General features: G+C 35.0%; 2 pseudogenes; one reads left to right on the forward strand and one right to left on the reverse strand.

The window, feature by feature from the left end:
* Positions 1–8,984: 8,984 nt before the first annotated feature.
* On the reverse strand, positions 8,985–111,423 carry LOC149580213 (NAC domain-containing protein 53 pseudogene; annotated as a pseudogene).
* A 2,785-nt stretch (positions 111,424–114,208) lies between these two features.
* On the forward strand, positions 114,209–117,583 carry LOC149580214 (BTB/POZ domain-containing protein SETH6-like; annotated as a pseudogene).
* The last annotated feature ends 26,596 nt before the right edge of the window (positions 117,584–144,179 follow it).

A 144,179-nucleotide genomic window follows, 5' to 3' on the forward strand; every position in this document is an offset into this window, starting at 1 on the left:
GTCTATACCAAATGGCACCTTGTGGTTGGTCCAAAACTCCACGTCATCATCACATCATGGTCGCTACTCCACATACTACCACTTATCAATTTTTAGTTCGTTGAATACATCAAAGAAGGACCCATATCTTACCTCATCAGATTTCAAAGTCTTATGGCAGGTTGTTATGCCACTACTAGAAAACCTTGCCATTTTCTGAAGGTGACATAGTGTCTTGCAAGATTTTCAAGTTTTTCGATCACTCACTAATGTCATCTCTGTCATGTTTGTGCATTCAAAATTTACTTCTTTTTGGCTGACCACAGGCCCTACCTACACATACCACAACTTCCTTGGCTTGTAAAATCTAATGTCTTTAAGACATCTTATGAAGTGTGTTGATTAGTATTTAAAGAATTCAAAATATCTTCTCCCTATGAATGTGGGATAAAGGCTTCCATTGTATTTTTTTAATTGCTCCACTCTCTTCATTTGGTCTTTCTTGCCTACTTGTGGTACCTTGTTTGCTTCATATTCCCTTTTTCTTGCATGGCAAAGTGCCTCCAAATGGCTTCTTTTAGATTTGTTGCTGCCATTGATTATGGATGTCCCCTATTACTATTTTAAGATTGTCTAACAAATGAAGTGAGATCTTCTCCTTCTAGGAAAATCACTCCATCATTAGCATCATCATTAGTATCATCCCACTCTTCCTCTCTAAATGGAGCCCCATATTGATCCCCATTCAATGGACCTAGTCTACAATTCAAGAATTTGAAGAAATTGTACAATCTTTCCTAGTTGCCTTCCAGTAACCTTTTATAGTTTCTTGATTTGTCTACCAACAATTAGGATATTTTCTATCTTTAGGGCCAAAAAAGTACCATTCCAAGTCTCTACTCCACAAATGAGGTTTACCAGGAAAATCCTAGGGCTCACACATGTATATGCCAATTTTTGCAATCACATCAAAATTAAGTGGATGGCTACAAATTCTTCTCTTTAGATAATAGACAACAAGCTCCTCTGTGGTGGGATGAAAATGGAATCTAGGTAATAAAGAAACTCACCCCATTTGATTGATGGTCAAAAATGATAGAGAGTTAATATATGCACTTCCCTACAAAAATCTTCACAATATTTTGTACAAAATAATGAATGTAATATGCACTCTCCTACACACAATCTCAACCCTAGGACTCTACCAGAAAATTCTAATTTGTCTACAATAAATTGATCACCAAAATAATCGTCCAACATAATTCACAAAGCAATTTTGTTGATAAGATATTATGCATGTTGACAATATCTAAAGCGAAATCCAGGTAATAAAGAAACTCACCCCATTTGATTGATGGTCAAAAATGATAGAGAGTTAATATATGCACTTTCCTACAAAGATCTTCACAATATGTTGTACAAAATAATGAATGTAATATGCATTCTCCTACACACAATCTCAAACCTAGAACTCTACCAGATAATTCTGATTTGTCTACAATAAATTGATCACCAAAATAATCATCCAACATAATTCACAAAGCAATTTTGTTGATAAGATATTATGAATGTTGACAATATCTAAAACTCTGCGACTTTGAGAAATTGTTGAATGATTTATCCATATGTGAAAAATTCAAGCCCCACAAATTTCACTAACTAAGCTCAACAAAACCTTGAGAAAAAATATTTTAGGCCAAATATTCAGCAAAACAAATTAATTCTTCATAATAAGAGAGGGATCTAGTGAAATTTGAAGGTAAAACATCTCCTCAGGTCATATCCTTTATCATACACCAAAGCAAAAATATTGTACACATAGAAACTTGCCATGTACATGTAAGGAGTTTTAACTTTGTCTTTACTTATTGATCATTTCAAACCCCATAGCATCTTATCGATATGATCGAGATAGCCAAGCCTCAAAGTAGGTCTAACTAAAAAAATTTAGTTTCCAAATAACTGAACTGCAAAAATGATCCATTAACCATCTCATACTAATTAGAAACAATTTCATTCACTGAACCATCAATTAAAGATCATTTTACTATTAATCAATAACTTGTTGACTTTGTGCCAAGAGGTCCTTTGACTGGCCTTAAAAACTAACCAGAACACCTAATCAGGCTCTGAAAATTGGCATATTGATTCTTTGTTCTACATACTTACAACCTGTCGAATATTGTCTCACAAAAAAAAGGGTTCAAAAGATATTGACTATCAAAGTTGCCCTTTTGAAACTGCCTGAAGAAAACTTGTTAGAAAACAATAAATCACATTCGGATTTCGCTTTGAAAATTGGGTAGACGAACACCTAGGAGGATGAAAATTGGGGAGTTGGTTCATTGTCATGACAAGAGTATAAATTTTGGATTTCGAGTCATGAAAAATAACTAGGCATAAATGGAGTGTAGTCAAAGTGGGCTACTCAAATTTGCAGACTAGAAATAATGGCAAAAAAACATTTTTTGCAAATGGAATTGACTTGGGAAGTTGTGCAAACAAATTCATCAAAACTTACAAACTGGCACACTCAAAGTATTTTTAGAGCACAACATAGTATTAAAATCCATTCAATTGTACCTATTATGGATTTTAAGTTATGACATCATGAACAGGGGTTTTGACAAATCTGCATTTCTTGACACCAGTAAAAAGTTACAAGTTGCATTTGGAATCATGTTTGAAAACTGATCAAATGGATTCGTCATAAACTCAAACTTGAAACATAACAAGTCTCTGACCCCTAAAATATGATGCAATAGGTATTTTATCATTTTGATCAACTAGGACAAAATTATAGCAATTCAAATAGGGCTTCCTAGAATTCAAAACTAATTGCATCAGCATGACATTGATAAATGACCAACTTTGAAGGATTCAAAACCTAGTCAAATGGATTCAAAATGAATCAAAAGCTAGACCATAAGCTCTTTGGTATAGAAACTAAACACTCCCAAAGTAGTAAGTCATGAAACATTACTAGGTGCAACATATTCAATTACAAACATAGGCTCATATTGCTATTTGACACTTTGTTGAAAATGCATAATTGACAATTGCTCAAAATGGGACTTAAGCAAATGACTCAAAATGGAAATTTAACTTAATGAAACACATAGACACATTGAATGCAAGGTGTTAGAAACATTAAACACCTTTTAGGGCTCTCAAGTACAGCTAGGTACATATGCATTAAAGGGTGCTCATAGGGCTTAATTTTCTCAATTGTACTCAAAATTAGAGCTTCCATTTTGAGTCCCAACAGTGGCTTTGTCTACAGGTCCCTTGTGAGCATGGCAAGAATTTAGATCTCTAGGAGAAGTAGACCACACACCCAAAATAGGAAAAACTTCTCTCGAACAGCTTTATTGAAAGCAAGAAACAACTACCTACTTTATGTACACACGATGACCCCATGCCACCGAACTTCAACAAAAACCTTAACCTCTGCCATAAATATAATTTTCATCTAAATGTGCATGAGGTAAACTGAAAATATTTCTTCTATCAATTTCACCAATCATCTCAACATTCTAAATCAACTCACTTGCCACAATTGAATCTACAACTACACTTTCATAATGCATATAACAACTAGCTTAATTTTCCTCAACTTGCTCATTATGAAAGTTCTAATTAGCATGCTCAAACATATCACACTAAAACTGAAACTCTTCTTTATTAAATGAATCATGCATCCTATCAGTCTCAAATATGAAGGCATCATATTCAACATGGGAAAAAGGATCACTCATACCTTGAAATTGTGTATCCTTATGCATAATCGAAGAGTATTCATATGAGCAATCAGACTTGTACTCACACATGTCATCAATGTCAGAATCTACAACTAATATAGGATCCTCAAATGGTCCTTTGAAATCAGAAAATGCATTAGTCACCATGTTAGAGTATTCGTCATAAAGCTTGCTACAAGGTGCATGCTTATTTTCAACAACAACTTCAGCAAACACCTTATTATCAATCTCACAAGATGCAACATCATAATCATTTTCACTGTCATACTTCAAAGAAGAACAATCTAACCTCTAAAAGTAGCAAGACAAGGTATCATCATTAAACTCATCCTCAACTAAATCTAAAACTTCCATGTGCTCTTCAAAAAATGGGTTGATAGCTCCATGTAGTAATCCTCTTTGAATGTTTTGACAAAAGATGGGATGATAATCATTAGAATTTTCATCATATAAAGCATTATCATACACTTTAAGCTCATTACCCATTTCATTTTCATGAAGAATTTCAGCATGTGAAGAGAAATCAAAACCATATGAAGACTCAACATCCACTCCATCAACAAAGCATGTAGAAATTAGATCCATGTTTTTCTCATTGTCTTCATCAAGGTGATTCAAATGTCTTGCAAACCAATCATCATTAAGTACTGATGCATTAACCTTAGAATCATTTGCATATTGTTGGCTACTACTACATACCTCCTCAAGACATTCACCTACACAATTAGGTAATCCGTTCTTATAGATAATCCCTTTTTCTTTATATTGTGTAAACAAGTTTTCTTCACAACTTTCAACCTCAAACTAATTTGCACAATTTTGAAATGGAACTTCACTTTCAGATTTAGAAAAAGAACTTATACCTTTACTTTTGTAAGAGTACTTACTTTTGTCATTGCTTTCTTCTTACCAATTTGCATTTGATTCACATGAAGATGAACAAGCAACAACTCTCACCATTTTCTTCACATGATGCTTCTTCACAATATGTTGGATCCACAAATTCACCTTCATCACTTGATGCATAACTTTCAACTTCTTTGTCCTTGTACTGAGATGAATAACTTTCCTCTTCATAGTTTACAACATTCTCAGAAAATACATATTATCATTAGGAGATGAAACAATTGAATTTATTTCTTTCCTATTTAACTAATCCAGTGAAGTAACTTTATCATCTACTGTGGTGATATTATAAAAATGTGCATTTAATTCAGCAAGAAGGGAATCATTTCTCCTCTGCAACAAAGAGAATTTATCTTTACATGTTTGTAATTCTAAAATTTCAGCAAGATTTTTTACAATAGCAGGGGTACACCTTCTTATAACTCCATATTTTAGATTGCATTCAACATCCATTGCAATTTCAAAAGCCTAATATAGACTTCATGGTTGTTTATCCCTCAGTAAGAAACCCAACTTCTGGCCCAATGTGCCCAAATAAATAACTAAACAAATTTGATCATGGGGTCTACAATTTTTAGGGATATCCATTAATGTTTTAGAAAATCTGTTATTAAATCTTGGGATCAATTCATCTTGTTCAATATGAATTTCCATCAATCTATCCAACATTAATTTTACATCTACCCACCCATCAAATTGTTCAATGAAGGATGAACTTAACTTATCCCATGTAGAAATTGAAGCTGTAGACAAGCATGAGAACCAATCTCTTTCATCTCCTTTCAGAGTCTACACAAACAACCTCATCCATAAATCTTCATTGCACACAAAGTCATACATCAAGTCAGAAAAATCTTGGACATGCTTCTTTGCTGATTGGGATTGATTCCTATCACACTTTGGCAAGTACCCTTTGATTCCATTACGTATCTTATTTCGGAAACTAGGTATGCCATCATAACAAAATGACACATATCCTTTGATATTTAGAGATCTATAATTCTCACTAACTGGTTACATACTTGATGAAGGGAAATTTGACATTCTTCAAACTTAAAACTCATTCACCATTAGTACTTAGATTCACAACTTGCGGCAGATCTAAAAATACCTTCTACCAATTTCAGCTTCAAACATACTTCAAAATATAAAAACACTTTTATTGAATCTACCTCTCACAAAGTATGTTGGAATGTACCAAACCAATCTCCTATTTAGTGCTAGAAAATCCACTTGATGGAGAAACTTTGTAAAGCTTACTTTCATGGAAATAAAATCATATGAAACTGTAAATACCTTTCAATACTGATGCCTACAACTACTTCAATGCTGGAAATAATAGCCAATTCAGATCTTATTTGGATTTAGTAACACTTGCACTACATCTCACCTAATTCTTTCACCCATTGTCAAGAACTTGAGATGAATTTTTCAAATCTACTTTTCGACTATTTTTTCCATCAAAATACCTTCAAAAGCACTAGTGTAGAGATATGACTTTGAGTCACCACTCACTTAGTGAGAAAAGATTTACCAAACTTGCAAAATATAACAAGCTGGTCATAATTTACAATTGTATTTGAAACTATATACAACACTTCAAAATTTCACACTCTTGACAGCATGAAATAACTTTTACATTGATTCTAAATTAGGACAACAATTTATCAAAATGCCAAATGACTTTGATACTATAATTTATTTAATTCAGTCAAACTTCTCCTATCAATGAATAAGAACACTGGGTAACATGAAACTTCAACAAGGAAATAAGAAACACCTATTGCTATATATTTTCCATATCCGATCTATGTCATACCAAAGATTTTGGTTCTTTCTATATTCAACTCCCCAACAAAGTCACCATTTTTTCGGTGTTTTAAAACATTATAGGTTTTAAATTATCCCGATGAGAATATAGTACATCTAGGGGTAGCTAACTCCCATCTTCAACATACTATTTCAAACATTGGGCCAACTATAAGGCTAGACTCTTCTTATACTTTAGGCTCTACAAAACCTAGGTAGGTGAACCTCAGATCCAATTAATATGGTACTAGTGCAAAACATATTCTTGAATCTAAAAAAGCATATAACAACCCTTATATCTCCTAATAACTCATGCAATGACATAGATCTACAGTAGCTAAATGCAATTCTATAAAATTCACAAGCTGAGTGAGAGGTTACAATTTTCAGTTCTTCAACATGAAAAGGGAAAAAATTTGATTAATGATGTTGAATTCAACAAAACCCCTAATATGCAGTAGCATGAACAAGTGATCTTGTAACTTATCAATGCCTTATCTATTGGGAAATTCCATGAATCAAATACATACATATGGATATCTAATACTTGTTCATATAATCAAATATCTGATCTATCCATTCACCTTGTAAATAGACATTTGTGTTCAATCTAAATCTCATTCTTACTTGATATTCTCATCAATAAACTTGCAGCCTTGTTGATTTCCTTGAAGTATTTACATAACCCCTTGAGTTATTAGCAACAATGAAACAACATATAACCTTAAGGGACTACAACTACGACCTAGGCTCTTTGTTCAAAGATCATAAAACATTGAAGATTACTGAAAAAGGAGACAAGATTTAAGATGAAACTCAATACTTTCTATTCCTTGTATTGATTTACTTGAAATAATACATTCATATGCCTAAAATTAAAACATAGAAAAAACCTAATAAATCTAAACTATATGTATTATCTTCCATATTGTTGTTCATACAAGAGAAATTGTTGAAGAATGTGGTGTCACAATATTGGAAATACATCAAAACTAGAACAAAAAATGCTATCCTAACATTGAGTAGGCTTTTCTCCAAAAAATTGGAACCAATGGAATGAGAAAGAAAGAGAAAGATATAGTAGGAAGTGAATTCTCGGATCTGTTGTAAAGACCACATGTGTCCACTCAAAACTCCTTCCTAGGAAACTGAAAAATCTCTCTCTACTCTCTCTCTATAATTGCATATCAAATCCCCATCAATTGGCCTCAAAAAGCAAGAAATATTTGAGATATTTGGTTGAAAAGATAACTAATTTTGATGCCCAATTTGAAACTAAAAGCCAAAGTAAAAATTAGTTAAATGACCTCAAAAGGAATAATAAACTTTTCAAAATCATTTTTCTCCATTGCGAGGATTCAACAAGCGCTCAAACCTACCCTCTAACCAATTCTAATGCTCAATGGTGAAAATTGACCATTCTACTAAGAAGGCCCTGGAATTTACAAATTCTCTTATAACTCAAACCAATGAGTATGTGTGCAAAAACTGACCTCATACTCAAAAAATTCAGATAATTCTAGTTCCAACGGTATATTGTAGTACCTATTTTGAGGAAAAATTACCCCTGTTATGCCCATTTGAAATTCAAGTTCCTAGCCATGGCTTTTCATGACATTTTACAAAATTTTAACCCTTTGAAAGGTTTGAACTATACAAAATTTTTAGACTTTATTTTAAAATTTGATGGCTGCACATTTAGGGAAAAACATTAATAATAAACCTTTTTTCTTTTGAAAACTCCCTTTACTTTTCATCTAGGTCAAACCTAGTTTGACCAACCTTGACACATGGCGAGTTTTGATTGGTTCCATTTTTGCATAGTCATCCAACTCCTCCATCTAGGCACCATATGGCATCACTTGATTCATTCTTCTCATCACCACCTCATCATGCCACATCATGGTTACTATGTCGTTATGATAACTAGTGTGCAACTTTGTGGAAGTGACATAGCAATAGCTGTTGGATTTGCTACATGTCACCATCCTATTCATCATTCCAACCTGATTGCCATGTCATAACCTACCTTGAAGTCCATATAACATGACACCTTGTGGTTGTTCTAAAACTCTACATCATTGCCACATCATGGTCACTACTCCACATACTACCACTTGTCAACTTTTAGTTAGCTGACTACATCTAGGTAGGACCCACATCTTACTCCACCAAATTTCTAGGTTTTTCGACAGGTTGCTATGTCACTACTGGAAAGCCTTGCCATTTTCTGGTGGTGACATAGCACCTTGTCAAATTTTCAAGATTTTTGGTCGCTCATTGACATCATCTCTATCTTGTTTGGGCATTCAAAATTTACTTCTTTTTGGCTAACCACAAGCCCCACCTGTGCAGGCCACAACTTGCTTGGCTTGTAAAAGCCAATGTCTTTAAGACATCTTATGAAGTGTGTTGATTAGTATTTAAAGACTTTAAAATATCTTCTCCCTATGAATGTGGGATAAAGGCTTCCATTGTATTTTTTTAATAACTCCAATTTCTTTGTCTAGTCTTTCTTGCCTACTCATATTACCTTGTTTGCTTCATATTCAATTTTTCTTGCATGGTGAAGTGCCTCCAAATGACTTCTTTAAGATTTGTTGCTTCCATTGATTGTGGACTTCCCCTATTACTATTTGAAGATTGTCTGATAGCTGAAGTGGGATATTCTCCTTCTAGGAAAATCACTCCATCATTACCATCATCATTAGTATCATCCTACTCTTCCTCTCTAAATGGAGCCCCATATTGCTCCCCATTCTTTGGACCTGGTCCACTCTTCTAGAATACTTGATAGAGAGAAAAAGAATCTTGAATTACATTTGAATATTTTATATCCTTATCTTCAAGCCTATACTCATGCATCACCTAGTTTGTCCTTTCTCTTTATGGAGCACATCTTGTGTAAAATACTAAAGTTTTTTTCACGCCCACTATTTGAGAATTTGAAGAAATTGTATGATCTTTCCTAGTGGCCTTCTAGTAACCTTTTATCATCACTCAATTTTGCCACAAACCATTAGGATATTTTCTATCTTTAGGGCTGAAAAAGTACCATTCCAAGTCTCTACCCCGCAGATGAGATTTACTAGGAAAATCCCAGTGCTCGCAATTGTATATGTCAACTTCTGCAATTACATCAAGGTTAGGTGAACAAATACAAATTCTTCTCTTTAGATAATAGACAAAAATCTACTCCTCAGTGGGGTGAAAATGGAATCTAGGTAATCAACAAACTTGCCCCATTTGATTAATGGTCAAAAATGACAGAGAGTTATTATATGCACTTTCCTGCAAAGATCTTCACAATATACTATACAAAATAATGAATGTAATATGCACTCTCCTGCCCCATTTGATTAATGGTCAAAAATGACAGAGAGTTATTATATGCACTTTCTTGCAAAGATCTTCACAATATACTATACAAAATAATGAATGTAATATGCACTCTCCTACACACAATCTCAAACCCAAAACTCTACCAAAAAATTCTAATTTGTCTAAAATAAATTGGTCACCAAAATAACAATCCAAAATAATTCACAAAGCAATTTTGTTGATAAGATATTATGGCCGTTGACAATATCTAAAACTCTGCCACTCTAAGAAACAGCTGAATGATTTATCTATATGTGAAAAATTCAAGCCCCTCAAAATTCACTGGGTAAGCTTAGTAAAACCTTAAGCAAAAATATTCTAGGCCAAATATTTGGCAAAATAAATCAATTCTTCAGAATATGAGAGGGATATAGTGAAATTTCAAGGCAAAACTTCTCCTCGCGTCATATCCTTTTCATTAACCAAAGCAACAATATTGTACATATAGAAACTTTCCATTTACATGTAAGGAGTTTTAACTTTGTCTTATTAATTATTTCAAACCCCATAGCATCTTATCAATATGATGGAGATAGTCAGGCCTCAAAGTAGGTCTGACTAAAAAAAAAATCATTTTTAAACAACTAAACTACAAAACTGATCCATTAACCATCTCATACTGATTAGAAACAAGTTTGATCATTGAACCATCAATTAAAGATCATTTTACTATTAATCAGCAACTTGTCAACTGTGTGCCTCGAGGTCCTTTGACTGGCCTTAAAAATTCACGAGAACACCTGATCAAGCTCTAAAAAATAGCATATTGATTCTTTGTTGTACATACTTGCACCCTTTTGAATCTCATCTCATGAAAAATTTGGGGTCAAAAGATATTGACCGTTAAAGTTTCCCTTTTAGGACTGCCTACAAGTAAACATGTTAGAAAATAATAAATCGCGTTCGGATTTGACTTTGAAAACTAGGTAGTTAGACACTTGGGAGGATGAAAATTTGGGCGTTGGTTCATTGTCATGAGAAGAGTATAAATCTAGGATTTGGACTCATGACAAATAGTTGGGCATAAATGGCGAGCGGTCAAAGTGGGCTACTCAAATTTGGAGACTGGAAATAATGGTAGAAAAACATTTTTTGCAAATGGAATGTACATGGAAAGTGTGCAAACGGATTCATCAAAACTTACAAACTAGCACACTCAAAGTATTTTTAGAGTATAACTCAGTGGTAAAATCCATTCAATCTTACCTATCATGGATTTTAAGTTATAACATCATGAACAGGGGTTTTGACAAATCTGCATTTCTTGACACCAGTAAAAAGTTACAAGTTGCATTTGGAATTGCATTTGAAAATTGATCAAACGGATTCGTCATAAGCTCAAACTTGAAACATAACAAGTCTCTAACCCCTAAAATATGATGAAAAAGGATTTTTAGCATTTTGGTCAACTTGGTCCATATTATAGCAAGTCAAATAGGGCTTCCCAGAATTCAAAACTAATTGCATCAGCATGACATTGATAAATGATTAACTTTGAGAGATTCAAAACGTAGGCAAACGGATTCAAAATGACTCAAAATCTGAAACATAGGTTCTTTTGTATGGACACTAAACACTCAAAAAGTGGTAAGTCATGAAATTTTACTTGGTATGAGATATTCAATTGCAAACATAGGCTCCTATTGTTGTTTGACACTTTGGTGAAAATGCAGAATCAACAATTGCTCAAAATGGGACTTCACCGAATGACTCAGAATGGAAATTTAACTTCATGAAACACATAGATGCACTAAATATATGGTGTTAGAAATATTAAACACCTTTTAGGCCTCTCAAGTAGAGCCAGGTACATATGCATTAAAGAGCGCTCATTGGGCTTAATATTCTCAATGGTACTCAAAATTAGAGCTTCAATTTTGAGTCCCAACATGATGGATGGTCTCCACGGCTAGAAAAATCATGTCAATAGGGTTCACCTACCCATATAGAGATAATAGCATTGCCAATTAAATGCCAAGATCAGTGGTTTCAGAGTTACATTATGGTGCACCTATGAACTGAGGCACACTGTGAGTTTTGGAATCAAGCAAGATCACTCTATCGAGTCCAAATGAAATGTGATCTCTTGAAAGTGAGATAGGTTATTTTAAGGGTCAAAATTACCATCTTTTAGCATTTTAAATTTCATCAATATCCCTCACACACTTTGAGTTACGACCCTTAGAAGATCGACCTCGAAATGCACTTAAAGAACCTTGGAGACTCCTCGGTACAAGGTGGTCGCGGATGATGGAGGGTCTCCATGGCTAGAACAAGGGTGTCACATGGGTTCACCCACCTATCTATAGCTAATGGAATGAATGATTTGATTCCAAGATCAGTGGTTTCAAAGTTACACTGTGGTGCACCTATGAACTGAGGCACACTGCGAGTTTTGGCATTGAGCGAGATCATTGTGCCAAATCCAAACGAAATGTGATCTTTCAAAAATGAGATAGGTTATTTTAGGCCTTAGAATCACCATCTTGTAACATTTGATGTTTCATCGATAGCCCTCACGAGCTTCAAGTTACGACCCTCGAAATATCAACCTTGAAACACACTTAGAGCACCTTGGAGACTCCTTGATACAAGGTGGCTACAGATGATAGATGGTCTCTGTAGCCAAAACAAGGGTGTCACTAGGGTTCACCTGCCCATCTGAAGCTAATGGCTCTGATGATTTGATGCCAAGATTAGTGGTTTCAAAGTTACACTATGGTGCACCTATGAATTGAGGTACACTGCGAGTTTTGACATCGAGTGAGATTGTTGTGCTGAATCTAAATGGAATGTGATCTTTTGAAAATGAGATGGATTATTTTAGGCCTCTGTGCAACCATCCTATATAATTCAACATTTCATCAATAGCCCTCACGAGCTCCAAGTTACGACCATCAGAAGGTCGATCTCATAATGCACTTAGAGCACCTTGAAGACTCCTTGATATGAGGTGGTTGTAGATGAAGGAGGGTCTCTGTAGCTAGAATAAGGGTGTCACTAGGGTTAGTATTAAAAGAAAAAACATTATTTTTTACCTCTCTCAAGTTTTTGACATTTGGCACAATGCAAGTTTCGTGTTAATATGTATTAAAATCATAATTTTTATTGTCCCACCACATAAATTGCATTAAGTAAAATCATCTTTGTTTCTTACATTAAATAAACAAGTTTACATTTACAATATATCAAGTGTTTCATCATTATTACATCAATACACAACTACTAGAAATTGTTCTATCAAAAATAGTAGTGTCAAAAATTGTAGTATCAATAAATGTATTGTCAAAAATAGAATAGATTTTTCTTCATTCTACTCCTTATTTAGCTTTTCATCTTCATGCATGGCTAATCTTCATGATGAACCTACATTCCAATATCATAAAAAATATTAGTAACTTATTGTATTAAACAAGATAATCATTAGTTCACTGAATCATTATGAAGAAAATAACATAAGAAGTAAATATACCTAGCCGAGTGTTGTAGTAGGGTCCTCTCTCTATTTTAGGGACTCCAACAGGGCTTCATGATCAGCATTAGTAATAGTAAACATTTATTTAACTTTTTTTGTTCCTTGATGCTTCAACAACTTTACATTTGTTGCTATAATAAGACATAAATATATGAGAACTATTTTGTGCTTCTGATAGTCTTCGAATGCAGGAATTATATTCCTTCTAAGCATGTATGTCCGCAGCCATGTTCTAGTGACAACCACTAAACTAGTAGGATATCTAAATCCATCATCATCTGTGATTGGTTGTGCAAGATTTTTTTTGCCTTGTACACAACATACTAACCAATAATTAAATTTCTCATCATTCCCCTATGGTGTAACCAATGCAAAGACATGTCTTGGCTGAAGAAAATCTAATAGATGGTTATGCTCAAGTGAACTTTCCATGTCATCATTTCTAATAAAGGGTATGATAGACAATGGAGTAAGATAATGTTCATTCCATGTGTTCACCAACTCACTTAACTCACAGTGATCCCAATCACACTAAAAACAACTAGCACAAAAGAAAGCTAGCTATCATGTCCAAATGGTCCATGTGCTAGAATCAGAGCTCTGGAATGAATGCATTTTTTTATGAGTCTCTCACTATAGCACAATTTGATCTATCACCTATGGACCCTTCCTCAACCAACCAAAAGAACTTACATACCACTAAATCAAGAGTCCCCCCTCTGATAATGCTAAACTACACCAATCAATAATACTATGAGCATCAAGAAGCTCTGCTCTTGAAATGTTCAATTGCTCCTTAACTAGAGCTCTCTTCACACATGCCCCTACTCCATCATGTTCCCCTTTCCAATGGCTAGACTCAAAAAAACTCCAATTATGAGGTAGGCTCCTCTCTACGTACATCCTACACAACCAATAAAACATGTGAGTATTCTTGAATTAACCTATACAATTATCTTACCAAATGATATGTCTATCCATAGCAATTGCATGCTCCTGTAAGAAGTCAAAATAATTCTCAAAACAATGTTGTACAAACTTGTGAGAGTGAGATCTATCATCACTCATATAAAAATGATACTCTCTAATAATCTTTCAACTATCTTCTGCACTATCAGGGGCATGTCTATATATTATGTAGACAAAAATAGCAATTTGAATGGAGTTGTAATAGTGAGGTTGTGTCTCATTTTGAGGTAGCAATTTGTAGTTCTCAGCAAAGTCAACAACTAATATAATAGCTCCAATCGGAAAAGTCTCCTTACACATTCTAAATTGTTGATCCAACCACTTCAAGGCTTGTGACTATGTCTTGCATACTTGTAGAAAATATTTAGCTTGAAATTTGAAATAAAACTAGCCACACTGATTTCTTTTGCAACCAATTCACATCTAGAGCCCTCACCCCCACTCTTCAATGTGTATTTCACCATTTCATATACCTTTGAATTTACTATTGTCTTTCCAAGATCTTTTTTAAACCCCTTATCGAAACATGTGTCAAACTTGGATAAGCCACCACATTCTAAACACTTCTCATTTAAGCAAGCATTTCTATAAAAGAAACAACCATCAACTCTACGACATAAAAATTGTTGTAGCAAGTCTCTTGATGATTTTGGAAGCCCTCTATTACAATAATTCTCCAACATTTCTTTACTATGTAAATTATAAAAAATGGAGCATTATAGTTCATGGTGGATAGAAAACTTGACATGATATTTGCAGCAACATGTATTTCAAATTTTAAGTGGCACACAATAAAATGGCTTCAAAGATTCAAAATCCCTTCGTGATATATGAAGACTTGGATGACTCTCTCTAAATTATTAGAACAACATAGTTTGACTTACCTCCAAATAATGTTTAGGATGTGGTGTGCGGTCTCTGATGTCAATTCTTAACATTAACACGTCTTTAGCATTGGGTGATACTCTTGAGCTAGAGTGCCAAAATTGTGTAATTTCTTCCTTCACATCATCGAATAGCTTCTTATAAAAATGTGGAAGTCTCCCACCAAAAGCCCATGTTTCATTTTGAAGAGGATCATCAATTCTCTCTCGTCTACTAAATACTCTTCTCAGAGAAGTATGATTTAAGTTCAATTCAATACAAGTTTGTCTCATATATCTACCCTTTCTCAAATGATGACTTACCAAAGAGGTTTTAATAACCCTTTGAGCAGCTCTCGAATCCTTCTCCCTACTATTTTTCCTAATGCTATTAAGAGCACTAAAAAGATTCTTCACAATAATGGCATTTCTTTCCAATATTTTATTGACACAAATATTCAATTTGGAAAGCATAGGTCTCATATTTTGCATCTTTAATAAGTGCATAAAAAGCTGACATTGCCTCAGCACTATCTTGTTGCCAAAAAACATCTTATATAGTCTTGAAGCCCATAATTGAATTGTTCTTTCTAATTTTTTACCTTCCAAATTGGTAATAATCATTTCATGAATTTAAAAAATCCATTTTGGTGTTCTAGAACCTTCATGTCGATTATAATTAGGAGATATGTAAGGTTTTTGTGTATTGTCATGTTTGGCATGGTCAATCATGCAATTTACATTATGACCTAGTAGCATTTCATCCTCCAATTTTTCATTCTCTAAATTTTCAATCCTGGCATTATCATTATCAATTGGTACATTTTAATTCCCCAAATGTACATATTCATTATCTAACTATATGATTTCACCTTCGACCAATTCATCATCAACTTGACTCACATTTAACATACCTTATTTTTTCCTTCAGTGATTTACCTTGTCCCTTTCCCTATATGCCACAATGTCTTCATTGGATACCTTCCTTTTGCATTTAGCCTTACAACGACTACTACTCCCCATTCAGATGACAATATCAAACACCTAATGATATATTATCAAACCTTTTTCAATCGTTTGGGCCCCAAAACGTGAGTTTTCTGAAAACCCATGAAAATGGCCCACAAAAAGTGATATTGTCGAGTCTGCAATGACAGGGAATATTTTGTGAAAATCATGCCAGTTCAATCAGGTATCTGATCTAAGATCTGATACCCCATAATAAATCAAATATCCCATTTTAGATTGGATATCCAATATTGATGCCAAAATTTTGGAGGGAATTAAGGGGAATGTATGACGAGTAATATTATTTAGGTTTATTGTTATGCATTATATATTATTGTGACCTATTACTATTATGAGTATATGTGATTATTATATTATATTATTATTAAATATAATAACTTAATATATTATATATGTTAATACTATATATTATTATTATTATTAAATATAACAACATATGTTAATATTGTTATTATTATTATCATTACGACCTATGATCCATTTGGTTGGTTCTAAAATGAGTCAAGAGGGACCTATGACCCCTCTAGATGCATTTCATGATAAGGTATGTCCCTAGGGAGCCTAGGACCCCTAGAGATGCATGTAGTTGGTTCTAATGCATCGAGAGGGGTCATAGGTTAACCTATGACCCCTCTCAACAAATTTCATGACAACGTATGTCCCTAGGGCCCTAAGACCCCTAGAGATGCATTTGGTTGGTTCCAATGCATCAAGAGTGGTTATAGATTAACCTATGACCCCTCTCGATGCATTTCATGACAACTTATGTCCCTAGGGGCCCTAGGACCCCTAGGGATGCATGTGGTTGGTTCTAATGTGTCGGGAGGGGTCATAGGTTAACCTATGACATATCTTGATGCATTTCACAATAATGTATGTCCCTAGAGGCCCTAAGATCCCTAGGGATGCATGTGATTGGTTCTAATGCATCAAGAGGGGTCATAGGTCAACCTATGATGTCTCTTGATGCATTTCACTACAATGTATGTACATAGGGGCCATAGGTCCCCTAGGGATGCATTTGGTTGATTCCAATGCATCTAGAGGGGTCATAGATTAAGCTATTACCCCTCTCGATTTGTAGAGAGGGGTCATACGTTAACCTATGACACCTCTCAATGCATTTCATAACAACCTATGTCCCTAGGGGCCCTAGGGCCCCTAGGGATGCATTTTGTTGGTTCCAATGCCTTGAGAGGGAAAAAAGGTTAACCTATGACCCCTCTCGACACATTTCATGACAAAATACATCTCTAGCAGCCATATGACCCCCTAGGAATGCATTTGGTTGGTTCTAATGTGTCGAGTGGGTTTATAGGTTAACCTATGATCCCTCTTGATGAATTTAATGAAAACATATGTCCCTAGGGGCCCTAGTACCCCTAGAGACACATTTGGTTGGTTCTAATGTGTTGAGAGGGGTCATAGGTTAACCTATGACCCCTCTCAACACATTTCATGACAACGTATGCCCCTAGTGGCTTTAGGGCCCCTAGGGATGCATGTGGTTGGTTTCAATGCATCGAGAGGGGTCATAGGTTAACCTCTAACCCCTCTTGAAATATTTCATGACAAAGTATGTCCTTAGGGGCCCTAGGACCCCTTGGGATGCATTTGGTTGGTTCCAATGCATCAAGGTGGGTCATAGGTTAACCTATGACCCCTCTCGATGCATTTCATGACAACATATGTCCCTAGGGGCACTAGGACCCCTAGAGATGCATGTGGTTGGTTCCAATACATTGAGAGGGGTCATAGGTTCAAATATTACCCCTCTCCATGCATTTTATGACAACCTATGTCCCTAGGGACCATAGTGTTGCCAGGGACATATTTTTTGGGTCATAGGTTAACCTATGACCCCTCTCGACACATTTGATGACAACCTATGTCCCTAGGAGCCCTAGGACCCATAAGTACACATTTGGTTGGTTCCAATGTGTTGAGAGGGGTCATAAGCTAGGGGTTATAGGGCCCCTAGTGACATACATTTTTGTGAAATGCTTCGAGAGGGGTCATAGGTTAACCTATGACCCCTCTAGATGCATTTTAGGACAACGTATGTTTATAACCAACTACATGCATCTCTAGGGGTCCTAGGGACACAAGTTGTCATGAAATTTATCTAGAGGGGTCATAGGTTAACCTATGACCCTTATCAATGCATTTTAGAACTAACCAAATAACCTATGATCCTTAGGGATTCATTTGATTGGTTTCAGTGCATTGAGAGGGGTCATAGGATAGCCTATGACCCTTCTTAATGCATTTCATGACAACTTATGTCCCTAGGGACCCTAGGGCCCATAGGGATGCATTCGATTGGTTGTAACATGTCAAGAGAGGTCATAGGTTAAGCTATGACCTCTCTCAATGCATTTCATGACAATGTATGTCCCTAGGGGCGCTAAGACCCCTAGGGATGCATTTGGTTGGTTCCAATTCATCGAGAGGGGTCGTAGGTTAACCCATGACCCCTCTCAACACATTTCATTACAATGTATGTCCCTAGGGGACCTATGGACCCTAGGGATGCATGTGGTTGGTTGTAAATCATGGAGATGTGTCATAGGTTGACCTATAACCCCCGTTGATGTATTTTCATGACAATGTTTGTCCCTAGGGGCCCTTGGACTACCAGGGTTGCATTTGGTTTGTTCCAATGCATTAAGAGGGTTCATAAGTTAACCTATGACCCCTCTCGATGCATTTCATGACAAGCTATGTCCCTAGGGATCTTAGGGCTGCTAGGGACACATTTGGTTGGTTCAAATTCATTGAGAGGTTTCATAGGTTAACCTATGACCCCTCTCGATGCATTTCATGATAATATATATCCCTAAGCACCTTAGGACCCCTAGCAATGCATTTGTTTGGTTCTAATGTGCCCTCTTGATGCATTTCAGGACAACATATGTCCCTAGGAGCACTAGGACCCCTAGCAATGCATGTGGTTGGTCCTAATGTGTCAAGAGGGGTCATAGGTTAATCTATGACCCCTCTTGATGCATTTCATGAAAATGTATGTCCCTACGGGCCTTAGGACTCCTAGGGACACATTTGGTTAGTTCTAATGCATCGAGAAGGGTTATTTGTTTTCTCTCAAATGTCCCTTCCTCCAAAATTGCAATTAGAAAATCAATCCTCTCAAATTTCCCTCCAAAATTACAATTGGAAAAATTATAGTGATCGGATACCCGATTTCATATCGGGTATCCGATCTATTCGATTACAAATCAGATACCCAATTTTATTTTAGGTATCTGATTAGACTTGATATTTACCAAGTCTATCTGGTCAACCCAAAAAATGTGTTTGAGAAGGGTTTCACTAACACTCAGACTTTGGGTAGCCCTCTGACAATGTTATTTTCATCAAAATTGAATGAAACAAAATACATTTTTTTATAACACTCTCGAGATTCCATCGATATAATTGCTGTCAAATTTTGAGTTTGATAAGTATTTATTAGTTAATTTTAAATGAAGATGATTGTAAAGTGCTAATTGAAATACTAATTGAAAAATAGCTATAACTTTCAAATGGTATAACATTTCTTAAATCCAAAAGTTGCATCACATTCTATACTTTGCCTAGTATAAGGAAAAAATGAAAATTGGTAAAGTTCTCAATTAGTTAAGGTGGTTAGACATGGGAGTTTTTTTCCAACAAAGTTTTAGTAGAAAATTCATATTTAATTATTTATTCAGAATAAAAATACCCAAAAATATGTGTCACATCTAGGCATGAGTCTACTTTCTATATCTATAATTATATTTAAAAATATTATCATTTGATTTTGATTAAGGTGGTCAGACATAAACCTACTTTTTATTTTCACCTTAAAAATTTTGAGTACTACATTAAAATCCAAACTTTTGACATTTTCTCTAAATAAGGGCTAGTAGTTTAGAAACTACATTCAATTTCTTCTAGATTATTTTCTTACAACTTTTTGATATAAAGTCCAGAGCCACTTTAAAATTGTGTGTCAGTTGACATAATCTTGATTTGCTAGTTTTTCACTAACACTAAAGGCCATAGCTTGGTTTACCATGATCCTACACATACCCTCATCCCAAGAAGATTGGTATACATAACCACTAGCCATCAGGTCTAATACTTCTAGATAATAGTCATTTACCTCTCTCAGGAAGACTAGTTTCTATGAATCCTTCGCCAATATATGTTAGGGTTCTTCTACTTTGTGTAAAAAAAAAGTGAAACATAGTCTTCCAATGTTTCATCCTCCTTTTGTGATATTCTAAAAATTTCATCTCCTCTTGGATCACCCCCCTTGCAGTAATCTTTGTATTTTTCTAGAAATAGAGTTTATATTTCATCTCAAGTACCTACTACATTGGCTCATAAATTGATGACCATCATAAGGTTGATTCTTTTAATGTTTTTAGAAACAACTAGATCTTGTGGCTGGCATCGGTGTTATAGTCAAAGGTACAACAAAGTACATCTAACTCAAACAAAAAAGTATCAGGATCCTTAGTTACAAGGCCATAAAACATTAATAGTGTAGTTGTGGGTATTTTTTGAGATTAGCATTAGTTATGAGGCTTAGGAGAGGAAATGGATAAGTAAGGTGTGCCATTACTAGAGGTATTTGATTTTTGGGTTGCTGCTCAAAAGGCACATTGCCTACAAGATTGTAAAAATAGGTGGATTTGGACCAGAACTATCAAGAAAGCTAGCCAAGATTTCAGCAAAAGGTTGAATATCGCTTATATCCAAAGGTTTTTCTCTAGAGGAAGATCCTGTAGGAAAGTTAGGGCTTGCATCCTCAAAATGCAACTCAACTTCTTCTTCATTTTTTTGTTCACATTAACAGACTCTCATAGAATAAATCTGCCATATTCATTTTATTGTCTTTCTCTTCAATGCATGCAATTGAATTCTTCAAGCTTATGAAACAACTTTTAGAACTGCAAATTTCTAAAAAAAACACTAGCTAAAATAACTATGACCCAAAAATATGTTCCTAGATTGACACCATTCCCAGCAATGGCACCAAAAATGGTTCATCTCATAATAGGTATATGATAATCATGCCCAAGGCCTTACTTAGGAATAGTTTATTCAATGTAAGGGTTTCTACTCCCACCATGAGGTGCATTTAATTTGTCAACCCAGGGATGTATACTTGAAATGGTCAGCACAGTATGTGCACTAGGTTTCTTAAGGAGTCATTACGCTTATGCTATAGGAAAGTAAAACACTTTACTCTTTACTAAAATGTATACTAGAAATACAACTATATGCTAACTTATATTTCAACTTAGACCACCCACTATAACCACTCTTGTAGATGTAGCAAGAACATTCACAAAGTATGATGCTATAGGAAGAAGCTTATAACTTCTACTTGAAATGTTGGAAGTAAATCTACACTACTCTAATTTAATCAACCTCCCAAGTGGGCCCCCTTCGTTGGCTTCTACTAATCTACTAACACAAAATGTAAACCAAGAATTACTTCATTATATTTCAAAACTCCTTACATAACAACAATACATAAAACTGTAAAATAACTCACAACAAGAGTCAACGATATATTTCCATAAACTTTTCTCTAACACCAAAACCATCGATCCAATCACAAGAAAGAAAATGAGCTGACTACAAATCTACCAAAGGAGAAGAAGGAAATATAATAGCTCATTGTACAATCAATAAAGTTTGGATAACCACTTTAGTACAATAGTAAATGTAGAGGAAATATAGCAACACTTCATCCCTACATTCCTAGAATAATAGTTCCTCCTTTGTAGCAACCATGTCTCTTAGTACCATTATGATTCTTCCGCCGTGGCTAGGCCTTAACACTCCTCCTTGAATACTGTCAACCATCCTCTTGCTTCTTCCTTAACAAGTTAGTTATGATGTAGAAATATTTTCAAATAAGCATAATCAAATTAAATCCAAATATAGAACACACATTTTGATGGTTATATGCAATACTGCATTATATATAATGTTCAAAAATTATGACATCACTATCTACCCATGGGTTAACAGTTCTATCTGGACTTTATCATAAGTTCAACTAAGAATAAGTTCACAAATGCCTTAGTAGTATTAAAAAAAAGTATTAAAATTAACATAAAATAGAGGCAATAATTGGCCTCATCACTGATCGTGCTCATGCTGATTTCATGTTTGTAGTTTAAATTTCTTGATGTCGCTTTCAAATCACATTATCTTCCCTACGAAGCATTGATTAGATAGTTGGATGATGCAAACATGGCACATATAGATGCCCTTAGCTTATCATATATGTTTTAAATTCTTTCCTTATTGATGAATCATGGTTTACTGAGAACACTAGTTGATCATTTCCATTCAAAGACAAACTCCTTTCACTTGCCCCAGGAAGAGATGACCATCACTCTAGAGGAAATCTATAGGATTCTTCACATATCATTCCATGGGCCACAAGTAGTGTATGACATAGTTCCATAGATAGGTATTGTAGCATGAGGGCCATTTTTTAGGAGGACCTCATCATGGGAAAAGTCATCACATGGGATGAGCTAGTGCATACTTATGGTCCCACCCATAGCTTGCTAGTGGTGCTTTGTATATTTATCAGTTTCTTTTTTATGCCTAATAGAGGTCAACATGGTTTAGAGTGTGGATGGGGATAGATGTTACAATAGAAGCTAGATGTTCTCGAGTGATAAAAATGGGGTAAGTGCATGTTGGCACATATGTCTTATGATTTGCATAAGGTCATCTATCATGAGGGGAAGAGCATGGCCATAGGGGTCTATGTTCTTCAAGTGTGGGCATGAGAGAAGTTTCCTATCACAAGGCCCATCTTTGCTAATGAGAGACATGATCTTGAGCCTTACATGTGTAGGTATCATGGATAATTGATCCAAATAGCTCTAGGTAAGACTAAGTAGTGGAGAGATTGATTAGATGACCTAGTAGCAGTTGTGTGGATACCATGGAGAGAGAATAATGCATGGGATGATTTACAAGTAGAGCTAGGGTATATGTTTTCTTTCTAAGAACTGATTGGTCACTCAATCCAGGTGATTGAGATATTCTCACTGACTTGCATGTGGTGGTAGTATGGTTGACCACAAGATATTGCACAAGAGTATTGCTTATATGCATGTTTTTCCATAGACTTGGATGATGGGTTGTCTATCAGATTGGACTAGGGTAGGTCAATGATCAATGTACATTCCCTTGTTGCAATACAGTGGGACTATATGGTAGGATTAGTAGATGGGGGGATGACTCTAGCTTACCATGCATATTTTGTGAGACATTCTTTCTCTTAGTTTAGAGACCTAGTAGGGATGGCCATACTTATACAGCTAGTGTGGGAATCACAACCATTGCAAAAATAGACACCATAGAAGACACAATAGGAGAGACCTAGAGAGAGGACATGACAGGTGCATATTCCTCTCCATTAGATGGGAGATGATGCAAATGTTGACTAGATTTGGGCAGGATAGATATGTCCTCATAGTGATATGGACACCCTGGGAGTTATTAAAGGAACTACACAAAGGCCTTGTGCAGAGGAGCACCAAGTTCAACAAGTAGAGCATCATATGGGTGATGAGGAGATGTAAGGTCATCCTACTCCTGAGCCACAAGGTGGAGATATCTTGTCACAGACCTAGGAGGACCTAAGGAGATCTTAAGATCGACTGAGTGTTGCATAGTGGTAGCTGGGAGAGTTGCAAATATAGTTCATTGTTAAACATACTCAAATATCTGAGCGAGATCATGAGATCCACAAGTTGTGAGAGGAGGTTGTGTGAGAGACTCGCACATCACAAGAATAGCTAGAGTAAGAGACTCTCAGATCGTGAGAGCAGTAAGAGGTATAATAGGATAAGATTCCACTCTAGTTGGTGAGAGAAACATATTATTATGTCGTATATGTAGTAGTAGTTCCATATGAGGCATACCAAGTGCAAAAATTCTCATAGTATCCTAGAGAGTTGGGAGGTGCATGGCCTCCAACTAGACCAAAGATGCCTTCTCCTCCTCCACCTAGATGTGAGGGAGAGGGATAGAGTTAGCCCATTTTTCTTCCAATTTTTCTCTAGCTATGTATCAATTGGTGTGCCAGCATCATTTTGAACCATTTTAAGATTGATAAGCCTGAGTAGCATTTAGTTTTGTATCGATGTACACTTGACTCCATATATATATATATATATATATATATATATATATATATATATATATATATATATATATGAGATTTTGAGTCAAGTATCTTTGCTTGTGTCATTTTTTCTATTTCATAGTTTGTTGCACATGAGATGTTTGATGATATGATTATGAATTCAAATTTGATATGATGTATGAATGTAGTGTAGATGAGATGAATCATGAAATTATGTGTATGAAATGAAAAATGTGAATGAACTAACGTCTCATGCAGGTTTCAATTTGTTGATAGTGATAGTTATCCTGTAAAGATCAAGAGTACGAACCAAGGAGTTGAATACTTGTGCAATCATGAAGAAACATGATACATTGAAGAAACTAATAACCTCTCATCATGAAGGATGCAAGTAAAGTAGTGATCGAACCAAGTGCTTATGCAAGAAAAGTATGAAATGCAACCCTCTACTAGATGCAACCCTAGGTCTTGTTACTGAACTCATAAAATTATCATCATTGAGTGTTTAGCTAAATCCATAAATTTCATACAATCCCTACTAATATTGAAATCATGAAAATATGAATATGACACATATTCTATTATTTTTAAGAAAGGAGCCATAATGACCATAACATTTGTCCCTTTTGGTATAGCAAGTGAATATAAGCATCAAAGCATAAATGCTAGGATGATAATAATGTTTCTTGCATGTAGACACACCAAGAACATAAGAGATCCTTTTTATGCTCCATAATTAGTAAGTATTCTATCCGCAATGATCCTTGTGTTCATAACTTGAGATAAAAGTGTGCTAAGTGTACTCATAGTGACTCATATATTCACTTAGCAAGATGAGTATCAATATTTACTGCAGCATAGAGAATTCACTCAAACAAGCAAGAAAAAGAACCAAACTCACTGAGTTATCCATATAAAGGAGTCAAGGTACACACGGCCATCCAATACAAGATAGAGGGTCTTATAGTGGACACCCCTTTTATATGGATGTTGTAGGTCATTGGAACTAAACCTTCCAATAGAAAGAAAAGAAAAGATCATGCTCCCAGTCCTCGCTTCTCTACTCAAAAGAGACATCATCAAGTCACTCAAAAGAACATGGTAAAATGAAAGAAAAACAAAGAAAGAAAAGCTCAGCATATTTCAAACTAGTATGAGTGTCATCATTTTAGTGTTTTTGTTATAAGATTGATGTTAAGTGTTAATGTTTAGAACATATAGGCAAGAAATCTCTTTAGTAGGATGATGACAATAGACAGACTCTGTTAGGACAACAGGTGATTGACATCAAAGAGGAATATTTATTAAGAAGAGCCTTCTATGGATGTGAATGACAATAGGTAGACATAATTAGAACAATTGGTGGTTGATGTGAAAGAGATCTTCCATGAGAGGAATCTCAATAGCGACATGAGCAACAGAAAGTAGACATAATTAGAACAATTGGTGACTGATGCAAAAGAGATGTCCCATGAGAGGAATCTCAATAGTGACACAAGCAATAATAGGTAGATGTAGTTAGAAAAATTGGCGACTAACACAAAAGAGATCTCCAAGAGGGGAATCTTTGTAGTGACAAGTGACATTAGGCAGATGCAGTTAGAACAATTGGTGACTAAGGAAAAAGAGATCTTCAAGAGAGGATTATTTGTAGTGACACAAGTGATAGTAGGCAGATGTAGTTAGAAAAACTAGTGACTAACACAAAAAAGGTCTTCAAGAGAGGAATCTTTGTAGTGACATGGGCAAGAGCAGGAAGACACAATTAGGATAGCTAGTGACTAACACAAAAGAGATCTTTTGTGAGAGGAATCTCAATAGTGACACAAGTGACAATAGGTAGATGTAGTTAGAAAAACTTGTGACTAATGAAAAAGAGATTCCTATGACACTATAAGGTGTTTCCCCGAAGTTATGACAAGATTCAATCCATGGATACATGAGCGAAAGCAACAAACTAAAGTAGAAAAACAACTATACAAGAAGCTAGAAGATGCGCTACGAGATGTAGCATTCAAAAGAAGAGACACTTGTTTACCAAGTTTTTACCTTCTTGGCATAGATTCTTTGTTTTGCTACCATGATGCCCATTTTCTAGGTTTTCATCAATGGCACTTTTTCCTATTTTTCAATTTTTTTTGTACTTTTGAAAAAAATTCAATTTTTCTTTTTGGATTTTTCACTCTTTTTTTTGTTATTACCAAGGAACCTATTGCTAGGTTTTCACCAAGATAATGATTTTCTTTTTAGGACTTTTAAGTATGTATAAAGAGATTTTGAAATCATGTCAGCTATAGAACCACTTTAGATGGAGAGTGTTGATGGCTTCTTGAGCACTTCTCCGTCAGTTGTAGAAAGTTGGTAAGCACTAGATCCAACAACTACAGTAACTATGTATGGACCAAGCCAATTGGGTTCAAACCTCCCCTTTTGTTCCCATTGTTGTTAAGTTTTAGGATTTTCTCTTAGAATGAGATCAACTAGTTGGAAGTCACATGGCTTAACTTTCTTGTTGTAGCTTCTAGACATAAGCAACTGATAAGCTCAAAGATGATCGTACACCAATTGTCAACACTCATCTAACAATTTTAGCTCTTGAAGCTGAGGTATTCTCTAGTCATCATCAGTAATGAGGCCCTTCATAGAGATTCTCAAAGTAGGGACCTCAACCTCAATTGGAAGCATAACATCCACTCCATATACCAAAGAAAAGGGTGTTGTACCCGTTGGAGTTATGATACTTGTTCTATAAGCCAATAAAGCAGGATTAATCTAAAGGTGCCACTCCCTTCTAGATTTTTTGGATGTGTGATGTAACATCTTAAGGATCACCTTGTTCGATGCTTCTACTTGACCATTACCCTAGGAGTAATAAATTGAAGACCAATGTTGTATGATTCTAAACTTTTTACACAACTCTTTAAGATTCTTGTTTTTAAATTGCCGTCCATTGTTAGTAATGATGGAGGAAGGTACACTATACCTACATATGATGTAATTCATAATTAACAGAGCTACAATTTTTCCATATACTATAGATAGAGGGACTGCCTCTATCCATTTAGTAAAGTAGTCTATAGCCATAATAATGAACTTGTATCCATTCAAAGAAGATGGATGAATCTAACCCACAAGAGCAAAGGCTCATTTTTGGAATGGCCATAGCATGATAGATGGAATTAGCTCCCTAGCTGGAGTGTGAATTAGATTCCCATGGAGCTAACATTGTTTGCAAGACTTGGCAATTTTTATTACCTCTTGCTCCATATTAGGTCAATAGTAAGGAGCTCTAATAAGTTTACCAGCTAGTATCAAGTTGTTAGAGTGAGATCTATAAATGCCTTCATGTACATCGATTAATGTGCATTTGGACTCATCAAGTTCTAGACACCTAAGTAGTGTTCTATCGAGACCTCTCTAAAACAAATCATCAACAATAATGACATACTATGAAGCACTGTAGATAAGGTGACATTTTTCATTCTGGGTTAGGTTGTCTAGAATAGTTTGGTCATGTAGGGAAGAGTATATATGATGGTAGTGGGATGAGTTGTGTGCTACAATAGAATAGATCATCTCAGATTCAGGAGAATTATAGGTAGAGTAGAGTAACGTCTCCACTAGGAACTTGTGTCAAAAACCATTCTCTGGCATCTGTAACATGGAAGCAAGAGTAGCCATGAAACCTACTGCTTTTTTGTCTACTTGAGGCATTTTTTGAAATGTGAAATGAGAAAATTATTTATTTAGATCATCAACCATGCATTTATAAGGTATCAATGTTTCATCCTTGGTCTGATTCACATCATTGAGCTAGTTAATTACAAGCTAGGAATCACCAAACATATTCAATTCATTAACTCTCCACTCAACTGCAATCTTCATGTCATTAATTAGGGCTTCATATTCTATAATGTTGTTTCTACAAGGAAATAGAATCTTGTATACCTTAGGTAATGAATACTTCTATGGTGTTATGAATAAGAGCATAGCACTAGATCTGTATTGTGTGAAAGAGTCGTCAAATAATATCATCCAATTTTGGTGTGTTAGCATCAGAACTGATTCATTAGGAAAGTTAATATGTAATAGGAGAAGACTCTGCATTGGTGCTTTTGCTAATTGATTAATAATTTCTTTTCCTTTAATATCTTTTCTCTCAACATTTTGAATTTCAAACTCATTTAGTATCATGACCCACTTAGATAACCTTCCTATTAGAGCTACCTTGTTGAGTAAGTATTTCAATGGATCAATTTTAGCAACCAGTCATGTACTATGAGTGAGCATGTAGTGTCACAACTTTTGAGAAGAAAAGATGACTACCAAGAAAGCTTTCTCAATTACACTATAATTCATTTCCTAAGAAACCAACATGCAACTCAAATAGTAGATAGCTCTATCCTTGTTATCATTGTCCTCCTGGGCAAGTAAGATACCAAGAGATGACTATGTTGCTGAGATGTACAAAAATGAGAGACTTTCCATCGATAGGAGACATCAAAATTGGTGGATTAGCAAGGTTTTTTTTTATTTTTGTTAGACTTTGATCACAGTCTTTGTTTTAGTCCTATTTCACACCTTTATGTCAAAGACAAAACTAGTTCTATGTGATATTCACCCATCCTAGTTTATTTCAACTTGAGGGACTTCTTGATTTGTTTGAGCTTATCATCATGATGGTTTGTAGATTCCCTACTAGTAGGTGCAAAGCTTTCAAAAAAAATTAGCATGTTACAAGTGTAACTAGTATTTGTGGGTATGGTGACTTCAGAGCCATGAAATAAAAACTTGACGCATTGATGGTAAGTTGAGTGTACAACTTGTATTTTATTTATCCATGGTATCTATAGTAGGATATTGTATATTAATGGGATGTTAATGACTTGAAAAGTAACATCCCTTTCTATAGGACCAACTTGTAAAGGCAATACAACAAGACTTAAGGATTTATGTTCAACTTCATCATATGCCTTGATGGTTATCCTACAACGAGGATCAATGGACTCTTCAAAATAGCCCAATTGTCTGAGTAAAGTAGTAGAGCAGATGTTTAAACCAGCTCCATTGTCAATGGGTATGCGATGAACACACTTCGAGTGTATCATGACTTCAATGTGCAACAATTGATTATGTAGATAACTGAGTGAATTGTCATCCTCCTCAAAGAAGGATAGATAGTGAGATGAGGTTAGATGACCTAGCATAGATTAGAACCTATCAAGATCAAGATCTTGAGGTGCATTTTCCTTGGTGATGTCTTTTTTGAGAATCTACCTATGAGTAGGTGAGATTTTGAGCAATTCAAAGATCATGATTTGAGCACTTGTTTGTTAAAATTGGTCAACGATACTATAGCTAGTAGCTGTAGAAGTTGTTGCAAGTTTCATATGTTTTCTGGATGGTCCAACAAGGGGTCTATATTTGTGTTCTTCTAAATTAGGAGTAGAATGTTAAGGGCCTTTAAGTACTATCTTGGCATGAGAACATGTTATATCATTGGCATAAGATTGTGATGGTTCTTTGTCAAATGTAGTAGATGTGGAACCCTTCAAAACAAACAGTGTCTTAGGTTTTGTGTTGTCTTGTTTTCCCTTGATCATGATGACATCATAGTATTCAAAGTCCATAGGTTCAACCAAGTTAATCACATCATCATCATTAGTGTATGTATAGTTGACCTTGATATGGGCTTTCTATTTAGATTTTTCACCCTTCTCATAATGTTGGAATGGCTCTTTAAAAGCCTTATGGTCTAAATTCTTATTATGCCCATCTACAATGATCTCACCATTGTTGATTAAGTCTTGGAATTTATGACATAATTTGGTTTAATTGTTGGTTTTGTGACCTTTGTTCTAATGGAATTTGAAAAATACATTCTTGTTCCGCCATGGAGGTCATGGTTTTGGATCATAAGGATGAGAGTTTTTGATTAGACAAACAAGTTTTATAGGGAACTTGAAACCCAATAGCTAAAACAAAAGAAGGTTGATAATAAGTGTGAAGGCCCAGCCAAAAAAATTTAAGTTCATAGGTTGATAATAAGCATTAAGCGTAGCCAAAGGAAAGAGTTCTAAGAAAAGATCAGGAAAAAAATAAGCAATGCCATGGCCTAAAGCTAGAACAAAAAGCCAAAAGACAATGATAAACAAAAGAACAGGCAAGAGTTATTCCTCATTCTTTCACTCTAGATCATGCATAACCTAAGTAGCCTCAAAGGCCAATTGATTCTCCTTCATTTCAATCTGTTGTGCCCTTTGATTCCCCTGGTCCTGATCAAGAATGGAGTTGTCCTTTGCAGAGTCATCCTTCATTTTGGCCTCATCCCTTTCTTTTCCATCCTCATCTTCGTGCATTTCTCTATCTTTGATCCAGCCCATGAGAGAGATGATGTTGTTGTTAATGGAGCTTAACAAGGAGAACATCTAATTCATAAGGTTTTGATTGTAGTTTTCCAGGTTGTGTATCCTTTTTCTGCCAAACTGATCCTGTTAGCCAAATTTTTCCTCTTGTTGACATCCATCCCTTTCCTTGTTGCATCAATATGTCTCACTTGATCTTTAACCTCCTTAAGCTCATGGAAAAGCCATTTGATTGATCTAAAATTATCAATCATGTTATTGTGAGCATTATTTAAGAGGTTCATCCCTATCTTGCTGGCTCTATCCAGAATAGATATAATCACCAGATCAATTAGTTCTTCTAGTCATTGATCTTCTTAATTATCCACGAGGATTTGGGGATTCATGGCCTCCCTGAAGATGCTCATCTCAGAAGTCTTGAGATTGAAGTTGATCCACACTTTCCTCCTGTCATTGGTTTGCACTTCCCTTTCCGCATACCCAGATTTCTCCTCTTTCTACTCCTCAGGATGGAGATGGAAAGGAGAAAGGGGCAGCATAGATGCCTCCTCAAATTAAGAGTGCACTTCCTCCAAACTCTTTGTCTTGCATTTCTTCCTTCCACTTTCCTTCTTAATTTCCTCTTGCATCTCCTTAACCACCTCCTCAAACTCTGGTTCCTCCTCATCATTGCTATCTCCCTCCTCAGCCTTCTCAACAGGCTTCTGCTCGAGATCCCTAGGGCTTTTTCTACTTGGGGTTATGGGGGGAGGGATTTTTTAGCATGGTAAGTCACTACTTTCCTCGAAGAAGAGATCCCACCTTTCTCAGAGCTAAGGCTGTAAATTTCATCTGAGTCAAAGGAGTAGCTAGAACTTCAAGACTCTACATTCTCTATCTAAGGGGGGGTGATGCTTATGTGTTGGCATTATGATACATTTTTGTCATTAGTTACAACACTTATTGGATTCTGAATGCTTACCGAGCTCTCACTGGAAGCCAAGCTTTACCTAGTTCTCAGTGTTTACCGAGTAATCAAGGTGAACAAAGAAGTCAGTGTTTACTGAGTAATCAAGGTGAACAAAGTAGTTAGTGTTTACCGAGTGATCAAGGCGAACAAAGAAGTCAGTGTTTATCGAGTGATCAAGGTGAACAAAGCAGCCAGTGTTTATCGAGTGTTCGAGGTAAAGAAAAGAATCAGTTTTGACCGAGTGAAGATGTACTAAGATGTAATCGAGAACTTTGTGATAACCGAGCTCCTAAGGTTATCAAGGAAATTAATTTTTACCAATCTTAGATGGATATCAAGGAAACTAACTATCACCGAGTCACAAGGTTCCATCGAGTGTTTCCTTTGATCACCGAGCTACAGTTCAGATAGAAGTATTCACCGAGTGACATCTCTTCTACCAAGTCTCCAGTGGTTACCGAGTTCAGAACTACTTGAAGTGTTTAGTATGAACAATGCCTTCACTTCTACTGAGTGCATGATGATGCCGAGTAACGCAGTGGATGCCGAGTATCAGAAGGACACCGAGTCAATTCAGTGAACTCGAGTTTTTATCTTGGGCCGACTTTGTATAGAGATTTGCACTTGTTGTTTTGGCTGACCTTGCATGTATTGTTTATTTGGATGGTATATATATGTAATGTATTGTATCATTCAGATGTAAAAAAAAAAAAAGTAAGAAATGAGATGAAAAGCAATTGCAATGGCAATAGAAATTGTAATTAATGAAACTCTGAAAGTGTGAAAGAAATATATGTGTGTGAAAGTATGTGTGCTGAGTTGTGAAGGTATTCAGCAAGGTCAAATTTTGGAGCAGAAAAGTTTTATCTATCACATTAAGGTGAATCAGAGCATAGCGGATCTTATTAGCAATCAATTGTAATCAGATCCACTGTTTCATTCTAACCGGTGAATCAGTTTTTGTAAATCCTTTAACAAGGTAGACTTAACAGTCTTTTGTAAATCTCCTAACAGAGTGCATACTTTATTGTATTTTTGGAAATCCTCTAACAAGGTGGATCTAGCAATCCTTTGTGGTCCTAACAAGGCAGATCACCAGAAGTGGTCATTGTAAGCCTTAACCGGCCAACTTCATACTGCAGTAACGAAGCTTGTGGGTTTCATCCCCACCCCAGTAACGAAGGTTTCTGGGTCACCAAATCTGTGTGTTCAAGTGTTCCAAATGATTTTGTTTCATGCTTATAGTAGGTTACTTGGATGAATGATGAATATATCAGTATGCAGTTTTATTGTTGAAATTTTAGAAGTTACTGATTCACCCCTCCCCTCTCAGTAACTTGTCATATCTTGAATATTTCCAACAATTGGTATCAGAGATATAAGTTTCTCAAGAAAAAAGTTTCACAGCTTGAGCAAAGATCAAGGACAATGGAGATATTCAGACTTGACAAAACTATTGAGAATGAAAAGCTAGATCTAAAAATGGCCATGGCTCAACTCAATGAAGCAAAAGAGCATCTTTCACAATCCTTGAAAAGAAGAAAAGAACTTGCAAAGCAAATGAATGACCATCAGTATGTTGAAGAAAAGATTGAAGATCTCTCACCATCAAGTAGTTCAGATGAAGCTGACAAAGCAATCAAAGAACTTTTAGAAAAGAATGGATCTCTGCAGGAAGAAGTAAGAAAGCTCAAAAGGGAACAAGGAATCCAGTCCATCAGGCTATGCGAAATATTGGAGCAAAGAAACAAGGTAGCTGAAGACTTAGAGGTAAGGAATAATCAATCCTCTCAGCTTGAAAATCTTGTAACTCAATTATCTAATGCAAATGAAGAAATTATGAATCTGAGATCTGAGAATGAGAATTTGAGAAATGACTTAATTACTGAAAGTCAAATCAATGCAAGCTTACAAAGTGATCTAATCTCTAAAAAACAAGTCAATGAGAGAATGGTAAAATCTCAAAAGGACATGGATCAATTGAATCTGCAAAATGAAGAAAACTTTCATAAACAAAATGGTAAAGCAGGCCTTGGATACAAGGAAGAAGGTGAATCCTCCAAACAGGGTACTCAAAAGAATCAAAAACCTACTTGCAGCCACTATGGTAAGTTAGGTCATACATCTAACAGATGTTGGAGCAATGGAAAAGGCAAATTTAATGGAAAGTGCTACAATTGCAATCAGTATGGACACAAAGCCAATGAATGCAAAAAGAAACTAAAATTTGAAGGTAAATGTCACAAATGCCAAAAGCAAGCTCATAAGGCATCACAATGCAAATCCAAATCATTTAATCCAGCTGAACAACTTGTCAAAGCAATATTTGGTTGGGACTACAACACCTAGTGCAGATGTCATTATTGTGGAGAATATGGTCATACTGGCATAAACTGTGCAAGGCATCACCTAAGAAAAAGGGATACCACTATAAGATGTTATACATGTACAGAACTTGGTCATATATCTAAAAACTGCATGAACATAAAGAAAGTCGAGGATGAGAAGAAAATCAAAGTAGACAATATTGGAAAGCAAATGAAGCAGCAATGGATTCCAAAGTCTACCGAGCCAGATAATTCAAGTAATGGAATGGTCACTCAAGAAGTGAGTGACTCTCCCATTTCCAATTAAGACTCATCAAGATAAGACCAGGACTGTATCTACAAAGCAATATCCTAAGCAGTCCTAGAATGAAAATATGATCAAATCAGTATTTCAAATACATCATGATCATGGTCAGTACATGACCTTACCGAGCTCAGTCGGGTGCAATAAGGCCTCTTTCACCAAGTTGCACTTACCGAGCAGGGTTGGTTCTTCTCTTACCGAGTTAAGGGCAGTTTAACCTATTTTCTTTTGGTCACCGAGTTGCAAAGTTTAAACCTAACTAGTGGATGACAGTCTGTCGATCGCAGCTACCTCCGTACTGAACATTAATAGCAAATTTTTCATCAAAAGGGCAGATTTCAACCTCATTTTTCACCACAAATTGAAAAAAAAGAGGGCTTTCAAGCGAGTTCAAGTGATTTGAAGAGATTTTCTAGCAAAGTATTCTTACGAAATCTTTTCACTCACCGAGCAGCAATGGCTTCCGCAAGCACCAGCAGCAGCAAGGCGAAGAGAGGTTATGAAATGCTTGTGAAGGGAGTTGAATGGAAGGTGCCCAATTTCAAAATTGTTCCTACCATCGCTGAATCACTTGACCCGCATGGAGCTCAATCACAGATCCCTCCAAAGGTACTTCTAATCAATGATATTCATACTCATTTCAAGTGTACTGTGCAAGAAATAGGGACACTAGATATGGATAGCACCCTAGCTGAGTTATGTGTGGATGGAACCCTAAAACTTGAGTTCAAACATTTGGAAACCAAAGGCTTAACCCATATCCCGCATCTGCCAAGGAGTTTCCAAGTGAAATGGGTGAGGTATATCTTGAGTCGAGTGCATAATGGTCAGTTGTAAACAACCAGTTTTGATAACCAAGAAGATGATTCACAAAATCACGGGTCTCCCGATGCTCAGCAAAGCCAAAACCACCAAAACCCTAGGATGAGATGAGTTACAGAGGAAAACCCAAGCTGAATGGGATGGCAGAGGTTTAAAGCTCAACAAAGTTTCAGATATAGAACTGAAATTTGGTATTTATGTTATTGCATACAAACTGTATAGTTCCAGCAGGCTGAATAGTGTACCTTGCGAGGTTGTAGATTTGGCATATAAAATTGTAAAGAAAAATATGGAGTTTGACCTAGCTGATGTGCTATTAAAACAATTCAATAAAAACATGGAAAGCATAAGGACTGCAAAGACAAACCCTTGTAAATTTGGTTCTTTGCTAGTTTGTTTATTTTTCTATGTACAGAAATTCTTTCCATCTAAGGGTGTAGTTGTATGGAGGAAAGATACTCCAATTTTGTATCAAATAAATGAATTCATAGTAGAAATGGGTATGAATTTTGACAAAGTAATGGATAATTATTTTGAAGATTTCAAGGAAAGGATGAACAATAGATTCAGAATATCTCCAAAACTTGTTGAAGAGTATAAGGATGATGTCTGTTTCATGGTTGACTGTGACAAAGTGTACATACAGGCAGTTAGACACCGAGTTGCATGGGTGAAACCTCTTCCATATGAGGTAAATATTGATGAAACAAGGGATATCATTGAAGCACTGGTAAATGAGCCAGTAGACCCAAGGCAATGAATTTTTGGTACTTATGATGAAGCAAAGGCCAGAATTGAACTAGAAATCAAAATTCCATAGGCCATCAGCAAAGGTAAGAGGAAAGTGGCCAAACTAAAAAATGAAATGAGTCCTCTTATGCTCACCAAGGGAAAAGGTGAAGATAAAGAAAGTGAAGAAGAAGAAGAAGGAGAAAAAGAATCAAAAAAAGAGCAACTGGCAAAGAAGAAAGGCAAGGTAATCATTACCAAGCCCAAGAAGCAACCTACTGCAGTATTTACTCAGAGGACAAGAAAAGGTATTCAGGAACCTGTATTGGTCAAACCTGCACCTACATTCAAGCAAAGGCTCAAATCATTGGAAGAAGGAGCTGGCATTGCAAATTTCAAGGCATTGAGATTTGAGACAAGGACTGATGTAGAGAAAATGCAAATTGAGGAACTGGTACTTAACAAAATGGGAAAATGGAAATACTCCCCAGACCAGATTGCTCCTCATATCTCTAAAGAACTACTGGAGAGAGTATAGACAAGATGGGAGTTAGCCACCAAGACGGTAAAAGATATATATGAGCAATCCCTGAAGAATCTTCGGCCTAGTCTCAGTAGAGCAGAGGTAAAATCTGAATTGAAAACCTATGAAGGTAAAATGATGATCAGATTCCACACTTGTTTAATTTTGATCAAAGATATAGAGCATGTTGTAAATGATGCTACAAAAATGTGGAAAAACATCTATCATCTACATAAGCCCAGTATAGACCTAGTAGAAATAAAGGATGATGACAGCAGCATCAGCAGTGATGAATCAGATAGCGCTCCATCCATCACAGTTACACCAAGAGAGTTGCATGCAATGATGGAAGAGAAAGAGGAAGAAGACAAAGAGGAAGAAGCTGAAGAGGAAGATAAGGAGGATGATACGGTAAAAATTGCAGCAGTAGTTATTGCATCCCTTCCTCACTCCCCAGCTAAACCTGTGACATCATCAAGGTTGGAGTCAGCTTCAGCAGGATCATCTACACCACATTTACCATCTACACCTGCCATATCTCAGCTCCAGGTATCATCAGTGGAAGTGACTACCACTTCATCTACCAAGCTGCATCCCTCTTCATCTACCGAGCTGCACCTCTTTTCATCTACCGAGTTGGCCTCCTTGACTCCATCATCATCAGTTGGTATTGCTGTGAGTTCTCAAATTTTGACTACTCCAATTTGTTCTACAATTTTGTCACCATCTACTTCAGGCACAGTGAGCTTAGATACTATATTACCAAGTGTATCACCATTTTTGGCCAGCACTCAAATTTTTGACCCTGTACATACTCCTATTGGCACTCAAACCTCAAGCATCCCAGTTTTTACTGCTAGTCCTTCTGTCTCTACTATTGTGTCTATTTCAAAGGTCAAACCAGTCATCTCAAAAGTCAAACAAAAGCAACCATTAAGACTTATGATCACTGGAAAGGAAATTCCTGAAGACATTGACTTGGACACAGAGATAGTAATTCCAAAGATTGACTTTGATAATGCTACCATTGAAGAAATGAGGTATGCTAGTCAACTTATATAGAAAAAGGCTACTCAGATGCAGTTAAGATCGAAAAGGGATAAGGAATACAGGATAATTGAGGATGCCCAGAACATAATTACTGAGGCTATAGGTGTTGATGTTGATACTTCTCAACACATTTTGATTCAATTGGAAGAGGCAGTTAATAAATTCAATGAAGATGCCTCCGTACAAGAAAAGCTAATTGAGCGTGCATAAAAGAAATTTGATAATAAGGTATTGGGGCACATTGCCCAGAACATTGCAATAAATCAGGTTGCATTAACCTCAGTTTTGGCAGATATGGAAAATTCTTTTAATAATGTAACATCTCTTTTTTCTAAGCTTTGTGATGTTACCAAGTACACTAAGGGAATAAGAGAGAAACTAAATAAAATTGATGAAGATCTGAAGGTGAGTGCACAGAACTTGAAACTTGACCCCAGTTCAAGCTCATCTCATCACCTCAGGATCAAATTTTTGTCAGAGAAGTAGGCAGAGCTGTTGAGAGAAGAGGCAAGGATCCGATCTACATTGATAGATATCCAAAACATGATCCTTCCCATCATGGATTCAATGCAGAAGTACATTGCAAATTCAAAGACATTAATCTATGATAATAACTTCTCCATTGTAGATCATGTGATTGAACTTTCGACTGAAGTTCAAGTAGCTCTTTCCACCTGCAAAATTTTGCAAGAGAATTGGGATAAAACTCTCCAGCTTATTCTCCAGGTACATTCAGAGTTCATCTCTCATTTTGGTGTTTCTATATAAGTATATATATTCTTTTATTCTTTGGCATTATTGTCAAAAAGGGGGAGATTATTGTTGGATATGTATACTATGCGTGAATAAGTGTTTTCAGAAAAATTGTACAAAGGAAGAGATATATAGCTCATGTAAATAATGTATGTACATTCTATGAGGGAGTTGTATATAACAAAGCTATTCTATGGGGGAGTTGTATATAAAAAAGCTATGTATATTTAGAATCAGTCATCAGCATGTCAGATAAATTTTGTCTCATAAGTGTTTTTGTCACTAATGCCAAAGGGGGAGATTGTTCGCATTATGATACATTTTTGTCATTAGTTACAACACTTATTGGATTCTGAATGCTTACCGAGCTCTCACCAGAAGCCAAGCTTTACCTAGTTCTTAGTGTCTATCGAGTAATCAAGGTGAACAAAGAAGTTAGTTTTTACCAAGTAATCAAGGTGAACAAAGCAGTCAGTGTTTACTGAGTGATCAAGGTGAACAAAGAAGTCAGTGTTTACCGAGTGATCAAGGTGAACAAAGCAGCCAGTGTTTACCAAGTGTTCAAGGTAAAGAAAGGAATCAGTTTTGACCGAGTGAAGATGTACTAAGATGTAACCGAGAACTTCATGATAACTGAGCTCCTGAGGTTATCAAGGAAATTAATTTTTACCAAGCTTAGACAGATATCAAGGAAACTAACTATCACCGAGTCACAAGGTTCCATCGAGTGTTTCCTTTGATCACCGAGCTACAATTCAGATAGAAGTATTCACCGAGTGACATCTCTTCTACTGAGTCTCCAGTGGTTACTGAGTTCAGAACTACTTGAAGTGTTTAGTATGAACCATGCCTTCACTTCTACCGAGTGCATGACGATGCCGAGTAATGCAGTGGATGCCGAGTATTAGAAGGACACCGAGTCAGTTCAGTGAACCCGAGTTTTTATCTTGGGCTGACTTTGTATAGAGATTTGCACTTGTTGTTTTGGCTGACCTTGCATGTATTGTTTATTTGGATGGTTATATATGTAATGTATTGTATCATTCAGATGTAAAAAAAAAAAAAAAAGTAAGAAATGAGATGAAAAGCAATTGCAATGGCAATAGAAATTGTAATTAATGAAACTGCGAAAGTGTGAAAGAAATACATGGATGCGAAAGTATGTGTGCTAGGTTGTGAAGGTATTCAGCAAGGTCGAATTTTGGAGCAGAAAATTTTTATCTATCACATCAAGGTGAATCAGAGCATAGCGGATCTTATCAGCAATCAGTTGTAATCAGATCCACTATTTCATTCTAACAGGTGAATCAGTTTTTGTAAATCCTTTAACAAGGTAGACTTAATAGTCTTTTGTAAATCTCCTAACAGAGTGCATACTTTATTGTATGTTTGGAAATCCTCTAACAAGGTGGATCTAGCAATCCTTTGTGCTCCTAACAGGGTAGATCACCAAAAGTGGTCATTGTAAGCCTTAACCGGCCAACTTCATACTGCAGTAACAAAGCTTGTGGGTTTCATCCCCACCCCAATTTTACTTTCTATTTGGAAGGTTTCTGGGTCACCAAATCTGTGTGTTCAAGTGTTCGAAATGATTTTGTTTCATGCTTACAGTAGGTTACGTGGATGAATGATGAATATATCAGTATGCAGTTTTATTGTTGAAATTTTAGAAGTTACTGATTCACCCCTCCCCTCTCAGTAACTTGTCATATCTTGAATATTTCCAACATTATGGTCTAAGCTTTGAAGTGCTCATGGATAAGAAGCAGTAGCCCCTCATCTAGAGCTCCTCTTGTGATAGGCTTCTTTTTGAAGCTATTCATCGCCTTGCTCATTGAGGTTAATAGATAATAAGAGATGGAAATTTTGACTTTCTTTGAGAAATGATTCAAAATGACAAAGTGGTGGGTTCGGGCTCTATCAAACCTAGGGTCCAAAGTAATGTACTCAATAACAGCTTTCAGAACATACCTGCACTGCTTCTTCATGGAGTTGGGGACATAGTAGGTGTGAATCTTTTTCAATGCCTTCAATTCCTTCTCACTCTCCAAAAAGTCCCTAACCACATTGGCAGAGAGCTTCTTATCCCTGAAGAATTTAAAACCCTCAATAGGGATTTTGGTGACAACCACAATAAACTCCTCTGTAATTCGGAAGTAGATACCATTCACCTTAACCCTGCCATCCTTCCAGGACCCCAACATACTTTTGGTCACTTCCTTATCAAAACCATGTAACTTCATGATATACTTGGTAACCCCACCCTCTTCAAGCTTTTCCCACACTTTTGACCTACTTCTCCATTTCTCAAAGTCCCCAATCAACTCCTTTCTACATCTCTCACCCACCATTTCCGCACACTGCACACCCACTTTACTCATGTGCTCTTCACTCTATGACTAAAATGGACCACCGAGAGTAAGCAAAGAATAGAGAAAAATAACCCTGTTGTTTCCCTTGAAATGATTGTGATAAACAACCCACAAAGTGTGGTGATTAATCAATAAAGGATTACTACATTTATGGTTTCCCATGCTTCTATTATGAAAATTACCCTTATTTCTTAACCCTTTCATATTCATAATTAAAACTTGATTTCCTCTGTACTTCCTTGGATTTTATCCAAGTTGATCAGACTTTTAAAGTCTACTGGCAAATAAGTTTTGGGAAGACAAGTCATTTTTTGGTCTGTGCCGACCCCTATATTCGCAAACCTGTCGGCAACTTGGTTTGCTTCTCAAAAAGTATGGGTGATGTGGAATTTATTAAATTTGGCAAGGGTCTCTCTAGTCTCATCAATAAGATTTTCAATAATCCAAGATGGATACGAATTTCCATTGATGCACTTTATAATATTATTCAAGTCCCCTTCAAGCCATAAATTGGTGACCCCTATTTCAAAAGCCAATTTTACAACATTGCATGCTGCATTGGCTTTCGCAAAATGATTTGTTTGGAAACCCAATGAGAGAGCAAAAGCCACAATACTATCTCCATTTTCATTCTTTACCACACCTCCACTACCCAAGGATCCAAGGTTTCCCTTGGAGGCTCCGTCCAAGTTGTCTTTGTGCCAACCTTCAAGGGGGAGGAGCCACTTGGCTTCCTGTCTTTTCCTCACTTTGTCTTTTACCTTCTTCTTTTTCCTACTACCTATCTCAAAAACTCCCCCCTTCCTCACAAAAAAATTATCCTTTATGTTACTGAAGATCATCCTTCCAACAACTAAAGTCGGCTCCTCCCTATCTCTGAAAATCCAATTGTTTCTCTCCTTCCATATGCTCCAACAAAAATCGGGTAGCAGCCAAGAGCTAATTTCCTGCAAGGCAGACCCATTGAATATGCCATGCCATTGATAGAAAAATTCCAGAAGGTTGGAAGGCAAGTGTAGACACCTCAATACTTTAGAAAATAAAGTATTTTTATTTTGTGAAAAAAAATTTGATGACATCATCATTTATTAATTATTTATTTATTTAATTAATTAATTTATTTTTATGCCATTAAATCCCTTTATCTTAATTAAAAATATTTAATTAAGAAATCCTTCCCAAAAATGTTTAAATCTTATTTAAACATTATTTCCTTATTTATTAATTATTTAATTAATAAATTGACCAAAAAACTCAAAATAAATATATTAAAAAAATTTGCTCCAAACTTGGCCAATTTCTTTAAGACCACTAACCTCTTCCAAAATCTTCTAATCCTTCTTTAATTTTGATTAAAGGGTAATCTCATCATTTCCTACCCCTAATCCCAACTCAAAATATTTAATTAAGACTAAATATTAATTCTCATGTTTATTAAAAAAGTTTTAATAAATATCTCCTCAACCCAAACCCTTGAAATAAATAAAACTTTATTTATTTCCTAAAAATCTAATTTATCCTCATCCTAAGAAGTTCTAGACTCTTCTAGAAAGTCTTCATCCTCATCCTCTGAAGTTCTAGACTATTCTAGAAAGTCTTTATCCTCATCCAAAGTCTAGACTCTTCTAGAAGATGTCTTTAAACTTAATCCTAATCCCATCCTAACCTTGTCACATTCCCTAAACATGGGTTAAGACTTACTAACCCAAGCCAAAGTTAACAAATATCTCCTCCTTCACCCATCCTCATTAAATGCCATCCACTTGCCTATCCCTAAGGTAATCCTAAACCATCCTATCCATCCTTCTAAGCAAGCTTAAAACCTTCCTAATCAAGCCCAAGTCAAAATTTCTCTCATCTCCCTCAAAATATCCCAACCATAAAACTTTATGAAGCCCACTAGGCCATAAATAACTCTTCCAAGCCCTTCCATTTCTCTTACAAGCCATTATGAGGGTCTTTATGAAGATTTTATCCCTTGAGCCTCCTTTGTTGACTCATCCATCCCCTTTCCTCTATCCTCTCACCCTGTGACATGTGTCACTCCCTGATTGACTGTAAGGAAGCACAATCCATGTGCTCTCCTCTCATGCAATCTGAGCCCTCCATGAGCTTTTCCCCATCTTTATATCTTAGCCCTCAATCCCTCAAACCTATTGCCTATAAAGTGGATCCTTCCCCTTTACAAAAACACACAATCCATGAAGTAAGGTCATAATGCCATTTTAAAAAGCCGTTTTACATCAAAACCATACACTCACACCCAAATTTCAACTCCATTTGAAGCCCTTTTTGAAGCATAAGCTTGAGCTTACATCCTATCTATTTAGAAAAAGCCACTCAACAAGAGAGCTTCTCATTGAGAGAGTCCATTAATGGCTCATATTCTCAATTGAGAGCTAATCTTAGTCTATCTTGAAGTTTATGAATTTTGTTTAGTTTGTAGAAGCTTTATTTAAATTTGGTTTCTATTAGCATACTAACATTGCTCATATACATTTTGGCATGCCTGGTGGGACCCCGCATGGGTCATCTTCATTAGCTTTTTTAGTCAAATTTTGTATGTCATTTGCTAATTTTGGCTAATTTTGCTTGTTTTTGTGATTGGTAGGATTGTATAAATTGGTTTTGTAGGTCCACATGAGCATGAAGAAGACAAAGGAACTCATAGTCTATCTCCTAGTGTTTGCAGATTTTTCAAGCTTATAGGTGGACAAAGCACTTGGAATTCTTCTTCCTCTTCTTGTCTATATTCTTCTTATTCCATCTACTTCTTCTTCTTCTTCTTGTGGGAGATCTTGGCCATTTTTTTTAAGGAAGCAAAATCATACACACTTCTTTTTAGTGCCTAAAATAAACCCCCAAATCATACTTAAATCCATTAAAAACTAAAAATTTACAAAAAAAAAAAGAAAGTCTTTTAACAAGTGAAACTAAACCAATCCAATCATTTGCATCCTTGAAACATCAAGGTTTTAGATGCATTCATGCAAAGTTAAGAACACTTCATTTTTGGAAATTTAAAAATAACTTCAAGTTTCCATTTCAAAAGGTTCAAAATCAACACTAAGTGCACACTAAAATCCAAATCAAACTCATAGCATCAATCAAGGATGAAATGAACCTCATTTGCAAATATTTTAAAATTCTTTTAAAAATCTCATGAAAACTAAGAGTCCTAAATGGTTGTCAAAATTTTTCTAAAAGCTTTGTTATTTGTTCCAAACAAATGTCTTGTTGCAAAATCTTGAATGTTTCTTAGGTTTTTCATGCATAAAAACAATCTAAGAATATCATTTTTGGGCTTAAAACATGCAAACTAGAACACAAAATATTGAATGAAAACCAAACTCCAAAAGAGTCATTTTCACTTTTGAGTCCAAAACAATTTTGAATGATCTAAGGTTAAAAAAAAGAACTTCAAAGTTCTTAAAACAAAACACAAAATCTCAATCTTGAATGCTCAAAGGAAAAAACTTCAATTTTTAATCACTTGTCTTTGAATGCATGTTGCTAAAATCACTCTTGAGTGCCATGGATTAAAATCAAGTTTGTTTTTTTGAATGCATGATTAAAACAAAAAATCCAATCTTGAATGCAAAAGGTCAATCAATCATTACAATATATCACACTTCATCTATTGGGGCAAAAAAGGAATCTACATTTTAGAAAGTTTCTAAATTATAAAAACAAATAAAGACACTTTGAGTGAATTTTTTGTTGGACTCACCCTCTTTAATCACCCATCATTCTAACCATTGGTTGCAATATCGGTGTCATATATGGAGATGGGTCTACCTAAGAAGGTGTTAAGTGCTCCAAAAAAATCAAATTCTACTCAGTTGAGTTTTTATTAGTTTTTCTAAGATAGAAAATTTCTTGAATGCACATTATTCTTGCAAACACTTCATTTGGGCATAAAAATTGAACAAATCTTGACATGGAGGGCCTTCGAGCACGTGCTTGAAACCGAGTTTTACACATCTTTATTTTGGGCTTAAAACAAACTCACATTCAATCTTGAATGCCTTAAATAAAAATCAATCGATACTTGAAGTGGAAGGCCTCCGAGCGTGCGAGCTTACTTTTGTTGACCGTAAATCTTCTTGGTGTATTCATTCTTCGATCAATTTTACTTTTGTTAATGCTTCAAGTTTAAATTGAACATTTGCATCCTAAACATGTGTGTTTTTAAGGTCTAGATCATAAAAACTTAAGTGCTAGTTGGAAAAGAATTCTATCTTTTAGCCCACGATCATCCAAGTCTTCTCTCCCCTTGTTGTCTTTCGAGCCCATCTTGGGTGCATAAGATTAGGATCCAAAATATTGTTTAAATTTTAGGAGGCCTACTTGGAGATTTCATCACCCATTGGGACAACCTTAACTCCAGCATTTTGATAGAGTATAAAGATCGAGACGTGAATCCAAAGACACCTCTCTTGGGATCAAGATTTTGTCACTCGAGCTAAGCCTCAAGGAACTTTATACCCTTGAGAAGTGAAAGAGGAGAAGTGGGTTACTGCTCCTCTCGGCTGTGTGACATCTTTTTGTTTTCATCTATGGATTTGGGCCTCACGTACCTTAGGTATATCGAGGACTCCCTAGCTAAACCAACAGTTAGCCTTGCAGACAACTATCTAGGGTGTTAATGTGTTTGAAGTGACTGATCAAAACATTTGTAAAACATACACACTCCTTGGCACAATATCACATTCTGAGAATCAAAAACTTCTATTTGGTTGTTCCTATCTATTGCTTGATTTTTGACTTGTTGAATGAATGTTTGCCAAACTTGGTCAATCCTAGCTTAGGGCATACTTAGCATAGTCACTGCATGTTCCAAAAGTTGAACAAGTTGAAGAAGAACAACCAAAATCTTTCTAAGCCAAGCAGATTCAAGAATTTATGTTAGAACAACCCAAACCCAAATAGAAGTTTTACAAAGCTAAACTCAAGCCATCTCAGGCATACCAAGAAATTGCAGCTAAGAAAAAGGAAGTAACACCAAGCCCTCAAATTGTCAAACTCGACAAAGTAGAAGACAAAGCTACCAACGAAGCCCTTCAAGATGCCTGGTTAGATCGCACTATCAAATTTTGCAAGCATCAAGGAGTTGACCTTGCTTATGCCTTACCAACTAGGCATGATTTCTATGATTAGGCCCCCTTGTTCCTCCACATCTTTTTGCATAAGCTCAACTTTAGAGTCATCCTTGTAGTTAAGCCAGCCACCCTTAGTCACCCCCTTAAGAATTTTAGCTTAGCCATCTCATTTATATCTTTGCCTTAGAACCAAAAAAATCCCCTCAAAAGTAGCTAGCATCCCAAAAGCCTAAACTTCACATCCAAGCCTTCAAAATTGTTGTCACCTTGCCAAAGTCTGCCATTCCTATGATCTTGCAAATCCACCAATCTCACCAAGGTTATCCCTTTGACAGAGCTTTTTCTAGGGTAATCTAGCTTTTTCACTTGTTATCCCTCATCACCTTGAGCTAAAGGTTGGGATCCACAAGTGGTCAATCTCATGTTTTTCCTAAAGAATCATCAGTCTATCCTTAAGTTGACACAATCACCACCAAGCTTGCACATAGGAAAGTAGACCTTTCATGATTTGGTGACATATCTTTGAAGTTAGAATCCCCAACCCAATCCTCCTTAGGTTTGTCATATAGCTTTGCCTCAACTTAGGAAATCATTTGCATAGAAAAGCCTTCCCCCTTTGCATCCATCAACATTTTTGCATCTCATCCCTAGTAACATTTTCATGCCACCCGTCACTCACTTAGCCAAGAAGAAGAAAGAAATAATGGAGCCCTATCATTTGGATCAAATAGCATCACTCCCCTTGAGCACTCAACCATCCTTTAGCCCATGGAACACTATACCATCACCTACTAACATTGAAGCTTTCATAAACCAACTGAGAAATGCAGTATTGGTGAATGCCATTATATACAAGAAAAAAGAAACAATCATGGCTAACTTTCGAAGGGACAATATAGGAGCCTTTGACTTTGGAAGACCTCCTCCCTTATCAGATCCATCCCACCCATTATTTTGACAACTACCACTCCCAGTAGGCTCTTATGATTTAGATTATCCTCAATATGTGCCAAAAGAAGAGCCTCAAGCCAATCCTTTTGATCCAACAGACCCAAATATACCATCCCCCACCCAAGTTGAAATCTCCATTCCGCAAGCCAATCTAGCCACCACCACTCCATCCTTGGTTCATACCTCGCTACTCCAAACTATCTTTTCCCAAAACACCTCACCATTAACTCTCTTCACTATTGCTACTGCTGCTCGCCAACCCAGCCTTCCAAATCCAGCCATCTCCCAAATCATTGCTAGCATATTTGGCCAACCTCAACAATATACAATAGGGATGCCACCCATGGGGCCAAGTAATCAACCTTTCATCACCCCTAGCTTGTTTACCTCAGCTCAGAACACAATTCCATCATTTCCACTAGGTCCTTGGAGCTCAGTGCCATCAGCCACAAATTCACAAGCTACTACCCTCACTCCACAAAGCTATCAAACCCCACAAGCTACTACCAATGTTCTGCCAAGCTCTCAAGTGACCCAAGCTCCTGCCACCACTCTACCAAGCTTTCAAATCTAGCCACCAAGCTATCAAACCCCATTAGTTCCATTCCCAAGCTTTCAATTCCCACCACCTCCACCACCAACTAATCCATTACCTCCTATTGATAACTATTTTTCTATGCCACTTCTAGGAGGAAATCCACCACCACTAACCACCAATTACTTGGCCTCCTTTGCCATGATACCCTCCAAAATGGGGGCACAACCCACATATATTGGTCAAACTCCTCAAATCCCAAGTCAAATTCCACAAGCTCCCCGATCCTTTCTCCAAGCTTCACAACCATCTTATACCTTACCTACACAAAGCAATCCATTTATCCCACAGCCAGCCTACATCCCTCAATCCCTATCCCAAATCCCATATCAATAGAAAGCCTCGCAACACATGTAGCAATATGTGCCTCCTCCACCTCAGCAACCCATCATCCACCATTCAGTTGCCCATGCCATGTACAATCCCTACTAGCCCATACCTCAAAGCCATCCATGTTCCATTGCCCCATCTAGCACATAACTACCTCAGGGCACTCTTACATTGGGTGCACCCCAGCCATCACCCATTAATTTAGAATGGGAAGCCATGAAGACAACTTTGAAGAACATCCAGGAGGAAAATGATCCAAAAACCTTCAAGTTTGAAAATGTGTCTCCTTACCCATTTGACAGAGCCATTACCATGACACCATTTCCCAAACACTTTGAGATACCCAAGTTTGAAAAATTCAGAAGAAAAGGAGACCCTGTCACACATATCAAAGAATTTTACATGCACTACCAAGAAGTGGCATACGGTGACATCTTCCTCTTGTGTCTCTTTCCCAAAAGATCGGTTGGACCAGCTCTTGAATGGTTTTATAGAATCCAATATGGTACAATTAAAAACTTTGCTGAATTTTTTGAGGCATTTGTAGCCCAATATGCCCATCTTGTTGAAACAAAGATCTTAGTAGTTGATCTTGTCTACACTAAGCAAAAAGGTGGAGAAAGCCTTCCTGAATATCTGTAAAGATGGAAAACCCTTACCACCTGCATATCTTGCACCTTGTTAGAATGCCATTTGGTGAAAATATTTATAGATAATGCCCATCCCAGCTTGGCTCACCACATGACCATGAACTATTTGCAGACCTACAAAGATATCAGAGAAAAAGGAATGATCCTTGAGCAAGGACTCATTAAAGATGGTGTGGTCAAGATTTACAAGGAAGCCAACCAAAATCAATCACATTCCAATGACAAGTCTAGGTATTGGAAAAAAAATAAGCACCTTGCAATAGATGGCGTCACTGACACTAGACATGTGAATATTGTCAGTCCTTCCCAAAATCAATCCAACCCACCTTATCAACCAAACAATCAACAAACTATCAACTACCAACACCAGAATCACCAAAGCTATCAAGGCCACAATCCAAGACCCAACTTTCAAGGGTCTAGCAATCAAGCTAATGCCATCAATGTAGCTACAGGACCAAAGCCCAAGTTCCAACCTACACCTAGAAATTATACACCCCTTGGTGAGCCATTGGATGTCATTTTTGAGAAATTGACTAAGGAAAACCTCATCAAATTTCCTCCTACCCAAAAAATTGACCCAGGCCAATCCAAAGTTTCATGGTAGAAAGACAATGAGTACTACAAATTTCATAGGGTAAAAGGTCACACTACCCTTAGATGCATGAAACTAAAAGATTATGCGCAGGACCTCATTGATCGAAAAGAAATCACCATTGGTGCCAAACCTCTCCCAATGCAAGCTTACAGATCTATCAAAATTCTTTTCCCCCTCACAACAACCAAAATCCTAGAAAAGAACCTATCCAAAACAACAACAACAACACCAACAATCACCAGCCAAACAAATAGCATGGGAAGAACAATGACCACACTTCATCCTATATAGATTATGGTAGCCTCATAGGTTGTATATCCAAGAAAGAGCCTTCTGTCAATGTTATAAATATCCAAGGACCAAACAATGAGTGTGCAATCACCACTTGAAGAGCACAATTTAACATCACAGGCCCACCAGTTTCACTAGCGCCATCAGCTCCATCAAAAAGCCAGTACAATATCTTGGAACACCTTGGGAACATGCCAGCCCAAATCTCCATTTTAGACCTTCTCTGCACTAGTCCTGTGTACAAAAACATCCTTGATAGTGATCTTATAGAAACCCATGTCCCTTTAGATATCAATGGTACTTATTTTTGTAATCTCGTTGGACACCTATCCTCCTCATGTGCCCTATCATTCAAACCCACCGACATACCTATGGTTGAGCCAGATCACACCCTTCCACTCTGCATAGCCATTATGGTATCCAATTTTACCATAAAAGGAGTAATGATAGATAATGGATTAGCCTTGAATATTTGCACCCTAAAATTCATAAAAACAAGCTGGGTATACTGAGGTAGATATCATCAGTGAGGTTATCACCATCAAAGCTTATGACAACTTGGAAAGAACCATAGAAGGAACTATTTTGCTCCCAATCAAGGTTGGGCCAGTCATCCAAGAAACACTCTACCATGTTATTGATCTAAACCTACCATTTAACATCCTCCTCAGTCGCCCATGGATTCATGCCATGAAATTTGTTCCATCCACTTACCATCAGTGCGTCAAATTTTTGCATCAGGGCACTAAGGTAACCATCCATGCTGATCTAGAACCCTTTGCTTACTGCAATGTGGTTAAAGCTTCATATGCATACCATTTCCCTGGAATTGATATTGGCATAGCCATCGCCAACTCATCCCACACTTGTAATGACCTAGAAACCATCCTCGCCTCCACCCTATCTACCATGAAGATCAATAATAAAGGCTATGGAGAGGATAGTCTGGCAGATCCATTTTCTGTCAAGGCACTCCCACTTGATCCACACACCTATGGATGATCGACATATCACAAAGCTAAGGAGATTCAACCTCCTTGATACAAACAGTTTGTCCCAACAACCTTTGTATCCTCAAAAGTCCCTCTTTATGGGGAGCTCACTCTAGCTATCAACAATTGGTTATATAAGGATGCACCTCCAAGAAATCAAACATGCCTTGATCACTTCAACCAGAAGTATCCCCAAGAACATAAGCTCATCACTAATAAATGGAACTATCAAAGTGGTGGTCTAGGACTAGAGGAAAGAGGCATGCAATGCCCCATCGAAGCACATAAGTGGGAAACAAAGTCAGGTCTTGGCTTTGGCATACCCACAACTGGGGGCACCAATACAGACGGCCATGCTTTTTTGAACATTCATCGCGACCTTGTCAAAATTGAAGACATTCCTAAGGAAGTTGAAAAGAGAGCCTATGATGATATCCCAAATAAAATCTACCTGGGAGATTCTATTCTCCAAGAACTATCCATCCATTTCATTGACCTACCACTCGCCCATCCGCAACTCATAGATTGGGACCAACCAAGTGTCATACACATTGATGAATTCACATTAGAGGAAGCACTTTTGAGATTCATGGGAGCCAAAAATCCTCACAAGAAAACAAGGCTAGATTTTGCCTATATCTATAAGCTAGATTCCAAGGGGCATTTTGGAGAAAATCCCCAACCTAGTTCTGATACACCTAAAACTAGAACTAAGGTGAATCCAGGACTAGCTAAAGTAGCAAAGAGGGCCCCTCAACAAGAATATCTAGAGTCACAAGAAGAACATGAGGATTTAGCATTACCTCCTCAAGATAATCAACCAGAGGTGTCTTCCATTCTAATTGAGGATACTAGAGAAGTCAACATCGATTCCTTAGATATCCCTAGACTTGTTCAGCACAAGACCAAGCTAACCTCCTCTTTGAGGTCTTACAAGAAAACATTGGACAATTTGCATGGTCATATCAATACATGCCAAGACTTGATCCAAAGATTGTAGTTCATCATCTTGTAGTCGATCCAAAGATCAAGCCTGTCAGACAAAAGCTTAGAAAAATGCACCCTAAGGTGGCATTACTAGTCAAAGCTAAATTAGAAAGAATTTTAGCTGCTAAGGTTATCTGACCTATCAACTGCTTAGAGTGGATCTCCAACATGGTCCCCGTCACTAAGCCTTCTGGTGACATCAGAATCTACACTAATTTCAGAGATCTTAACAAAGCTTGTCCAAAAGATGATTTTCCCTTACCCAACATAGATATGATTATAGACCTTACAATTGGACATGAAATTCTGTTCCTCATGGATGGATTTTTTAGGTATAATCAAATCAAGATTCTAGAAGAGGATCAACATAAGACAACATTCACTACCCCTTGGGGAACCTTTTTCTACAACATGATGTCTTTTGGCCTAAAGAATGCTAGGGCTACCTATCAAAGAGCTATGACAGCCATTTTCCATGATCTTATCCATAGCATTTTGGAGGATTATGTGGATGATAGCTTGGTCAAATCTCATACCTTCATGGATCATCTTGCTGACCTAAAGAAATTCTTTCATAGGTTAGCCAAATATCATCTCATGCTGAATCCCAAGAAACGTGTCTTTGGGGTCACATCTGGAAAGCTTCTAGGCTTTATAGTTTCTAAATGAGGTATAGAGATCGACCCCAAGAAGGTCAAGGCTATCTTAGACATGCCTCCTCCCCAGACACTATGACAGCTTCACACTCTTCAGGGAAAGATTCAATCCTTTTGATGCTTCATCTCCCAGCTTGCAGATAAGTGTACACCATTTGCACATTTACTGAAGAAGGATAAAAAATTCAAGTGGGATCCTTTATGTCAACGCAGCTTCGATCATCTCAAGTAGTATCTCATCAATCCCCCTATCTTGGTTCTACCAATTCTTGGTCATCCCTTGATCTTGTACGTATCACCAATGCCTACTGCTCTAGGGGCACATCTAGCATAGCTTGATGACTATGGCAGAGAAAGAGCCATCTACTACATCCGTAGAACCCTATTTGGTTATGAACTCAATTATACTCCTATGGAAAAAGCTTGTTTGGCAGTTGTTTTCTCAACTCAGAAGCTTTGCCACTACATGCTAAGTCATACCATCTAACTAGTCTCCAAGATTAACCCTCTCAATTATATGCTCCCCATAATAGCACTTACAGGTTGTTTGGCCAAATGGGTTATGCTCCTCAGCGAATTTGACATCCAATATGTAGACAGAAAGGCAATCAAAGGGCAAGCTATAGCAGATCACCTAGTTGAAGCACCTCTAGCAGATACATATCCTTTGATCACACAATTTCTAGATGAGCATATCTATCTAATTGAAGAATAGCCCCCATGGAAACTTATTTTGATGGCTCATACACATCTCATGGATCAGGGGCAGGAATATTTTTGGTCACACCTCAAGGAGATTACATTCCAAAAGCCTTCAAGCTACAATTCTCTAGCACCAACAATATAGCTGAATATGAGGCTCTCATAGCAGGATTAAAGATAGCTATAGAATGGAACATCACTGAGTTACAAATCTTTGGTGATTCTCAGCTCATCATCAAGCAAGCCCTAAATGAATATCAAACCAAAGATGAAAAGCTATTACCCTATAAAGAGCTAGTTGATCAGCTAACCCAACATTTTACAAAGCTTCAGTTTACACAAGTGCCTCAAATGGAGAAAAAAGCAGTAGATGCTATGGCTACTATTGGCTCGCTCTTAGAAATTCCCCAAGCGGTTACGTAGTATGAGTTTTTAGTCGAGCAACTCCTCACACCTACCTATGTGAATGATGACTCAAACCGTGTTTATATCTTGGTTGGTCCCTAATCCCCTTGGTACCATGAGATCCATGCTTACCTTAAAGATGGTATCATCTCCCCTCACCTCACATGTACCCAATGCCAAAATCTCATCCAAAAATCATCCCACTATGTTATCATAGCCAATACCCTATATCATTGAGGTTATCATGATTCTCTCTCTCGATGTTTAGATGAAAATGAGGCTGCAATGACATTAAAAGAAGTACACTCTAGACTTTGCGGTACCCACATGAGAGGTATCATCTTAGCATGAAAAATCCTTAGAGTAGGCTACTATTGGCCCACCATCAAAGAAGACCCATGTGACTTTGTCAGAAAGTGTCTCCCATGTCAGCAGCACACAAATCTTGTGCATGCTCCAGCACAAGATCTACAGCCTATTGCACCACCTTGGCCTTTCGCTTGTTGGGGCCTTGATCTAGTTGGAACTATCACACCTCTCTCATCTAATGGACATAAATGGATAATAATAGCTACAAACTATTTCACTAAGTGGGTGGAAGCAGTCCCTCTAGTCTTAGCTACATGAGTTTAGGTCTCTAAGTTCATCTTGTACCACATTGTTTGCCTCTTTGGCATCCCATCCACCATCTTCACCGACCACGAAGGTAACTTTGAAAATCTCAACATGGAAGAATTGTGTACTTCCCTTCACATCCATCACCACTTTTCTAGCCCATATTTCCCACAAGGTAACGGCCAGGTAGAGGCAACTAACAAAACCCTCGTCAAAATCCTAAAGAAAGTTTTCAATGATTCCGGCCATGATTGGAACCTACAAATAAATCCAGCCCTGTAGGCCTATCAAACTTTCTTCCGTACATCCACAGGCACAACTCCATACTCCTTAGTCTATGGTGCCGAAGCAGTACTACCCATAGAGGTTGAACTTCCCTGCTTGAGCATATCTTTGCAAGGGCAAATATCAGATGAAGAATATAGAGTAGCTTAGCTCACCCAACTAGATCTCTTAGACGAGAAGCAACAACAAGCCTATGATCATCTCACAGTCTATCAAACTTTTCTCAGAAGGAATTTCAACAAGAAGGTGCTTCCATGACACTTTTAGCTAGGCAACATGGTCCTCAAAGAAAATATGAAAGTCCAAGCTAATCAAGAAAAGTAAGGCAAGTTTGAACCTACTTGGCTTGGTCCTTATATTTTCACTGCCTCCTTTGGCTCCAGAGCCTATCAGCTATCTACACTGAAAGGAGAACTCTTGAATAATCCTACTAAAATCATTCATCTCAAGAAGTTCTATGCTTGAAGATCCTTGGTATACCTAGCTTTTGAAAAATACAAAAAAATAGTAAAGAGAAATAAGCATCCAATGGTGAAAACTTGGCAATTCAAGTGCCTTGGATAGGTAGCTTGGTGAAAACCTGGTAATCTAGACACCTTGTGTACTAAGACTAATCCATTATCTATCACTATCCTATCCCTCATCCATCCATTCACAATCCAATAAAACACCTGCTTGTTCCCTTGGTGGTTCAACCAAATATCCAAAATCTAATGAAGCTTGTAAATACCTCCTGTACAGCTTGTAAATCTTGTACCTCAACTTGTAAATCTTGTACCCCAACTTGTAAATCTTTTATCATCCCTTGTACCATAGGTTGTATATCCAAATCTTGTCCAAAGCTTGTACCATATTCCAGCTTATATTATATGCCAAATCTTGTATCCTAGCTTGTATCCTATCACATGCACACAAAGAATCACATTTTCCTTAAGCTTTTCACAAACCATCTACCTATCTGCCTATCAACTATTATAGACATCCCACCCTTCACAAAAATTTCCATCTCACAAAAAAAAAAATGAACAACCTTGTACATTTGTAACATATCTTGGTCTATTAGCTTGTACATCCTCTTTAGCTTAGTACTATTGTATCTATCCAGCTTTCGTGTCAGTTCCTCCTTGATTGTCATCTTGTACACAATGCACAACCCTTGGTTAGCTATTCCAATGCATCCTTTAGCTAGATCGCATGTCACCAAAGTGTTATCCTTCTTATTTCATCTTGCCAGACACATCACTCATCCAGATCCATTAGCTTAGGTGCTCTCCAATAGATCCTTGTAGGATATAGCTTTCCTCATGTCTGATCTTGGTTTGTTAGTACCTTGTCCCACCCATCTCATTGAAAAATGGTTCTCTTTTGGATTTTTGCTTTCTTTTGATTTGGAATCATCCCTTTTGGGTCTTGAAGTATCTTTTCCAAACAATCTTTTTGTTCCCTCCTCAAGGTTGCCACAATCTTCCATATCATGCTATACTACAAATGGGGCAATCTGAGTGTAAGGTCTTGATCAAGTCTTTTGTTTTTTTTTTCTTTTTTGCTTGTGGGTTACCTAGTGTCTATTCCATGATGCTTCCTCTAGGATTCATGTGTGATGCTAGGGAAATCCTTATGTGTTTTTTTTGAGTTAGTCCATCAGTCCTTTGGACAGTTGGTGAAAAGGCCTTGATGTTCTTGTTAACCTTGGAATCAACCAACAGTCCTATAGAAAATCTAGTGTTGAACTACATGGTGGTACTTCTCTTTGAAGTATCCCCCTGCTCAAGAAAAGCTTCAATGGTTTCCCTTCATCTCCATTATCCCCCATCCATATCCAACATATGTCTCTCCTACCCTAGCTTATGCATCAGTATCTCTTTGAATCAATCTGCACTTTTAGCTTTAGGGATCCACAATCCTAGTCTTAGGGATCCACCAATCCAATCAATCCACCAAGCCTCATCTTTCGAGCTCCATAATCCTAGTCCTAGGGATCTTTGAAACCCATCTTCTGCCAATCTGACTCTTTGAAATCTTTTTGCATAAGCTTTATCATCCCATCATCCATCTCCTTATCCAAGATTCCTTTTTATAGTGCTCTGGTCCATCATCCTCTGCAATCCCTGAGATCTTAAGCTTGCTTCCTCTTGTGTCTCTGATTCTCCCTTTATCATTCTCTCGTAGTGAGAGTTTGAGCTAACTAAACCTCTTCTCTTAAGCCAATCTGAGTCTCCTTGCTCATCTTAGATTCTTGTACTTTTCAAGAAATCGTTGAGCCTTGCTTTCTCTCCACGCCGCCTTCTTGAGGGGGCATCTCGCAGTCCATTCTCTCCTCTTCTGCTCTAGCCTTGGGCATCTTATTTTCTTATCCTTGATGACATGCCACTTGCGGCATCACATCAAAGAGGGGGAAAATGTAGACACCTAAATACTTTAGAAAATAAAGTATTTTTATTTTCTGAAAAAATTCTTGATGACATCATCATTTATTAATTAATTAATTATTTTATTTTTATGCCATTAAATCTCTTTATCTTAATTAAAAATATTTAATTAAAGAATCCTTCCAAAAAATGTTTAAATCTTATTTAAACATTATTTCCTTATTTATTCATTATTTAATTAATAAATTGACCAAAAAACTCAAAATAAATAAAAAATTTATTTTTTGCCCAAAACTTGGCCAATTTCCTTAAGACCACTAACCTCTTCCAAAATCTTCTAATCCTTCTTTAATTTTGATTAAAGGCTAATCCCATCATTTCCTACTCCTAATCCCAACTCAAAATATTTAATTAAGATTAAATATTAATCCTCATGTTTATTAAAAAAGTTTTAATAAATCTCTCCTCAACCCAAACCCTTGAAATAAATAAAACTTTATTTATTTCCTAAAAATCTAATTTATCCTCATGCTAAGAAGTTCTAGACTCTTCTAGAAAGTCTTCATCCTCATCCTAGGAAGTTCTAGACTATTCTAGAAAGTCTTTATTCTCATCCAAAGTCTAGACTCTTCTAGAAGATGTCTTTAAACCTAATCCTAATCCCCTCCTAACCTTGTCACATTCCCTAAACATGGGTTAAGACTTACTAACCCAATCTAAATTTAACAAATATCTCTTCCTTCACCCACCTTCATTAAATGCCATCCACTTGCATATCCCTAAGCTAATCCTAAACCATCCTAATCCATCCTCTAATCATTTGCACAATCCTAAGCAAGCTTAAAACCTTCCTAATCAAGCCCAAGTCAAAATTCCTCTCATCTCCCTCAAAATATCCCAACAATAAAACCTTATGAAGCCCACTAGGCCATAAATGACTCTTCCAAGCCCTTTTGTTGCTCTTACAAGCCTTATGAGAGTCTTTATGAAGATTTTATCCCTTGAGCCTCCTTTGTTGACTCATCCTTCCCCTTTCCTCCATCCTCTCACCCTGTGACATGTGTCACTCCCTGATTGGCTATAAGGAAGCACAATCCATGTGCTCTCCTCTCATGCAATCTGAGCCCTCCATGAGCTTTTCCCCATCCTTGCATCTTAGCCCTCAATCCCTCAAGCCTCTTGCCTATAAATTGGATCCTTCCCCTTTACAAAAACACACAATCCATGAAGTAAAGTCATAATTCCATTTTAAGAAGTCATTTTACATCAAAACCATACACTCACACCCAAATTCCAACTCCATTTGAAGCCCTTTTTGAAGCATAAGCTTGAGCATACATCCTATCTATTTAGACAAAGCCACTCAACAAGATAGCTTCTCATTGAGAGAGCCCATTAATGGCTCATATTCTCAATTGAGAGCTCATCTTAGTCTATCTTGAAGTTTATGAATTTTGTTTAGTTTGTAGAAGCTTTATTTAAATTTGGTTTCTATTAGCATACTAACATTGCTCATATATAGAAAGCACCAGCTGTGGCCAAGGTCCTGGGTGAGTAAGCCCCAAACTTTCCTAGAGTAAGAGCATAGAACGAACAAATGATTACCTTTCTCCAACTCTTCTTTGCACAAAACACATCTGCTAGGCATGATATGACCTCTTTTAATGAGATTTTCCTAGGTGAGAGTTTTGTCCTGAAGAGCCAACCAAAGAAACATGTTGACTTTTGGCATTAGGCTTGGGAGCCAGGCCCTCGACCAAGAGGGAGACTCTTTTAAGCTCCATAAAGTAGAGTACCCAGAGGTGACCGAATAGAGCCAATTGGCATTATCCTCCCAAACTAGTTCATCCTTATTGTCTCTAAGGGATAATGAATTAAGCATGATCATGATTGGTTTGAGGTCCTTTAAGATAATGGAAAGGTCCTTCCATCCCTGTTTAGTCCTATAATTTCTGACTTTGTGCCCAAAAGGGTTGATGTAATCATTAGCCCATACTCCATAGCTAGGGTTATTTATGAGGGGGCCCTGAGGAAGCTAGCAGTCAAACCAGAACATAATATTCTTCCTGTTACCCAGCTTCTAGGAGACTTTAGAATTAGCCAAGTCCCTGGCTTTTAAGAAACCATTCCAAACAACTGAGCCTTTTGGGATATGCTCACTGAATAGAGTGAACTAAATAGAGGGCCTTTTTATATACTTATTTACCAAAATATCTCTCCATTCTCGTGTGCTACTAAAGATGTGCCAGATTTTCTTTGCCAGGAGGGCTTTGTTGATGTGAGTGAGCTTCCTAATTCCCAGACCTCCATTCTTCTTAGGGAGGCAAACTTTGTCCCAAGAAAATAGGGGGTACCTTTTATTCCTTTCAGTTCCCATGCATAAAATATGATTTAATCACTAAAATCTGACTAATTCCAAGCTTTTACCATCCTTTTAACATTACTGAGTTTTCTAGCTACCTTGAACATTGCAGTGCCTTCCACATCTATGCTCCACTAGACCTTAATTCTTTCTAAAAGGTTAGGGTGGGAGGCCCACATTTTCTCAAAATGGAAGGGAGGAGGTCTACAGGGATCAAAAGGAACAATTGAGAGGGAGATGGGGGAGTGGTCGGACCCAACTCTAGGCAAAAGAGCTAACTTGCAAGAGGAGGACTACAGCCATTTAGGAGAAATGAGGGCTCTATCTAGTCTAACCTAAATACACTCCTTGCCTAAGCCTTTATTGGACCAAGTAAAGTCACCTCCCATTAGGTCCAGATCTAAAAAAGCTAATCCATTGATGAAGTTAGAAAGGTCATGCTTGCTATCCCAATTCTGAGTCAGACCACCCTTCTTCTCATTGTCCAGAAGAGGGGTATTGAAGTCTCCCATTATGATTCCTTTTTTAATGTTACTATTTTGTACTAGCCCTTTTGCTCTATACCAGTAGGATTTTCTATCTCTCTTGTTGTTGGGGGCATAAATATTGAGCAAGAACCAAAATTCATTGGAATAGATATGGAACACTATAAAAAAAAAATTATTACCTTCATTGAAAATTGATTCCACCTTGAAAATTTTTGTCTTGTATAAAGTTAGCAGACCCCTAGAGGCTCCATCAGAGTCTGAAGCCTCCCCACTCATCAAGTTACTGAACTTTATATTTCTCAAAGAATCCTTTTTCATTTTTGTTTCTTGGATCATCAAAATGTCTGGTCTCTGGTCTCTAATTAGATTCCTACTAATTTCCTATTTATGGGTGCCATTTAGGCCCCTAATATTCCATGAGATGATCTTCAATTTTTATTCTTAGAAAAATCCTTCAAGGTGCTTTGGCACCCATTCACCAAGGGCCTTCTGGTCTCCTCTTCTCTGGACTACCTTTCTGATTTTTTGCATACTTTGGTTGTAGAGCCCACATCTAGTTTCCAATTGTTCCTAATTGCCGCAAGAGAAGCCTTGGACAGATCTTTGAATTGATTCTTCCTAGGTATCTATCCCTTCTTTTTGAACTCCAAGGATCTAGAAGCCTTATTGTCCTTCCTTGGGGTGGTGAGAAGATCAACCCTTTGGTCCTGATCTTTCAAAAAGTCCTCCTTTTTTCCTGTTTTGCTCGTTGCTTCTTTGGTGGAAACCAATTTTTCCTCTGGGTCTTGAAAGATGATAATTTCCTTATTTTCTCTTTCCTTTACTTCTTCTGTGGAGCCCAAAATCAGCTCTTCCTCACTAGGGAAAAGGTCCAAACCAGACTCTTGAAAACCTTTCTACGAGATAGCCATACCTTACTCTTCTCCAGGCTTGAGGGTCCTTTCCTTGACCTATTCATCCTCAAACTATTGGTAATCATTTAAAGGTAAAGGGGAACTGGGTCTTGACTTAAGTAACTCTCCTTCTTTTCTTGTCTTGCCTTGAGGCTCTTGGTTTGTCATCTTAGGAGCATCTACTACATTCTAGGTCTCCAAAGAAAGGCTCTTCTAGCCTTGTCCTGTGGTCTTATTTTTCCAAACTTTTTTCATCCTCAATTGAGAATAAGGGGGATTATTCTTCCTAGTAGTCTTGGTTTTTGGTCACTGAAAAGCCTTGTGACCTATTTTTAGACAGTGAAAACACCCAAAAGGGACATTGTCAAAATCCAACTGCTAGATATGAGTGCCAAGTTTTGACTAAAAATAAACCACTTCAGGCATATCATCCCCTTCCCTCACACAAATGAAATTCCTCGCATAAGTCAGCCTACTCTTAAAAGCTATGATAGGGTCGATGGAGAGAAGCTCTTCGAAAGACCTGGCCACTCCCTTAAAGACATCCTCATTCTAGAACTCCAATGGTAGCTCTGGGAGTCTGACCCATACTGGAGCTTGCTGAAGGAATGATTCATTTAAGTCCAATTGAGATGACCATTTTTGAAGCATTAGGGTGGCCCTTCCAAAGCTCTAGGGACTTTCACACAGAATGTCAGCCATGTCCTCTTGATAGGTGAACTCAAAGAGAGAAAACCTTTAGCCATTGCTGTGACACTGACTTGACATATGGTTTTGCATTGTTTTGCTTTCTTCGATTGGATTTTTCCTTTTTGGAGTATGTTTTTTAGAATAGACATATGATTGCCTAGGATGTGGATTTTTAGCTTTATGCATTTTGAAGTTGGCATTCACATTGTTGTGGTAAGCTTTGGGAAGATGGTTATGAGAAGCTTTGTGAGATGGAGAGAATATGTAGGACCTTATAGTGGGAGGATGATTGATGATAGGTAGAGAGATGTGCCTTTGTTGATCCTGAATAGGGATGAAAGGAGTGGGATTTTTATGCTAGATGATAGGAGGATGGTTGATGGTAGATTTTGGTACATAGGGACCCAAAATGGATTTAGTGGATGAAGGGGGGATATGGTAGGTTGTTTTCAATTTCAAAGATGGTGGAGGGGAGATGACATAAGATTTTTTGAAGGAATGATGGGAGGATGGCATGGTGGGCCTAGAGATAGGCTTGGTTTGGGGATGGCGTGTACCAACACTTTTAGATGGTGAGCCTTTGGATACATATCCAAGACCATGAAATCCTAGATTCTTTTGTGCAATAATAGGCTTTCTGATTCCTTGCTCTTGTTGTCCTAAATCTTGACCTTGATAATGCCATCGATTGAGCATTTGAACGAGTTGAGGAAAATTTTTTCTTTTAGAAAATGGTAGAAGTGCTTCATTAGGTGTATATCAACGGAGAGATACTGTTCTTAATTCTTTTGCTGAGAAGGTGCCACCATCGATGAATGTAAGTGAACCAAGAGGGTAGATTATAGATGGTGAAATAGCTTGGAATGGTGGTAAGATGGAAGCATGGAGTGGAAGAGATGATAGGGTAGGATCTTGATTTAGCTGATGGGATGAAAAGATATCCTGCAGTAGAGGAGGTATGGCTTGAGCTTTTGGAGATCAAGGGGATGGTGACTGTAATATGGATGGAAGACATGGTATGATGATATCTTCATTTATGCTTTGGGGGATTTCAACATGCTTTTGGGTAAGATCTTGATAGGATTGGGTTGGAGTGGATGGTGCAATAGGAGGTGAAGGGATGGATTCTTCAAAGGCAGTGGATGGATAGATGGAAGATTCAGTAGTGGAGATGGATGAGTAGAAGATGGATGCATAAGGGTCATTATGGGAGATTTGGGAAATACTTGGAGGTGATGTGGCTAGGATTTGGAGGGATTTGATAGGTGGTGGGATTTTGATGCTTGCAGGAAGTGGAAGGATTTTAAGCAATTTGATGGATGGTATGGGGATGATAGCTTTGGGAGATGGAGGTGATATTATAGATGGGGAAGCTTCATCACTGACTACTTCACATGGTTTGATTAGATGACATGGCTTATCAACTATTGGAGGTGACTTTTCTTGTATTTCATGGAGGATATTCCTTGGAGACTCGTCTGTCAGAGGTGGAGGTGGTGGATTGATAGGAATAGCTGGTGCGATGGGGGTGGAAGATTGGAAGCTTAGTTGATTGGGTGATGGAGGACAAGCTGGAATATGAGATGGCATGACTAGATGGTTTGGAAGAATTCTTTTATTTTGGCAGATGGTTGGTGAAATGTTTCTAAGGCTTTCAATATACCCATCATAGTCAACAATATTTTCATCATCATTGGAATAGGAGGTGGCGGGAGCAAGGACAATGTGACCAAAATCATCATGATAGGATTGGGACTTCATGCTTTGACAATGAGTTTGATGGGGATGAGGTCTTAAATATGGATGAACATGGAAGCTCATGGTTGGATTTGGATTACGCTCAAATTTTGGATTGGGTTTGCAAAGATTTCCTAAGGAAAGTCAAAGTTGCATGACAAAGCTAAGGAGGATTGGATGGGTATTTTAGGCTTTTCTAAGGATGGAAGACTTCAAGGGCATGTTGTCAAAAGGTGAGAGTTTTGCTCTCCTATGTGCAGGATTGGTGGTTGTGTCAGCTTTGAGGATAGACTAATGATCCTATGGGCATGACACGAGATTGACCACTTATGGATCCAAACCTTGAGCTCAAGGTGATGAGGGATACAAGTGACAAAGCTAGATTACCCTAGACAATGCTCTGTCAAAGGGATAACCTTGGTGAGATTGGTTGATTGGTAGGATTGATTGGATAGCAAACTCTGGAAGAGTAACAACAATTCCTTAAAGGGTTGGGTGATTTTGGATTGGGTTGCTAGCTAGCTGGGGGGATGATTTGGATGGACTTTGAATTTGGGATTGTTCTAAAGAAAAGAACTGGATAGATTCATTTGTGGCAGGGGAGCTTGGATGATATTCTGATGAGGCAGTGACTACACTAAGTATACCTTGAGTTGGGATATTTTTGGTTTTTTGGGATTTTGACCAAAGTTGGCAAACATTCATTGAAAAAGCTATGAACAAACAAATAGACAAAAGTTTCGAGCAAGCAGGTCAAACACACCAACATCCTAGGAAGCTTTCTACAAGGATGAAATTTGGTTTAGCTAGGGAGTCCTAGATATACGCACGGTACGTGAGGCCCAAATCTGTAGATGAAAACAAAAAGATGTTACACAGCGAAGAGGAGCGGTAACCAACTTCTCCTCTTTCACTTCTCAAGGGTATAAAGTTCCTTGAGGCTTAGCCCAAGTGACAAAATCTTGATCCCAAGATAGATGTCTTTCGATTCACCTCCTGATTCTTATACTCTGTTGGAACGCTGAAGTTGAGGTCATCCCAAGGGGTGATGAAATCCCCATGCAGGCCTCCTAAAAAGAAACAAGGTTTTGGATCCTAGTCTTATGCACCCAAGATAGCCTTGAAAGACGACAAGGGGAGGGAATATTTGGATGACCTTGGGCTAAAAGAAAAAGTTCTTTTTCTAACCAATGCTTAAGTTTTCTGATCTAGACTTTGAAAACACACATGTTTAGGATGCAATGTTTATTCCAACTTTGAAGCATTTGACAAAAGTAAAATCGATCGAAGAATGAATACAAGAAGAAGATTTAGGGTCAACAAAAAAGTAAATCCACGTGCCCAGAGGCCCTCCACGTCAAGTATCGATTAATTTCTTTTAAGGCATTCAAGATATGGTGTGATTTTGTTTTAAGCCCAAAACAAAGATGTGTGAAATTTGATTTCAAAAGTGCACCCAGACGCCCTCTACGTCAAGATTTATTCAAATTTTAATGCCCAAATGAAGTGTTAGCGAGCCTAATGTGCATTCAAAGAATTTTCTAAGTTAGAAAAACTAATAAAAACACAAATAAGTGAAGTTTGATCTTTGTGGAGCACTTAACACCCTCTTGGGTGGACCCATCCTCATAGATGGGGCTGAGATTGCAACCAATGGTTAAATTGATGGGTGATTAAAGAGGGTGAGTCCAATGACAAAATCACTCAAAGTGTTTTTATTTATTTTTATGACTTAAAAGATTACAAAAATGTAGATTCTTTTTATGCTCCAAAAGATTATTATTTGATCTATGGCATTCAAGATTGGATTTGTTGTTTTAATAATGCATTTATAAAAAAAACAAACTTGATTTTAATCCATGGCACTCAAGAGTGATTTTAGCAACATGCATTCAAAGACAAGTGATTGAACATTCAAGTTTTTTCCTTTGAGCATTCAAGATTGAGATTTTGTGTGTTGTTTAAGAAATTTGAAGTGCTTTGTTTTAACCTTATATCATTCAAGATTGTTTTGGACTCAAAAGTGAAAATCACTCTTTGGACTTTGATTTACATTCAAGATTTTGTGTTCTAGTTTTCATATTTTAAGCCCAAAAATGATATTCCTAGATTGTTTTGATGCATGAAAAACCTAAGAAACATTCAAGATTTTGCAAAAAGACATTTGTTTGGAACAAATAACAAAGTTTTTAGGACAATTTTTGGCAACCATTTAGGACTGTTAGTTTTCATCAGATTTTTAAAAGAACTTTAAAATATTTGCAAATGAGGTTCATTTTATCCTTGATTGATGCTTTGAGTTTGATTTAGGTTTTAGTGTGCACTTAGTGTTGATTTTGAACCTTTTGAAATGGAAACTTGAAGTTCTTTTTAAATTCCCAAAAATGAAGTGTTCCTAACTTTGCATGAATGGATCTAAAACCTTGATGTTGCAAGGATGCAAATGATTGGATTGGTTTAGTTTCACTTGTTAAAAGATTTTTATTTTTTTGCAAATTTTTAATTTTTTAATGGATTTAAGTATGATTTGGGGGTTCATTTTAAGCACTAAAAAGAAGTGTGTATGAGTTTAATTCCTTAAAAAAAAATAGCCAAGATCTCCCACAAGAAGAAGAAGAAGAAGTAGATGGAATAAGAAGAATATAGACAAGAAGAGGAAGAAGAATTCCAAGTGCTTTGTCCACCTATAAGCTTGAAAAATCTGCAAATACTATGAGATAGACTATGAGTTCCTTTATCTTCTTCATGCTCATGTGGACCTACAAAACCAATTTATACAATCCTACCAATCAAAAAAACAAGTAAAATTAGCAAATGACATACAAAACTTGACTAAAAAAGCTAATGAAGATGACCCATGCGGGGTCCCACCAGGCATGCCAAAATGTATATGAGCAATGTTAGTATGCTAATAGAAACCAAATTTAAATAAAGCTTCTAAAAACTAAACAAAATTCATAAACTTCAAAATAGACTTAGATGAACTCTCAGTTGAGAATATGAGCCATTAATGGACTCTCTCAATGAGAAGCTCTCTTGTTGAGTGGCTTTGTCTAAATAGATAGGATGTATACTCAAGCTTATGCTTCAAAAAGGGCTTCAAATGGAGTTGGAATTTGGGTGTGAGTGTATGGTTTTGATGTAAAATGGCTTCTTAAAATGGCATTATGACTTTACTTCATGGATTGTGTTATTTTGCAAAGGGGAAGGATCCAATTTATAGGCAAGAGGCTTGAGGGATTGAGGGCTAAGATGCAAAGATGGGAAAAAGCTCATGGAGGGCTCAGATTGCATGAGAGGAGAGCACATGGATTGTGCTTCCTTACAGCCAATCAAGGAGTGACACATGTCATAGGGTGAGAGGATGGAGGAAAGGGGAAGGATGAGTCAAAAAAGGAGGCTCAATGGATAAAATCTTCATAAAGAGCCTCATAATGGCTTGTAAGAGCAATAAAAGGGCTTGGAAGAGTCATTTATGGCCTAGTGGGCTTCATAAAGTTTTATGGTTGGGATATTTTGAAGGAGATGAGAGGAATTTCAACTTGGGCTTGATTAGGAAGGTTTTAAGCTTGGTTAGGATTGTGCAAATTATTAGAGGATGGATTAGGATGGTTTAGGATTAGCTTAGGGATAGGCAAGTGGATGGCATTTAATGAGAGTGGGTGAAGGAGGAGGTATTTGTTAACTTTGACTTGGGTTAGTAAGTCTTAACCCATGTTTAGAGAATGTGACAAGGTTAGGAGGGGATTAGGATTAGGTTTAAAGACATCTTCTAGAAGAGTCTAGACTTTGGATGAGGACAAAGACTTTCTAGAATAGTCTAGAACTTCCTAGGATGAGGATGAAGACTTTCTAGAAGAGTCTAGAACTTCCTAGGATGAGGATAAATTAGATTTTTAGGAAATAAATAAAATTTTATTTATTTCAAGAGTTTGGATTGAGGAGATATTTATTAAAACTTTTTTAATAAACATGACGATTAATATTTAATTTTAATTAAATATTTTGAGTTGGGATTAGGGGTAGAAAATGATGGCATTAGCCTTTAATCAAAATTAAAGAAGGATTAGAAGATTTTGGAAGAGGTTAGTGGTCTTAAGGAAATTGGCCAAGTTTTGGGCAAAAAATAAATTTTTTATTTATTTTGGGTTTTTTGGTCAATTTATTAATTAAATAATTAATAAATAAGGAAATAATGTTTAAATAAGAATTAAACATTTTTGGTAGGGATACGTTAATTAAATATTTTTAATTAAGATAAAGGCATTTAATGGCATAAAAATAAATTAATTAATCAAAAAAATAATTAATTAATAAATGATGACATCATCAGGAATTTTTCAAAAAATAAAAATACTTTAGTTTCTAAAGGTTTTTAGGTTTCTACAAGGAGGACCCTGTCATCTCCACCATCTCCCTCCACACGACAATAGAAGACATCGAGAGATTTGTTTCCTTCCCCTCGTGGGAAGGAAAAGATATAGTTGATCTAGACATGTATATATATAGGCATCAATGGACATATTCGATACACATTTGATGTATATGACATTTTATATTTGATGTATCACATTATTCAACTTATGACATTATTCTTTAATATATGATATGTTTGTTCATATACAACATTATTGGTTATCATAATATATTATGTGTTTGTTAATGTACATGAGATTATTGGTTATCATTTTATATTATATGTTTTTTCATGTGTGACATTAAATTAGATATGTTCATGTATGACATTAAATTAAATATGTGCATGTATGACATTAAATTAGATATGTTTATGTATGACATTAAATTCAATACCTAATATGTTCAAAACTTTGATAGAATATTGATTAACAATAAAATTTATCATTGTTTAAGCATAAGTTAATCATTTGCAATATGTTATCATCAGATGATTTATGATCTTGTTCATGTTTAAAGTTTTCCTTCTCTATCATTTTTTTATCAAGTTTAATTCAATACCTAATTAGTTTGAAATTTTGATACAATATTGATTAGCAATAAACTTTATCAGTCAAGATCGATTAGGACCTCCTAGCAATAAACTTTTATCAGGCAATATTTGTGGACCTCTTGGCTGCTTAGTCTATGGATGGCTCTAATGGTCTAGGAGCTAGCATTTATTATAATATTAGAATGTTACACTTGAGGTGGGGGGGAGACATTAGTAGGGGGGACAAAAGTGCCAACTTTCTTCTGTTGGGAATAGGGTCTATCCTGACGAGCACCTAGCCCTACACCCATGTTGAGCTTCATGCTCCAATAGTTTACCTTGAGTTTCAACACAAATTCTACATACAATTTTATTAGGAAATAAAATGGTACCTCTAAATTTCTATGTGGAGGGATGCCAAAAACTATTCACCAATAATCCCAAAAGTTTGCACGTATGGCATCATTTGTGCACCATTTAATTGATAGTTTGGGCTTTTTGCTGTCGACTGATAAACTAGGTTTTGGGTTCACAAAAAGGGAAACCAAATAATCTTTACTTATATTAAGGGCTGCAACGTCATCATAGTCCAACCCATCATCAAATATGTCATGCATTTTTTCATGCCAATGAAGAGCGGCATTTTGTTCCTTAGTAAGTGTTTCAATGTTATCCATTATGGTGTTTAACATGGATAACATAGGAGCCAATGTAGGTATAATATTATATGTTGTTTGCAAAGGCCTCAATTTGGTGAGATTTTTAAATATCAAATCCTCACTTCAAGGAGGATTTTGAGGGGGTAAAGGATCATTTGGTGGATGATTTTGCAGGGGTACTAGATCATTTGGTGGGGGTTTACGAGGAACAATATTCCTTGCCTCGGTATCATCATTTTGGTCAGCCATACCTATTAATTTGCAAAACATAATTTATATTAAAAAAAACCTAAATTTTAATAATTTCTATTAAAAAAACCTAAATTCTAACAAATTAAACTAAAACCAACAAATTTATAATAAAATTTTATAAATTTATACTAAAATTGATTAAAAACATTAGAAAAAACCTATTATTGTGTATCTGATTAAAAAATAGATATCTGAGCTCAAAAAATTGCTATATCACTATCAAAATAGCAACCCTCAGGTTGTGGTTTTTTAAAAAATAGTAGTACAATTATTAGGTATCCAATTTGATATCAGATACCTAATATATCGGATATCTAATAATATCAGGTATTTGATATCAAATCAGATACTTGATAAGGGTTGGGGGGCCTACTTTCTAGGTTTGGTATTAGGATGGGTGGAAAAAAGTCAGAGTGAATTTTGAAATGCTTTTAGACGTTTTCAAACTCTACTTCTTTCACATTGCCACTTTTTGGCACACCATGATCTTGCACATACCCATGACCTCAAGAAAATTTATCTTAACTATTCAGGGTCAACTGTGAAGAAAGGAAGAGGATACCAGTCCATAACAACTAAAGGGATTAGTCAAGGCATTTCAAAGCTTGAGATTTCTTATCTACTCTCAAATTTCAAGAAGGACATCATAAATGATGTCACTACACATCTCAACACAATGATTGCAAAGAAAAAAAATGTAGAAGTTGAATCATGATTGACAGAGTACTATCCTCACTATCGTAAATAAAAGCAAGACTGTGGATGTAAGTTGGTAGCCAACCTAGAGAATCACCATTTGCTAACTAAGTACATGAAGATAGATGGGGACAATAATCAAGTGTTCTTTGTTGCTCAACATCAACCACGGGCTTCAAGACAAGGTATGCCTCAAGATCCTTTAAAATTTTCAAATCCTTACAATAATTAGTGGTAAAACCAAAGCTATCAGAATCCTTTTTAGTACATCCAACCTTCCTAGCAAAACTAGCAAAACAACTAGTGGCCTAACTAGCAAAATAACTAGTGGAAAAATCAGTAGAATCAATGGAAACCATCATAAGGAAATTGGTAGCAAAATAACCAATGAGGGGGGGGGGGGGGGGGGCACTCCACAATGGCCTAACCAAAATCCCGGTAACCCACAACTACCAACTCTAGTCCAACAACCTACAATAATGCCACTTCATGCAACAAATAATACTAATCCTAATCCAACCCAATTGCCTACTCAATCTCAACCAAATCCAAACAACAAGAAACAATAGCAAAAAATGTACACTACTAATACTCAGTAGTGCCTTACATATTCACTAGAGATATCTAATATCCATTTGAGATCTTGTACAACTTTTCCTATACTAGAATACCCTATTATCATGAAAGTTGTTGACACTCCTAAAACACCACTTCTGAAAGCTACATTGCCAAATACCAACCCACTAACTAATATATTGAACAAGACTACTAACCATACCACCGTGAATCCTCACTTTCCACATAGGCTAAATAAAGATAAATCTATATCCCAAGAGGAAGAGAAATTTGATATTGTTGAGTAGCTGAAAAAAATTTGCATCCAAATTCCTCTATCCCAAGCTATAAAAGATGTCCCTATTTATGGAAAGGCTATTAAGGAAGCATTCCTTAAGAAGCTATGGTAGAAGAAGAAAGATCCTCAAAAAATCCATATTATTGGGTAATTAGTAGATATCATGTTAGGAAAGGTAGTGATACCAAAGTATTTAGATCCTAGTAGTCCAGTAGTTAATCGAATCATAAATGGACATGCTATGAAAAATGCTTTAGTTGATCTAGGAGAAGCAATGAATATAATGAGTAAAGATACAATGCATAGGTTATGTATGGAAGGCTTAAGAACAACTCCCATTGTGTTACAACTTGTTGATAGTTCAACTATCACTTTAGATGGTCTCATAGAAGATGTGATAGTGACTTTAGATTCATGGGAATACCCTACTAATTTTCTTATCTTATCACCCAAAGTAAAACTTGCTAGCTATCTTATCATATTAGGGAGACCCTGGTTAGCCACCACAATGCTAAAATTAGTTGTAGATCAAGCAGTATGACAATTTCAAATGGTCAAACCATAAGGAAGCTAGAGCTATATCCACCTACCCAACCCCAACTAGACTTGGGAGAACCTATTTGGCTAGATTTAGGAGATAAAGAGGAAGAACTAAATTCTCTAGCTTAGTTCATGATGTTGCATAGGCAATATTTTTTGAAAATGCAAGAAGAAGATGATGTAGTATAGAACATTCTTAGTAATGAGTGTATAGTGGCCAAAGATATTGTTGAAACTTCTATCTTAAAGCTATGTACCTATGAAGACTATGTCTACCAAGCAAGCCCTAAAATAATTGATCAATTACTGCCAAGTGAAGTAGCTACAAGTCTAGTACTAGAAGTGTAACAACTACTATGGAACTTCCTCTTGGTCATAATCTCCATGTAAACAAAAAGCTATCCCTATCATACATGGAATTGTTAATCAAGCTCCTATATCAGCATGAAAAAGACTTTTCTTGAGATTATAAGGATATGGTAGGATTTATCCCTAAACTCTATACCCATAGGATGTACATTAATGATGGAATCTTGTCACTCTATCAACCTTAGAGGAGAATAAATCCAGCATTGCATGAAATAATTAAGACTGAGTTATATAAATTATGAGATTTTGGATTCATTTATCCAATCTCTGATAGAAAATGGGTATCACCATTAGTTATTGTACCTAAGAAAGGAGGAAAGTGATGGATATGTGTAGACTATAGAGAATGAAATAATGCCACAAAGAAGGACCACTTTCCTTTACCCTTTATTGATCAGGTTTTGGATACTTTGGCTAAAAATAAATACTTCTCATTTCTAGATGGAAATAGTGGATACAATCAAATAAGTATTTCTCTAGAAGATCAAGAGAAGACCCTATTTATATGTCTTTGGGGTATGTATGCCTATTCTATATTACCATTTCTCTTATGCAATGCACCTACTACTTTCTAGAGAGTTGTAATCAACATCTTTGTCAACATATCACATGATTGAATGGAGATATACATGGATGACTTCACTAAATTTGGTGTCACATTTGAGGAATATTTGGAGACCTTGAAAAAAGTACTAATCTGATTTGAAGAGCACAACCTGTCTCTCAATAGTGAGAAATACTTTCTGATGATGCAGTAAGGCATGGTATTAGGACATTTTATCTCTAAAGTTGGAATCTAGGTAGACCCTATGAAAGTAGAGGTAATTCTCACACTCTGTACTCCCACAAAGAAAAAGCTACTTAGATCTTTCCTAGGACATGTTAGCTATTATAGGAGGTTTATCAAAAAAATTAGTTAGATAGCTAGCCCTCTTTATACTTTTATTACCAAAGAGGTTGAATTTTCCTAGATAAAGGAATGTAATGACTCCTTGCAGTAGCCAAAGTCACTATTGATAATTACACCAATACTCAGGGGTCCCAATCAGACTTTTCCCTTTCAAATACATACAGATGCTTTTGACTATGCTATAGGTGTAGTCCTAGGAAAAAAATATCAACATCTTGAAAATGCAATCTATTATATTAGTAAGAGCCTTCATGGACTAGAGTTGAACTATACAGTGACTGAAAAAGAACTATTAGCAGTAATTTATGCTCTGAACAAATTTTGGCATTATATAACTAGTTATCCCATATTTGTTGATACTAACCATGTAACAATTAAATATCTTATGAATAAACCTACCATTACAGGTAGGTTAGCAAGATGGCTACTTCTTTTGTACGAATTTGATATCACAATCATTGACAAACGTAGGAAAGAAAATGTGGTAGTTTATTATCTATCTAGAATCCACCATGATGAAGAAGATACTACTTTGATAGATGATACATTTCTAGATGAGCATTTATTTCATATTGTTGTCCAAACCCCATGGTATGTAGATATAGCTAATTACATTGTAGCTAATTAAATGCCAACACATTTCTCTTACAAGGATAAGAGGTTGCTTGTAGAGAAAAGCTTTCATCTCTCTTGGATTGATAACATACTATTTTACACTGGACTTGATCAAGTTATGAGGAGATGTGGACAAGAAGTTGAGAATATGGCATTCTACATGCATATCATAATGAATCATGTTGGGGGAACTTTGAAGTAAAAAGAATAATGGTAAAAATTTTAACAACTAGTTACTATTCACCTACACTTCAGAAAGATGCAACCAATTATACACGAAACTATGATAAATGTTAGAGGATGAGCGAACCAAAGAAAATAGATGAAATGCCTCTCAATCCACAAATGGTGTTAACACCATTTGAAAAATGGAATCATGCACTTCATTTGTCCAATAGATCCTCCATCCAATGGGAAATCATATATCCTTGTATTTACTTACTAGCTAACAAAATGGGTTGAAGTCAAAGCCACGAAGCATGCTCTAACCATAAAGTTGCCAAATTTTTGTATGAACAAATCTTTACTTGATATCGTGTACCTAGAGAAATTGTTACTGACTAGGGTGCTCAATTCACTTCCAATTTCATCATAGAACTCATGAAGGAATATAATATCAAACACTAGAAATCAAGTCCTTATCACCCTCAAAAAAATGGACAAGTATAAGTTACAAATTGGGACATAGAAGCCATCTTGACAAAGAAAGTTCATTTACATCATAGAGATTGGAGAAACAGTCTACTAGAAGCTGTCTGGACATACATAACAACATGGAAGACTACCACAGGGTCCACACCACTTGATTTTTTGTATTTACAAAGCAAAAATGCTACCCATTGAGTTTGAACACAAAACTTTAAGAACTACACTGGAGTTAAACATTGTTCTTCTTGCAATATAGAGAGAGTGCTTATTGCATCTTAATTCTTTGGATGAAATGCACAAGTCTCTAGAATGCACATAAATCATATAGAAGTAAAGGAAACAATGGCACAACTCCCACATTAAGAATAAGAAATTTCAAATTGGTGATTGAGCATTGCTTTATGATTCTAGATTTAAAGACATACTAGGCAAGATGTAGACACCATGGTTGGGTCCCTATGAATTAAGCAATGTATTTACAAATGGAGTCATCCAGTTAACCACAATTATACACTTCAAGTTATTAGTCAATGGACATGGACTAAAGTTGTATAAACAACCCCAAATGAAAGTAGACTTCTTGCAAAAATTTCAATAGCTAGTTTTAAATGCACAATAGGTAACACTTCTTACAATAGAAGGTTTCACCATTCTACCTACAACTCTTTATTAAGAATTCCTTTGAGCATGCCCATAATAAAAACTTTATGTCAATATAAAGTTCAAATTCTCTGTTCACTTTCTAATTTCTTCTTTTTCAACCCATCTCATTTCTTTCTATAACACCCACCCATCTTCCATGTCATCATTTTACAATGCGTTTAATAATACGGTGAGTTCACTAATGTATGTTGTCACTATCGTTCTTCCACTCTTGCCATGTTTATCTGGCATGTACAATGATCAAATTGGAAAGTATAAGATTTTCAAATTTTATTCATTTTTAGTGCATAGATTTTGTTGGTTATATCTATTACTGCATTAAATATATTGTTGTGGCATTATGCTAGTTCTATGCCTCATACCAAGTATGATAAGTAAGGACACTTCTCCATGTTTTGTAGGGGGAAAGGAAGATTACGAATTCTCAATGACATTTTTATTTATTCATTAAAGATCTTAAAATTTGTACTCTTTCTTTGCTTGATTAAAATCTAATTGCCATAGTGCACAAGTGTCAAGTGTCATATCATTATTCCTGAATAATTCCTCATTCTTAGACTAAGATGTGATCCAAATTAAATTTTGAGGTGATTCTCACATATCTATGATTTATACACATTATTGCTCATGATGGAAATTCATATAAAAGAATGTGAAAAGGGTCTGTAGTTTTAAAAAACAATGAGAGTCTAAAATTCACAAAAGGTAAGAAGGTAATTGTTGCAAATAGAGTAGAGATTGAAATTAGTAAGCACAAATGGGAAGACACTTATACCGATGCGAACTAGTGGAATATAGTGTTTTAGTTTCAGATGTAGAAGTAGTAAGAATATTTAATGCATGTGTCTAGCTAGGATATTCCTTGAAACTAATAGAGTTTGATGAAGAAGCAGCTACTAAATTCATACATACATTTGGGGAACGTGAAGCAACATTATGGGGATTGGTAGTTTTTGCCATAGAGGAGTGAATAGTAGAAGTAATCAGGCTACTATTAGTAGGAGAACACTACCCCAATGCAAATGATGATAGATAAGATGGGACCCATTTTTTCATACCAAGTGACCCTCCATTGGATATTACTAAACATGGATATAAAAGAATGTCTCTTTTGTCACTGTACAATGATTTGGCCATGCATATTATTAGGTGTTTTACTTGTGAAGGAAGAATTTATAATTTTCCTGCACATCATTTTAAGTTACTCAGTTATGTAAGACATAATTTTCCTAAAAATGTCCCCAACTTCTTGTACAATATGTTATACATTAGTGCTGAGGAAACCTAGAAGGGAAAGGAAAATTATGTTACTCACCATGCCATAATAAAATTTCTCATAGAAAGGTTTCTTGGAGATGTCTCTCCTATGTCATGGGCAGAATTTTTCTAGCATAAAACCCTGCAACCTCAGATTGCCCCTAATGAACAACCCAAAGAAGATAATGTAGTCCCCATTGACACAAGTACTAAGAAAAGAACCCAAGGTGAAAAAATTAAAAATTTGCAAGAAAATGTGCCTTTACCCTCTCAAATGAGATACTTCTACCTAAGTAAAGAGAAAACAAAAGTTATCAGAAGAAACCTCAGTTCTAGTAGTAGAAAAATGAAACCCTACAGTCTCTAAGAAAAAGAAAACAAAGTTGGTTCCTATAGTAGCCACTCCTATAGCAGAGATACTGAAAAGGGTTATCAAGAAAAAGTTTGTGGTGGTTAAAGAAACCACTATGCAAAGAAGCCATAGAATGAGAGGGTAAATTCTAAAAGTGTCTATAGAAACCTAGTCCACTTCACCAAACAATCTAATGAAGAATATCTAGTACAAGTTATCATAGATAATTCCCCTAACCAACCAAAAATTACAAACACTCCTCAAAAACTTGATAAGGAATGTAAGGTTGAGATGAATGAAAGCCAAAATAATTCCCTAGCAAGCCAACATGATAACCCAAGCCATAAAGAAGAAAAAGCCTCAATAATGCACTAGTTAGTCTACTCAAAAACTACCTTAGTTCCCTATAAGAAAACATGATTTACACACTTCTTGGAATGGTCATGGAGGGAATAGAGGAAGAAAAATAACTAGGAAGTGGAAAGTGGCCCAATTACCTTACAAATGCTTCTTTTCTAGTTATATAATAAACATGTGTTAGCAACAAGCCCATGGGAAGAAGAGAAAAAGGAAATGAAAAAGGTAATAATAGACCAAGGTGAAGAAATTGCAGAATTAAAAGCACAATTGGTGAGACAAAAGAAAAATATGGGTCATGCCCTTAAATTGCCTGACCAAATAATTACTTGTAGGCCACCACCTAGGATCTATGACATCTGTTTAAAAGAACAATTCCTATTATTCCAACTGATGATGACCCTCAAAAATAAAAATATAGAATTTATGCTAGCTCAAGAATTCTATGGTTTGTACCAAACTCTTCCATCATGGTAGAAAAATTTACTTTGTGAGTTGTATGTGAATAATTTCACTATCCATATAGAAACTCAATGGAACCCTTTACTTTACATAGGGGATATACACCTTAGGGCTCCAATGTCCTTGATGCACAATGAGGTCAATTATGATAGACAGCTGAATAATTACAGAGATGAGGACAGAAATAAACCCTTGCCATTAAGAGAAGAGAGCAATAAACTAGAAGAAATCCCTAGGGATTGGTTCAGGCTAACCTATGAAGATGTTGAAAAGGAGATAAGAAAGAAAATCTTTGAGCCAAAACAAAGCTATATGAAAAATATGATAACATGCCTTACTTTTTCTTTCAAAAATCCATGGATGGTGTTAAATGTAGATGGGGTAGACTACTCCAGGGAGTTAGAAGGTTAGAGCCACACAACCTTATGACCCTAGTGGTAGCCCTTCATGGAGCTGTAAAATACATATAGTTGGGAAGGAAGATTAGACAAGAACTTTGGTGTCCATTAATAATGCAATCACCTATGCTCCTTTGACTCCTATATGACATCAACTCAAAATAACGTGACAAGTTGCAAGAGGATCATAGAAGGGAGTTCTGGGAAAGAACAAGATGATTCTACTACACCTTCAGGAGTAACAGATGAGGGAGGTCTGAGGTTGGAGACTTTCAACCAATGACTAGATGTAATGCTTGAGGACAAGCATTAAACTTACTGGGGGGCAGATGATGAGGCCAATTATTGCCTCTATTTTATGTTAATTTTAATATTATGTTTTAATATTTCCAAGACATTTGTAAACTTATGCTTAGTTGAGCTTATGATAATGTCCAGATAGAACCATTAACCCATAGGTAGATAGTTATGCCATATTTTGAAAATATTATACATATAATGTAGTATTTCATATAACCATTAGATATGTGTGTTCTAATATTTGGATTTAATTTGATAATGCGTATTTGCAAATATTTTTGCATCATAACTAACTTTTTAGGGAAGAAGTTGGAGGATGGTCAACAGTATTCAAGAAGGAGTGTTAAGGCCCAACCATGGTGGAAGAATCACAATGGTACTGGGAGACACAACTACTACAAAGGAGGTTCTATTATCCTAAGAATACAAGGATGAAGTGTTTCTATATTCCCTCTATATTTACTATTGTGCTAAATTGGTTATCCAAACTTTATTGCTTGTACAATGAGTTGTTATATTTCCTTCTTCTTCTTTGGATGATTTGTAGTTAGTTTTTTTTCTTTCCTATTTTAGAATAAGTGTTGATCCACTATTTATAAGGATTGGATCGATAGTTTTGGTGTTAGAGAAAATATTGTTGACTCTTGTAGTGAGTTGTTTTACAGTTATGTATTATTCTTATGTAATGAGTTTTGAAATATAATGAAGTAATTCTTGGTTTACATTATGTGTTAGTAGATTAGCAGAAGCCAACCAAGGGGCCCCACTTGGGAGGTGGATTAAATTAGAGTAGTGTAGATTTACTTCCAACATTTCTAGTATTTCAGGTAGAAGTTATAAGCTTCTTCCTACAACATCATACTTTGTGAATGTTCCTATAGCATTTGCAAGAGCAATTATAGTGGATGGTTTGAGTTGAAATATAAGTTAGCATATAGTTGTATTTCCAACATTCATTTTAGTAAAGAGTTAAGCTTTTTACATTCCTATAGCATAGGCATAATGAGTCCTTAAGAAACCTAGTGCACATATCGTGCAAACCATTTTAAGTATATGTTCTTGGGTTGGCAAATTAAATGCACCTCATTGTGGTAGAAGTAATCCTTAGATTGAATAAACTATTCCTAAGTAAGGCCTTGGGCAGAAGACTAATTAGTATCATACATGCAAACACAAAAAATGAGGGTACAAAACATCAACAAAAAATCAAATTTGAAACACAAAATTTTACAAAACTATACCAATTTTTTCATGTGAGATTTCATCTTCTTGCGCAATATTACACTTTTTCATGCAATGAATCAAATCCTCGCATGAGAAAGATCAAAACACACAACAAAAAATCAACCATGTTTAGGGTTTCTCATGTGAGAGATGTGTCTCTTCCATGCGAGGAAACCTTGAATGCCCAATGAAGAAGTATTGTTTGGTACTTCCTCATGTGAAACGCGATTCAAGATTGTGTGAAGAATGACATCCTCGCATGAGATCTAACATTGCAAAACTTAAAAATCTTTAAAAATGTGCTAAAAAGGCTTAAAATATGTGAAATATCAAATGCAATGGAGGATAATCAATGAATGATAAGAGATCTATACTCCACCAACTAACTGTGTTGCCTAGAATGCTTGAATCAATGCAAATGCATGGGGACCACCATCTTTCTCCTCAAGATCTCTCTTCTCCACAAAAGGCAAAAGCACAACTGAATTGAAAATGACTCTTTGAGCCCTTATATAGGTTTTGACCTAATTTTACAAAGTGCTCCAATTGGCATGAAAATCACCCCCTTGGCTAATTTGGCTCCTCTGAACTCATTTTTAGGATCAAATTTGAAATCTAACACAATTAAATAACTCCAAATTACATTTTAATTTTTTTGGGACTAACATGATCGAATGCTTGTGTAGTCCATTTTTCCTGATACTTTGTGAATCTTGGAATTTTTTCAAATCACATTTTCTTCAAATTTTCCAAATTTTCTAGATAAAGTCAACTCTAGTCATCTTTGGTCAAACTTGATCTTTTGGGGCTTGACATTACTCTAAATCAACTCCAAATTTTTTTTATCTCCTTTTGATCTCTTCTATATTCTTCTAAACCTCAAATTTCTTTAGTATCTTTCAGTATACTACTTTGTATCACTATTCTGGTGTGTCATCTTTCAATTTTTCTCTTGTAGGTTGCAAGATGATTACATCATTGAATCTTTCAAAGTTGGCTTCAACTCAATCTAAATATTGTGTCCTCATCACTTGGGGCATCTCATCACTTAGGGCATCTTGTTCCCCCCTATTTGGCATTTATGTCATCTATGTCTATGTTTTGATCAGCTAGAAAATCTTATAATAGTTCTGGTCAGAATTTGATGGATAGTTATTGGGATAGTCTAACCCTCACTCCTGGGGATCAAGCCTCATTCTGGGGATGATTCTATGACTCATGATTGGTCCTGTTATCCCTTTCATGGACTAGTATTTAGGTGTTCTATCTAGACTCTAGGGGATTAAGCTTTGTTATGGAGATAATTCCAAATTCTTGCTAAGGGTCAAGCTCGATTCTGGAGATAATCCTAATTCTTGCTAAGAATTAAGCTTCATTCTAAAGATAATTGTAAGCTCTTTCTTTTGATCACTATTTAATGGATAGGTATTGGGGCAATCCAACCCCAACTCCTAAGAATTGAGTCTTATTTTGGGAACAATTCTACAAAGTTTAAAAATCTTTGTTCTATCAATTTTGTTATCTATGTATTCTATCTAGATTCCCTAAGGTTAAGCTTCATTCTATAGATAACCTTAAAAGGATTATCAATCTTGATATCTAGATGTTCTATCTAGTTTTCTTCATCTATGCTTCATACTTTTGATTTCATTGAATCAAACATGCTGCTTGCACATTCATTCAAAGAGGGGCAAATGTAATACCCCAAAACTGCCACATTGCCATATTAAACCAATTTTGGTCTATTTAATCAAACTTAAGTCCAATTGTACTTGAAATTTTTGATTCTGATAATTGCTACTTGACCTAACTGTCTAAATTAGAAAATTCCTAATCTACATTAATTACACACTCTATTTAATTCCTAAGTTTAATCAAATTAGCAAAGGTAAACATATTAATTAATTTAATTTAATTATGAGTCCTAGCACTTTAATTGAATTAAATATTACCCCTTTGGCTAAAATACAAATTAAGGAATTAAATGTATTTAATTTAATTTAATATATCTTCATTTTAATTATTGAGTTTAAATATTCAATTAATTAATACTATGCATTTATGAGGTCATATTCTATTTTATTAAATTAAATATGTCCTCTAGATCCTCTCTTCAGTTTACAAATTGAAAATCTAAGTTAACTTAAAAAGAAAAGGAATTAAATTAGTTAACTCCTTGTTCCACTCAAAAGCAATCAATTAACTTCATTTGCACATAGAAGTTTCCATTCTAACTGAATCTCATTTCTAATCTCGACTGTTCATCCAAATTGATCTTGACCTTTGATCAAATTCTTAAATTTTATTTAAGAAGCTCTCGATTCATCATTTCAGGGGTTGTAAATGAATAATTTTGAACTTATGCTGAATTTATTACTCATTTCATTTACATTCATAGTTCTTGATAAGTAGGAGATAATTTCCATACCAAGTCAAATTGTTATATTGCTATCAGGATTTAATTGTGTGATTTTTGAGTCAAACTCATTGACCCATGTTTCATGAGTAGTGATTCAACATGAATCCATCTCTCATGAGAATAAATGGAACACTTAGCACTTATTGGATCTAGGTGATGCTCATAGGGATGAAGCATTGAGAATTCCTAGAAGGTCGCCCATCCCAGTACTACTCCAGCCTGAGTGTGCTTAACTATGAAGTTTCCTCCATGGTTAAACCCAAAGCTTGCAACCCCATTTACAAAACCTTCACCAACTGGTGTGCCTTATGAACCATTCATTATAAATCCCCCTAAGCTCATCAATTGATAAGTAGGAGATAATTTCCATAGCAAGTCAAATTGTAATATGGCTATCAAGATTTAACTATGTGATTTTTGAGTCAAACTCATTGACCAATGTTTCACGAGTAGTGATTCGACATGAATCCATCTCTCATGAGAATAAATGGAACACTTAGCACTCATTGGATCTAGGTGATTCTCATAGGGATGAAGCACTGAGATTTTTCGTGAGGTCACCCATCCCAGTACTACTCCAGCTTGAGCACACTTAACTATGAAGTTTCCTCAATGGTTAAACCCAAAGCTTGCAACACCATTTGCAAAACCTTCACTAAGTTATGGTTCCAACCATAACTTACCTAGGATATGAACCTCCAAAACCTTCTTTCTTTGAGAAAAATGAAACAACATTTGGTGAACAAAAAAATAATGTTACTCTTCAGATTGGGCAAATGAAGAAAACTCTTAGATTACCAATGAATTGACCCGTTTGAGGTTGTCACAAGGAAAGAAAAACAACTTTCAAAGAATGAATGCAGCCCCTCACAACAACAACAACTATGATTAGAACTATAATAAGAATTTTAGCAAAATAAAAATGTGGCAAATAATAATGTAGGGAACAATTATAATCCCCCAAATCATAACAACGATTTCCAAAGGAAAAATAAATAATGGAATACTCATCTGAAAAATGGAAGCATTCTTGCTAATAATAACAATAATGCTTAGTTTGTGGACATGAACTAGTATGAAAATAATCAAAATCTACCTAATGAGGACAGCTCATATTTCAATGGAAACCAAGATGTGAACCAAAATTGAGAAGGAAATAATGGCGAGTCTGTTGGGACTCAAAATTGAAGCCTTGATTTTGAGTACCATTAAGAAAATTAAGCCCTATAAGCACTTTTTGATGCATGTGGACTCGACTGTACTTGTGAGGCCTAATAGGTCTTTCATATTTCTAACACCTTGCACTCAGTATGTCTATGTGTTCCATGAAGATAAATTTCCATTTCAAGCCATTTCGTGAAGTCCCATTTTGAGCAATGACCAAATTTTCTTTTATACCGTGTCAAACAGTGATAGAAGGCGATGTTTTTAATTGAATATTTTGTACCTATTAATGTTTCATGACTTTCCTCTTTGGGAGTGTTTAGTGTCCATACTAGAGATCCTATGTTTTATATTTGAAGTCATTTTGATATTTTTTGAGTAGGTTTTGAATGTTGCAAAGTAGGTCATTTATTGTTGTCATGCTTATGAGAATTGTTCTAAATTCTGGGAAGCCCTATTTGACTTATTATAAATTTGACCCAGTTGACTTAAAATAGAAAATTCCTTTTCCATTGCATTCTAGAGATCAAATAATTGTTGTTTTTCTGATTTGATCTTTTGATGAATCCATTTGATTTGTTTTCAAACACAATTCCAAATGCAATTTCTAACTTTTTATTGGTGTCAGTAAAGGCAGACTAGTCAGTACCCCTGTTCATGATGTAATATCTCTAAATCCATGATAGGTGAGATAAAATGGATTGTACCATCACATTCTACTCTGAAAATTCTTTAAGTGTGCCAATTTTCAAGTCTTGAAAAATCCATCTGCACACTTTTCCAGGTCCATTCTGTTTGCAAAAACTGCTTTTCTACTACCATTTCCATTCTAAAAAATTTTAGTAGCCTACTTTAGTAGCTTGCCATTCTCTCCCTGTTATACTTCATGATCCATAACCACAAATTTTTGTTTTCATCATGACAGTGAACCAATTCCCCAATGTTAGTCTACCCAATTTTCAAAGCCAAATATAAACGTGTTTTATGGTTTTCTAACATGTTTTCTTCCAGGGAATTCTGAAACGACAACTTTGAGAGTCAATATCTTTTAACTAAGAATTCATCATGAGATGAGATTCAATAGGGTAAGAGTATATAGAAAAAATAATTAGTATTGTTGATTTTAGAGCCTAGTTATTTGTTTGGGTTAGTTTTTAAAGCCAATTGATAGGCCCTATTAGCAGAAAATCATAGTTTGTAGATAAGATGTGAAATGAGTTCTCATGATCAATTAGTGCTCAAAATTAATTCTAGTCAGTATTAAATGATGAATAGATCAACTTGAAAGTTCAAGTGTTTGAACATGATTTTTTTTAGCTGGACCCACTTTGGGGCATGACTGAATAGCTATCAGATTACTATACCATGGTTCACTGCCAGACGTAGATCCTAGAAAAAAAAATTATTGCTGAGAGAGAATCTCGTGTCTCAACAACATCAAGAGCAATAGAAAGATCCCCATATATGCAAAGAAAGAATCTTACAATCTGGTTAACAGAGTGGGCCCCTGAGCCACTTGATGTGTATTGGCAGAATTTACCCATTCCATTTGTTGAGCTCATAATTTAGGGACTGGTGATATTCGTTGTTGTCTTCTTTCTTTAATATTCTCTTTATGATTCCAATCACAATTCTACAATCATTAGCCACAATTGAAAGCATTGAAAAGAATGCACTTTTCTTCAAAAAATGTGATAGAATTGAAGGTTGTAAAATCATTCATCCAAGGATTTCTACCAGATTTGGCTTTGAAATTATTTCTCCTTCCACTTCCATCAATCTTGATGACATTGTCAAAAATTGAGGGCCACATATCATTTTAAATGATTGAAAGGAAAACAAAAAGCAAGTATTACATCATTATTTTGATCATCTTCTTATTTGGTTCTATATTTGTGGGATTAACTCTTTAAGATTTTGATGCAAAGCAACAACTCAAGAACTTGGCTGATTCTCCTACAATATTTATAAAATAGCTTGGAGTTTTGATTCCAATGAGAGCAACTTTCTTCATAACTTATATCAAGGTGGATGGAATATCTCAAGCAGTCTAATATCTATGAAGATGAAGAACAACTCAACATCAGGACTCCAAATAGCTAAATGCAAGACAATGCAATTCATAAGCTAAGTGAGGGCATTCTATTTTGGCTCTTCAACCATAAAATATAAAGATTATTTGAACTTGATTTGATTTTCTATGGATGGGTAAAGTGGATGAAAACCAAGTATGAACAGCAAACTAATGATCTTGTAGCTGATCAGTGCCTCACCCATTGGACAATTCACAAATCTCTCTCATGCGTTTTGGATATCTAAGACACATATCCTATGCCAAGACTCCAAATCTATCCATTTACCTTTTGCATTACATTCTAGAGGTTAGAGACTTGTTGTTTTTTTTATTTGAGCTTCTAACAAATTCATTTGATCAGTTTTCAAATGTGATTCCAAATGCAATTTGCAACTTTTTACTGGTGTCAGTAAAGGTAGACTAGTCAGTACCCCTGTTCATGATGTCATATCTTCAAATCCATGATAGGTAAAGATCGAATGGATTGTACTATCACATTCTACTCTAAAAATAATTTAATTGTGCCAATTTTCAAGTCTTGATGAATCCATTTGCACACTTTTCTAGGTCCATTCTATTTTCAAAAATCGCTTTTCTACCAGTGTTTCTAGTCTACAGATTTTGAGTAGCCTACTTTAACTACTTTCCATTGTTGTCTAGTTATATGTCATGAGCTCTAATTGCATATTTACATTGTCCTCATGATAGTGAACCAATTCTACAATTTTCATTCCACCAAGTGTCAATCTGCCCAATTTTCAAAGTCAAATCCGAATGTGTTTTATGGTTTTCTAACATGTTCTCTTGTAGGCAATTCTGAAAAGGAAACTTTGAAAATCAATATCTTTTTACTGAGCATTTTTCAATATACAAGATTTAATAGGGTAAGAGTATACAAAATAGAGAATTAGTATTTTTTATTTCACAGCCCAATTATCTATTTAGGTTAGTTTTTAAGGCCATGTGACAGGCTTTGTTAGTAGAAAATGACAATTTGTAGATAGGATGTGAAACGAATTTTAATGACCAATTAGTTCTCAAAATTAATTCCTCTCAGTATCATATGAAGAATAGATCAATTTAAAAGTTCAAATATTTGAAAACAACTTATTTTTTTACCTAGACCCACTTTGGGGCTTGAACAAATAGCTATTAGATTACTAAACCATGGTTCATTGCTAGGAGAGAAGCCCGCGTCTAAACAAGATGAGGAGCAACAAAAAGATCCCCACCTATGCAAAGCAAGAATCTTACAATCTAGTTAACATAGTGGGCTCTTGAACCACTTAATGTGTATTGGCAGAATTTACCCATTCCATTTGTTGAGCTCACAATTTGAAGATTGGTGATATTTGTTGTTGTCTTCTTTCTTTATATTCTCTTTATGATTCCAATCAGAATTGTGTAGTCATTGGACACAACTAAAAGCATTGAAAAGAATGCACCTTTCCTCAAAAAATATAATAGAATTGAAGGTTGTAAAATCATTCGTCAAGTGATTTCCACCAAATTTGGATTTGAAATAGTTTCTTCTTCTACTTCCTTCAATCATGATGACATTGTCAAAAATTGAGGGTCACATCTCATTTTCAGAGATTGAAAGGAAAATAAAAAACAAGTATTACATCTTTATTTTGATCATCTTCTTTTTTGGCTCTATATTTGTGGGATCAGCTCTTTAAGATTTTGATGCAAAGAAACAACTCAAGAAATTGGGTGATTCGACTGCAATATTTCTAAAAAATCTTGGAGTTTTGGTTCCAATGAGAGAAACTTTCTTCATAACTTATATCAAGGTGGATGAAATATCTCAAGCAGTCTAATATCTGTGAAGTTGAAGAACAATTCATCATTAGGCTTCATGCCCTCTTGGGAAATTGATGATCTCTTATAGTAGGGAGATTGCCAGGAAGAACTTGAAACAAAACAAAGAATTATTGGAAGACCCACATCTAGAAGAAATGGCTTGACTAGGGAATTGATCCAAAATCTCACTGCCCCATTATTTCTATTGATAATGAGTAACAATCTTAATAGTCATTTCTTCAACCATCAAATTTTGGGTAGATTTCTTCCAAAATGATAGCATTTGGATGAGTAGTTATTTTGAGGGTTCAACTTTAGACACCAGAAAAATAGATGAGGGACCTTCTGATTTAAATCTTGATTTGTCTATTGGCTTGCCTTTGCAGAACATAGAAAGAAGACAACCGAACTTTCATTAATGGTACTGTAGAGAAAAAAATGAACCATGTAGCAGAGTAGAGCCATGAGGGATCAATCCCACATTGGGTAGGTCATTCCTTATTCTAAATGTTTAAATATGAGAATGCTCAATATGCTTATTGTCTTTAGGACAACGACTTTTGTAAGTCGTAGTACATGAGGTGGAGACCATGGATGGCCAACTAGAGGTAACCATACAAATTTTGACCAATAGAGCTATAGAAAAGGAAACTCACCAAAAAAGGTCATATTCCAATGGTTTCCATGTCACCACTAAAAAATGGGAGGGTTTGACTAGTGATGACATGGCAACCTCCTAGAAAGTTGAGAAATTCAATAGGAGTTTGGGGCCCATTTGGAAGTTGTGTACCATTCAGAATCTGACATGTAACATCACATGAGTGGCCAAGGGAGGTTAAGGAGATACTTTAAAATAATACTTATTTTATTTTCCAGTTTTGAGCGTGCAACCCAGATTTGGAAATTTTGTTCCAAAAATGATTTTGTATAGTTTAAACTATAGATTTTTTAAATTTTTTTTAATTCAATTCCTTTTAATTGCTTTGTTCATAGTTGGGTGCCTAAAATTTTGAGTGGCCACCACTGGGGTTATTTTCATCTGAAATATCAAGTATCATATACCACTGGAAAGGTCTCAAGACAAGGATTTTATATATAGAATTAAGTTTTGAGCAAGTCTTCATTGGTTCAAGTTATAGGCATAAATGTGAAATTTGGGCTTTCTCAGTGAAATTTTTGAAAATTAAAAATATAGTTATAGGCCTAGTGAAAAAACATGGTAAATGGTCTATTGGGTTAATTTTGAAAATATTATGCCATTCTGGTATAATTTGGCTCCAATTTTTAGTTATGATGTTATTTATTTTCCTGCTATGATGAATATTGGGATTGAACTTGGAGTCATCATTGAATAATCAGATCTTTTTGGAATGAAAGAGGAAATGGAAAATATCTCTTGGTTAGGATTGAATTCTTTCATCGTATATATATATTTTCTCTAATTCATTAGAGGGGTTGGGAAAATTTGTGAGTTGGAAATTGGAAAGGAAATTTTGGAATGAAAACATTTAGTAGAAATGGTTTATGGAATTGATGAAGTCTGAATTGATAGTATTTGGGATGTGCTAGTTCTAGACCATAAACCTATGCTTTGGCTATGATACCCCCATTCCCTTCCCATTAATTTGTCATTCCCACCATTTCGTTTCTTGTATCATAGCATATGTATATTGTATAATCTGGTTTATTTGGTATTTTGTGAGTCAATTTCATGCATTTTCATGTATTATTTCAAGGAAATCAATACAAAGAACAACTGTTGTTAAGTTTTATTTTAAATCTTGACTCATTTGTTAGTGATTTGTAATGTTTTCTATCTTCAAATAAAGAGCCTAGATCATAGTTGCAGTCCCCTAAGGCTGTATGTTGTTTCATTGTTGCTTATAATTCAAGGAGTTATGTAAATGTTTTAGGGAAATCAATAGGGTTGCAATTTTATTGAGGAGGATATTTGGTAAGAATTAGACATAGATTGAACATTGATATCTAATTTACAAGGTAAATGGATAGATCTATAGTCTTGGCATAGGATATGTGTCTTAGATATCAAAAATGCATGAGAGAGATTTGTGAATTGCCTAATGGATAAGGCATTGATCAACTACAGGATCATTAGTTTGTTGTCCATACTTGGTTTTCATCCACTTTTTCCACCCACATAAAATCAGATCAAATTCAAATCATCTTTATATTTTATGTTTAAAGAGCCAAAATAGAATGCCCTCAGTCATCTTATGAATTGCATTATCTAGCATTTAGCTATTGTAGATCTATGTCATTGCATGAGTCAATAGGAGAAATAAGGGTTTCATTTGCTTTGTTCAGATTCTAGACTATGGTTTCTTGCACTATTTATATAGTAGGATCTCTAGGTACTACTTCGTTGGTTTTGTAGAGCCAAAACTAAAGGAAGAAATGTGCTTTGTTATGTTGGTCCAGATCCATTTGGTTATTGTTGAAGATGGAGAAGTAGCTAACCCTTAGACTTTCCCATTTATTTTGCCCTCTAGAAGGTTTTATCACTATGCATTTTAAAACACCAACATAGTCTTCTATGGAATACAATGCTATGATGTTAGAATCTTAGGATTCTCCACAAAATCATTAAATGGAACAACCAACTAGTGAAGAATTCACTTTTTTGTTCAGTAAAGAATCATATCCTCAACTCAAATAGATGCTAGCTTTTCAAAATAACAATCAAAATACTTAAAATTAATGTAACCAAAGGGAACCTATGACCGATGGGATTTTTCTTGCCTTGCATTCAACACCACTTGATCCAAGAGATAATAATGATCCAACATGTACCAGAGCATCCTATGTTGGGAAACAAAATCAAAATCAAGGGAATGTTCCTACAATCATGAAGAATCCTATATGGGAAACTAAAAAGTATAGTACAGTTGAAGATCTAAAGAGAACCAAGGGTAATATGTCAATGTTTGATATGCTAGAAAATTATCTTAATTAAAGGTAAGTAGGGCCAAGGATTCTTGATCAATCAAAGGAAAATCCTAATGCAAACACAATCCCTCAAAAGAAAACATCACAACAAGTTAATACTTTAGAGGCAATGCCTACCATGTATAAAAACAAGGCTGAAATGCTTCCTTTTTTTTTTAATCTTAGAATTTTTGGAATAAACCTACATAATTGTCTTATAGATTTAGGAGCTTCTTGTAGTGTTATGCCACTTTTGATAGCTCAAAGGTTGGGAGTCACTACTCAACCCTCAAATTGGATAGTAATACAACTCAATAAGATAGAAGTAAAAGTTGTTAGGGTATTGAAAGATGTTAGAATATAGTTAATTGTAGGCCCCCAAATTCAAGACATTATAGATATACATGTGGTTGAAATGCCTAAAACATATGTATTATTGCTAAGTAAAGAATGGAAAAGGTTCTTAAAAGCATAGTTCTCAACTAATTTTACTCAATTATGGCTACCTTCAAAAAGTTTGAATAATAAAATCAAGAATGATGTTAAGCCAAAATTGAAGACAATGATCACAGAATACAATGCACCAAATGAGGCAGCATTTTTTAGCTGAGTTAGGATCCTACAAAGTGCATGATGTCACTTAACATAACTTATGTCAAGAGACCTGACCATCTAAGTAAAGAATCTAGGATCCCTACCCCAAAAGAAGAACTCATCACTTAGTTTATAGAGAATATGGTTGTAAACTTACAATGCTTAGGACAGGAAGTAGACCCAATTATTTTGCTTCTTCTAGGATTTTTTAGGTTATGCAAAGTTAGTCATTTAGAATTTGAATGCCAACATTATTAGGAAGTAGCCTCTAGGGAACTCACTCAAATAATGCAATCCAAAAATGGTCAAATTACAAATGAGGTACGAAAGGAAAGTTCAAGTTCTATTTGGACATCTGAATTTGTGGGGATTAAGGAAGAAGAAAGGGAAGATTCTAATGCATCATATAGTGACACTTCTTTAGATGGTGGGGGTTAATCTAATCCTCTGCCTAGGATGATCAAAGTCCAAAGGAGAGGAAATTTTGTAAATGGACAAGGTTGGACCTCGACATTTGTTCATCTGAAATCCCAAATTGATAAGGTCACCAAATTGATCGAGGATATTCAAAATCAACAAGAGAAAAAAATCCCCTATATCAAAGATAAATTGTGGAAACTCGCCAATTCCACCATGTGAAAGATTGCAATGGGTACCAAAGAAATAATCTTTTAAAACTCAAGTGAAAGAAAATATACATACAAATAAACACAAGTCCAAAAAGCCCAAAGAACAAGTAATTTGGACACTTAGGTTTGACAACTCTAAATGTAAATTAGGAGTTGGCATGAGTATAGAATTAATTGATCCCAAAGGTATGTCCTTTTATGTAGCACAACACTTAAAATTTAGATGTACTAACAATGATGTAGATTATAAAGCCTTGATTGGTAGACTTCTCTTCACATTAGAGAAAGATGTCAAAGTTCTTTTAACCGAAGGAGATTCTTAGTTGGTTATTAGACAAGTGAAATTAATCTACTTTTGCAATTATAGGAGACTACTTGCATATAGGAAAAGAGTTTGGGACTTATTGGAAGATTTTGAGGCCTTGAATGTAAGGTCCATTCCAATGAAGAAGAACATGGTATCTAATACCCTTGCTATTTCAGCAAGTGCATTGCAACCCATTGAAAGAAAATAGCTAAAGATATTTTGAGTTGAACTATCTTTTTCCCTGTCTATTATAGAAAACATTGAAAACTTCCAAGTCTTCCAAGATGACTAACATATTCTCTATTTTATTATTTTCAATGGCCTTTTCAAAGGACAGGAGATTGATGACACTCCTAATGAAAAACATGAAGATGATGAGCTAGAGGATGAAGATGGGATTATCAATTTGAAAACCAATACTATTCCTAAGGGGATGGTAAAATTGGAACACATATTCAAACAAGATGAATCAACACATAGTAAAAGGAATATTGAAGAAAATTGAATTGAAGAATGTGATTCATATAATATAGGCATGGAAGAAGATCCAAATATGGTGAGAATTGGAAAGGCATCTAACCCTCAAGAATGAGACTATATGATTCAATTACTTACATTATACAAAGATGTCATGGCATGGAGTTATGAAGAGCTTGAGATGTAATCTAATCATCTACATGGGTTGCTAACTTGGTCCTAGTAGGGAAAAATAACTAGAGAAATTTATCTTTGTGTAGATTTTCATAATTTGAACTTGGCTTCCTAGAAAGATAGTTACCCTTTTTTCTCACTTGACAAAGTATTACAAATTATGAATGGGTGTAAAATGACATCTTTTGTAGATGGATATTCCATATACAACCAAGTAATGGTAGATGGAGATGGTAGGTTGAAGATTGTATTTACAAAAAAATGGGGAGCCTTTGCATACCAAAGATGCCTTTTGGATTGATCGATGTGAGAGCCACATTCCAAAGAGGGATGGGTGAAGCATTATAAACACAGATAAACAAGTGCATAGTTATCTACATGGATGACCTCGGTGTCTTTTCTAAAGATAGGAGTACTCATATCATAGACTTGAAACAAATGTTCAACTGATGCCAAAGGTATGGCATATCACTGAATCTCAAAAAGTGTTCATTTAGGGTCACAAAAGGAAAGCTTCTTGGCCATATTATTTCTAAAGTTGGGATATTGATTGATCTTGAAAGGATAGAAGCCATTCTTAATCTGTCACCTCCCCATAGTCATAAAGAGCTGAAATATTTCTTTGGAAAAATCAATTTTGTATATAAGTTCATAAGTGGTTTTTCTAAGATATCACATCCTTTTAATGACCTGCTCAGGAAATGAGAAAATACTAAGTGGGTTCTTGAAATAAAGAAATTTTTTGAAGACATCAAAGTGGCCATCTCTATGGCCCCAATTTTTGTAAGTCCAAATTATGATTTACCCTTCAAAATCTATTCATTTGCTTCAGAATATTCATGTACCAGGATTCTCACTCAAAATAAAGACAAAGAAGATGAGATACCTATCACATTCATGAGTTTCCTGCTAAAGAACACTAAGTTCAACTATTCTAATATTGAAAACTAGTCATTTACTTTGATAAATGCAGTTAAGAATTTTTTCCATTATATGCTCAAGAGCAAGGTATATGAAATTGTGCCCATTCTTATGATTAAAACATTGCTAATATAGAATGAATTAGGTGAGAGAAGAGGGAAATGGATGGCTATATTGCAAGAACTTGGTTTGGAGATTCAACCAATGAATTTGGTAAAAGGATAAGGATTAATCAATATGAAAGATGATATTGAGATTAGTAAAGATAACAAAATCAAGTTTGATGATGAAATCAACATTGATTATCAACAAAAGATCATAATGTCTCAAGTGGATATTGATAAAGGTATAATCACTAATTTTTGGTATCAAGATATTGTTTATTATCTTTGGCAGGATCAATATCCCAGCTGGATGAATAGTTCCTAGCATAGAGGACTCAACATGAAATGTGAATCCTATATGGTTCAAGATAAAAAACCTTACAAAAGAAACTATGAGGTAATTTATTTGAAATGCTTGGGATGCGAACAAGTGAAAGACATTTTGGAATAGTTTCATGATAGGTATGGGATGGGACATGGTTCACTATAAGCTACAACTCACATTATTTTGAGATCAGGTTACACTTGGCCTACCATCTTTAGAGATACATTTGAACATGTACATTCTTTCCATATTTGTTAGATAAGTGTCAATAGAGAGAGACATCTAGCTAGGCCAATAAAACTAGTGTTTGAGGTATGTCCTTTTGCTAAGTAGGGGATGGCATTTATTGGTCTAGTAAACCCACCATTATCTACAAGATATATCTTCACCCTCATAGATATAGAATATTGCACATGCTAGATAGAAGCTAAAACTTTTTGAAATTGCACACCACAAGGTTTGGTATGTCATTCTTCCTTGTATGTGATAGGGGGTCATCTTTTGTATCAATATTGCTTAATCAATGGGAATTAGACAATCAAATCATAATCAAGTTCTCTTCTAATTACTATTTGCAAGGGAATGGTGTGGCTGAGTCCACCAATAAGAACTTGATTACAGTAATCAAGAAATTGCTATAGGAAAATCCAATATATTGGCACACTCAACTAAAGTATGTGTTATTGATGGATAAAGTTAGGATAAAAAATGATTTGGGGACATCTCCTTATTTACTCATTTACAAAAAGGAACAAGTATTCCCACTTAACCTCAAGATTCCAGTATTGAAATTTATGAAAGGATACATTGAGGACATTGATATAGTTTAGATCATATTAATGAATCTATTGGAATTGGATGAGAAAAGAACCAAAACTTTGGAGAATATGGAAAAAAAATAGGCTATCATGAAACAATGGTTTTCCAAGTGGACCACAATCAAATCTTTTAGAATATTTGATCTTCTCCTTTGGGAAAAAGGTGGAAGAAAAGTCAGGTAGTCACACTATTGTTCAATGATTGTGGACTGGCCCTTACCAAATTGTGGAGATTTTGGGAGAAAATACTTTTAGGTTATATTCCTTATAGGGGGAATTGGTCCTATTGCTAGTCAATGGCCAGTTCTTTAAACATTACTTCAAGGCCTAAAAGGAAAAAACATTTCAAAAAAGAAATCCCTTTTTGTAAGTGTGTTTATTTTTTGCAAGTGCATTTGTTTTCATTTGTGTGTTTACTTTCAATCATGTGTTTTCTTCCAAGTCATGTCTATCTTTTTGTATCAGGCTAGGGGTTAGGTGCAATCAAGATTCTTTCTTGATACATTTCATAGATCACTTATTGGGGTTTCAACTTCTAGGAAGAGGTATTTATTTTTCAAAGCATTCTGATGATTTTGTTTCTTGTACAAACTGAAAATGGGATGTTACTTATAGGTGTAAGAGGACTTTCAGTTTTGAACTCATAATTGTATATTAATATTTCTCCACACTTTACAAATTTAAATATCGACTATCTTAGTATCTTCAAATCAAGGTTGATAGTAGCGAAGGGATAGTTAAAACTTATTGGTTCACACTAAGGGGTCTTTTCAAAGAAATTTTGAGATTATTATTTGGTATGAGAGTTTCCTAAAGTTCATGAAAGAGGAACACAAAGGTATCAAACTAAATAAAGAATCTGAGAAATGACATCAATGCCCTGGTCATACTGTATAATTGTTGTCAGGGTAAAGAAAGAAAATAAAAATGAAAAGATGGTGTTAAGATAAATATTTCAAAGGGTCCAAAAGGGTAATTAGACAATAGGTATATGCACCCCAAAATGGCTATCCACTATCTATAAAAATTCTTTATAGAAGCATCAAATGAAAATATACAAGCTCAATGAAGAAGAATAAAAAAGGATTACTAAGGACTTGAAATAAAAAATTGATAACCCATCAAGAGCCCTCAGAATGAATTCTCTCATCTAGTAAGACAATGATAATTGACACACATATTTTATGAGGATTCCTGATGAATGGATAGGTGGAATGAAAGGTTGTCGCATAACAAGCTGCACTTTGAAATTTCAAAGGAAATAAATACATTGTGCACACATTGAGCTTGAAGATTTGATATTCTAAAATTTTGACTATCAGGAAGGATGAAAGCTATTTGAAGTGTTTAGGATTTAGTTGTCATTTAACATATGTTAGAATAATTCTTTCTAGTGAAGAAATTCCTTTGTCATTTCTTCCTTATTATTGGGGCCATTTTTTGTGGTCTCATAATGCATGCCCCATTTCTCCTAGAAATGGGGACCACCCTAGTAAACTTTTATCTCCTAGACCCCAAGTTTGGGACTTAAGTCATTTTTGGACTCTCCTTGGAGTTTGATTCAAGCCTCATTCTCTCACTAGGGAAGTCTAGTGTGTCAAAAATGGAGAGAAAATGAAGGTTGTGTTTTTAGTGTAAAAATGTGCACTAGCATACATGCACACCCCATCAGGGTGCAATGGTGCACTCAATGCACAAGTGCATATTCATCTCTCTTTGAAGATATGTACATGTAGAATTGTGCATGTACACACCTCTAGAGGGTGCACACCTATGAGGGTACAAACCTATGGAGATGCCCACCCCAGGCCTAGGGTCTATATAAACCCTAGACCCTCCCCCAACACTTTCATTGTTTCCTCCACTCTATTTTTATTTGCACCTCCACACCCCATCACATGCATTTCATCCTTAGCACTTGCACATAACAAAAATAATGTAAAACACTAGAAGGTGCACATGTGTGTACCTGCTCAAGGTGTGTATGTGTGCAAATTCTTTCACTTTTAAAAACCTAACAAACTTAGAAGAACAATAGTCTAAGTCATAAAAGGTGTGCACATTTTCACCTCTTTAAGGTGTGCATGTGCACACCATTTTATACTTTCTAATGCACAAAGGCATATTATGGTGTGTACATGTACACCCCATCAAGGTGGGCATGTGTGCACCCTTTATGCAGAAATCATCAAAGCTTAGTTTTTTCCCCCATATACATTGGGATATACACACCTCACCAAGGTGTAGAGATGTGCAATTGCACCTAAATGGTCAAATATGGACCATTTAGTGTACCTGTAAGGGCGAATTACATGCACTAATCTTCATAACAGAGCTTGTGTAGGGAAATTTACTATTTTTGACTATTTTGGTTGAATTTGTGCTAGGTTTTGATATTTTAGGGTTTTCTTTTTAGTCTAAATTTAGTTTTCTAGTCTAATATTTCTCTCTCGTATAGATAAAATGGCATCATCCTCCTCCTCAATAGTAGAAAAGATTTCTCCCAAGCCTATTGTTTGTAAGTACTAAGGTGCACCAAGGAAATCTTGGTTTCAAGATGGGCATGTAGAGATTAGGGATACTAAGCTAGGAAAATTTTGATTGCAACATATTCCCCAACATTTGTAATAAGCCTAAGGAAAGATCCACCATGGTACCTACACTTATGTATTCAAGATTTGTCAACATAGCCTCACACCCAACTTTACTAAAGTCCTCAAAGTTGATTATGACCTGGTTAGAACATTATGTGTCTGAAGAAAATGTCATCAAGAGTGTCACAGGGGAGATAGTCCTAGACCTTTGACCTTGGAATATTGAGAAAGTGTTCCATCTCCCAAGAGCTAATAAATATGTGAATAAAACCTATGACTAGGTAGAAAGATGTTATGAAGAGAATGAAAAGGAACCCAAATAAAAAAATTCAATCTTCCTTCCTAATAGATAGAACTCCAGTAGGCTGCAAAGTGGGCAACGTGGATATGACACAAGGGTACATGAAGGATGATATTGGCTATGAAATTATGCTTTTGAGTAGAGCAATTGGACTCCCTATGGATGTACATATTCATGCATGGATGGTCCATTTTATTTATACCTTCAGGATGATAAAAATGCCAAAAGACTAGGCTACTATCCCTAGTAATAATATGCATGCACAACTCATAACTATGAAAGCTGATCCAAGATTATCTATGACATCATACATGGTGTACTTATTGGTAGAAAGGACCACAAACTACCCAGGACTTTACAAAAAGGGGAGCATGCAAGATGCTAATGCTTAGCCATATGTGGTATATGTAAACCTAGTGAAGAAGAAACTCTTAGAGCAAAGTGTAGAGTATAGGGTGGTGAATTTCATATTTGTAATTATCGAATTCATAGAAGGTGATTATATGTCAAAAGGATGTCAGTGGAAGTAGTAGCCAAGAATATAGAGTTCAACACATACTAAATCTAATTCAAATATTCACCTACCAAAGGGTAGCGAGTACATTGGTGAATCCAAAGAAACTCCTAAGGTATCCTTCGGATAGCATCATTTTGTTGGAGATTTCTAGGAAAATCACATCCACACATGACAAAGTGATAAAATAGCACAAAAATACATGGGTCTAGCCCATGACAATTGGTGATTTTGAAGTTAAGAAAAAGTAGGATATTGCCACCTTTGATTCAGAATGGGATAAATATCCCTTAGATGAGTACAACTCCCCTCACCCCTACTTTAACAACATAGGGATGGTGCAAAATTTGGTAGGGAAGCAATTTGTACATGAAGATGCCTTGGAAGATGATTGGATGAACACAATAGATGAATATGATATCTGCATAAGGGATCACTATAGGATGACCATATATTTGGTAGAAAAGGCACTCAAGATGAAGATCCCATTAGAGGCTATCAAGAAAGACACAAAAGAAATCTTGGATCCTCTATACAATAGGGACAAGATTTATGATAGGCCTATTATGAATCCAAAGATAGGAAGAGATGAAAACATATATATTATTCATAGAGCTAGGCATATAATTCAATTAATGAAGGATTGGATAAAGAAGCCTTTCAAACTAGATCCAATTCCTTAGGCTATTCCTCTTCAAGCCACAACATGCTGGGTGAAGGATAAAGGTCCAAAAGTTACAGTACCAACCTCTCCTACTCAATCTTCAATGAGGCCATAAATGGTACATCAACATGAGAGGGAGTTTGAGTACTTTAGGGAAGATAAGGGAAAGAACAAAAGAAAGAGAGTGTCTACCAAGGAATAAGAGCTTGAAGCACAATATCTCAAACAAGAACCATAAGAACCCCCATAGGAAGAATAGGCGCAAGGTGAATAGGTAGAAGAAGGGTAGCTAGAAGAACAAAGGGAATCTCTAGTAGGTGCACCAGAGGAAGAAGCTTCCCCTACCAATCCCAAAAGAGCAAGGATTGAATTAACTATGGTGGGGACATAAAGGAGAAGATGGAGGAAGAAGAACACTCCACCCCTACAAGTCCCAGAAATAATCCCAAAAGCTAAAAAGGAAGAGGGTGAGCAAATTGAATATGTCCCCTTGTGATGCATGATGCTCCTGCACCAAATTTGTATGCCAAAAGTAGATGAAGGTGTTTGGAGGACTAAAAATATGGAGATACTTCATAAAGCATCCATTAATACTTGAAATCCATTAGAAGAGATTACATTTGAAGATCTTAAAATGCAAGAACTTCTATTTCTTGAACTTCCTTACAAGAGATTACACACAAAGAGCTTCTACTTGAAGAGCTTCTATTTCTCCAACTTGATTATAAATGATAATAAGCCTTGCTTAAATAGGCACTTCTAACGCACAAACACAACCAATGTGGGATAAAAGGTAAATACAACTACCTTTAAATAAATATTAAATTCCGACCCAAATACAACTAAGCTCCCAACAAATATTAACTGCATGATTTAAGGAACTTTCCACAAACTTCTAAATTGCCACCTACACACCTCGATTAATGGAATAACAACTATTTTTTTTATTTTTCTATTTTTTCCACCCATGCACCTCGAAAATAGAAATTCTTCTTTTCTCCTTTTTCCCTTATTTTATTTTTATCATTTTTCCTTCTATTTTCGTCACTTTCTCTCTCCTCCACAATTTTTATTTATTTATTTATTTATTTCTTTTTAATTTTCCCATGCAAGTTACTCCTGCATCAGAGTCCCTTGGTAGATAAAAAAGTGTGTCCCACACTTTGATGTCAAAATAAAGATATACAACCATCTTCTTCTTCACCACAAGCTTCCACCTCAATAAGGACAAGAAAACCAACATGCAAATCTTTCACATTTTTTTTTGCTGATGCATGATGCTCCTGCATCCGACTCCCATGGTAGGAAAAATTTTGTGAGTATGGATTCACAAAATGAAGTAGCCACTGTTGACAATTTTTTTTTAAATTTTTTTTCCTCCAACACATAGCTGGAACAAATATCTGGTGTCGATATATTTCCTTCTTTCTTCTTTTCCAACACCTAGTCGGAACAAGTGTCTGTTGCTAAAATTTCTCCTTTGCAATGAACTTTGTCCAAGTATAAATCTCATCCTCATTCAATCTTGTTGAATTAATCAAACCTATAATAAACCCAACAACACCATACCAATCTTCTTTTGCATAACATACATGACTAGCAAGATCCTCATGCAAACCATCATCAATATCTTTTAAACTCATATCAAAGAAAACATCCCATGATTCATAAGAATTTACCTACTTGATAGCGTCATATTCACTTGTCACTTTCATGTTGTCAACAATGCATGTAACTACTTCACTTGCTTGATCTCCAATGAAGGCACTATACTTTTCCTCCATTACTACAATCTTCAAATCATCTTGATCTATTTCAGGTTCATAAATCTTGTCATCTTCATGCTCTTCCTCTTCTTTAAATTTAGGTCCATAAATAAATTCCTCTTCATCCTCTTGCTCTTCCACTGGATCATCTTTCTTTTCCACATCCAAGGAATTATCAACATCTCTTTTCTGGTGACATGCTCTTCGTTTCTACAATTCAGCTTCTAATTCATTCACTTGCTTTTGCAAATCAACTAGCAATGACCCTTGATTTCTTGCTCTAAATTTCTCAAGTCGAGGGATCCCTAGAATCCATCCAATCACAAAAGTCATCCTCTTCTTTCTCTTCTCCATAATCTGGTCTTTAGAAGACAAATCCAGTGCAACACAAGAACCTTGTGCAAACTGCCTCACAGTCGGTGATCTGTCTACACAATTGAGAACTTCTTGACAAACTTCACCCAACTCAAGGTCCTGGTGCAAACTGCCTCACGTTCGGTGATTTGTCCACACACACACGAAATCCTACTCTGATAACACTAATGAAGGTACACTCTCTTCTACCACTAGCAAAGGTATGCTCTGATATCACTGATGTAGGGTACACCACCCATACCAACTCACAACCAAGATCAAAAAAATATGGAGATAGAGAGATGACAAAAATGCTTCATAAAGCATCCATTAATGCTTGAAATCCATTAGAAGAGATTATATCTGAAGAGCTTAAAATGTAAGAACTTCTATTTCTCGAACTTCCTTACAAGTTATTACATACAAAGAGCTTCTACTTGAAGAGCTTCTATTTCTCCAACTTGATTATAAATGATAATAAGCCTTGCTTAAATAGGCACTTCTAACCCACAAACACAACCAATGTGGGATAAAAGGTAAATACAACTATCTTTAAATAAATATTAAATTCCCACCCAAATACAACTAAGCACCCGACAAATATTAAATGCATGATTTAAGGAACTTTCCACAAACTTCTAAATTGCCACCTACACACCTCGATTAATGGAATAACAACTATTTTTATTATTTTTCTATTTATGCCACCCATGCACCTCAAAAATAGAAATTCTTCTTTTATCCTTTTCCCTTATTTTATTTTTTATTATTTTTCCTTATATTTTTGTCACTTTCTCTCTCCTCCACAATTTTTTTTTTCTTTTCTCTTTTTTTCTTAAAATTTAATTTTCCCATGCAAGATGCTCCTACATCACCTTGAGTCAAAGGACTCACTAAGCATAGGAAACAAAAGAAGAAAGGAGAAGAAGCTCAACTTTGACCCCTCCATATGCTAAAAAGGAACCTATTTACATTTCAACATCAAAGGATGAATAAAAATAATGGATAGATGATATGGAGGGGCAAGAAAAAAATTTCTTTAATCTTTCTAATTTTGACTTCATAGTGGGAGAAAAGATAAGAGATACTGTTTGGAGTGAATCCTTAGGAGAGAACTAGAGTGAAATTCTACCTCTACCTCAAGGACCTTTGGGTCTACTACCACCACCATCTCAATATTTGTCATTCTTAGACAAAGGTTCAACAACACCACTTCCACTTGCTACAGAAAAAGAAGAACAAGTAGAGGAGAAAGCAGATCCCCAACAACTACAGCTTGATGAAGTATCGAAGGAGGGGTACATACCTAAAGAGCCTTAGCAAACTCCTCATGATATAGAGGCTAGGACCTTAGCCCAAATAGATATAGAGAATCCAACTATTGATCTTTCTCAAATGGAGAAGACTCTAGAGGGAACTGATAAGAAGAAGGGACCTATAGTAGAAACCACCTCTTCAGTCAAATATATGTCTCTAATGGATACCACACCTACATGGTTGCAGAGGGAAGTTGTGTTTCAAAAAAAGAAGTAGTTGGATGTAAATATCAATCAGAGAATGTGAGAGATAATTAAAGCAATCAAGAAACATGAGCTACCTATAGGCGATGCACAATAAATGACCTTCATTATGAATAACCCAGATCATGAATCTCTTGCATATATAGTTATTCCTTCTCCACATGATGTCACTAAGGAACTAATTCTCAAGGAATACTAGCTAAAGGAGGTCATGTTGGGAAGGCCCACAGTAGATACCTAAAAAGTGATGATCACTATTGGAATGAAAGAAGTGTTCAAACATATGAACTAGGATGAGTGTGAGTTTCTAATGCTGTAAAAACAAAATGAATTTTGAGAGGTTATTTGCATAGAGTCATGGACCTGATAGATGTGGATAATCTTGAGATCACTCGTTGACATAGACAAGAGGACAAATAACTAGGGCCAAAGGCTCACCCAGCTATCCAAACCACCCCGCAAGAGTTAACACAATGGAAATGAACACAAAGAACAACAACCAAAGGAGGAAGAAGACTGAATTACTTTTATTGACTACTCAAGAATATCTTCATACATGCCCAGCTATGAAGCCTTTTGGGTTATGGCCGATTACAAATACATTCACATTCAAAGATCCAACTACAAATTTGCACTTTTAGTTCTACTCTCTAATCTGCTCTCTCTGAAACTTTCCTAATTCTAAGCCTGAACATTCTATTTATACTTTCCAAAATGGCTTACAGATAATTCTAGAATCATTACATAAGAGGAAGGCCAACCCAACAATGGTTTGGACTCATCCCAAGAAAAGATCTTAACATAAATGTCACAAATGAAATAAATCCTGCAAGTTGGCTCATAAAATCATGTCCAAATACTGACACTTGGCATACACTGGGTAACTCGACAAATGAAGAAACACTCAACATGCACTGACTAACTCGAGACACAAAGAAACACTCGGCATACACTGGGTAACTCGACACATGAAGATTCACTCAGCATACACTGAGTAACTTGGCACATGAATAAATACTTGGCATAAACTGAGTAACTCGGCACATGAAGAATCACTCGACATACACTGGGTAACTCGGCACATGAAGAAATGCTATAGTAACTTGGCATATGAAGAAAAATAGGGTTACTAGGCACATGAGGAAAACAAGGTTACTAGGAACATGAAGAAAATAGAGTTACTAGGCACATGAAGAAAATAGGGTTACTAGGCACATGAGGAAAATAGGGTTACCAGGCACATGAAGAAAACAAGATTTCTAGGCACATGAAGGAATTTCTAGGCACATGAAGAACAACTAGGCACATGAAAGAATTGCTAGGCATGTGAAGGACTATTAGTCACATGAAGCAACTACTAGGCACATGAAGGACTACTAGGCACATGAAGGAACTACAAGGTGAAAAAAATGAGTAGGATAACAAGACAACCCAGGATGCTCTTACACTAGACAACCAAGGTTGAAAGAAATGATTCTCTTGAATCATTGAGATGTCTAAACCTAGCTAAATCCAACTCAAATTGAGAAATCCATGAAGCATCTTCAATTGGTCTATTCTTCCACTTCACCAAATATTCATAGTAATCTTTTCCTCTTGTACTCTTGCCAACTCTCTGATCCAATATCTATTCAACATCCTCAATTTGTTTCTTAGGATAATCATTTGGTATAACAACTTCATCCTCTAACTCATGATACTTATACAAATTAGCAATATTAAATATAGGAGATATATCCATGTCATCAGGTAACTCAACTTCATAAGCATTACCACTATCAAACTTCTTTAGGATCTTACAAGGTCCAAATTTCTTTATCTTCAGCTTGCTATATGTTGCAATTGAGAATCTTCCTTTCTTCATATGAACCCTCAACTCATCACCAACTTTAAAATCATGGTGTCTTCTAGACTTATCAGCATTCTCCTTATACTTCTGATTTCTTTGTTGCAACCTCAACTTCACTTCCTTATGCAAGGACTCCATAAAATCAAAATATTCTACTCCTACAACACTTCTCTTTTCTTCACTAGCAACATATCTCAAATTTGATATACCTCTAGGATGCATTCCGGTAACAATCTTAAAAGGTGTCTTCCTTGTACTCCTATTCACAAAATTATGATAAGCAAATTCAGCTTGTGCCAATATCATCTCCCAATTACTCAGCTTATTCCCAACTAAACATCTCAGAAAACTACCCAAGCTTCTATTCACAACCTCTTTTTGTCCATCTATTTGTGGATGGAATGTAGAACTAAACTTCAACTTAGTACCCATCTTCTTCCACAAAGTCTTCCAAAAATAACCAACAAACTTATTGTTTCTATCTGAAATAATGCTTCTTGGTAATCCATGCAATCTCACAATCTCTTTAAAGAAAAGTTTAACAACATGCTTCGCATTTGATGTCTTCTTACATGGTATAAAATGAGCCATCTTAAAAAATCTATCCACTACAACAAATATGGAATCATACCCTTTCACTATTTTAGGCAATCCAAGAACAAAATTCATACTAATGTCAGTCCAAGGTTTCTCAGGAACAGTAATAGGTGTATACAAACTAGTATTTTGAGTCACTCCCTTTGCAACTTGAAAAAATCCACAACTCTTTACAAATTTTTGAACATCCTTATACATTTGTGGCCAATAATACTTTTCTTTCAGCAAACTCAATGTCTTATCAATTCCAAAATGTCTAGCTAATCCACCACTATGCTTTTCCTTAATCAAATTCAACCTCATAAGAATTCTAGTAATACACAAGTGGATGCCTTTGAACAACATACCTTCTTGAATGAAATACTCATCATACTTATACTTACTTATGTGATATATCAAATTTGGTGCTCTGCACTCTCTCCACGCCTCAGAAAAATCAGGATCAGCATCATACAATTCTTTCATTTCATCAAAACCAAGAACTTCAACCTTCATTTCAGTCAACAAAGAACATCTTCTACTCAATGCATCAAAAAATTTGTTAGTAACTCCACTCTTGTGCTTGATCACAAATGTAAAACTCTACAAATACTCAACCCACTTCATATATCTTTGATTCAATTTATGTTGACTTCTCAAGTATTGTAAAGCTTTATGATCAGTATACAACACAAACTCCTTAGGCATCAAATAATGTCTCCACTTCTTCAATGCTTGAACAATAGCATAAAAATCTTGATCATACACAGAATATTTTCTTTTATCATCATTCAACTTTTCACTAAAGAAAGCAATAGGCTTACCTTCTTGACTTAATACAACTCCTATTGCATTACCACTTGCATCACATTCAACTTGAAATACTTTGTTAAAATAAGGTAAAACCAATATACGTAATTCAGTAACCTTTTGTTTCAAAGTCTCAAAACTCTTATCAACTCCATGTGTCCACTTGAATTCCTTTTTATCTCCCCTTATTGTTTTATTGATAGCATTAAAAACAACACTAAAATTCTTTATAAACTTTCTATAAAAACTAGCCAAAAAATGAAATGATCTTACCTCACCCACATTCTCAGATGTACGGCATTCCAAAATTGCTTTAACCTTCTTAGATCCACCCTCAATCCATTAGCTGAAATCAAAAATCCAAAATACACAATCTCCTCTTGCATAAAAGAACATTGTTTCAGATTAATCAACAACTTTTCCTTTTTCAACCTCTACAATACTTGTCTAATATGCTCAAGATGTTCTACCTTGGTCTTGCTGAATATAAGAATATCATCCAAATAAACAATCACAAATTTACCCAAGAATCTTTTCAGAACTTTATTCATCAACCTCATGAAAGTACTAGGTGCATTAGCCAAACCAAAAGGCATAATCAACCATTCATACAAACCATCTTTTGTCTTAAAAGTAGTCTTCCATTCATCACTTTCTTTGATTTTGATACAATGATAGCCACTCTTCAAATCAATCTTGGTAAAATACTTTTCTCCACTCAAAAAATCCATTATGTCATCCATCCTTGGCATAGGAAACCTACATTTCACTATTATCTTGTTAATGGCTCTGGAATCAGTACACATTCTTCATTCTCCATTCTTTTTAGGTGCTAATATAACAAGTACAACACATGGACTCAAGCTTTCTCTAATCAAAATTTTCTACAACAACTCATGCACTTATCTTTTAAGTTCTTCATTCTCTATAGGTGTCAATCTAAATGGTGCTTTGTTTGGAAAACTAGCTCCAGAAATCAGATCTATACAATGACTTATACTTCTTACTGAAGGTAAACCATCAAGAATATCATCAACAATAATTTCTTTATATTTATTCATCAACTCTAAAATTTCTTCTAGTACTCGATCAATACTACCATTCACTATTTTGTTACACTCAATCTCCCTTGACAAAACTCACTTTTCTTGGAATTATAGAAAAACAGACTTGATTCTTTTTCATTTCCTTTTCAAATTGTTTCCCATTAACCATGCAAATTTTTATAGCAGTACAATTAACCTCATTTGGACTTTCGATCAAAGGCAACAATGTTTGTTTCTTCCCATTTACCAAAAGAGTATATTGATTCAATCTTCCATCATGTACAACATATCTATCATATTGCCAAGGTCTACCCAAAAAAATATGACAACAATCCATGGGCATAATATCACACAAAACTTCATAAACAAAATGTTCAATTTTGAACTTCACAAGGCATTGCTCTCTTACCAATATCTTATGCTCATCTTTGATCCATGAAACATGATCAGGTTTGGGATGTTTCAACCTCTACAATTGCAACTTTGTAACTAGCTCTTCTGATGCTAGATTTGTATAACTTACACTATCAATGATCACTTTACAACATTTTCTAGCCATCTTACATCTTATCTTGAAAAGACTTCTCCTTAAAACAGGTTCGCCATCACCTCCCTTATTACATAAGGTTCTTCTCACCATCAAATTTTCTCTAGCCTGAGGTCCACTTGGTGAACCCTCATCATCTTTTTGAATCAGAACATTTATATTACCTTGTCTACTTTTAGAGGATCTACATTCAAAAGATCTATGTCCCTCTTTACCAAATCTAAAAAAATTACCATGAAATCCACCTCTAGAATAGGAATTACCTCTTCCTCGATAAGAACTAGTGTCTCCTCGATAAGAATTACCAATTTTCTGTTCGATCTTGCCTTTTTCATCATTCTTCTATTCAAATTTTCCTTTATCCTTCAAAGAACTTTTAGATCGACCACCTTCACCATAAGATCTACCTCTACCTCTCTGGAATCTGCCACTTCTATCTCTCTATCTTTGTTCATGCTTCTTTGTCAAGATCTCCTCATCCTTCAAGGCATATGGGTATGCTTCTTCTACACTTTTCAACTTCACAAAACTTATTTCATCTTGTATTCTAGATCTCAATCCATTAATGTACCTTGAAATTTTCTCAACATCATCATCCACATGTCTAGATCTGATGTCAAGTCTATAAAATTCCTTATTATACTCTTTCATAGTCATGTCTTTTTGCTTCAAATTTTGCATCTTTCTCAACAAGCTAACTTGGTAATCAGCAAGAAGGAATTTTTTCTTTACCTTGTTCACCATCTTTGGCCAAGTTTTGATCTTCTCCTTTCCTCTCCTTTGTCTATCACTTTGCAAGTGCTACCACCATAGTGATGCATGACTTCTCCATATTAGATAACTTCTTCATATTAGAGATCCAATCCAATATAGCATTGGTGTCCAATTTTCCATCATAAGGAACAACTTCTATAGCAGGCTTTGAATTCACTCTAGACAATACTCTCAACAATTTTTCCTCATCTTGATCTTCTTCAGGTTTTGGATTATGGTTTGGTGTTGTTGCTTCATCATCACTTACATCATCAAGATGTGCTCCTCTCCTCTGGGCTATCTCCAAAACATCTAATCTAGCTGCAATTTGTCTCAACTAATCCAATATAGCATTATCAACATTATTTCCTCTACCACAAACCATCTTTACAAATTAGGTTTCTGCAATATCATAACCCTCTACAAATTATAGGTCAAATTTGCAAATTTTCCACCCTACAACCAAATCCAAATTAGGGTTGTACATGATCCAATCTCCACAAGGATGAACCTTAGGCTCTAATACCAATTGACATAGGTGAGAGGATGTATAACTAGGGCCAAAGGCTCACCCAGCTATCCAAACCACCTTGCAAGAGTTAATGCAACAAAAACACGCACAAAGAACAACAACCAAAGGAGGAAGGAGAGTGAATTACTTTTATTGATTCATCAAGAACATTTTCATACATGCCCAACTGTCAGGCCTTCTATGTTATGGCCAATTACAAATACATTCACATTCAAAGATCCAACTACAAATTCACACTTTCAGTTCTGCTCTTTAATCTACTCTCTCTGAAACTTTCCTAATTCTAAGCCTGAACATTCTATTTATACTTGCCAAAATAGCTTATGGATCATTCCATGATCATTACATAAGAGGAAGGTTGACCCAACAATAGTCTAGACTCATCCCAAGAAAAGATCTTAAGATAAATATCACAAGTGAAATAAATCCTGCAAGTTAGCTCTCAAAATCACATCCAAATATTGACACTCGACATACATTGGGTAACTCAGCACATGAAGAAACACTCGGCATGCACAAAGTAATTCGCCACATGAAGAAACACTCGACATACACTGGGTAACTTGGCACATGAAGAAACACTCAGCATACACTGAGTAACTTGGCACATGAAGAAACACTTGACATACACTGAGTAACTCAGAACACGAAGAATCACTCGACATACACTAGGTAACTTGGCACATAAAGGAATGCTATAGTAATTTGGCACATGAAGGAAAATAGGGTTACTAGGCACATGAAGAAAACATAGTTACTAGGCACATGAAGAAAATAGGATTGCTAGGCACATGAAGGAATTTCTAGGCACATGAAGAACTGCTAGGCACATGAAGGAATTGCTAGGGACATGAAGGACTGCTAGGCACATAAAGGAACTACTAGGCACATGAAGGACTACAAGGCACATGAAGGAACTACTAGGTGAACAAAATGAGCAGGATAACAAGGCAACCTAGGATGCTCCTGGATCACTCTTTTTGTGAAACTAGAGAAAAAAGAAAAGTGAATTGTATAGTTAAACCCATTTTTGGATGCATGTTAGCAATGACATGACAATTTTGAGGAGAAAGGTGTTAAAATAATATAGGGGAACTTAAACCTATTACATATTATTCTATCAAGTGTAGATAAATAGAAGCCCATAGTGAACTAGGATTTTGGATTTGTGGATGAGGTACATACCTGAGAAAAAGACTTATAGGCCTTGAAATCACTAAAAGGTCAAAGGTATTGTACACTCATGTAAGTATATATAGTTGAGGAGCTTGATAAGCTTGATCATTGGATTGAGAAAATATCTATTGGTAATAAAATCATGTAAGGACTACATTAGGATATTTAGAGATTAGGGGACCAATCTAAAGAGAAAATTTTGGAAGTAGAAAGGTACTATAATGTTGGTCAAAAACCAAGCTCAACTCAGTGCAATCAGTGGTCCAAAAATTCAAAGGAAACTTCAAAGATTCTTTGTTAGATGAAGATAATAGACAAGAATTCAAGACTGAGGAGGTAATGTTGGAACTAAACACCACACTTGAAGATTTTTTGGTAACCCTAATAAAGGTCACCAATTACCAAAAAATAGTAACATATAAGTATGGAGCTTTGGATTTACGAAAGTCTGCTAAGGTAATGGAGATAATTGAGAAATTTAAGGAGAAACATCTAGACATCATTTTGGTATAAAGGGGAAGAAAACCTATATGATGGAAATTTAATTTTGACACTTGGGAAAATTTAGCATTTTTGGAACTTATCATCAAGGTGCACTGGTGTGCTATTCATAAAGGTGTGAAAGTGTGCTATTCTTAGAGGTGAGCCAAAAATTATGAAGAAGTAGTAGTGCACCGATAGTTAACTACTAATTTTTATTTTAAGAGCATTCCATGCACTAGAAGTGCACTTTAATGACATTTCAACTCCCAAAGCCATTCAAATAAGACTAATCTTCCATTCTTAGAGCTTAAAGTGACTCTCAAATCTTCTTGCAACTTCCTTCTTGTTATCTACTTCTTCTTTCTTTGATATAAATAAGGGTGGAGACCTAATTAGCACCAATTAGAGAGTCAATTTGTATATAATTAGATTTGTTTTATTAGTTTTTAATATGAGTTACATTTTAACAACCATCTCTCATAGAAAAAATGGAGGAGATGATTTCTTATAAATACATGGGTGTAATATGTACTCTAGGCCATTATTTTTATGCAATAATATATGTTATTGGTGCTCTCATTTTTAGTGTAGTTATTGTTGCCAGAGTGTGTTCTTTTGTGAATCCATGTTCATGTATAATGATGGAGCCAATTGTTTTATTTTTTTGCTATCTTTGTTCAACCTTTTAGTTCTAGTTTTTCCCTCATGTTAACAAATTCCATTGATGTATCGAGTTGGAGAAGAGATTACCTATTGTTCATGCATAGCTTCTTGCCTCACATGAGTGCACTTTTATTGGTCTTGCAATATAGTGAGAAGTGAAATATCTTTTGGTTATTATTGAGTTCCCATCAATGATTGCATCATTGTAATTGTGGAAGCACTTCTCCTATTTTTATTGGTTTCCTACCCGATCTTTTTGAAGATTTAGCTTGTAGATGTGTTGTTACCATGGTTTATGTCTGTTAAGAATTTTCCATTCAAATTATTTGGTTTAATTTATCATTAACATTATCTTTTTTATTTTTTTACTAACACTTCATTAAAATATGAATTCATATAGTTGCATTGATAAATTGCACTCATCATAAAATAGAAAATACAAAAAATATATCTATTTTGTCATTACTTTTCAAAACAATAGATGAAACATCTTATCAAAAATTGGTCAAACTAAAAAAGGCCTCCTCATGAACATACACATTTATCTTCAATTGAGAAGATTCCAATCATTCGTAGGATTGCCAAAAACCTTGGAGTTGATCCTAGATTAGCTTTTCAAGAGAGGAATTTGAAAGGATTCCTATCATTAAGCATCATGTAAAATGGCATCTCAAAAACTTTCTTGATTGATATTGATGCTCAATGAACATTGGATTTTCATAGTACTTACCATGGCTCCTTTGACACTAGCATCACTCAACATTTGTTAATATTTTACTCTATTCATCAGCTAAGATTTATATTCTTGATATAAACAATCACTTTGTCATGTCAAAGTCTAATTAATCTAATGTCCATTGTAGCTTCATTTTCATAACTTAACCTTTCCTCTTAGGTGCTATTGTTATAAGAAATCTATCAATTCCTATTCATCGATCAAATAGATATGACATTTAAATTAGATAGAAACATCATTAGATTTTCCATCAATGAAAAAACACCAACTATTCCAATTATAAGTTTCCAACAATATCCCTCTTTGGCATTGATGGAAATACCTAAATATCTTAAAAACTCAATGTATCTTCCAATTCATATCTTTAAAATAATCTCCCTCATTTTTACCATGCAATCCAAAAGATTTCACAATCATGAGTGATCAATATCCTTCGTTTCATTATGATTCTCATCACTTCAATTTCTAAAACTCTTGTTAAACTTAGATTGGTTTTGACAAGGCAGTGACACAACACTTAGTCATTATTCTATCAAAATTACAATACAATTCAGGTGACTAGAGAAAGCTAAGAAATCAGTGCAAGCTGAGTGATCAAAGCATGTCTAGCATAAGTTTCCAAACTATAAGAATTTTCCTAAGACAATAATTCAATACCAAAATCAAGAAGGTCAGTGGATAGCACAAGAGAGACAAATAGTGATCAAATGAGAATCTCAATATTAATCAAAATAATAATGGATATCAGATGAATACACACTAGAAGTTCTTGTACATAAAGACAACTAAAATGACTAGGAGTCAGCAAAGAGGTAATCATCACAACTAAGCACATGTCCACCAAAAATGGATTGTCCTCCTTTATGCATGAATGGATGTCCAACAATGAGAGGATCAGAATACAAAGATGTATCTCATAAAGAGAAGTAGTAGACAACATGTGATCAATTGAAGTGCAAACAACTATGTTGTCTACATGAGAACTCATATGAGTATGCAAACTCCTAGGTGTCTACATGACAACTAATATAAAAATGCATTATCCTAAGCAAACTTAAGTAAAGTGTAAATAGTAAATACTTATTTACACCAACACCCCCCCTTAAGTGTAACTTAGGGGAATGTACTTAAGCTCACAAAAGCTAGATGAAAATGCATGATGGGTCTCGACTACTAGGCCATGTTAGGTACCCATGTACAAACTGCAAGTGCAAAAAATATGCAATACAATCTCTCATAAAGTGGAAAAAGAGGGAAAACCACATGGGAAAAACCCCCCTCCAAAAAGAGAGATAAGTACAACAAAAGAAAATGAGAGAGAAGAAGACCTCATGTAAGGAAAAGATCCCTCCCATAAGAAAGAAGAGAGAAGTCAAATGACCTCCCTCATTGAAATATCACACACCCCCAAGAGATCTTGTAAATGGATATACTTGACCTTAGTAAACAGTTTGGTGAAGATGTCTACAACCTACTCTACTATAGGAAAATAGCCCAACTGAATGACTTGCTCATATATCAACTCTCTAATGTAGTCCATATGAACCTCAATGTGTTTGGTCCATTGATGTTGAACTAGATGTTTGAGATCTCAATATAGTAGTACATTTGAATCCATTTTTTGACAAATATTGGTCAAAATTTTGACTCAGTTTGGTCAAAATTTAGACCAACCAATTGGTTAAAATTTTTCTCATCAATTAATGGGAATGTACCAGAGAACCTTGTGAGGCACCTTTTTTATTATTTGATCTGATCGATATCTACTAATATGACAATCAGGGCATTCTATTGCAAATTCATGTTATTTATGATATAGAATGTGATCATTGAGACCTACATGTATTTTTTGATACTTCATTCCCATTTGATTCATAATGGTAGATAATTCTCGATATGAACGAGGCAAAATGTTTGATGGTGGTAACAAAAAGTCACCTATCAACCTACAACAACAAATATGCATTGATAATATAATGAATATTAATTGTATGATAACATTGAAGATGAAAAAAGTGGCATACCTTAGAATATGTGACATTGTTACATTGGATATACCATTCATAACCTTTAAGTTCACCAACAACAGTATGGATGAGAGTAGAGTTGTTTGGGAGCCTTCATATAAGGGCTCATGTGCCTTCTCAAGTAAAGGTATATCAAGACCATCTTCATCATCATTATTAGATTTGCTAGTACCATCATTGTGAGCCTCTTCATCACCTACCCCAATACCATCTTCTTCAATCATGTCCTATGGCACATTATCATCTTCTTCCATGGGAGTGTTATTATCAGCTTGGATATTCACACCTCCATGTTACTCTAGTACAAAATCCACATTCAACAATGGAAAAAAATTGTGGCCCCCTTCAATGTGACCATGTTGTCTACAATAACTCTGGGTTGTTGTGATTAGAATTCTTTGATTCTTTAAGCCCTTACACTTTTTGCAAGGAAAATAACATTTATTAGGTTTTCTTCAAAACTGAGACCACAATGCAACCATTGTCTCATTCTTTTGTTATGGGTTCATATTGTTAGGTGTGGTCTTCCTTCACAGGAAAATATATTTGAAAATAAATTGGACATGTTGTAGTTAATGTTTATATCTGCATATAAGGAAATTGTTGATTAAAGTTTTCAAATGTAACTAAAATCATCTTCAAATAATGAAGATGACTAAAAGATCAAAACATATTAATATATAGAAATGTTTTTCTTGAGAAAATATATGCTCTTCAGTAAGATATAAAAGGAAATATGAATTAGATGTGATCTATGTGTGTTCCAGGTAGATGGACATTACCTTTTGAAAATTGTTCAATAGGGGAATCATATTTTCATCAATTTATTAAGAGGTTTGTACACTTTGAGACTATAGTAAGAGATAGTTATCATTGTTTCTGAATATTATTATCCTAAGGATTGCAAACTAAGTGTAATCAAACATTTCATTATCTATGGTTTTACCAATCCCAAGGGGCTAGCTAGGAATAGGAATTGTTCTAGGAAAATTTTGTGGATAGGCTTTTGGAATGAGACAAGTCAATATGCTTGGCATTTACATACAATAATCTATTATGATATAGTGTCATATTTTGGATCATATAGTGTCATCTAAAACATTACCATTGTACAATCAAACCTAGAAAGAATAATTTATTGATATGAATTGTGGAAATTTGATATCGCTAAATGAGAAATCTATTTAAAAATAGAATGCCAACATGAAAGCAATCCTAGAGAATATATATTTTTCAACGCTAAAAATTAGCTATAAGAATAAGGTTTCCAATTGAACTAAACTATGAGCATGATACTCCAAACAAAATGTGTGATTGTGTGATGAAACAATATGTGCAATTATAACTAAAGTGTCATCTAGTGGTTCTATCTTGCAATTTTAAACATGATTCGCCAAAATATTTTGGGTGTGAGAGCCTCAAACATAAATTTTATCATGGAAATGGTTCTATCTTGCAACCATAAACATAACAAGAGTTTCACCGAATAGCTCTATCTCACAACCAGACACATGATACTCCAAAATATTTTGGGAGTTCAAATGCATACATTCTATCTTATGAAAATCTTAGCTAGTATGACAAGGGCCATGACCTAACTAATCCAAGTGAGCACTTTAGTAGTTTCCTTTTCAAATAGCCATGACCCTTAATGGCATGCATCTTCATAGCACATGGATCCTATAGTTCACTACTAGTTAGAACATTTATTTCATTGGTTTTCATCAAATGATTTGGTTGCAAAGAAGGCATACAATTTTGCAATTCATATAGTCAATAATGGCCATGGCATGCATTAACTCTTACTATATGTATTGTAATACTTTTTTAAAGGCCCTTTAGCTTGGGAACCACACTTCTCTTTGATGGATTTTCTAAGAAAGATAAAAAAACTTACACAAGATTTGTTGAAGAAATGTAACATCAAATAGCAAGACACATGAACTTGGAGAAACAAAAAAAATTATAAATTTTTTGTATCAAATAGCTAGCAAAAATCTAAAATTTGTATCAATACCATGCTATTTTGATAAATAAAGGTAGAAGATGCTATGTATATGCAATTTTCTACCATAGTAAATGTAGAGAGGAGGTGACAAAGGAATTCCTAGTCCTAGAATTTTTGATCACTAATATTATTGTAGTAAACATTCTCACATTCCAAGAATTCCAAAACTAATAGGAAAATGTCAAAATCTGCTTTGATGTTCTTATTTTCAATGGCCATGCTACAGAAGCTCTAAAGTTTCACTTTGCATATAGATTAAAAGATAAGTTCTTCCAGACCACAAATGTTGGTTTCATATATGATTTGAGAAAAGACAATACAAGAAATGTGTTAAGAAAGAGACTACAAAACTAAGCAAGTAGAAGCAAATGCATAAATACAGGTTTGCCAAATAAAAAACATTGAACTTATAATTGGATCAACATGATTGTGTACACAATTCCAAACCTTCACCTATCCTATAGTTTAACAAATCCCCAAAAAATGAAGAGACAAGTAAATTGATTCATAGAGCTGACACATCCATCTAAAAGGATAGTTTTATTGGCAAAGCTATTCACAATTTAGAGAATCATATCCAAATCTTAGTTGTGGAAAGGAAGGAATGTTTTCAAGAAGTTGCATGTTCTGATCCCTAGATTCTTGGCTCAAAACATGCAATGATAGACATGTGAAACATGGATAGGAAAAATAAGATAGGTCACAACTAGAAAAGAGTTTAGACATGGTAAAGTTGATACTAAAGTCAACCAAACAACAAATAATGTGAAATCATAATGGAAGAGTGAACAATGGCTAACGCACGGTATGCAAAAAGGGAGATTGGAAAAGTTGGAAGATAATGACTAGAAAGGAAATTTAAGACTAGTGAATAGCGAAATCAAATTTCTTATAATAGTCATGAGTGGCACTACAAGATTGACTAGCAAATTTTTTTTTCAATTTGCTATTACTTCCATTTCTATTTCATGAAGGTAAATTTTTATAGCTCTTGCACTTTCTAATCTAGTATGGTCTATATAGGTTTGAAGCTATGGGGTTCTCAACCAACACAATAGTTCACATTAAGGATTCCACTTTCCATATTCACATGGTACACAAATTGATTTTCAACTTTTGTAGATGTCTACATGCAGTTACCTTTGGTGTCCATGATTAGATACTTGAATTGGAAGCTAAAGGAAGCCAATGAAATACATTTGATTTCTTATCTAGGTGGGATGGAGACTTTTGAGCTCATAGTAGCCCATTACTATGGTTATATGATACACATGGAACCATCCACCATCTTAGCAATTGGGTGTGCATCGACATTTTTTGAAATGACAGAGGACTACTCCATAGGAAATCTTTGCAAATGAAGTGACCAATATTTTAAAGATAAAATACTGAAGAACTAGAACCATGCCATTGAATCCCTTTGATGTTGTGAGGAGCTTAATCCCATAGTGCAAGGGCTCAAGATAGTTAGCAGTTGTATTGAAGCAATATTGCTCTTAACTTGCTCTGCAATTGAAAAATGAGCTCTTGTACTATTTCCATTGGCACCCATGGAGATTACATTTGGGGGCAACCAAATGGAGAATCTAATCAATGACCTAATAACCCTTCCTTTGGACTATTTTAGAAAGAAAATAGAGTCAATAAGAAGGAAAGGCATTAATGAGAAATTTATCTATAGAGCACTATTTCTGTACACTAACAGGTGGGTGTTCTTGCTATTTTAAGGAAGCTATATGGGCTCTTCTTTTTCAATGAAGCTATATGGGAAATAAGTAATTCATAGATTACATTTCCACATTGCTTCTTTGAAATGAGAGAAAATTTGTTAAAAATAATTCAATGGAGATCTAGAACTCTAGCAAATACACTTAAAATGAAATTCGAATAGAGCTTTATAGTCCTTTGACTATTTGAGCTGATTAACATCTAGATTCACTTTCCCAAATTCTAATCAATCTTTTATCATTACAGATGTGTATTTGATAGGGTGGACTTTCAAGGTTTGAACATGATAAAGGAAAAAAGTGGTGAGATGAAAGTAGAGGTGGAATGTGTGGTTAAGCTACTCCCTATGGACAAAGATACCATACCTATTACCTTCCTATTTGGGCTCCTTCATTGTTCCCTTGCATGGAGTGTAGATAGAGACTGCACCTTTAAGCTTGAAAACAAAATTTCAAGCCAGGTAGATTAGGCTATGATAGTAGAATTCTTATTTCCATTGAAGAATGACGATGATGTAATTGATGATTTGGGTATTTTGGAGGTAGAGAGTATGCAACATATAGTTTCCATGTTCATGTCTCAACAAAGTGATGTGGGGGAAGAGTTTGATTACACCCTTTTTTAGTGAAAGGAACGCTAGTTCTCATAGCTCCACTAGTAACAATCCATTTGTATGTAATGTGGCCAAAGCGTGGGATGAGTATCTCATAAAAATTTCTACATATTCCAATGTTTAGCCTACCATTTTCCTAGATTTAGTTGAAACTCTTCCATCCTCTTGTAGGCCTATCCATGATTAGGTCTACAAAGCTATTGACTTATACATCAAGGTAAGGTTTACTACACTTTCTTTAATTTGATATTTTAGTTTTACCAAATTTTCTTTGATGAAGCTAGATAATGATTAACCATTGTAGCTAATCATAGTCTCTATGTAATTCCTAACTATAATTAACACATAATGATGCTATGTGAATGTTAGTGCACTAGTGACAAAATAATTCTATAGTATTGTAACATCATGCTAGGGAACATAGTTGTAGTTGTTCTATCCTTTCTTATCACATGGAGATTTATTGCTATATTCAATGGATGTAATCTTGTATTTGTTTGTACATTGAGTTCACTAATAGGGTATTTCAAGTATACTTTGAACATAGAAATATAGATATATATGGTAATCTCATTTAAAACTATATTTTGGCCACTGTCCATTATCCTTGCTGCATATTGATGTTTCATGCCCCATGGTTTTCTTTCTACCCATACTAGGGAGCTTCTGGATCATAACCTCTGACATATTTTCTAACATGAGGAAAATTTGTTATCTTGAAATCTAATTTCATGATTTTTACTATATCTCACTTATTCATTGATTTTACTCCTAGCTCTATAGAAAATGGATTTGTTCTATGGGAAGATATTGTGGAAGGTGTCACTTGTATCAAATGTCTTGATTTTGAAAAGAAATCAAACCCATAGAGAAGGAAATCCATAACTAGAGTATTGTCTTATTTTAGAGAAGATGATGAACTATTAAAGACAATTCTTCTATTCATGTAAACTAGTCAAATTAAATATAAGAATATCCAAAGAAATTTATAAATTATAATCATCTAATAAATAGGTAGGTTAAAAGTAAAATTGTTGTAGTGTAGATCATCCAATTTAGTATTTGAAAAAGTAGATCATAACTATTAGGACATTCATCATTGATGGCATTGCCCAAATGTTTGATAATCATATGAAAAGCCTCTTTCCAAATGCATTGCAGTGAAAGGGAAAATCATTAGATTTTTTTTTCTAAAGCAACAAAATAATGTGCTTGATTAAAAAGGTGATTGAACTTGATGAATGCCTACTAATTTACCATAATGCTATTTCAAGTACAATCATTGAGATTCATATGTTGTTTCAAGAAATTATGAATAGACAAGAGTCATCTGCATTTAGTCAACAAAGAAAAGTTTTTTACATGCCTGCATATTTTAAGCTTTTACTTATATTTATATGAATGATTTGCATGTAGTTCTTGAAAGAAGGTTCTCTGTGTATGAACTAGTGGTTTCAATATATTGCATTTGATGATGGAAACTATATTTTGCATGTAGTCCTTGTGTTACTTGGCTTGTATATCCTCTATGGAGCAACTGACTAGAAACTATAGGATTTACAAAAAAAATTGAAGCAATAGAAACAAAATCTAATGCATATATGTTCCTTCATTGTAATATCTAAGTTGATATATACATTATATATATATACCACTGAAGAGAATTCTCTTCTTAATCTATCCATAGAGGAAAAATTTGAGTAATATATCTAGGTTTGATTCCTTTGTGCAGATGCATTCATAGACATTAGATACTAAGAGGAAAAACATATGAAAAATACGTAACTGCTAAAGGCTATCGGAAGAAATTTTCTTTAAGCCATAAGTAAATGAGTAGTCATGACCTATTCCTAAAATACATGTAACCTCATAAAATTCCACATTGCTCAATAACATCATAAATTTTACAAGGCCTTATCATAGAATGTGAGGTTCCTTCTCAAAGTTATTATAGTGATATTAAATGATACTTATACTCATAAACTTAGAAATTTAGAAACCAATATTTCAAATATAATATAATTACGCTATGGGATGTGCGTGCACCTATGCAATAATTTGATACCATTGACAATCAAGAAAATGACAACAAACAAAATCAACATAGAAATAACTCTCCTACTACTCGCACCTTTTTACTAGCTTCCTCCTAGCCTCCTTGTTTTCTATCCTGGTAGTTCCTTGGCTTCCCCTTTGCAATCACCATTTAAACATGTTGAAATAATTTAGATAAATATTAAAAAGAGTAGAAATTATTTAAATTTAAAATTTTACAAGGAAACTCACATTTACTATAATTTTATAGTTAATATGAGCAAGAACAAGAAAGCACACTTTCAGAGGTAATAATGATGAATTCAATCTAAAATATAGACAAAAATAATTTTCAGGCTTTACAATAAAATAATTTATTTATTTTCAAAAAGCTACATGCATATAGATTATATCGTTGCAAAATAAAGTAGAGTTGATAGGTAAACATTAGAAATGAAAAAAACCCAAGCCCTAGAGAGAAAGGTTGTGTCAAATTCTTCTCATGACTGAATGAGGAAAGGTATAGTTCAAAGTGACATTGACATAGGATTGTTAATCCATTGGAAATTCCTTAGGCACTTTAAAGAAAAAAAGCCAATTTAATGACCTACCAATATGCAAGCTTTGTGAAGAGCTAACTTAATATGGTTCCCAATGAGAGGTGCATAGGTTGTGGTCAGGTTTTATACTATTTTTTAAATGTCATATACAACTAGTTGAGAGAATAAACCAAAGCTGATAATATTCATGAGTAGGTGCAAAATGCAAGCCTGATAAAAAATCACCTTGGGAAAATGAGGGCTTTAAGCCCTAGACAAGGATGAAAACTAAACATAGCAATTTAATGTCATCAAGAGCAATCACATTTGAATCTACTAAAAATGTAAAATGAATGAGCAGCGTGGAAGCTTACATGTACGACCATGGAGCTTTCGAACCTTGAAAATTTTTGGCCCAAAATGGCATAGCAAGATCCAAGTACAAAGTAGTTTCTCTATTAGAGTACATGAACAAGACAGAGAAGCTAATCAAGTTAGCTAGGGTGCATCAAATTGAGATACAATGGCAGAAAAATGTGATAAGTACAATAAGGAATAAGCTCCATCTCTACCTTCATAGAAGAGAAAGCAAGGGAACCTCACTCAAAGTGAACAAAACCTCAACAATTGTCCCAGTTGATAGAGCCAAGACCTCTCCTATGTGAAAATGTTGTAATGCATCTTCTATTATAGCTCATATAAGGGAGAAGTCTATCTACAAGCCCTATCCCATCTTATTGGCAATGAAAGACCTCCATCTGCAATAGGATCACTTGCAGCATTAGGTTTAGAAACAAGGTAAGCAACCTTTTCTTATCAATCCTCCAACCATTATGCAAATAGAATTTCTTCTTCCTCCTCATTATGAGGCTACACTAGTTACCCCCTACTTCTACTCAAATAGTTGATGTCACCACCCTTTCATTGCCATCATCCTCCTCTCCATCCTACAACATTTCCTTTCTCAATGGAAAGTCAAAGCACTATTTCCTACTCAACCTACATTGCTCAACATGGATAATATTTATTTTGATGATCAAATTTATATGATGTTCTTTATTAGTAGATAAGAACCCATCAGTCATGAGAATGAATGGTTCACTCAACACTTATTATAAATCTTGATAGTGCTCACAAGATGAAAGTTAATCCATCTTAATAATACACTGAATTAAAGGTTATGCAATCAAGCTTAACTTGCTACACTATATTCAAAACCTTAGCAAGTGTTTTGCCTTATATTTATACCTTATATAGCTCCTTGGCTTATTCCCTTATTTGTTTACATGAAGTGAAGTGTTTGCAATCCATCAACATAAATATGACATTTTATATGCATTCAACTATGCAATTTTAGAGTCAATCTTTACTAATCATATTTCATGAGTAGTGTTTAATCATGTTACTATTCCAATCATTTTTTGTTATTTTTCATACAGATGAAATTAGAGAATGAAAATATCTAATTTAAAGACATGGAAACAATTATGGGAGAAAAATAGAAGGTTTCAAATGCAGAAGAGTAGAAATGATACAATGATAAATATGAGGCTGAAAAGGAAGCATGCCTATAGTTAGTTCTCCAAGTTGTGTAATCTTGTTTTTGCATAAGATCCTTAAAGGACTAGAGCTAACCTCCTAATGAATTTGAAGTTCATTGGATAAAAGAAGCACAAAAGTGAAACACAAAAGCTTCTTCATGATGAACAATAACATAATTCAGTGTATAATAAATATAATAGGTAAAATATGTTGGCTACTTTTCATGTTATCTAAAGACTACCTCATTAGGTGCCATACACCAATAATTTGTTTGATTTTCCTTTGTTCTACAAAAGTAGTAGTAGAACAAGAAAGGCACACTGACCCAAATAGACCAAAGAAGTCCCCAACATCATTCCTATTTTCTAGGTTTGAGCTCTTTGATTGCCAATCAACTTCTTTTCTTCATTGATTAGGTTTCACACATTAGCATTCAGTTCACTAATTTAGATATTATTTCTATTTTAATAACAATGAAACAAGGGAGATGCTAGCAAATGAAAGGCCCAAAATTAACAACATAGCCAACGGTGCACTCTTTTCTATTTAATTCAAGGTAATGATTTTGGCAAAGTAATAAAATTCCTCAGTATGTCTTCTATAGTTCCTCATTTTTTATCTTTCAGGAATTGAAAGATGTAGGTAGGGAAATATGGGATGATCAAATAGTAAATGTAATCATGAAATACAAAAATTAGATGAAAGAAACACAAGAAAAAGATGGAGGAACAAAAAATGGTAGAAAAATGTGATAAGTACCTTGATTCATCACCTCTTCCTTGATTCCCACCTCTTCTCCTACCTTGATATTGTTGAAGTGTTTAATTGATCATGCTGTGAGTAACAGTCAACCACATTCACCAATTTTTGTGCTTGTGCATTTCCTGTGCATGCTCATTGTTAAACAAAACAATGAAATAGGCTGAAACCCTTTTTCATTTTAACATGTTATGCTTGCATTGGTCAAAATTTTGACCAACACTTAGTGTTGGTTAAAATTTCAACCAACACAGGCATGGACTTAAAAAAAGAAGATATTATTCCTTCCATATTTTGACCAATCTAAAACATTTTAATAGATGGTTGAAAATTTTGGTCTTAAAATGCGGTCGAATACACTAGTGATAGCACTCTAATTATCACAATGAATGAGTATAGACTGTAGAAAGTTTAACCTAAATGCCTTTAGGATATGTCCTAGCCATATAGCCTCTATAGCTATAGTAACAATCCCTTGATACTCAACCTCAATAGAAGAAAGAGAAATAGTATTTTTCTTCTTACTCTACCAAAAAATGGGGTCGGAACCAAGATGAAACATGTAATCTTAAGTTGACTGGCAAGAATCAAGATCTACATAATTTGAGTTTGTGTATCTAATGAATTGAATTCCAATACCTACTACATAGTGTATCCCATATCTATGTGTACCCTATATGTAGTGCAAGATGCATTTGGTAGCCTTCCAATAAAGCTCATGTGGCTCTTGCATGAAGCAAGAAACCGTGCCAACTACAAAAGCTATGTCAGGGCATGTATGTGTCAAGTAAATGAGACTCTTAACCAACTGTCTGTACAATGTAGCATTGACAAGTAGAGTGGAAGACTTTACTTCTAACTTAACACCTAAAATAAAGGTAGTAGGTACAGGCTTAAAATTGCTCATGCCAAAGTGAGAAAGTAATTCAAGAGCATACTTGGGTTGAGAAGTTGTGATCCTAGCTAGAGACTGTGTGATCTCAATAGCAAGTAAATAATGAAGTAAATCTAATTCCATCATAGTAATTTTTTCCTACAAATAAGTCTTGACATTGGTGATGATGGATGAAGTACTTCCTATAATGTTCAAGTCATCTACATAAAACATGAGTATCAAGTATGAGTCATCCCTTTGAAGAATGTAGACATTCAAATTTGAATGACACCTAGTGAATCCTACTAAGAGTAGGAAAGAGTCCATCTTGGCATACTAAGCCCTAGTAGCCTTCTCAAGGCCATATATAGACCTCCTCAACCTACAAACCATAGTAGAATCTTGTATGAATCCTTGAGGTTGCTCCATATAGATATCTTCAAGAAGATCCCCATTGAGGAAAGCATTCTTCACATGGATTTGATGTACAAGCCAACCATGAGTTGTAGCAATAGCTAGTGTCAAAAAAAATGGAGTTCATCTTAGCTATTGGTGCAAAGGTCTCAGTATTGTTAATAATAGGAACTTGTGAGAAACGTTTGACAACAAGTCTAGCCTTATACTTATCCACACTTCCATCTACTGCAAACTTGGTCTGATAGATCCACTTACACTGAACCAACTTTCTTCCCTTAGGAAGAGGAACTAAGCCCCAAGTATTGCTTTTCATTAAAGAGTTATATTCTTCTTCCATGGGCTTGTCCCATTTAGGAACCCTTGATGCTTCCTTAAATGACTATGGATTAGAAGCAATGGCAATATGTGTATGTGGAAATGATTTGTGTTGTGCCCTTGTCTTCCTAGTACATGAAGGACTCCCCACCAATGAACTTGCTAAATCAAGTGTTTTTTGTTCCCAATGAGGTCTAGTGGAAGAAGAAGAAGGAATATCCTCAATTGTTTATGGACCCTTTGAAGTTGGTGTCTTGTGAGTCAAAGTTGAAGGAATATCATCTTCCAAGTCACTATCATCACTTTCCATGAAGGAGGAGGGAGGAGTTGAAGGAGGAAAACTTGGACAAGTCTCTTCAAAGTGAACACTCCTCTTAAAGAAAATTCCATGTGTCTCTAGATCCATGAGTTTGTATGCCTTAAGATGGTCAAGATATCAAAAAAATATACAAGGTTTACTTTAAGGTTCTAATGCCTTCCTTTTTTGTGGAGGTATCCTTTCCCATGCTAGACAACCAAACACTTTAATGTGTTTTACACTTGGCTTTCTTCCACACCAAGCCTCAAAAGGTGTAATTCCATCCAAGGCCTTATAGGGACTTCTATTTTGGATTTAATTGGAACATCACATAGCTTCTACCCAAAAAAATTGATTTAGAGACTTATGTTGAAGCATACAAGTGGTCATTTTCTTAAGGATTTTATTCTTCCTGTTAGAAACACCATTTTTTTATGGAGTGTATGCAACTAAATGTTGAAGATCAATACCATCATGAGTATAAAATTCTATAAGCCTTGAGTTCACATAATCCCTTCCATTATCTATTCGAAGAATCTTGATGGCTTTCCCTGATTTCTTCTCAACTTGAGCTTTGAAGGTGATTAACTTATCAAACACTTCACTCTTATGAGAAAGAAAGAAGACCCAAGTGTAACATGAAAAGTCATCAATGAAGGTGAGAACATAGTGAGCCTTTCCAAATTATGCCACTAGAAATGGGCCAGCTACATCACTATGAACATATTCAAGAACAATAGTAGCTCTCCAAGACCTCTCTTTGTCAAACTTCTCTTTGGGATGCTTGCCCACTTCACAACATACATATACACCCTCTGAATACTTAACTTGAGGTAGAACTATGACCATATAATTGTTCCTAAGTGTTGAAAGTAGCAATAATTGAGATATCCAAAACTCTCATGCCATAGTTTACTTTGTGAATTTGAGTGGGTCAACAAGGAAACAGAAGTGGTCTTAGGCAAAAAATGAGAAAAAGAATAAAATATTGTATCACAATTAGCCTTTCCAATTGCCACCATAGAATCATCCTTTATATTTTTCACCACAACTAAATCAAGAAGGAACTCCACTTTTTTGCCACATCCATAGTGATTTATTTGGTAGATTGAAAGGAGGTTGGTGCTAAGGTTGTGAACATGGAGAACATCCTTGAAAACTCCATTGTCCAACTCAACATTCCTTTTTCCTACAACTTCCATTTGTGTGTCATTTCCCACATAGATGTAAGGTAAATGTGATAGTTTCAAAGAGGTCAAATTATCCCTTGAAGCACCCATATGATGTGTAGCTCCTAAATCAAGAACCCATTCCTCAAAATTGTTTGCACTTGCTACCAAAGATTGTCCCTTACCTTTTGAAGTGGATGAAGATCCCTTATCATTATAGGCATTTCACACATCAATTTTATGATTCCTCATTATGTTTAGCAACTCATCAATTTTCTTATCCTCACTCTCATGTTCATCATGACCATTCTTCTTACAATAGGTACAAGTTTTCTTCTCCCTTTTATTGAAGTTGTTCTACTTCTTATTATTTTTAGAAAAAGATTTTCATTTTTGTGAGAAATATTGTTGTGTAAATGAAGATTGATGCAAGGAGGTAGATTGATATATAGAGGAAGATTATTCTATGTCATCTTGTGGCTTAGCCTTCCATTGCTTTTTCTTCTTGTTGGAATTTTTACCACCTCGATTCCCTTCATTAGCTACCAAGGCTTTGGACTTGGAAGACTAGAGAATTCCCATACTCACTAACTTTTCATGTTCTAAGACCACCATTCCTAAAAATGTCTCTAATGAAGGCTTAGTGAAGGCACTTCCCATTGTTAATTTGTGAGTATTATAACATGAAACAAAATTTGAATATTCAAAAGGAAGATAAGACATCACATGTTTGATTGACTTTCCATCCTTGATGGGTTGACCAAAATCCTTAAGTTGATCCCTATACATGCCTAGTTGGGTAAGATAATATTTTATGGTGTCAAAATTCCTAGGATCCAATTTGAGAAGATTGTCCTCAATGGTGTAGGCCATATCTTCATCTACTATCCCATAAAATGCTTCAAGTTTATTCCAAACTTTTATTGGATTGGTAATGTTCTTGATGTGATATTTGATAGGATCTATGATATTCTTTAGCAAGGTTCCTAAGGCCATTTCTTGTTTTGATGCCCAGTCTTCTTTATGAGACTCATCAACATTATTGTTCGGTTTCTTTGTTGTACTAGTTACATAACATAGTAAACCTTTTTCAACTAATGGTTCCTTTATCTTTTCTTTCCAAGTAGCATAATTATGTGGTGTTAACTTAGAAAAAGAACCCATAATGAAAAAGAAAGAGAAAAATATCAATGTGATAGAAGAACATAAGACACCCCCCACTTTTTAACTCAATCAAATGACCCCCACCCTAAAAATGATGCTTTTGGCATTTTATATTTAGTGCATTTACAATTGACCACTTGTCAAAATGGAAAAAATGTGGACTTCTAATTTTGATGATTAAAATAGAAAAGATGAAGCTATAGTAGACTCAAATACATAAGGCACCAAATATCTTAAGGATCTAAACAAGTACAAGTGCTAAAATAGGTCAAAAAAGACCAAATGCTGAAAGTACACTATCTAATTATAGTTGTTCCAATTTGATACCAAATCTATAAAGTAGAAAAAAATTCATGCACTTTCAAAAAAAATGACACCTGAAAATGTCTTTGTATGAGTCTGAACGGAACTTCTGAAGTTGCAAAATGTGGGATTAAATAGGTATAGTCACCAAGATTTGCCCATTCTACAAAATTTCCACCAAAACTAGAAAATAACTACACCATGAAAATATTTAAGAGATTCTATCCAAAATTTTTAAAAAATTATGCTTGATTTGGTGTCCCGATGAGTGACTTATGGCCTTGTCAAGTCATACTACCAAACTGAAAATCAATATGGTGAAGGGTCCAATTCTCAAATACTTTCTGACATAAGAAAAGTATGATCCTAACTTTGATAGTTTGGGTCCCATAAAGGAAAAAATTTAGAAAAATCACCAAGTACCCTCAGACGGGTGTCAAATTTTTTCTTTAAATAAATCCAGAAAAATGCAATTTTAATTTTTAAATAAAATACCAATTACCATTGCACTGCAATGTGTCCAACTAGGAAATGGAGTTTTGATCTAATGTGGATTATATTGAGGGTCACTTGCTTTGGGCACTACAACTATGTTTGAAGGTGAGTTTTGAATTTGCTAGTCAGATCTAAAGGATCCAAATTGCAGTGAAAGGCATTGGGAATGCACATTTACCAATCTTAAACAATGAATGTGTTGGATCAAGACGCAACAATATGATAGGTAAAAGTGCCACAAATTTCTATGTCCAAGTTGTTGGATTAGTGGCTAGATTGTTTTTTTTCCCAATATACTATCACTCTATGCCAATGCTATCAAGATGGGCGTGATAGAGGGCTTGAGCTCATATACCTATAATGAATGAACTAGATTTAGCTCAATGTCACCCCGCATGGAATTCAATGGTGATTGACATTGGCCAAGTCTAGTTTTTTGAGTGACAAATGAATAGAACTTGCCACCTATAAGGTAAATGGAAGTCCCTATGATCGCTAGGGTTGGGTGTCTATTGGGTGCCCAATGCATGTTGACCAAGCTCAACAGACTATTAGCAATGGTTGTGCCCATGGGGAGAGAGCCCCACATATGTATTTGTGTGTGCTAAAGATGATAGAAAAATTTGACTCATTGGATTAGACACTAATGATATAGATTAAATTCCCGACAAGAGGAATTTGAGGTTGGATTGGTGATGCCTCTAAGAAGAACTTAGGTAGGTGTGGCTCAATGAAGATATCGCTTGGATTGTGCAGCCTAATCAATGGGAGGAGAAACCAAACTTGCATTATATTTTCTCCTCAGAGGAGAAGAATGTAAGGTCACTATGATCACAATAAATAGAGGAGAGTTCTTGCAATGATGAAAGCCTTTGCTGAATTGAGTGCTTCACAAATATCTGATTGGACTGTGAACAATATGTGAAGGTGACCCACAATGCTCAACTAGATCACTGTATATTGACCAATCTTGTTGTGATATCCTTAGATGTAAGTCACAAATACGTGGATCTCACCAATGTTTGGATCTAACCACTTCTTGAAGATGGGATGGTTCTGAAGAAAATTTGGCAAATTGGGCTTCCAAGTCTGATTTGCAAAAATAATTTGCCTCTACTTTGACTTTTCACTAAGATAGGCATATTTATAGTCAAAATTTATGGAAATGGCCACCCAAATGCAATGGTGAGGTCAGATCTTTCTCAAAATGCTCCCAATAACTATGTATATCTAGATGTAAATCATGGCCCTCAAAAATGAAGAAAAATGAATCTCTCCAATGGCTATGCAATGAAGCTAACCATGGCTCGAATACCATGTAAGAATTTGCCTAAGGCAATAGCTCAACACCAAGATCAAGAAGCTCAGTAGATAGTACAAGAGAGGAAAATAGTGATCAAATGAGAATCTCAATAATGATCAAAATAATAATGAATATCAGATGAATACACACTAGAAGTGCCTATATATAAAGGCAACTAGAATGACTAGGAGTCAACAGAGAGATAATTATCACAACTAAGTACATGTCCACCAAGAGTGGATTATCCTCCATTGTGCATGAATGTACATGAAAAAATGAGAGGATAAGAATACAAATGTGTATGATGTGAAGAGATGTAGTAGACAACATGTGCTCAATTGGAGTGCAAACAACTATGTTGTCTACATGACAACTCATATGAATACAAAAATTCTAGGTGTCTACATGACAACTAATATAAAAATGCACTATCCTAAGTAAAATTAGGTAATGTGTAAATATTAAATAGTTATTTAAACCAAAATAGACAATACATGTCCAGTAATATACATAGCTAGTGTCAAGCACCAGTATATGTTGAGCAGATAGTTAGTGTCGAGTCACTCATGAGTTGAGTAAACAAAGTATGCCAAATCATTTAGGAACTGAGTTACATCATTAAAGATATAGTGAATGTGGAGCATTAGAGACTTCAATTGCCAAGTGAAAACTTTTGGACATAGTATTTTGAATGTCAAGAATTAATGACTATTTTACTTTTCTAGAAGATGTATATAGATGTATATTATGAATCCCTATGTAGTGCATACAAACAATACAATTGTTTAGTTAAGGAGACAAACCCCAAAACAAATTTCATGCATGAAGGAAGATAAGGAGACACAAGAAAAACAAATGCTAAGTATAGAGAGAGAATTCATGATGGCTATGAAGGTAGTGATAATGTTATGAATTGAAAATTTAGTTAGAGAGAAAAAAGAAAAGTAGAGAGAGGATAGATGAGACATATCTGATTAGATGGATCAAGTACACACTAGGAAAGAGAAGACCTAACATCTAGCAACAAAGTGCTAACCAAAGGATCATGGTGTTGAATCCTTCTCATAAGTGATGTAGAGAAAATATCCTAATAGAGTACTCTTAATATGCTTGTGTAAATCTCTTAATTGAGTGCTTATTTTATTACAAGTTTAAGTCCTCTAAAAAGACACACTTTTTTAAAAGGGTGAGACTTAATAGTCTTTGTAAGCTTTTAATAGGGTAGACCTTTCACAAGGTAGACCATAGTTTATGGTCAAACTATTAGAATATATAGTCCACTGATATACCTAAGAGGAAGGGGTGAATCAGTTATCTAGCTATCATCACAAACATTAAACTTAAACAAAATTAACCATATGAGTAATATAAACTAAAACCACAACAAGATACTCATACACAATTAATACCAGATATGTTAACTAGGGAAACCCTTGATCAAAGGGAAAACCCTAGTGGGGATGGTACGCACAAGATGATGTACTAATATAAATATTCTTTATTAGAGGATAGACCTTTTTAGGTGGCTTTTGATCCCTATTAGAAGATCACAACACTGTTAGGAGTTGTGGAAGATAGATGGAACCATTGCCCAAATAGCTTCAAGGTTAAGATCAAAGAACCCCCTATCCAAGTAATATATATATTATTCCTTGAAGAATAATAGAACTGAAATTTACTTCCTTCCTCTATCTTTGTCTTGTTAACCAAACTTCTGCTCCTTCAGATCTTGTAACTAGATCTCATACTATGCATCCAATGATCCCTTAGATCATTTAGACACATTCAATAAGCATTCTGCTCCTTGCTCTACACACTAAACATTACATCCTACTTGATCTTGTTCTTCAACATACATAACAGATAAGGAAAATAAATTTTCTTTATACCTTATCTTCATAATAATTCCTTGAGTCAACCTTGAGGCTTTCTCTATTAATCAAAATAAAAAAATTAATTAATTCATTATTACAATAGCACTGTCAGCTCATAGTCTATACCAAAATTCACATGTGTAAAACCACATATTATGCACATGCTAGCATCATCCTATGATTTTCCTCGATGATTGTGTGACTGCACATCTCTTCATTACATATTAGATAAAGGATAGCAATAGATCATCAAAACTCTATTTTCTAATATTTTGTTTCTACATTGCTTCTAGTAAATCAAGTGTAAGTTCTGTACACTATTGACTCAGACTTAGTCCTCTTAACCATGTCATTATGAAAAAATTAGGAACATGTCTTCCATTGAGCATAATCTAAAATATCCTCAATTTTTGCACATCATAAGATTATTGACTACTATTCTTCCTATTTAATAGAATTACTGCTATGTTGACATCAATGACAAATACAATCATGAATACAACATATCAATGTTGGAAAGATCAGAGGAGTAAATGAGAGGGGAGGGGTGAATAAATTAAAACTAAAATAAATCCTAGATCCCATATATTTCAATACAATTGAAGCTATGATCATACTATATTCTACTATAACTCGACAAATACACATGCACTCAGTTTACACTAGCAAATTTTGTAACTCAGTAAACACTAAAATAAATTGACAAATTCTTATTATGAAAATCTTAAGATATTATCTATGATTAACCTTACTTAACTTAGCTGCATATGCATAAAGGAAATAGCATGAACACAAGTGACACCAGGATTTAACGTAGAAACCCAATTTGGGAAAAACCACCAATTGCAACTAGTTACTGATTTTCACTCTTTTGAAGTAAGCCCTATTAGGAGCCAACCCTATTAAAGGTTAAAAAAAACCTTTTTGAGGTATGAACCTATTAGAGGATTTAATCAACCTATTAGGAGTGGCCTTGTTAGAGGTCTTTAAAAAATTCAATCTAGAAATGCCACTTTGTTAGAGGATATGCAAATAGTTACAAAGCCAACTTGGTTAAGAGATTTGGATCAGTGCTACAATGGTTAGAGAGTAACAATGAGATGACCTAATTTATAATGTATTTAAGTTACTAATTATAAATCTAAATTTTGGCTTGTATACTTGATCCTTCCTGATCAAATGCATCTTTGCAGCTTGACAAGGATGTTCTGCTTATCCTTCTAATTCACTTCCTCTAAGCATCATCATATCTTCAATTATGTTCTACACATTCAATCCTCAACTTGACCTTATATTTATATCTTACACATTATCAAGTTGGCTTGAATACAAAATATAATAATTAATATTCATCTCCTCATTCGACTAGAACCAAAAAATAATTCAATTGAACTCAATATGCCAAAATAATTAAAACTTTTGTTAGTTAACCTTTATTGGTAGATACTAACACAACAACAATTTTCCTATCTTAACCAAGTGAACTTGATTAATACTACATATTCACAAAGTTCCTTTGGTAACTAAGTGATATTCGTTAGCATTGGTTTCATCCAAAATTTCCTTCATTAACTGAGTGAGCTTGGTTAACACTCAACTTCTACAAACTTTTTTTGTCACTCGAGTGAATTTGATAGAGACTGTTCTTTGAACTAGGTAAACTCTAAAATGCTTGGCAGATACAAGAAACTATTTTCAATGCCCAAGTGAGCTTGGCATACACTGACTGACAATGGTATGATATTTTGTGTAACATCAAAGACAATACACAATTAATCAATTATTTCCAGCAATCTACCTCTTTGGTATTGATGGCACCACAATATGTTATAATACAATGAAATTTTAAAGCCAGAATAAAGTAAGGAAAATATCCCTACTTTCATTTTGACTATCATCTATGAAAACATCATCTATTAGTGTGAACTCCCTCTACCTTCAATTTATCCCTTTGTTATCAAAACTCTCTCTTCAATATTAGACCAAATTCTTCCTCTTTAACATCTCTTTAAATATATACTCTTCCTTTTTATAAAATTTCTATTGAGATTAAATTGAAAACAATTAAAGAGGGAGATTGTTGAATATATTGAAGAAGTTTGTTGAATAAGTATGATCAATATGTTTCAATCATTGTTTTTTCACTAATGTCAAACTTGCTATTTTCTAGTAAGATAATTGATTATATGAATTAAGTACTATCACTTATTGGATTGATGAAGAGGATTTGATCAAAAGATGTAACAATAGCACCTAGAGGAAAGGTTGAGTTATGATTATGTAAAGAAGTACAAGAATCACTTGAGACAGTGATAACATGATGTATTGATAATCTAATTTAGATTACAAAGGTTGGTTACACTAAGAAATTTTAGAAGAATAATTTAAACAAAGTTCTTCTACCAACCTTGACCGAGTAGATAGTAGGTGCCGAGCAAAGTTAGTGCAAGCGAGTAGAAAATCAGTTGGAGCTAAGTAAAAGTTTATTCTAGTGTATGCCAAGCAAAACAATGGATTTCAAGTAAAGTTTAGTTGATGTAGAGAATCAGTAAACTTTAGTTCATGATGAGTAATTTTATAGAAGATGTTGAGCAATGTAACATGTTCTAAGCATCAGAATCTAGATAATGTTGAGTGGCTGCATTATTTGAAAGATCATAAATTTGATGGATCTGGGCTGACAAGCTTGTTTTCTTGGATTATGTGAACTATCTGGAAGGTAAGATTGATGAGTTAGTGACACAAAATTTAAGGTCAAGAATTTTTAGACAAATTCAAAGAGGATTCAAGGAGAATTTTCTAGAAGAGATATCAAATATGGGGTAGATTCATTGTAGCCTACCTAATTTGTCCTAACCCTAAATTGGATGATGGGGAATGAATAAAAAATATCTTAATTTCCTATTTATAAGAAAGGCTAGTCAAAAGAAAAGGTTGTCATGTGTGAGAACTTAAGGAAGACAAAGAGTGAAGTGTTTTGCTTCATTAAGTGACCTAAGAGAAGAGTGTACATTAGTATGTTAAGCAAGAAGGTTTAAGGGTATGAATGCTTTAAGGGTGAACAAGCTATCAGAGATGAACCGTGTAAAGCCCAAGTAGAATGGAGGACTAAAATAGAGATTTGTGATCTGTAAATGGAGTTGTAAGTTGTCATAAGATTAAGTATTATAGTTACTCTCTAATAATTGTATTAGTCTAGGATAAATCTTTTAGAGTAAGGTTGACCTAATAGCCATTTGTAAATTCTTTAACTAGGTGACATTCTAAGTGAATGGTCTGAAGTCTTCTAACAAGGCTCCCTTCTAATAGGGTGATTGAAATCCTTAAATTGGGTCATATTTAAAAGTGTCTATTCTAACCTTTAATAGGGTTATCCTTTCACAAGGCATCACTTCATAAGACTAAAAAAGAGTAGCATGTTATTGATGGTTTTTTCGAAATTGGGTTTCCAAGTAAATCATTATGTCAAGTGTGTTTATGAATCTTTTATATTTCATGTCTATATTTTTGCAAGTTGATTTAATAGTAACCTAAAAGTTTTTAAGTGATTGCATAATCTTATGGAAGCATGCATGAAAATAAATTTTTAATGGGTTCACTAAGCTATGAAAAGTTTTATTTATACATTTGGACCTTGGATAATTGATTCAACACCCTCTTAGTTATTCTAAAGTATTTCAAAAATTGGTATTAGAGCCATCTACTTAAGAGGACTAGTTTGAAGGTACTAGAAGCACAAAGATCAAGATGTCAAAAAGAGAAGTGCCTCAGCTTATTAGAGATAAATTTCCTACATGGAAAAGTTTGATGAAGCTACATCTTGGAGGACTTAGAGATCCGGCACAATCTACCATTACTATTGAGCATGTTGATCCTACTAGAGCCCTAACAGTTGAGGATATGAAAAAGAAGAAAGAGAATAACAAACAATGCTTGAGATTTCCTCTACCCTAAGCTATGCCTAATTTGATGATATCAAAGGTCTTGAGAGTGAATAGAAAATGTGGGATGCCTTAACCACCATCTATGGAGGAGACACAAATGTTCTAAGAGCCAAAGCTGAAAGTCTTAGAGGTAAGTTTGATGATATGAGAATGGAAGAAGGTGAAAATATTGTGCAATATATTGCAAGAATAAACGAATTTTTTGATACAATAAGAGGAGACAATGGTAAAATAGATGATAATATTGTACTATGAAAATTTTTAAGGACATTTTTGCCTATATATGCTATTAGAATTTCTACAATTCAAGAATTGAGATGTATACTAGGAAATAATCAATCACTTGAAGGTCTGGTAGGTAGAGTCACTACTTTTGAGCTATATAAATTTGATAATTACAAACCTAAAAATATTGAATCTTCTTTCAAAGCTACTATGTCATTGAAGGAACTTGATGAGAAGAAAAAGAAGAAAAAGATAAAGTATGTGTCTAGTGATAGTGATACAGATGAGGAGGATCTAGAAAAACTTGCAGCACTACTGGTGAGAAGATTCCACAAAGGTAAAGGCAATTTCAAAGGTAACTTACATGTAACTTGTTTCAATTGCAATGAGGTTGGTCATATTGATGCTAGATGTTTAGAGAAGAAGAACTACAAAGGTGGTGACAAGTACAAAAGTAGGAGAGATGAAGACACCAAGGACTACAAATACAAAGGCAAAAAGTCATGCTATATTGATGAAGACGAAATAAAAGATGAATATAATGAACATGATGATGAAGTGGTGTATGTTACAATGAAGGATGAATCTGAGGAAACTACACTTGTGACTTGTGTGAACAAGAATAATAGATGGTTCATTGATAGTGGATGTTTACATCACATGACTAGAGACAAAAGTAAGTTCATTACCCTGAATTGTTGTGATGGAAATAGTCTAAGATTTGGTAATGATGCACCATGATTGATAAAAGGAAAAGGTTCTATCAAACTCACAAATAAGATTTTATGTGACAATGCTTACTATGTTGAAGGACTTAACTATAATCTCTTGAGTGTGTCACAATTGAATAATTTGAGATGTAAGGTTGAATTTAAAAATACTATTGCTAAGATATATGACACAAATGGAAAACTGATTAGAAAGGGTGATCAAGCTAGGAGTTATCTATTCTATCTTGATATAGAGGATACTACTTGTCTAGTTGTAAAATTTGATGATGTGTGGCTATGGCACAAAAGGTTATGTCATGTTAATTTTGATAACCTAGTTAGTATCAATAACATGGGAAAAGTTAGAGGTTTTCCTAAGTTGAAGAAGCCTAATAATATAATGTGTAAACAATGTTAGTTAGGAAAAATGACAAAGTCAAGATTTAAGAGTAAAACTCATATCTCTAAAAGTATACTAGTGATTGCTCATACAGAGCTATGTGGACCAAGTGAAGTGCAAAGTTACAAATGAGATAAGTGCATTATCTTGTTTGTTGATGACTATTCTAGAATGATGATAGTTATTTTTCTGGAACAAAAATATGATGCTTTCCAAATGTTTAAGTGGTACTTAGCAAGAGTTGAGAAGGAAACATGTAAAAGTCTGAAGTGTTTGAGATTTGACAGAGGAGGAGAATTTATATAAAATGAGTTTGAGATGTTCTATAATGAAAAAGGAATTAAAAGACAAAGATCTACACCTAGAACTCCTCCACAAAATGGAATTGTTGAAATGAGGATTAGGTCTATAATGGATTATGCTAGAACACCCATGATGGAGAAAAATATGGCTTTGAAACACTAGAGAGAAGGTGTAAGTACAGTTGTCTATACCTTAAACTATGTACAAGTCAAGAAAGGTACCCATTCAACACCTTTAGAACTATGGTATGGATACTCACCCAATGTAAAATACTTAAAGGAATTTGGAAGAAAATATTACATTCTTAAAGACTTCAGGAATGGTAAACTAGATGCAAAAAGTGAAGAATGTATATTCCTATGATATTCTGTAAGAAGTAAAGCTTATAAGTGTTTAAATACTATCATTAACAAAGTTGTGGAAAGTGCAAATGTAAATTTTGATGAATATACAAAAGTACATGAGGCTAAACCTATGAAAGAACTAGAAGAATACAAATCATTTGTATACTCTTATGAAGGTATGCCTACTAAAGAAGATGCTGCAAATCAAGCTACAAATCAATAGTAAGTTTTAGTGACTATCGAGTCACATACTAAGAATGTCGAGTTGTATTCAAGAACTGAGCTACATTCAAATGTTGAGTTAAAAAATGACGTTGAAGCACATTTATATTTTGAGATTAGTGCACATGTAAGAGATGCTGAGATACATGATAGAGATGTACACAATGACTCTAAAATTGAAAGACAAAATGAAAAACTAGAGTTGAACAAAGATTATCCAAATATGTTAAGAGACATCATTCTATTGCACAAATTATTGGAGATAAAGATGCTATACTAATAAAAAGAAATAGATTGAGAAGTGATGCATGTTTACTAAGCATGAAAGAACCTAAATTAATGAGAGATGCATTAGAATACGTGGACTAGAGTAAAGCCATGGAAGAAGAGATTGAACAAATTAAGAAAAACAAAACATAGATTCTAGTTCCTAGACTAGAAGACAAAAATGTGATTAGCATCAAGTGGGTATTGAGAAAAAATCTAGAAGGAAGTGGTAAAGTCAAAAAGAAAATGGTAGGATTAGTTTGCTAAGGATATGCACAAGAAGAAGGAATCGACTTATATGGAGAGACATTTTCTCCTATTTCTAGATTAGGAGTAAGAACTTTACTTGCTTATTCTGCATAGGAAGGTTTCAAAGTTTATCAAATGGATGTTAAATCTACATTTGTGAATGGCATATAAGAGGAAGAAGTTTACATAGAACAACCAAAAAGTTTTGTTGATGTTAACAATAATAACATAGCATGTAGATTACACAAAGCTCTATATGGTTTGAAACAAGCACTAAGAGCATGGCATGCGAGACTTCATAATTATCTTGTGAAGATTGGATTTGGAAGGACTAGTGATAACAAAAAGCTATACATTAAGATAGAAAAATGAAAAGGTATCTTATTATCTAAAATTTTTGTTGATGATATCATATTTGGAGGTCAAGATGCTTTATGTAAGGCTTTTGCAAATGAAATGAAGCAAGAATTTGAAATGTCTATGTTTGGAGAGATCAAATTCTTTGTGGTTTTGAAAGTATATTAGATGAGATATGGTATATACATCACTCAGTCAAAATATGTCAAGGGAATACTGAATTTTTTTGGATTGGAGGATTCCAAACCAATAAGTACACCTATGGTGACAATACAAAAGTTGTCAAAGAATGATGATTTAGCTGAGATGAATCAAACATTATATAGGTCTTAGAATTGGAAAATTACAATATGTTTTACATAGAAGACTTGACATTGCATATGTTTTAAAAATCAATCTTTATCAAGTAGTTATGAAGTCTTTCATACCAAGCTCTGGGAGATTTCTTGAGACCATACAATGCTTTTTGTAATTTTTAGACCATGTCACTTTTTCTAGGATCTACAGAACCTTTAGGTTTTTGTATGTAGACCTCCTCATCAAGAATTTCATTGAAGAATGCAGATTTTACATCCATTTGATAAACTTTAAATCCTTTATGTGATGCATATGCTAGTAAAGTTCTAACACCATCTAATATTGCAATAGGAGAAAATGTTTCACCATAATCAATACCTTCTTCTTGATAATAACCTTGACATACTAACCTTTTTTTGTTTCTTGAAACTTTTTCATCTTCATTTAGGTTATTTCTGAATACCCACTTTATACGAATTACATTTTTATCCTTGGGTCTAGGAACAAGAATCCAAGTCTTATTCTTCTCTATCTATTCTATTTCTTCATTCATAGCTTCAATCCAAATTTCATTGTCTAAAGCATCTTTACCATTTCTAGATTCAAATTCAGTAAGCAAAAATGTACCTTTTAATTTTTTTCTTGTCATTGTTCCAGTTAACTTGCCTCCAATGATCTGATCAGGTGCATGGTTCCTTCTGACATATCTTGCTATCACAAGTACTTTGGATTTGGATTTTTTTCCACTAACCTCTTCATGATCTTCTATATTAGGCTCAGGTTCCACTATCTATGACTCAGGTCCATCAAACTTAGTTTCCTTTGGCCCTAGCTTGGTAGCTTTCAATTGTGGCTCAGGTCCTTTAGATTGTGATTTGGGTTGCACTAGGTGCAACTCGATAACTTTAGGAGATTTTGGGGACTTAGGAGGTGAAGCCTCTTGACTTCTAGATAGATTTTGCAATGTATAAGGTTCATAATAAGAAAATCTATTGTAATTCTTAGGTTCCTTATTGAAAATTCCTTTTTTCAAACTCATCAATTCTCACATGTGTACTTTCTATAAATTTATAACTAGATAAATTCAAACATTTGTATGCTTTACTTCAAGAGGAGTATCCTAGGAATATGCCTTCATCACCTTTGACATCAAATTTAATTTTCCTAGATTTTTTCAAGATATAACATTTTCTACCAAATATTTTCAAGTAACTTACATTAGTTTTGTAGCCATACCATAGTTCATAATGAGTTTGATTTGACTCTTTCTTCAATTGTACTTTGTTCAAGGTATGCACTATAGTACTGATTGCTTCCTTCTAGCATTTGATTGCAACATTCTTTTCTATCATCAATGTTCTTGCATAATCCATAATGGATTTGTTCCTTCTTTTTACTATATCATTCTATTGAGGTGTACCAAGGTTTGATACCTATCTCTTAATTCATTTTTCAATATAGAATTCATTGAATTCATTGGAAATGAATTCACCACCTCTATTTGATCTCAAACATTTTAGCTTCTTTCCAATTTCTTTCTCTACTCTTACCAGATACCACTTAAATTTTTGAAATGCTTCAGACTTCTCTTTTAGATATATTATAGTCAACATTCTAAAATAATCATCAAAAAAAATAATAAAACACTTATCTCCACCATAACTCTTGATTCCAATAGGTCCACAAAAATTTGTATGAACTAGCTCCAAGACTTTTGTTGAATGATAGTCCATGCTTCTAAAACTTTTCTTTCCCATCTTACCAGTTTGACAATTTTTGCATAGACCCATTTCAGGTTTCCTTAGGCTAGGAATACCTCTTACTCTTTTCTTCTTTCTTATCTTGATTAGATTATCAAAGTTTACATGACACAATCTTTTTCTCTATAGCCATCTTTCTTCTCCTTGAGCAATAAAACATGAACTTTCACTAGGATCTAGGTAGAATAGACTACCTATTGTTTGTTTTCCAAACCCAACTAGATTTCCTTTTCCATCCATCAATTTGGCCTTCCCATTAATGAATTCTAGCTTGAATCCAATTTTATTCAACTGTGCCACTCTTAGTAGATAATGGATTAGTCCTTCAACCCAATAAGCATTATCACATCTAAGTTCATTGGTTAGTGAGATACAACCTTTTTCCTTTATGCAACAAGGTTCATTATTTCCAAATCTCAAATTACCACCAATCATATGCTGAGAGCAACCACTATCAAGGATCCATGTATCATTCTTGCTAACATGAGAGATCAATGCCATTTTATCTCCTTCATCATTAGATTCATCTTTGGCAACAAAATATACAATTTCATTATCTTCACTACTATTTGAGTCTTTATCTATAAAACAAGATTTCTTACCTTTATCCTCGTAGTCCTTGAAATTCTTGAAATCCTTCTTGCCTTGTACTTATTGTGCTTCTTTTAATATTTGTCTTCTCTATTTGGACATCTTGTAGCAATGTATCTAACTTCTTCACAAGAGAAGTAGATTAGAGGAATTTTTCCTTTATACTTTAGATTAAAGGGATACCTTCTTGCAAGAAATGCTTCAATGGCTTCAAGATCACATTCAGAACAATCTTCCTCATCACTTTTAGATTGATTGCCTTTTGAAATTTTTTTAATTCTTGAGTGACAACTTGACTTTGAATGTAAACTCAAGATTGCTAGAACTAAGAATATACTTATCATAGTTATCCATCTCAAATGTTGTTAATCTTCCAACTACTACATCCAATGATATGTCATTCTTTTTTTGCATCTCATTTCTTGAATTGTTGATACTTTGATTTCATATATAGGAAGAAGTGTTCTAAGATTTTTACTTACCATTTTTTGATCTTCAATCTTTCCTTCTAAAGCTTTGATAGAACAAACACTAGCTTTGATTCATTCACTATACTTTGCAATGTTCTCATCTTTTCTCATCTTTATTTGATCAAATTATCCTCTGAGACTTTTAGCTTTAGCTCTTCTAACATTATCATCTCCTCCATAAATAGCTTTTATCTTGATCCAAATTTCATAAGAATTTCCATAGTCTTTGACCTCATCAAATTTGACATAGTTTAGAGATGAAGCAGTATCAATTGTCATAATATTATGACTCTTTTTCTCTACAATTTCTTCAATAGTCATAGTTCCAATAGGTCTTATGTATTTGGTGTCTAGATATTTTAGCCTTGACTCTCTAATGGTTGCCAAGTGTAGCCTCATGATTTCCTGCCATTCATTGAAGTTATCTTTGTTCAACTTTGGGATCTCCCTTTCGTAAGACATCTAGATCTTTAGCTTATGTCCTTGAAACCTTTTTTTCAAGCACCAAGAAGCTCTGATACCAATTGTTGAAAATATAAAAGGAGTAAATAAGAGGGGGGGGGGTGGGTGGTGAATAAATTACCACTAAAATAAATCCCACATCTCTTATATGTCAATACAATCAAAACTCTAATCAAACTATATTATGTTATAACTAAACAAACACACATGTACTTGGTTTATAGTAGCAAATGTTGTAACTCAATAAACATTAAAATAACTCAGAAAATGATTATTATGAAATCTTAAGATATTATTTATGATTAACCTTACTTAACTTAGCTGCATACACACAAAGGAAACAGAATGAACACAAGTGACATCAAGATTTAACACTAGTACATTTGAGGTCATTTTTTTACCATTAATGGTCAAAATTTTGACCCAAAATTTTGACCAACCCATTGGTTGATAAGTTTCTAGTTGAAATTTTGACCAATACATTGGTTGAAACATGTTGGCACAAGTTCTACCAATCATTGGTCAAAATTTCAACAATGCTTGGCCGAAAATTACCAAGTATGCGTCAAAATTTTGACCAATGAAATTTTGACCAATGATTGGTCAAACTTGTGCCAACATTGTTTCAACCAATGTATTGGCACAAGTTTTGCCAATTTTGAAACATGTTGGCACAAGTTCTGCCAATCATTGGTCAAAATTTCAACCAATGGTTGGCCAAAAAATACCAAGTATGTGTCAAAATTTTGACCAATGATTGGTCAAAAATAGCCAAGCATTGGTCAAAATTTCGACCAATTCTTGGTAGAAAATTGCCAAGCATTGATAAAAAAAAAACCAAGCATTGGTCGAAATGTCGACCAATGCTTGGTAGAAAATTGCCCAGTATTGGTCAAAATTTTGACCAATGATTGGTCAAAAACACCCAAACATTGGTCAAATCTTTTTTAGGCCTACACTTTTTGAGGTCCACTTCAAAAATGGCCGTTCTTGTGAAATTTTTGTCAAAAACCTTTCTAATGAGATAATGTGTTATGAGCTCTTCATCAATGGGATGGAACGTGAATCCAGGAGGCAGTTGTGCATCACCCATATCATGACTGTAACTAAAGTTAAGAGCCTCTATTATTGAATTCTCTTCCCTATTACCCAAATAATTTCTCTTCCCTATTACCCAAAGAATTTGGGTAATAGGGAAGAGAATTCAATAATAGAGGCTCTTAACTTTAGTTACAGTCATGATATGGGTGATGCATAATTGCCTCCTGGATTCACGTTCCATCCCATTGATGAAGAGCTCATAACACATTATCTCATTAGAAAGGTTTTAAACAAAAATTTTACAAGAAGGGCCCTTGGTAAAGTGGACCTCAACAAGTGTGAGCCTCAGGGAGGGTTCAATTCCCTCCTTTATTATTCACTATGCATATAATCCCAGACACCCATTTGATCTCGAATGATGATATGTACTGAATGCTGAGTGTTTTTGTTGAATGATCCAAAACCATCCATTTCATGCCTTCAAATATACACAATGTCTTTCTAGTTTCTTTCTACTTGCATGCCCATTTCATTTCATATGATCATCTAAGAATTGTGTCACTCTAAGCTCTCAACTATTTCCTCTTGATTGATCATCTCATAATTTCTAAATGAGAGCTTTGGGATAAGCTATAGGTATCCATCAAAGCATAAAGGATTTTTTCAGACAATGTAGATGAAGTAGTAGCATTTTCCTTGGGAGACATGCTTGCGAAATGGAACCATAGATAAGTCATGTGAACTATTTGATAAGATGCCTGAACGTAATGTGGTCATCAAAAGCCGTGATTGCTGGATATGCACAAAATAGATATATTGAGAGAATATATTTGTTTAAGTTGCAACTACCCTGGTAGACATGCATGCGAAATATGGAATCATAGGTAAGGTGTTTGAACTATTTTATTGATTGCCTCCATGAAATTTTATCTAATGCAAAGCCAATATCGCAGGATATGCATATTGATTTGTTGAATATATCCAAATGATCTAGTGGCATTCTTGTTACTGCAACCAATGCCACATATGTATAAAATTGGGATTCCAACTCTTGTTAAGGTTGTAAATTATGTTGAACATAGTCTCAAGCCATAATAGTTTTCTATCTGCCAAAATTAGAAAGAGAATCATACAAACTTGTGCAAGCTCTTTGTATTTTCTTTGATATGATATTCAGGAAAAGGATGAGAAACAAAACTCTAAATAAGCAAGCAAGCTCTCCATGTGCTCTACAACCCATAGGTAAATCTACTCTAATAAAAGAGACAATTAAAAACTAGTTCACTTTGCATTTGTAACCTTGGGCAGGCTCTTAGAAACATACTCGCATTGAACCTTTGATGTAAAGGAGAAATAGACAAGCTCATAACCCTCAGGAAGGCTTTCTCAGGTATGAAGTTTCTAAGTAGACATAGATCCCCAATAATAATGCTGCTACAGTTTTCTTGTTTAAATCCAAACAAAGTTGTATTATCTTTTCCAGAGGAGACTACTATTGTTTGTGGTTAAGGATCCTTTAGGTCAGTAGAATCACATGCAAACTAGATGTCACATTGTAGTAGGAAAACTGTAACAAGATCTAGGAGCTTGCCTAGTGATTAGGGCTCGAGACTAGACACTGCATGAAGCATTTGTAGGCATTTGAGTTTGAAGTGTCACCAACACAAAATAAAACTAAAAAGGAAACTTGGTGAATAAAACAAAATTAAAATAGTCCTCTTGAGTAAATATCAATAGTGTATGAACAATACCATTACATTGCACTATACTTGGTACAAATATATTGTTGGCTGAGTTTCATGACATAATGCTAGTTCCTAGGTATGCCAATATGCCTACTTATCTAGGTATATCATTTTCTTACGGATAAAGGACAATCTACTAAAAAAATAAAAGACCACTTTTTACAAATTCACATAGGTATGAACCCATTCATTGTTGGAAAGTAGAAAGAAAATCTAAAGTACTAGCGATGCAAACAAAAGTATCTAGCATCCAATCAGGCAATTCACCTTCAACATCCATCCAAGTTTCTCAACGCACTCCATAACAAGTTTTTGGTGTGCTAAAACTTTTCTACTCTTCATAATTCTTACAATTGATAGATCAATTGCATAACGTCTATCTTTATCCACATCCTCAATCACCTTTTTCTCCTCATCCACTGGTTAAGCATTGGCCCTACATTAGAGATTTTGGTGCTTGATCATGAGATTGAGAAGTGTGAAGACAAGAACACTGAGACTACAAGGTTCTCAAGGTTAAGTAGTCGCCACTTGCTGAATAAAGGAAGCACCTTGTGGTCTAGAAACCCACGCGAAGTACCCAATTAAGAGGAGCCTACTACAGAGTTGGTCAGCACATTCTTTTTCATTGTTGAGATATTTTAGAAACCCAAAACCCCAAATAGAAAAAGAAAACAAAAAAATTCAAGACCATTTAAGATTTACCCAATAATAATATCCTAGGAGTCCAAGAAAAACATTTGACTACAAGGGTGGTGATGAGAAGTGTGTGGCAGCATCCCTTTAGACCATATAAATTCTTCTATAGTTCATGTTTTGAATGCCATAAAAACCTAGAATTAATATTAGAATCCATGGTTTGAATAATATAAAGTCTTAGAATCAATACAAAATCCATGATTTTATTGCTATGAAAACTTAGGACCAATACTAAATTTCATGCTTTGAATGCAATAAAGACTCAGAGTAGTCATATAATGTTTTCTAACTCAATAGATTAAATGCATTGCAATAATTACTAGTTGTGATGTAGCAAGATGTGCATGAACCTACAATGTTCATCATACCAATGGAAATCATCTCTTTATTGCCATCAATATTGTAGTTCTTGAACAGTGCAAAAGTTCTGCCAACTGCTATTCCTTCCTACACAAAACTCATTTAAATCAGCCAGAGGTAATAAATTACTAGCGAATGAACATAATTAAATGGATTATCTCTTACAGTGAGTGTGATGATGCCAATTATCAGTCCTACCTTCACAAGGGTTTTTAAATATTTTCCCTCAAAAATAAAGAATTTAGTGGTCAGTGGGTTCAAACCACTTTTTAAGTGACCAACCTATTTAAAGCCACCCACAAAAACATTAGCAAAAGAAACATGCATTTTAGGACTAGAAAATCATGTTTAGAACAGAAATCAGACATAATATCAAACAAATTGTTCCATACCCATCATGTTTCAAACTTGCTAAATAACTAGTATCTTTTGGGTAGTGATACTAAAAATGTATAGATCATAACAATAAGTGATTCATTCTACCATACTTAGACGTGAGTGAATTGAACACATTGTGTAGAAATGAATACAAGACAATATAGAATAGTTGGTGATATAAACTCATACAACCTCAATCTCATGTTTATAAGCATGTGTAGCAAACACTAGCATGCTACTAAGAATTATAGATGTCAGAGGAGAAGCTACTAATATCCAGAAGAGCTTAGGATTTTTCTTACTTCGTCAGATCAACCCACAAGAATGAAAAAATAGATCAACACCATATCAAACATCAGTCATTCCATGTTGTTTCTTCTTGTTGTTATGAAGGCTAGGTATTATATGGATAGAAAAATGAAAGAGAATCATGAAGTTATGTTATAATACTAACAATTTGATGAGTGATGAGTAGAAAAGAGATAAATCATATTCCAAGCACTATGGTCTC

The sequence above is a fragment of the Cupressus sempervirens genome, chromosome 1, assembly GCF_028749045.1.
Source record: "Cupressus sempervirens isolate cs-2001-9-10 chromosome 1, ASM2874904v1, whole genome shotgun sequence".
NCBI classification, from domain to species: domain Eukaryota; kingdom Viridiplantae; phylum Streptophyta; class Pinopsida; order Cupressales; family Cupressaceae; genus Cupressus; species Cupressus sempervirens.